General features: G+C 46.5%; 3 protein-coding genes across 5 annotated transcripts; all 3 read right to left on the bottom strand.

The window, feature by feature from the left end:
* Positions 1–2,145: 2,145 nt before the first annotated feature.
* LOC117354705 (zinc finger protein 271-like) lies at positions 2,146–71,170 on the bottom strand. Its single transcript, XM_033932597.1, has 7 exons — positions 71,085–71,170; positions 60,741–60,867; positions 59,488–59,598; positions 55,177–55,293; positions 52,956–54,014; positions 31,560–32,690; positions 2,146–2,562 (listed from the first exon to the last, which is right to left on the bottom strand). The coding sequence occupies exons 1-7, from the start codon at positions 71,160–71,162 to the stop codon at positions 2,447–2,449; spliced, it is 2,739 nt and encodes a 912-aa protein (XP_033788488.1). The 5' UTR covers positions 71,163–71,170; the 3' UTR covers positions 2,146–2,446.
* Positions 71,171–76,079: 4,909 nt separating this feature from the next.
* On the bottom strand, positions 76,080–97,511 carry LOC117354708 (oocyte zinc finger protein XlCOF6-like). Of its 2 annotated transcripts, none has more exons than XM_033932602.1 (4): positions 97,388–97,511; positions 95,203–95,329; positions 82,944–83,060; positions 76,080–80,466 (listed from the first exon to the last, which is right to left on the bottom strand). In XM_033932602.1, exons 1-4 carry the CDS (start codon positions 97,412–97,414, stop codon positions 78,551–78,553), a joined length of 2,187 nt encoding a protein of 728 aa, XP_033788493.1. In that variant the 5' UTR covers positions 97,415–97,511; the 3' UTR covers positions 76,080–78,550. The 2 variants fall into 2 exon arrangements, with proteins under 2 accessions (XP_033788493.1, XP_033788495.1); XM_033932604.1 differs by having other exon boundaries at positions 76,080–80,463.
* Positions 97,512–106,019: 8,508 nt separating this feature from the next.
* Positions 106,020–120,654, bottom strand: LOC117354707 (oocyte zinc finger protein XlCOF6-like). Of its 2 annotated transcripts, none has more exons than XM_033932600.1 (3): positions 120,491–120,654; positions 112,281–112,407; positions 106,020–108,577 (listed from the first exon to the last, which is right to left on the bottom strand). In XM_033932600.1, the coding sequence occupies exons 1-3, from the start codon at positions 120,512–120,514 to the stop codon at positions 106,416–106,418; spliced, it is 2,313 nt and encodes a 770-aa protein (XP_033788491.1). In that variant the 5' UTR covers positions 120,515–120,654; the 3' UTR covers positions 106,020–106,415. The 2 variants fall into 2 exon arrangements, with proteins under 2 accessions (XP_033788491.1, XP_033788492.1); XM_033932601.1 differs by having other exon boundaries at positions 106,020–108,574.
* Between the last annotated feature and the right edge of the window lie 727 nt (positions 120,655–121,381).

Below are 121,381 nucleotides of genomic sequence, written 5' to 3'. Positions count from 1 at the left end.
GCGCGGCGCTCGGAAGCAACGTCAGTGGGAGTTGACATGGTCGCAAGGAGCACATTGAAGTTGTTGGCCGTGGCGGGGGGGGGGTGTCGGGGAAGGAGTGGGGGTGGAAACGGGGGTGAGGAGGGCTTCTCATCCTCACTACGCCACTGTGTGCAGCCTCTCGGGTCTTGACACTGGTGGGATGTAAATGATCTGTGTGGCGTGAGAATACATTTTTTGAGGTATTCGGTATTTTTGAGGTATTAATGCTGATCTTCCCTTGGCCCTACTTCCTCAACGCCCGTCAAGAATTCTACAGATGACATTTTGTGTCAAAAGACTCCTAACCCTCACTAGAGATCCAGGGAACGGGGGCTCATGCGACGGAGGGGAGGAGTGGGAAGAAGCGGGAAGGCGAAAAGGAGGGAGGGTGCTGGCACCCCCCCCACCACAATGGTGTCCGGGGCGGACTGCTTCCCCCTTACTAGGCCACTGGTTGTACACACAGGTATAAGTGAGCTGGTGACCCGTCAAATGTGCACCGCCCCTATGCCTTCCCGTTTGCGCCCTGAGGGGGGGTTGGGGGGTTTGGGGGGAACCCTCCAACACACTCACACTCTCATTGAGGGGGGTGGGGGGAACCTCCCTCTACTACACTTACAACTCACGCTCTCCTCCCAAAGCCTTCCCGTTTCCGCTCTGACGCACATTTGACGGAGCGGGATTGTCGGGGCGCAATTGTCCTGCGCGCTATTGACGGCGTACCGTGACCTGTCAAACGCTGGGTGCAGCCACAATTCCACCCCGACATTTGCGCGTAGGACAAATGCGCATTGCTCCCTATGCCTTACCGTTTGCACCCTGAGGGGGGGTTTGGGGGGAACCCCCCCCCACTACAATTGCACTCTCCTTCAGGGGGATATCGATGCGCTCTCAATTTGAAGATCCCCCCCCCCCCTAAACTTGCAATTGTGCCCTGAAAATCCTGCTCTCTTCATGCACATTTGTCGGTGCGCGCATTCGACGGAGCGGGATTGTCCAAGTGAGCCACCATGCAATGACCTCTAAGTAGCGCCGGATATGAGTCATCAGCCTCACGGTGAGTTCACTTGGAAAATCTTTTCAACGAGGCTGGCGACACCCAAAATAAATGGCGCTATTTCCGCGTCCTTCTTCTACATTTTCCCGGTCACTGACTTGAGGATTTTCTGTCTCTCCATACAAAGCGAACTCGATGCTGACTCCGCTGTAATCAATACCATTGTTCTGATTTGCTCATTCATTGCCATATCTGTCTCTCTTCCATCTAACCTTTCACTGGCTGGAATAGGAATGTCTCAGCTGATCACAACGTCTTTGTTCCCCGCCATTTTCTCAGGGTCACCATCCCAGTGTTTTCTGCCACAGCGATGTTAGTGTTCAAACAGCTTCCTGTAGATGAGACGTGCCAAGTTACAGTGGGGGGGGGGGGGGGTTCTACTTTTACACCGCCATCACCTCCATCAAGGAGACATAGACGTCCGCACTTGTCTTGTACCAGTTTTATTTCTGAACCTGGGGTGAACCATCTTGTCCATAGCACTATCTTTGCTACAGTTATCATCACTCTCTTATCTTTAGTTTGAAGTTCACCTCGTAACCCTTCATGCCTTCAGGTTTTCGTCCATTCGCATATGGCTAAGATCATTTTCATATTTACCACTGAATTTCTGCGATCGCTCGTTGTTTCCCCTCGTTTTCTCGGGGGGGGGGGGGTGTTCCATTTCTGCTGCTTCTTTCACCCAATCTGGCATGCTTACCCTACTTTACGGACTGAGATTGTGACGTTTTACTTCCATAAGGCATCACTCTGAGTATTTGGGTCTGTTTATGCTGTTACGTAGGCCTGGAGGCATGACAGTTACTCTGTATGAGTAATCTATTTCATGAAGACCCTACTGCCTTCAGCTCTTAGGATAGATATTCTTGGCATACACTGGTTCTTACAGATTAGCTGGTGGGCATGGAGGAGTTTCCTAGTAGAGAATGGCACGGTGACAAAATTCATCACCGTCCCCGTCCCCGCGGATAACCGCGGGAAATAATCCCATGTCATTTTCTAGTGTCTATTTCGACCTCGGTCCTTCTACACCAGCGTTCTTCAAAGCAAAGCTTGCGGGTCAGTGGTTGTGGCCATTCATACTCTGATTCTTCCCTCTCTCCTTAAAGAATGACATGAAGATGGTTTCCCGCGGTTATCCACGGGGACGGGAACGGTGATGAATTTTGTCACCGTGTCATTCTCTATTTCCTAGCTATTTCCAGTGTTAGTCTCTTAGTCTACAGCAATAAAAGATCAGTTAATGATTTTTTTAAAACCCACTTGCACCACTAGTATTACACGTTTGAGTCTGTTCTCTCCTGGTACCTTGAAATGTCTTTTCTTTGTGAATACTGTAACAGGAATGATCCCTGTTCTCTTAGTACCTCAGCTTTCTCCCGTATGGACAGTCTGGTGCCTCATTAGACTTGACTTGCGGCTGAAGCTTCTCTGGCACTCGCTGCACGTGAAGGGCTTTTCCCCAGTGTGGGTGCTCTGATGCACTTTTAGACTCGATTTCCGGCTGAAGCTTTTCCCGCACTCGGTGCAGATGAATTTGTGCTCCCCCGTGTGAATCCTCTGGTGTACCCTCAGATTGGACGTCCTGCTGAAGCTCTTCCCGCACTCCGTACAGATGAAGATGTTCTCTCCTGTATGAATCCGCTGATGCTCCCGGAGGTTGGATTTCCGGCTGAAGCTTTTGTCACACACCGCGCAGGTCAGCGTGATTTCTCCCTTGTGGCTCCTCTCGTGCACACGGAGGTTGGATTTCTGACCAAAACATTTACCGCATTCGGGACATTTGAAGGGTTTGGGCTCAATGTTGACCGTCTGGTGTACTACCAGATGCAACTCATGATGGACCCTTCCATCAGACTCTGTGTAGGTGAAGTATCCGTCTCCTGTCTGCATTGCTTCGTGGGATAGTAAGTTTTCATTCTCCATGAAGATCTCTGGTTTTTCGCTGCACCCTTCTCCACCCTCAGCGTGGCGGCTGGTTTGTGGTCCAGGGGGCTCTGTCCAGCGTGGGATCTGATGGTACTGTGTAGGGCTTTTCCTTTCTTGATTTGATTGAGACTCGTTCTTGACTCTTGATGCGTGGGAAAGTATTTTCTTGCCTTCACCTGGAAGCGTTTTATAAAGTTCCTTCATTCTAGAAAATTCTTTCCAGTGGATCCATTCCCAATTCCATCACCTGCTGGATAAAAGGCAAAAACCAGAAGTTAGATTGATTGTGAGCCCACCGGGACAGATAGGGAAAATGCTTGAGTACCTGATTGTAAAAACCGCTTAGATAACCTTGATAGGCGGTATATAAAATCCTAATAAACTTGAAACTTGATAAGTTCACGAGAGAAGGAGAAGACCCAACACAGTAGCGACGGCCTCTAGACTCCCCATGGACACCCTTGTGCAGTGATAGCCCCTAAGCACTCCTTAGAGACCCTCATTTAGGGGCCGATGCAGAAAGCTATTGCAAGTCTAACCACACAGTTACCGCAGGATGTTATTGGTCGGGCAATAAAGTGAAGGGCTGAGGGTGTGGTTTAACTCTCGTGGCAGACACGGGCGAATAGTGCATCGAAGCAGGTGCTAATTAAAGATCCCACTGAAATGCCCAGAGAAATACGTATAATGCGAGACATTTTTCGCCAGGTCCAGGGCAGCTTAGCCCAACCCCCCCATCCCCCTGTCCCCATAGCTTTCCGCATCTGGCACCCCATCAACCCAACCCACTCACCCTCCCCTCGATACTTAAAAAATACTTCTCTGGTGCTTAGTGCACTCCCCTCCCCCCCCCCCCCCACTGCAATCCCTAACAGTAAAACAAACGAATTCCTTGCTGTCCAGCGTGGAGGACAGTGGTAGGAGGAGATGAAAGCACTGGTAAGAAACATGGGAGGTGTGAGGGCCAGTGCAGAGAATGGCAATTGGACGGGCCAGGTGGGCCTCTTTTCACAGAACTACAACTGCTACTCATTTCTACAGCGCTACCAGACATACGCGGCGTATTACGTCAAAACACAGAAGAGACGGTCCCTGTTCAAAAGCGCTTACAATCGAACCAAGACAGACAAACTGGACAAGAAGCACAGTGCTCAGGTGGGGGGGACCCTATACAGCTGCATTCTGATGTCATCAAGCAATCTAGGTATGACTCGGATGCACTGTGATGTCACTGAGCATTCAGACAGCTTCTATGACTACTAATGGGGGAACATAAGGATTGCCGCTGCTGGGTCAGACCAGTGGTCCATCATGCCCAGCAGTCCGCTCCTGCAGCGGCCCTTAGGTCAAAGACCATTGATCTAACAGACTACCAGCGTACGTTCTTGTTCAGCAGGAACTTGTCTAACTTTGTCTTGAATCCCTGGAGGGTGTTTTCCCCTATAACAGCCTCTGGAAGAGTGTTCCAGTTTCCCACCACTCTCTGGGTGAAGAAGAACTTCCTTACGTTTGTACAGAATCTATCCCCTTTCAACTTTAGAGAGTGCCCTCTCATTCTCCCTACCTTGGAGAGGGTGAATAGTCTGTCTTTCTCTACTAAGTCTATTCCCTTCAGTATTTTGAACGTTTTGATCAAGTCCCCTCTCAGTCTCCTCTTTTCAAGGGAGAAGAGGCCCAGTTTCTCCAATCTCTCACGGTACGGCAACTCCTCCAGCCCTTTAACCATTTTAGTCGCTCTTCTCTGCACCCTTTCGAGTAGTACCGCGTCCTTCTTCATGTACGGCAACCAATGCTAGACACAGTATTCCAGTTGAGGGAGTACCATGGCCCGGACAGCGGCATGATAACCTTCTCCGATCTGTTAGTGATCCCCTTCTTAATCATTCCTAGCATTCTGTTCGCCCTTTTTGCCGCCGCTGCACATCGTGCAGATGGCTTCATCGACTTGTCAATCAGAACTCCCAAGTCTCTTTCCTGGGAGGTCTCTCCAAGTACCGCCCCGGACATCTTGTATTCATGCATGAGATTTTTGTTACCAACATGCATCACTTTGCACTTATCCACGTTGAACCTCATCTGCCATGTCGATGCCCATTTATCGAGCTTGATTATATCACATTGCAGATCTTCGCAATCCCCCTATGTCTTCACTACTCTGATTAACTTCGTATCGTCCGCAAATTTAATCACCTCACTCGTCGTACCTGTGTCCAGATCGTTTATAAAGATGTTGAAGAGCATGGGTCCAAGCACCTAAGGTGTGGCACAGTGATAACAGCTACAACCTCAGCACCCTGAGGTTGAGGGTTCAAGCCCACACTGCTCCTTGTGGCCCTGGGCAAGTCACTTGATCCCCCTCATTGCCTCAGGTACGTTGGATAGAGTGTGAACCCACCGGGACAGACAGGGAAAAATGCTTGAGTACCTGAATAAATCCATGTAAACAGTTCTGAGCTCCCCTGGTATAGAAAATTGAAAATTAATAAATAAATAAATATTAAGAGATTCATATAAAGTTCAGGTTTTGAAGGGTTTTCAGTTTCTTCCGGAATGCGGTGTAGCGAGGCTCCGTTCTGGTCATTTCTGCAAGGTCATTCCAAGTTTTCACTCCAGCATCTATCAGTCCCCATGGGTGCCATGAGAGTCTACTATAGATGGACAAATAGATATATGTACCATCTATACTTTTTTTGGAAGGGGGATTAATTATTAGCTTTACTTAATTTAGCCCCCACACCCACCCACTGTTTTTTACGAAACCGTAGCAAAGTTTTTAGCCCTGGTCATGGTGGTAACGGCTCTGACGCTCATAAGAATTCTGTTACCGCTGCGTCCTTCGCTAAAAAAAATGCTCTATGGCTTTGTAAAAGGGGTGGGGGGGGGGGGGGGTTACTGAATTACTATAACCGCTAAATGTAATGATCTGGTATCTTGGCCCTGTGATCCGCCTCAAACTGCTCAGGTGTTGTAATGTCATGTAATGGGGTCGTTTTCTCCTTTTATGAAGGAGACGAGCCAAGAGCGACACAGTTGGCCTTGTCTGGTTAACAACATCTTGCTGAATTCTCTGCTTCCAGCGCACTGATTCAGTCTGGTCTGCTTCGGGGTGAAAGCTGCTGAGTGGGTGGGAAACAGACTGTCTGGGAATGTGTTCCCAGGATTTTGCACAATATGCCATTCGTATGGTAATTTATGCAGAGTTCTCCTTACAAAAAATGGATGGCACTTGAGATCGGAAGAAAGACGGGGAACGGCCTCCTGGGGGTGCAGACAAAAACCAAGAGGAGGAGGAGGGCACTGAAGCACTGCACCAGGAGGACTTTATCCGGGGCCAGATTCGGTGGTTCTTTGTTTCCGGAGTTTATCTGCTTTCATCCTTTATAAGAACGTAAGATTAACCATACCGAGTAGGCCCAATAGTACACCTAGACCAGTATCCTGCTTCCAGCAGTTGCCAAACCACGTCACAGGTATCTGGCAGAATCCCAAAAAGGAGCAAGATTCCATGCAGAATCCCAGAAAGTAGCAAGATTACATTAGCAATCTCAAAGAGGACCAAGATTTCACACAGCATCCCAGAGAGCAGCAAGAATCCCAAACAGTAGCTAAATTCCATGCAAAATCCCAGAAAGTAGCAAGATTACATTAGGAATCTCAAAGAAGAGCAAGATTCCACACAGCATCCCAGAGAGCAGCAAGAATCCCAAACAGTAGCTAGATTCCATGCAGAATCCCAGAAAGTAGCAAGATTACATTAGCAATCTCAAAGAGGACCAAGATTTCACACAGCATCCCAGAGAGCAGCAAGAATCCCAAACAGTAGCTAGATTCCATGCAGAATCCCAGAAAGTAGCAAGATTACATTAGCAATCTCAAAGAGGACCAAGATTTCACACAGCATCCCAGAGAGCAGCAAGAATCCCAAACAGTAGCTAGATTCCATGCAGAATCCCAGAAAGTAGCAAGATTACATTAGGAATCTCAAAGAGGACCAAGATTTCACACAGCATCCCAGAGAGCAGCAAGAATCCCAAACAGTAGCTAGATTCCATGCAGAATCCCAGAAAGTAGCAAGATTACATTAGGAATCTCAAAGAGGACCAAGATTTCACACAGCATCCCAGAGAGCAGCAAGAATCCCAAACAGTAGCTAGATTCCATGCAGAATCCCAGAAAGTAGCAAGATTACATTAGGAATCTCAAAGAGGACCAAGATTCCACACAGCATCCCAGAGAGCAGCAAGAATCCCAAACATTAGTAAGATTCCATGCAGAATCCCAAAAAGGAGCAAGATTCCATGCAGAATCTCAAGGAAGAGCAAGATTCCACACAGCATCCCAGAGAGTAGCAAGAATCCCAAACAGTAGCAAGATTCCATGCAGAATCCCAAAAAGGAGCAAGATTCCATGCAGAATCTCAAAGAAGAGCAATATTCCACACAGCATCCCAGAGAGCAGCAAGAATCGCAAACAGTAGCTAAATTCCATGCAAAATCCCAGAAAGTAGCAAGATTACATTAGGAATCTCAACGAGGACCAAGATTCCACACAGCAACCCAGAGAGTAGCAAGAATCCCAAACAGTAGCTAGATTCCATGCAGAATCCCAGAAAGTAGCAAGATTCCACACAGAATCTCATAGAACAGCAAGATTCCACACAGCATCCCTGAAAGCAAGAATCCCAAACAGTAGCTAGATTCCATGCAGAATCCCAGAAAGTAGCAAGATTACATTAGGAATCTCAAAGAGGACCAAGATTCCACACAGCATCCCAGAGAGTAGCAAGAACAGTAGCTACATTCCATGCAGAATTCCAGAGAGTAACAAGATTCCATACAGATTTGCAAAGAGTAGCTAGATTCCATGCAGAATCTCAAAGAATAGCAAGATTCCACACAGCATCCCAGAGAAAAGCATGAATCCCAAACAGTAGCTAGATTCCATGCATAATTCCAGAGAGTAACAAGATTCCATACAGATTTCCAAAGAGTAGCTAGATTCCATGCAGAATCCCAGAAAGTAGCAAGATTACATTAGGAATCTCAAAGAGGACCAAGATTCCACACAGCATCCCAGAGAGTAGCAAGAACAGTAGCTACATTCCATGCAGAATTCCAGAGAGTAACAAGATTCCATACAGATTTGCAAAGAGTAGCTAGATTCCATGCAGAATCTCAAAGAATAGCAAGATTCCACACAGCATCCCAGAGAAAAGCATGAATCCCAAACAGTAGCTAGATTCCATGCATAATTCCAGAGAGTAACAAGATTCCATACAGATTTCCAAAGAGTAGCTAGATTCCATGCAGAATCCCAGAAAGTAGCAAGATTCCATTAGGAATCTCAAAGACGACCAAGATTCCACACAGCATTCCAGAGTGAAGTAAGAATCCCAAACAGTAGCTAGATTCCATGCAGAATTCCAAAGAGTAACAAGATTCCATACAGATTTCCAAAGAGTAGCTAAATTCCATGCAGAATCCCAGAAAGTAGCAAGATTCCATTAGGAAACACAAAGAGGACCAAGATTCCACACAGCATCCCAGAGAGTAGCAAGACTCCCAAACAGTAACTAAATTCCATACAGAATCCCAGAAAGTAGCAAGATTCTATTAAGAATCTCAAACAGGACCAAGAATCCACTCAGCATCCCAAAGAGTAGCAAGAATCCCAAACAGTAGCTAGATTCCATGCAGAATTCCAAAGAGTAACAAGATTCCATACAGATTTCCAAAGAACAGCTAGATTCCATGCAGAATCCCAGAAAGTAGCAAGATTCCATTAGGATTCTCAAAGAGGACCAAGATTCCACACTGCATCCCAGAGAGTAGCAAGCAGCACTGACCCACATCCTGCCCAGCACCAGCAGTGTTAATCCAGTAGCCCAGTCTTACCTTCCCCCCCTTCACCAGTGATTACTGACCCACATCCTGCCCAGCACCAGCAGGGTTAATCCAGCAGCCCAGTCCTGCCTCCCTCCCCCTCCCCCTTCCCTACTGATCACTGACCCACATCCTGCCCAGTACCAGCAGGGTTAATCCAGTAGCCCAATCCTGCCTTCCTCCCCCCTCCCTAATGATCACTGACCCACATCCTGCCCAGCACCAGCAGGGTTAATGCAGCAGCCCAGTCTTGCCTCCCTACCCCCTCCCCCTTCCCTACTGATCACTGACACACATCCTGCCCAGCACTAGCAGGGTTAATCCAGTAGCCCAGTCCTGCCTCCCTCCTCCCTCTCCCTTCCCTACTGATCACTGACACACATCCTGCCCAGCCCTAGCAGGGTTAATCCAGCAGCCCAGTCCTGCCTCCCTCCCCTCCCCACTCAACTTCCCTACTGATCACTAACCCACATCCTGCCCAGCACCAACATGGTTAATCCACCAGCCCAGTCCTGCCTCCCTCCCCCCTCCCCCTTCCCTACTGATCACTGACCCACATCCTGCCCAGCACCAGCAGGGTTAATCCAGTAGCCCAATCCTGCCTTCCTCCCCCCTCCCTAATGATCACTGACCCACATCCTGCCCAGCACTAGCAGGGTTAATGCAGCAGCCCAGTCCTGCCTCCCTCCCCCCTCCCCCTTCCCTACTGATCACTGACACACATCCTGCCCAGCACTAGCAGGGTTAATCCAGCAGCCCAGTCCTGTCTCCCTCCCCTTCTCCCCCTTCCCTACTGATCACTGACACACATCCTGCCCAGTACCAGCAAGATTAATCCAGTAGCCCAGTCCTGCCTCCCTCCCCCTCCCCCTCCCCCTCCCCCTTCCTAATGATCACTGACCAACATCCTGCCCAGCACTAGCAGGGTTAATCCTGCAGCCCTGTCCTGCCTCCCTCCCCCTCCCCCTTCCCTACTGATCACTGACCCACATCCTGCCCAACACCAGCAGGGTTAATCCAGCGACCCAGTCCTGCCTCCCTCTGCCCTCCCCCTTCCCTACTAATCACTGACCCACATTCTGCCCAGTACCAGCAGGGTTAATCCAGTAGCCCACTCCTGCCTCCCCCTTCACCAGTGTTGACTGACTCACATCCTGCCCAGCAACAGCAGGGTTAATCGAGCAGCCGAGTCCTGCATCTCTCCCTCCTCCCCCTTCCATACTGATCACTGACCCACATCCTGCCCAGCACCAGCAGGGTTAATCCAGCGACCCAGTCCTGCCCCCCTCTGCCCTCCCCCTTCCCTACTAATCACTGACCCACATTCTGCCCAGTACCAGCAGGGTTAATCCAGTAGCCCACTCCTGCCTCCCCCTTCACCAGTGTTGACTGACTCACATCCTGCCCAGCAACAGCAGGGTTAATCGAGCAGCCGAGTCCTGCATCTCTCCCTCCTCCCCCTTCCATACTGATCACTGACCCACATCCTGCCCAGCACCAGCAGGGTTAATCCAGCAGACCAGACCTGCCTTCCTCCCCCCTCCCCCTTCCCTACTGATCACTGATCAACATTCTGCCCAGCACCAGCAGGGTTAATCCAGTAGTCCAGCCCTGCCTCCCCCTTACACCCTTGATCACTGATCCACATCCTGCCCAGCAGCAGCAGGGTTAATCCAGCAGCCCAGTCCTGCCTCCCTCCCCCCTCCCCTCTCCCCTACTGATCACTGACCCAGACCCTGCCCAGCACCAGCAGGGTTAATCCAGTAGTCCAGTCCTGCCTCCCCCCTACACCCTTGGTCACTGACCCACATCCTGCCCAGCAGCAGCAGGGTTAATCCAGCAGCCCAGTCCTGCCTGCCTACCTCCCCCCTCCCTAATGATCTCTGACCCACATCCTGCCCAGCACTAGCAGGGTTAATCCAGCAGCCCAGTCCTGCCTCCCTTTCCCCTCCCCCTTCCCTACTGATCACTGACACACATCCTGCCCAGTACCAGCAGGGTTAATCCAGTAGCCCAGTCCTGCCTCCTACCCCCTCGCCCCTCCCTAATGATCACTGACCCACATCCTGCCCAGCACTAGCAGGGTTAATCCGGCAGCCCAGTCCGGCCTCCCTCCCCCTCCCCTGATCACTGACCCACTTCCTGCCCAACACCAGCAGGGTTAATCCAGCGACCCAGTCCTGCCTCCCTCTGCCCTCCCCCTTCCCTACTAATCACTGACCCACATTCTGCCCAGTACCAGCAGGGTTAATCCAGTAGCCCACTCCTGCCTCCCCCTTCACCAGTGTTGACTGACTCACATCCTGCCCAGCAACAGCAGGGTTAATCCAGCAGCCCAGTCCTGCCTTCCTCCCCCCTCCCCCTTCCCTACTGATCACTGATCAACATCCTGCCCAGCACCAGCAGGGTTAATCCAGTAGTCCAGTCCTGCCTCCCCCCCTTCACCAGTGATCACTGACCCACATCCTGCCCAGCACCAGCAGGGTAAATCCTGCAGCCCAGTCCTGCCTCCCTCCCCCTCCCCCTCCCCCATCCCTACTGATCACTGACCCACATCCTGCCCAGCACCAGCAGGGTAAATCCTGCAGCCCAGTCCTGCCTCCCTCCCGCTCCCCCTTCCCTACTGATCCCTGACCCACATCCTGCCCAGCAGCAGCAGGGTTAATCCAGCAGTCTAGTCCTGCCTCCCTCCCCCCTCCCCTACTGATCACTGACCCACATCCTGCCCAGCACCAGCAGGGTTAATCCAGCAGCCCAGTCCTGCCTCCCCCCCTACACCCTTGATCACTGATCCACATCCTGCCCAGCAGCAGCAGGGTTAATCCAGCAGCTCAGTCCTGCCTCCCTCCCCCCTCCCCTACTGATCACTGACCCACATCCTGCCCAGCACCAGCAGGGTTAATCCAGCAGCCCAGTCCTGCCTCCCCCCCCCCCTACACCCTTGATCACTGATCCACATCCTGCCCAGCAGCAGCAGGGTTAATCCAGCAGCCCAGTCCTGCCTCCCTCCCCCCTCCCCTACTGATCACTGACCCACATCAGGCCCAGCACCAGCAGGGTTAATCCAGTAGCCCAGTCGTACCTTCCCCCCCTTCACCAGTGATTACTGACCCACATCCTGCCCAGCACCAGCAGGGTTAATCCAGCAGCCCAGTGCTGTCTCCCTCCCATCTCTCCCTTCCCTACTGATCACTGACCCACATCCTGCCCTGCACCAGCAGGGTTAATCCAGCAGCCCAGTCCTGCCTCCCTCCCCCTCCCCCTTCCCTACTGATCACTGACCCACATCCTGCCCAGCACTAGCAGGGTTAATCCTACAGCCCAGTCCTTCCTCCCCCCTTCCCTACTGATCACTAACTCACATCCTGCCCAGCACCAGCACGGTTAATCCAGCAGGCCAGTCCTGCCTCCCATCACCTCCCCCTTCCCTACTGATCACTGACCCACATCCTGCCCAGCACCGGCAGGGTTAATCCAGCAGCCCAGTCCTGCCTCCCTCCCCTCTCCCCCACTGATCACTGACCCACATCCTGCCCAGTACCAGCAGGGTTAATCCAGAAGCCCAGTCCTGCCTCCCTCCCCCTCCCCCTTCCCTACTGATCACTGACCCACATCCTGCCCAGCACCAGCAGGGTTAATCCAGCAGCCCAGTCCTGCCTCCCTCCCCCCTCCCCTACTGATCACTGACCCACATCCTGCCCAGCAGCAGCAGGGTTAATCCAGCAGCCCAGTCCTGCCTCCCTCCCCCCTCCCCTACTGATCACTGACCCACATCCTGCCCAGCACCAGCAGGGTTAATCCAGTAGCCCAGTCCTGCCTCCCCCTTCACCAGTGATCACTGACCCACATCCTGCCCAGCACCATCAAGGTTAATCCAGCAGCCCAGTCCTGCCTCCCTCCCCCCTCCCCTACTGATCACTGACCCACATCCTGCCCAGCACCATCAGGGTTAATCCAGTAGCCCAGTCCTGCCTCCCTCCCCCTCCCCCTTCCCTACTGATCACTGACCCACATCCTGCCCAGCACCATCAGGGTTAATCCAGTAGCCCAGTCCTGCCTCCCTCCCCCTTTTTCTTCCCTACTGATCACTGACCCACATCCTGCCCAGCACCAGCAGGGTTAATCCAGCAGTCCAGTCCTGCCTTCCTCCCCCCTCCCCCTTCCCTAGTGATCACTGACCAACATCCTGCCCAGCACCAGCAGGGTTAATCCAGCAGTCCAGTCCTGCCTCCCTCCCCCTTCCCTACTGATCACTGACCCATATCCTGCCCAGCACCAGCAGGGTTAATCCAGGAGCCTAGTCAGCCTCTCTCTTTCTTCCCCCAGATCTGCTGGAAATGGTTTAGATGAGAACTGGATCCTGTAAAATGTAAACAGAGGCTTGGGAGGCAGGTTTGTGGGTGTCAGCACCCCCAGTCTTGAGCAAGCTTCTGCATTGTGTCCTGGGTGGGATAATTTCTATTGTGTTTGCCCCTAAATCCAAGCTGCTCCCCTTCCTCCCTGCCCCTAAGGACTTGCCTGCCCCTGTCTTTCTGTGCCAGTCCTGTTCAGGGGCTGGGGCAGATTCCCTGTCCCCTGCCAGACTATTTACCTGCTCAGCAGCTCCAGCTTCCTCCACCAGAGTCCCTCACTCAGTCCCAAAGGCAGCCAAGACTGCAGGGGCGGGGGAGGGGGGATCCATCCCCCAGGAGAGGGGCCGGGGGTGTCTTCTGGAGCCCACTGCCAGGGCAGCCTGATGCTTTTGCACAGCAGCAAACAGGAAGAGCAAGCCGGAGCAGGAAGAAGCCCTCCCTTCGCCGGCCACACCCCCTTCCCCATTGCCAGTCCTGGCTTTACCCCATTGCATGTATGGACTTGTAGTTCTGATTTCAGGGGAGGGCACTGGGCAGACAGAGCAAGGCCGTGGGGGTTCCTTTATGGCTCCAGAGAAAGGAGGATGGATTGAGACATCAGGGTTCCTTTTTGTGGCCTTTTTATTATCAGGAGTTGAAAATAGTCAATACCAATGTAGAAATGAAAACTTATTAAGACTAATGACTGGTTTATTTTGCTATTTATTCATATTTGTTAAAAATACTTGTGCAATTGATCAAATAAATAATTTTGAAAACCACGTGTGTAAGACTATCTAATTTTATACCATTTCGTAAGTGTTCAGTGTTCAGTCTCCTGCATCGGAGCCGCAGCGAGATGATTTGGGGACCATTGTGACACTTATGGGTCCCTTTAGCCCAGTGGTCTCAAACTCCAACCCTTTGCGGGGCCACATTTGTAGGTACTTGGAGGCCCTCAGAAAAAAAACCAAAAATAGTTAATGTCTTATTAAAGAAATGACAATTTTGCATGAGGTAAAACTCTTTCTAGTTTATAAATCTTTCCTTTTGGCTAAGTCTTAATAATACTATTGTCATTTATAGCTAAAGAGACACGTGATCAAGAAACTGTTTTATTTTACTGTTGTGATTAGGATAAACATACCGAGGGCCTCAAAATAGGACCTGGCGGGCCGCATGTGGGCCCTGGGCCACGAGTTTGAGACCACTGCCTTAAGCTGATATTGATTATTTCACAATTTCAACCTTGTTAATTGGCCGGAGCTCCTTTCTCTCCTAAGTTCTTTATAATATTATACTAGCGTGTATCTTATCAAAAAAGGTATCGCTACCAGTGAAAGGTCACTTGGACACACAAAGTCAGAGGCGTGAAAAGTACAAGTTTTATTCACAGCATGCATGCTGGACCCCTGAGCTCCAAGCTGGCTCAGAAGTGCCGAAACCAGGAAGTTACAGAGATATTTATTCATTTTTCTGGCTATACAACTGAATTCTAGAAAAAGCTTTTCACGTGTTACTTTTCTTAACACTCATTGGTTCTAAGCTCACACTAGCAGGTCACTAGCAGGACACCTATCTAACTCTAACAGTTAAATGTACAGAAGGGCAGGGTACATCATGGCTCAAACTCTTATCTATTCAGCTTACAATGTGGTAAGGTAGGGACATACATTTTAGGCAGATGCAGTCAATAGATTGTACACTGTTTTCAGCTATGTAGGCCAGAGCAATATTTTAAACAACAGTTAACTATTTCATGACCCTACATTCCCCCCTTTCAGGCTGGCGTACCTAAGGAGCCAAGCCTGACAAAATAAAGTTAGGGGTCAGGAAAGTCGGGGTCCCCAGTGGGTAAGGGACGATACTGGGAGAGGGCCAATGCAGCAGTGGAACATTTGACAACAGAGTCCATAGTTCAGTGGAGCAGCTTTATGGCTATGGGGACCATACAGGGCAGGCAGCAAAGGAGCAGAGAAGACAGGGTAGCAACCAGCAAGATGATCTTCAATGCTGAACCAGAGGGCAACCAGGAGCTGAAGGTACCAGAGATCCAGTCTGCAGTAAGGTCACGCCAGGTCTGGTCAGGAACATGAGCCAGTTTGGTGATACGATCCACATCGTTCTCAATCACTTTACTCAAGTTCAAGGCAGCAGTTGGAGAGGTTGAATTTATCACAGGCACAGCAGCTAGTAAATAGTCCAAAGCTAGACGATTCTGATAAATAGCAGTGCACATTTTAGCATTCGCTCTGCCAATGGTACTCAAAGCTCGGGAGGTCTCATTGGTTATCAGTTCAAGTACAGCTTATAGACAAATAATGCAGTTCAGCATATAGATTGGGGTCTGATAGCCCCAGGTGTCATCCTCGGTCCATGTGGCAGGTTCATAAGCAGCAATGATTCGTTCTGCAGGCCAGTCATCACCCCATTCACCTATTTTAAGGGAATTGGTGGAAGTAGACCGCTTTTGGCGACCTCTGGTGTTGAATACAGGGGCTCCCAGGTGTTCACCATCGGGAAGAAGCTGGGACGAATCATGCAAAGCACACATGTACCAGTCCATTAAGCAGGCAACCAAGAGTAGGCAAACAGATCACAGAGCCAATATCAACTATCAGGAGCTGACCATAATTCATAGGAAGTTCCATTAAGCAGTGTCTGAAGGGCTGAAGACAGTGGGAAGCAACAATGGAGGTTCACAAGGCCCATCGTGAAGGTCGTGGACCTGACGTAAAAGTGAGGGTCTGTGAAGTCAGGTTTAACATGTCCAGCTGCTTTGCCTCCCATAGCCACTGTTCTCCCATACCAGTCCCTCCTCATACAAAATAATTGCTAACATTAAGAGTCTGACCTATAGTTTCAGCAAACTATATAAACAGATTTCTAGTGATTACAGGATATCAGTATCTACTTTCATAATTTCATAAAACTGGGGAAACACCAAAGAGTGATGGACAGGAGCACATGAGCGGGATACAATTCAGACATATACATCAGTACCTGAGTCTCACCTTTTACCATCAATATACAATGCCATGCAGTCTCTGGCCTTCTGGACTTGGACATTGGCATTCCAGTTATATGGGTCAGTGATAGTGAAAACCATGGGATTACAGTAGCCTGTAGTACACAAGGGGCCGGAGCTAGGACCTATAGTAAGGGAGGCAGACGGGGTATTCTTTCTCATAAAGGACAGGCTCCACCATTAGTGAAGGTTTCCTCATAGGGGCAGTTCTTAAAGGCATCAGGTTATACAGACCTATATACTTAGCACATTTGGTATAATAACGCTGTCAATCTAGGGAGCCACACAAAACTGAATTAGGGGTAGTACCATGACCTTGAGAAACATCAAATAGCACACATGTATCACAATACAAAGACACCGGGTGAGTGGGGTCTACAATAAGAGCCTAGTTGATAAGTGGAACATCATCAATGCAGATTTCCGTCCACTTTTAAACTTCATCACCAGTAGATTGGAAACAGAAAATACCCTCAAATGTTTGACATTTTCTGTACTTAACTCCTTCACGCAAACAAACATCAGGCAAAGGGGCTGCACTTGTTAAGTACAAAATACAGAAGAAAGAAACATAAGTGAGGGCAACACAAATATCATATCTATATATACTAACATAGGAAGCTCATTTTTCTTTCAGGCACAACTTAGAAAACTTCAAACAGTTATACTCAAGACACTTGCTAAAGGCAGTGGTGAACCACAGGCAGTCAATTAAACTCAAACACTTATAAAGAATTATATTCAGAACACCTGCTAAGTACAGTGGTAAATATTCAGAACTTTTGAGGTCTTAGAAAGCTTCAGCTGAAGATCCGTGTTGTAGTGGAACCAAGTTTCATGTCCGGACACCTTTGACAACTGTAAGAGAAGAAATTATTACAGTAAAAGGACCTATCCACCTAAGTTTCAGGGGATCTGACTTCCAAGTTTTAGCCATACTGTATTTACAGGGACATACCCATGGACTTGTGTAGCTATCGATAGTGGGGCCCTTTCCAGGACCCATTTGTGGAGCTCTTAAAGGGCTTTAGCTAAAGACTGGACCTGACTCTGGAGGATATCTGATTCCAGAGTAGCAAAGGAACCAGGATCTGGGTTCACAATGGGTGGTGGCCAGCCGGACATGAGCTCAAATGGGGCTTAGATGGGATGCATCTAATCTGAAAAAGAACAGAAGGCAGCAGGACAGGCCAGGACAGATTAGTTTCTTCAATTCATTTTGTGAGAAGGGTCTTAAGAGTTCTGTTCATTCTTTTGACCTGACCAGAGCTCTCAGGATAGTAAGCAGCATATAATTTCTATTCAATTTGGAGGGCCTGAGCAATTTGTTGGACAACATCGGCAATGAAAGCAGGGCCATTGTCATTGCCTATAAAAACAAGGAGATCAAGGCATGGAATTATTCAGGAGGTGTTTGGTTACTTCCCTGGCGCGTTCAGTGCAAGTAAGGAAGGCTTTGACCCATCTAGTCAGGGTGTCTGTGAAGACTAGGAAGTGACTGAGGGAACGGGAAATGGGCATGTGAGTAAAATCTACAGACAGAACCTGCATTGGATATGTTCCAATAGGTTGGTATCCAAGAGGTGGCAGTCATCTGATTGGGAATTTTATTCTAGAACCGACAACACACTGTCGGACCATATTCCGGACTAGCTGATCAAGGTGATTGATAAAGAAATGTCTCTTGAGAGTCAATTTTCATAGCGAGTTCTCCAGAGTGTGCCAAATCATGGCATCTTTTGACAATCGTGAGGGCCAGGTGTTGAGGAATGAATATGAGGGTACCCGCTGTGCTTACGTTTGAAGTATCAGTGTGTGGGTCTGGATTGGCACTTGAATTGGCGCATTTTGTATCCACCCCCCTTTCAGGACAGACTGGCCCAAAATAATGCATGCCCAAGTCTGTTCCTGAGAAGCGTACTGGGGTGTAAGGGAATCCAGAAAAGGAATGATTGTATACAGAGGGGCCGAAAGAGGGGGCAGAGACTGGCAGCTCGGGCTGTGCGGTTGGCAAGGGCATTGCCACGAGAGACAAGGTCCATCACGCGTCTATAAGCATGGCAGTGCATAACAGAAACACGTGAGGGTAGTTGTACGGCCTCAAGAAGGTCAAGAATGAGGGGAGCATGATGGATCAGGCGGCCGGAGGCTATAATGAAACCTCGATGTTTCCAGATGGCCCTATGGGAATGCAAGTTAAGGAAAGCATATTTGGAGTCAGTATATATATATTGCAAGACTGAGAGGCAGAGTGGCGCAGGGCAGAAGTGAGGGCATAAAGCTCAGCTTCTTGGGCAGAAGGGCCAGAAGGCAGGGGCCTGAGTCAGAAGTTTTTGGAGGCAGCGAAAAGACCGCTCCTGAAGTTGGGTCCAGACAAAAGGGGCTGAGTCAGCGCCTTTGGTGGAATCATACAGAGGACGAGCAATAGTAGAGAAATCAGGGATCCAGATGGGACAGTATCCTGCAATACTGAGAAAGGTGCTCAGAGCCTTGCAGTTATCAGGGACAGGGAGACTACAGACAGCCTGGACCTCGATGTAGGAAGGGACCTGGTACCCTTGGAGATTTGAAAGCCAAGGTAGGTGACACGAGGAAGGCATACTTGAAATCAATGTAAATATGGCCACAGGAAAATTTAAAAGGCAGACCCACTATCTGAAAGACTCAGATAAATAATAATAATAACAGTTTATATACCGCAATACCGTGAAGAGCTATGTGGTTTACAAAAGATTAGAGAAGGTACAAAATAATTGAACTTAAGTTGTCTACTAGCACATAAGAATTGTTCTCAATCCCTATTCTATATCAGGTTCCTACCCCAAAGAGCTGACTTATAAAATTAAGCTAAATGCAGTTCTGGATCCACCCACTAAGCAGGGTAGTCTGACACAAGCACTCTCTAAAGCAGCAGTTCCTTCACTATCAGCTGACTGGCAAAAAATTTACTTCAATCCAAAGCATTCCTAAAAATTACATTGTTATACCTAAACTTACATTTTTTTATATACAGAAATACAAAACAAAGATTGGAATATACAGTAAAACTTTGGATTGCAAATAACTTGGTTTGCAAGTGTTCTATAAGACAAGCAATGATTAAATTTTAACTTGCTATACCAGCAACGTCTTGCAATACATGTACATACAGTATAGAAGCATCACATTTTCACAACTGAGCCAATGGTTCCTCTCTATATGACGCTGCAGGAATGCAGTAACTGTTCCAAACGAGCAAGGGCTTGCAATACAAGTATGTATATTTTTGTACACTAGTGCCCTGGAATACAAGCATACTTCTGGAACAAATTATGCTCCCAAACCAAAGTTTTACTGTACTCACAAGTTTAAACATTGTTCAATTTTTATTTTTTTTTTTTACAATCAACATGGGTCTCAGTAGAGACTTACTCCCCCTTCCTACAGAATTTCACAAAGGAGAGAGAGTTGCTTAAAGATCAAAGAGATCAAATTACAGATGTAGTCCTTTTCAGAACTTTTAAATTTAGACAAATAACTACTAAATTTGGACAAAGAACTTCTTTTTAGCATGGAATATAAGTTCCAGAAATCATATTTTTCATTTATATGCATTTCTGAATATGCATATACATTTTATAACATAGCCAAAAACTTCAAATGCAAAACCACTTATCTGTTTCAGGAGAAACTACATTGGAAGTGCTACACACTTCATGGCCCTTATCAGCACAAAAGGAAAAGTACTCTCCTCTCATGCTGTGAACAACTGACAGTTTAAACTTCACTGAAACATTTGAACAGACAGAAGTCATAAAGAACCCGGGATATTGCAGGACTTGGGAATCAGATGAAGGGAAGAATTTGGCAAGGTCTGAAGCAAGGGCAGTGCTGAATAGAGAGGGGCTAATTTTAAAGCCCTGGGGTAGACGGGTCCAGGTTACTTAGGAGGTTTGTCCAGTGGAAGGGTTTTCCCATTGGAATGCAAAAATTGGCTGACTGGAAGAGGAACTGACAGCAAACGAATGCATAAAAACCTGACGAGTTATGTCCTCTTCCAGGGAGCCAGAGGGGGCCAGCCCACACCAAATATCGGCCATTCTAACTAGCACAGACAAATAAGGGTTGATTTGTTAAGTATAATCAAAGACAAATTCCTTTTTTAAAATTAGTTAACATATCAAGGGATCCCCACAGGTAGACAGACATCCCCCCATTGTGCAATGGAGGACAAAAACACTTCCCTGAATTCCTGGCCCCGCCCGTCTCCGGACTAGGGAAACGCAGTACTAACAGGTCCACACTCGCTTCGTCCTCAAGGACGTCTCAGACACTCTCAAACACACAAAACACAACAGATTTCAGTTCAGTTACTCAACCAGAAAATAACAGTTCCTAGAATCCCTTTCCCACAACTTTTCAGCGACAGATCACGTGGCTTACTAGGCAGGAGACGAGAGACAGGATAGGGATGATCAATCCCCACTTACCAGATAGTGGCCACTCCAGGTACAGATACAGATACAGATACAGATTCTTGTACTTTAAACTGAGACTAGATAAGTCAGTTGAAGCGGTCCAACGTCCTGAGGTCTGCCAACCCCCCAAAAGGAAGGCAGCCGGCTAAGCAGACATATCAGCCGTAGGACCAGAAACAAGTGACCAATCGAGTAACCAGTGGTCAAGAGACCTTCAAGTCCCTGTTCGGAAGCCAAATGAAAGGTCACTTGGACACACAAAGTCAGAGGCGTGAAAAGTACAAGTTTTATTCACAGCATGCATGCTGGACCCCTGAGCTCCAAGCTGGCTCAGAAGTGCCGAAACCAGGAAGTTACAGAGATATTTATTCATTTTTCTGGCTATACAACTGAATTCTAGAAAAAGCTTTTCACGTGTTACTTTTCTTAACACTCATTGGTTCTAAGCTCACACTAGCAGGTCACTAGCAGGACACCTATCTAACTCTAACAGTTAAATGTACAGAAGGGCAGGGTACATCATGGCTCAAACTCTTATCTATTCAGCTTACAATGTGGTAAGGTAGGGACATACATTTTAGGCAGATGCAGTCAATAGATTGTACACTGTTTTCAGCTATGTAGGCCAGAGCAATATTTTAAACAACAGTTAACTATTTCATGACCCTACACCAGAAGCAAGGAAGTTATCCTCCCGCTGTATAGGGCGATGGTGCGACCGTATCTGGAGTACTGCGTTTCTATACTGGTCACCGTACCTTAAGAAGGATATGGCGGTACTTGAGAGGGTCCAGAGAAGAGCAACAAAAATGATAAAGGGCATGGAGAACCTTTCGTATGCTGAGAGATTGGAGAAGCTGGGGCTCTTCTCCCTAGAAAAGCGGAGACTTAGCGGGGATATGATAGAAACTTACAAGATCATGAAGGGTATAGAGAAGGTAGAGAGGGACAGATTCTTCAGGCTGGCACTCGGAAAAACTGAAGGGAGATAGATTCAGAACGAATGCCAGGAAGTTCTTCTTTACTCAGAGGGTGGGGGACACCTGGAACGCGCTTCCAGAGGAGGTGGTAGGGTGGAGTACGATTTTGGGTTTCAAAATGGGACTGGACAAGTTCCTGAAGGAAAAGGGGATTGAAGGGTACAAATAGAGGGGTACTATACAGTGCAAAATGCTTTAGAGCAGTGTTCTTCAACCACCGGTCCATGGACCAGTGCCGGTCCACAGAAATTTCCTGCCGGTCCTCAGGGCCAGCACGTGCATCAGGCCCAAAACAGTGTTCTCAACCGCCGGTCCACGGTGCGATCGATGTGACGTTATCTTTGAGCCAGCTCCCTCTTCCTAACTGATTCGGTGCACAAAGCCATGGGCAGTGGCTCCTACGCGTGTCCTGCGCCTGAACCGGAAGCCTTCTCTCTGACGTTGCAACGTCAGAGGGAAGGCTTCCAGATGAGGCACGGGACGTGCAAGGTGCAATTAGTACTACTATGGGGGCGGAGTCTGGGATGGAGATTGGGTAGAGATGGGCGGGGTCTGGCCCACGACTTAGCCTAGTGTTCTCAACCGCCGGTCCACGGTGCGATCGATGTGACGTTATCTTTGAGCCAGCTTCCTCTTCCTAACTGATTCGGTGCACAAAGCCACGGGCAGTGGCTCCTACGGGCATCCTGCGCCTGAACCGGAAGCCTTCTCTCTGACGTTGCAACGTCAGAGGGAAGGCTTCCAGATGAGGCACGGGACGTGCAAGGTGCAATTAGTACTACTTTGGGGGCGGAGTCTGGGATGGAGATTGGGTGGAGATGGGCGGGGTCTGGCCCACGACTTAGCCTAGTGTTCTCAACCGCCGGTCCACGGTGCGATCGATGTGACGTTATCTTTGAGCCAGCTTCCTCTTCCTAACTGATTCGGTGCACAAAGCCACGGGCAGTGGCTCCTACGGGCATCCTGCGCCTGAACCGGAAGCCTTCTCTCTGACGTTGCAACGTCAGAGGGAAGGCTTCCAGATGAGGCACGGGACGTGCAAGGTGCAATTAGTACTACTATGGGGGCGGAGTCTGGGATGGAGATTGGGTAGAGATGGGCGGGGTCTGGCCCACGACTTAGCCTAGTGTTCTCAACCGCCGGTCCACGGTGCGATCGATGTGACGTTATCTTTGAGCCAGCTTCCTCTTCCTAACTGATTCGGTGCACAAAGCCACGGGCAGTGGCTCCTACGGGCATCCTGCGCCTGAACCGGAAGCCTTCTCTCTGACGTTGCAACGTCAGAGGGAAGGCTTCCAGATGAGGCACGGGACGTGCAAGGTGCAATTAGTACTACTATGGGGGCGGAGTCTGGGATGGAGATTGGGTAGAGATGGGCGGGGTCTGGCCCACGACTTAGCCTAGTGTTCTCAACCGCCGGTCCACGGTGCGATCGATGTGACGTTATCTTTGAGCCAGCTTCCTCTTCCTAACTGATTCGGTGCACAAAGCCACGGGCAGTGGCTCCTACGGGCATCCTGCGCCTGAACCGGAAGCCTTCTCTCTGACGTTGCAACGTCAGAGGGAAGGCTTCCAGATGAGGCACGGGACGTGCAAGGTGCAATTAGTACTACTATGGGGGCGGAGTCTGGGATGGAGATTGGGTAGAGATGGGCGGGGTCTGGCCCACGACTTAGCCCAGTGTTCTTCAACCGCCGGTCCACGGACCGATGCCAGTCCACAGAATAATTTTTTTATTTCTGCCGGTCCATAGGTGTAAAAAGGTTGAAAAACACTGCTTTAGAGTAATGGATAACTTACAGGAAGCAGGAGACTGGGCACCGAACACTTAAGAAATAGTATAAAATTAGATAGTCGTACACACGTGGTTTTAAAATGTATCTATGTAATTTTTATGCCGGCCAGAAGGACATGGAGATGGGTCTGTAAAACAGCCAAATTGTCTTCTAGGGTGTCTTTATATTTGCCTATACAGGGCAATTGAGCTTTCCAGCCGGGCATGCAAAATGCCACCTTTCTTAGGTGGCAAGCACAAGGTCTACAATATCTTTTTCACCTGTTTTCGGAGGAGGGGAGCCTGGCCACATTTGCCGAGCTGCAACGGACTTTTGCCCTACAGGCTAATGATCTCTTTGCCTATTACCAGATCCGTCACTATGTTCAGTCCCTCCCAGTGGCTGCCCTTACTGAAGTCTGCAGGGAGGCGCTTTCGGAACTCTTCAGCCTTTCAGCCCAACAGAGGATTCCTCTACGATTTCATATTGTGGGGATCTGGGATTGCCAACCAAGTACGAATCTGGATATATTAGCGACAGTGTGGGCTGAGGACTTGCATTGCCAGTTGACTGCTCAGCAGTTACAACGGGTCTTGAAGAACATTCAGAAGGTGTCACCCAATATTACTCACTGGGAAATGCAATTGAAAATTGTTCTTAGACTTTACATTCCACCGGAACGTGCAGCCCGGATGGGGATGACTGCGTCGCATTCTTGCCCGAAATGCAATCAGGCTCACGCATCTTTGAGTCACATGTTTTGGGCCTGCCCCGCAATCCAACAGTTTTGGAGACATCTTGGCCTATATACTACATCGCTTTGGGGAAGGCGATGGCTTCCGCAACCAAGGGCGTTATTTGGATTTTATAATATAGCCTCGAGCAAACCCAGGGGAATGTCAGCATTTATCTCCAGAGCCCTTTTGATGGGAAAAAAAGCCATCCTCACCAACTGGCTCTCCCGAGATCCCCCGTCATATGCAAAATGGAGATCCCTAATGATAGTGCACGCAACACTGGAGAGACGCATGGTGGGAGACTTGACTCTTGGCCCGGGTCGCAAATTTTGTCAGGTGTGGGAGCACTTCTGGCAGGACCTCACACCGCGTGCTCGCAATAGACTTTTGAATCTTTAAGATTTGATTCCCACTCTCAGCTGTTGGACTGGCCATGGATTCTTGGAGAGGGGAGGGGATGGGAGGGGAACTGATTATATTGTTGAAAATGTTATTTCCTGAATGGTACTACTGTTTGTATTTGCTTCTTACTGCTGGAATAATAAAAATAATTTAAACATAAAATGTATTTATGTAGTCTTAATAATTTTCCTTCCTGTGGAGCCACAGGGTGACCCTAATTTGGCAACGGGGGAAAACCAGGCTGGCTGGGAGAGGGTGGGGGAGGGACAGACCTCTTGGGGGCTGGCATGGAGCTTCTCGACTCCGGTGCCCCATGTGGATGCTCCCGCCATGCTCCCTTCTTTCCGTGCATTTCACATTCAGCCACTCTAGAACCTTCTTTGCTCTGTTCAAACGTTTTATTGAATTTTTATAAGAAACAAAATGCACCTCAGGAGAACGACAGAAAACAGAAAACCTAAATTTGCAAGAACCACCGTTCTCCTTCTCAGGAAAGCATGCCCACTGGTCAGTAGCGTAGGCGGTGGGTGGGCGCTGTCTCGGTTGGGGCGCCGGCCCTTCCCCGCCCTCCCGTATCTCTTTAAAATCTGTTGCACGCAACTGGCATAGTTTTGACTCCCCAGTGCTGGGTTTGGTCTTTCCTAGGGTTACTAGGTGTCCAGAATTCCCCGGACTTTTTCCTCCTTTTGAGGACATGTCCGTGGGGTCTGGGTTTTGTAAAGCCTCCTCAAATCGCGTCGGGCCTGCGCGGACCTCCTCCCTGACCGACAAGAGCAGGCAGGACTGGGGGCGGGATTAGGGTGTTACAGGGCGGGGGATGGGTGGAACTGAGCTTACAATCTAAATAGTCAAACGGGATGTCATGGATGCAGTTGAGGTGAATGGGCTGGATTGGAGGGCAGAGGAGTAAAGCATAGAAAATGACGGCAGAAAAGGGCCACAGCTCGTCAAGTCTGCCCACCCTCTTAACTTCGTCCCGCTAGAGATCCCATTTTTTTCTTAAAATCTGGCACACTGCTGGCCTTGATCACTTGTAGTGGAAGTTCATTCCAATGATTGATCACCCTTTAGGTGAAGGCCATTAAATTGCCCACCCTTGATTTTCAGCAGATGCGGGTTAAGGATTAAAAGCTAATCTAATCTAATCTAATCCTTAGGTTTGTATACCGCATCATCTCCACGTTCGTAGAGCTCGACGCAGTTTACAGTAGGAGAAATAGGAAGGAACTACAACAGAGGGTTAGAGGTAGAAGTGTGAAGAACATTTAGAGGACTTGGGATGCCAAGATATAAGAGTTTCCTTGATTCCTAAGTTGGAGGGAGACTTACATTTTTTAAGAAAAGCCAGGTTTTCAGATGTTTGCGGAAAACTTGGAGAGAGCTCAAGTTCCGAAGAGGGGAGGTAAGGTTGTTCCAGAGCTCAGTGATTTTGAAGTGGAGGGAGGTCCCTAATCTAATCTAATCCTTAGGTTTGTATACCGCATCATCTCCACGTTCGTAGAGCTCGACGCAGTTTACAGTAGGAGAAATAGGAAGGAACTACAACAGAGGGTTAGAGGTAGAAGTGTGAAGAACATTTAGAGGACTTGGGATGCCAAGATATAAGAGTTTCCTTGATTCCTAAGTTGGAGGGAGACTTACATTTTTTAAGAAAAGCCAGGTTTTCAGATGTTTGCGGAAAACTTGGAGAGAGCTCAAGTTCCGAAGAGGGGAGGTAAGGTTGTTCCAGAGCTCAGTGATTTTGAAGTGGAGGGAGGTCCCTAATCTAATCTAATCCTTAGGTTTGTATACCGCATCATCTCCACGTTCGTAGAGCTCGACGCAGTTTACAGTAGGAGAAATAGGAAGGAACTACAACAGAGGGTTAGAGGTAGAAGTGTGAAGAAAATTTAGAGGACTTGGGATGCCAAGATATAAGAGTTTCCTTGATTCCTAAGTTGGAGGGAGACTTACATTTTTTAAGAAAAGCCAGGTTTTCAGATGTTTGCGGAAAACTTGGAGAGAGCTCAAGTTCTGAAGAGGGGAGGTAAAGTTGTTCCAGAGCTCAGTGATTTTGAAGCTATATCAACTTGGGGTCTTTTTCTGCTAACTGGAGATTTATTTTTATTTTTTTCACAAAATTTTATTAAACTTTAAAAAATGCTAAAAAAAATATAACATACATAAGAATAGCCTTATTGAGTCAGAGCAATGGTCCATCAAGCTCAGTAGCCCGTGTTGAATCAAACAGAGCCCAGTAATGTGCTTATATGATAGCAGAAATGAGAAACTTATACTTACTGACAGCGGTTGTGCCCTAAACGTTAAACCTCAGCGTCTTAGTTTTCAAAGGGAGAGTAAGTAGCCAACCAGGCCCCGCCACGTCAATGAGGCCAACACTTCCCCTGGCGCTGACGTGGAGGGGCGTGCTTGGCTACCCTCCCTTTGAAAGCTGAGACGCTGAGGTTTAGCGTTTAGGACATTGGTGAGATGGTGAGCACAACCGCTGTCAGTAAGTTCACTTCCCCCTCCGCATTCGCGGTTTCCGTATCTACGGATTCGCTTATTCACGGTTTTAAACCCAAAAATGCATTTTCATTTGTTGGGCTATTTTAAGCCCTGTAAGCCCCCCTCTTAAGCCTTACCTGGTGGTCTAGCGGGTTTTCAGGGCAGGAGCGATCTTCCCACGCTCCTGCCCCGTGCTGATCGCTCACAGGAAATGGCTGCCTTGAGCTCCTGTCGTCTCTCGAGCCATTTCCTGTGAGCGATCAGCCCAAAAAACCCGCTAGACCACCAGGTAAGGCTTATGGGGGGGAGCTTACAGGGCTTAAAATTGCTGGGGGAAGCAGGGATTAGGGGCAGAACAGGCCTGAATATTATTTGTGGGGGGGGGGGGTTATATTCTGCCCCTAACCATCGCGAATATGGAGGGGGAAATGTACAAGTTTCTCATTTCTGATACCATATAAGCATAAGCGGACAGAAAGTGATAGACATTATTTCATGACATTTACAAAGCGAGGTCGTATAGCCCTGAAGAAACGACCTAGTGCCGTGAAACGTCGGCAACATATCAGACTCCTTTATACAATCACAGTTGTTTTAGCGGCATAAAATCTCGGTCTTTCGTAAGTTTTAAACCTCAATAGCGAACTGTCGCTCTGTGGAAGTTTTTGTCAATGATGTGGTGATGGTTTGAGCTTGGGCTCTGCCGCTAAAAACCTGAGGCTTTTCTTCCATTTGAGTAGACTCTCAGCTTCGCACAAGTGGAGTCATTTGTAGTATCCTCTATAATAAAAGCCTTACCCGGGCATGTGCAGTTGACACGGCGTGATCCCTGCCGCCGTGATTTCTGCTTCCATGCCATGTTCCATTTGCGGCATGCAGCGTCTTGCGGCGCGTCTGAGGTGCTGCGAGGTGTCCAGCTGCTACTGCTACACAGGGAAGTGGAGGGGGAAAGGGAAAAGGGGCTGATTTGTGGGAGGAGGGGTGTGCTGAGGGCAGGCAGCAATCATGGTTTGCTGGGGGGGGGGCAGAGAGAGATAGGCAGGGGGTAGACAGAGAGACAGACAGAAAGAAAAACAGACAGACAAAGGGCCAGGGAGAGACAGTGACAAACAGACAGGGGGCCAGAGAGATAGGCAGACAGACAGCCAGCGGCCAAGGAGCGAGAAAGAAAGAAAGATAGACAGACAGGGGGCCAGGGAGAGACACAGACAGAAAGAATGACAAACAGACAGGGGGCCAGAGAAACAAACAGACAGCAGCCAAGGAGCGAGAAAGAAAGAAAGATAGACAGACAGGGGGCCAGGGAGAGACACAGACAGAAAGAATGACAAACAGACAGGGGGCCAGAGAAACAAACAGACAGCAGCCAAGGAGCGAGAATGAAAGACAGATATACAGGGGGCCAGGGAGAGACACAGACAAAAATAATTACAGTCAGACAGGGGCCCAGAGGGACAGACAGAAAGACAGACAGACAGCGGCCAAAGAGAGAGAGAGACAAAGAAAAAAAGACAGACAGACAGCGGCCAAGGAGAGAGAAAGAAAGACAGATAGACAGAGGGCCAGGGAGAGACACAGAGAGAAAGAATGACAAACAGACAGGGGGTCAGAGAGACAAACAGACAGACAGACAGCCAGCGGCCAAAGAGAGAGAGACAAAGAAAAAAAGACAGACAGACAGCGGCCAAGGAGAGAGACAGAAAGAAAGACAGACAGACAGCGGCTAAGGAGACAGAGAGACAGAAAGAAAGACAGACAGACACATCTATTCTAGCACCCGTTAATGTAACGGACTTAAGTCTAATCATATTTATATTTTCCCACTTCACCTATTTCTAATACTTGAGTTATAGGTTATAACATCTCATATTTGTGTTGTTGCAGGGACTGTTTGCCCCCAGTAATGAATATTTAGGAGATCATAGTTTTTCCAGTTAGATAATATCAGTTTTGATGCAATAAGAATATTAAATAGTTAAGCTCTGGAACGCATTGCCGGAGGATGTGGTGAGACCAGTTAAGGTTTGGACAAGTTCCTGGAGGAAAAGTCCTTAGTCTGCTGTTGAGACAGACATGGGAGAACTGGGTCAGACCAATGGTCCATCAATCCCAGTAGCCCGTTCGCACGGTGGCCAATTCAGGTCCCTAGTACCTGGCCAAAACCCAAGGTGTAGCAATATTCCATGCTATCGATCCAGGGCAAGCAGTGGCTTCCCCCAAGTCTTTATCAAGCCACTGCTGCTACTCTTTGGGTTTTGGCCAGGTACTTGTGACTTGGATTGGCCTCCGTGAAGATGGGACTATTGGTCTGATCCAGTAAGGCTATTCTGTTTTAAGCAGTGAGCATGAATTTCACTGTGGGTTACACAGTGCAGGTCCCAGCCAGGCCAACACACTGGCTACTTAGCGTAGGAACAGGAAGTAAATGGAGCGTGTCAGGGGCAGGACAGGTGAGCAGAAGCAGTGTTGCTAGCTTGTGGTCTGGTACCATGTCGTATCTGTCACAACTGTCTATAGCACAGCTGGACTTAACACCTGGCATAAAAACCCCTTCCTCAACACATCATTTTGGATCCCCACAGCCCCAGAGAATCTGCTTCTACCATGGGCCACAGTGGACCACCAATGCAACCCCCAAACACGTGCCATGATGGGAGGTCAGGGATGGGGGGGGGGGTGAGGCGGTTTTCAGGGGAGGAGAATATGGTTAGAGCTACACAGCCTCAGGACCCTGCGGCTGTGAGTTCAAATCCTGGCCAAGTCACTTAGGCCTTAGATTCACTAAGGACACGGATCGGATCGGATACGTGTCTGAGGGGCTGATTCACAAATCGCCCTTACGCAAATGAGGGTGATCGGAATCACGCCCCCAACCGCTCTATAGCGATCCCAACGCATGCGCTGGCCCTCCGTGCCCAGCAGAGCTTAATTTTACTTTTAAAAAATTTTTCGCGAGCCCGTGGTTTTAACCTGCTTTAAACCCACGGGTTAAAACCAAGGGCTTGCACAGTGGGGAAGGGCAAGCCCGTGTGCCCCAAAGATTTCAATTCTGCCCACGAATTTTGGAAATGTTGTGTACAATATTTTTAAAATGTTATTTTATTAGTAATTCATTTAGTGCTGAACCCCTCAATCTTAAATCCTAGCTCCTCCCTCCCAGCTCTCTCTCCCTACCCTCAACCTTCCCTGCCCTTCCCCAATTCTCCCTCCTAAGCTCTGTCCCCCAACTCCCACCTTCTCTGCCACCCCCAATTCTCCCTCTTCAGCTCCCTTCACATCCATAAGGAAGAGTTACTGCATCCCTCCGCAGTATATAAATCTGTGATCCTCTGGCAATGTGTCTGCTGGAAATATTAAAAACTCTTTTTCTTATGCATGGGGTACTGCAGAGAGAAAAGGGCTTGCTAAGCCAAGGATGAGTTCTGTAAGGGTTACCAAATGGCTCCTGATAAAAGACGGATGAGACATCCAGGATTTACTTCCATTGAAAGGAATGGAAGTAAAACTTGGATGTCTATCAATTCATTCTCCTTTTTCTGGAGCCATAAGGTAACTCCAATTAGTGGCCATGTTTAATTAACAAGTAGCTCAACAGAACACAGCCTGAGCTTAGTATGCCGTTTCTGCCGGGCAGAGACCTACAAGACACAGGAAGATCTGAGCTATGCCCAAAATGAAAAGGTAAAAGGTACCAGTTGTTTCAGACAAATATTTGACCAGGGTTCTTCTGTTCATTACGTCTTTCACCTGCAACATTCAGCGACCGTCTCTTTGGAGGCCAATCACGCACAGAGTTCAAAAGACAAAAACTTTATTAAGACAAAACATTTGCTTGTCCAAGGTGGAACCGTTTTCTTGGTCCTTGAGGTATTTCTCCTCTCCACACGATTCACAAATAATCAGAGGGGAGATATGATTGAGTGGAGTAGAACGGGGACAAGTGGATCCATTTTTCACTCCGTCAAAAATTACAAAGATTAGGGGACACTCGATGGAGTTACAGGGAAATACTCTTAAAACCAATAGGAGGAAATTTGTTTTCACTAAGAGAATAGTTAAGCTCTGGAACGCGTTGGCAGAGGATGTGGTAAGAGCGGACAGCGTAGCTGGTTTTAAGAAAGGTTTGGACAAGTTCTTGGAGGAAAAGTCCATAGTCTGTTATTGAGAAAGACATGGTGGAAGCCCACTGCTTGCCCTGTATCAGTAGCCTGGAATATTGCTACTCCTTGGGTTTTGGCCAGGTACTAGGGACCTGGATTGGCCTCCGTGAAAATGGGTTACTGGCTAGTAATGGACCATTGATGGACCATTGGTCTGACCCAGTAAGCTATTCTTATGTTCTTATGACACCTCAATTATCATCACCGTTCTAGTGTCCTTTTCCTGAACCACTATGGCCAGTTTTCTTGTGGGAATAGGAATGGCCCAGGGGATCACAACCTCTTCATTCTCCACCATTCTCTCTGGTGTGACGTTTCATGTGCGCCGATAAGTGTGAGCTGCGTGTAAAGCTTTTCCCACAATCCTTGCACACATAGGGTCTCTCTCCTGTGTGAATTAGCCGGTGTCTGAGAAGACTGGAGCTATCTCCAAATCTCTTCTCACACTGGCTGCACGTGAAAGGCTTTTCCCGTGTGTGAGTTCTCTGGTGCCGCAGGAGGTACGAGTTCTGAGCAAAACTCTTCCTGCATTCTGTACAGATGTGCTTCTTTTCCCCCGAGTGTATTCTACGGTGTGTGGTAAGATTCGCCTTACGGCTGAAACTCTTGCCACAGTCAGGACAAGCATAGGGCCTCTCCCCCGTGTGGGTCCTCTGGTGCGATATCAGACTGGAGCTGTCGCTGAATCTTTTCCCGCATTCGAGGCACGTGTACGGTTTCTCTCCCGTGTGGGTCCTCTGGTGCGTGATGAGATTCGAACAATCGGTGAAGCTTTTCCCGCATTCTTTGCAGACGAAAGGCCTCTCCCCAGTATGAATTTTCTGATGCCGGATCAGATAGGAGCTCTGGCTAAAGCTCTTCCCGCATTCATTACACTTGTACCGTTTCTCTCGGGTGTGAACACGGTGGTGCGTGGTGAGGTTGGAGTTATGCGCAAAACACTTTCCACATTCGGCACACTTGTAGGGTTTCTCCCCCGTGTGGATCCTTTGGTGCTTGATGAGGCTTGAGCTGTTATTAAATCTGTTGCCACACTCGTGGCATGTGTAACTCCGCTCTCCGGTGTGCGTTCTCTCGTGAATCGTGAGCGACCCCTTGTGGCTGAAGCTTTTCCCACATTCGGCACACACGTATGGTTTTTCCCCAGTGTGGGTTCGCAAGTGTATTATTAGATTCGAGTTGTCTCTGAACCCTTTCCCACATTCTCTGCACAAAAAAGGTCTCTCCCCCGTGTGGATTCTCTGGTGTGTGATAAGGGAGTCCTTCTGACTGAAGCTTTTCCGACATTCCGGACACTCGTATGGTCTCTCTCGGGTATGTGTTCTCTGGTGTTTTATAACATGTCTCCTCTGCCTGAAATGTTTCCCACACTCTGTACATTTATAAGGTCTCTCACCCGTGTGTATACTTTGATGTGCTGTCAGATTTCCCTTCTGCCGGAAGCCTTTCCCACATTCAGTACATATAAACGGTCGTTCTTTTGGTACGGATTTTCCAGTATTAGTGACCCCATACGGTTTGCCACCTGTCTGAGGTTCTGTGTTTACCAACAAGGCATTTTCAGTAACAGGATTCGGATTGGATCTCGCCAGCATGCTCCCTGTGAAGCTTTTCTCACTCTCAGTACATGAATATTGTCTCTCTTCCAGTTTCCCTGGGGAGGCTGCCCCACCGTCAGGGCACAGAAGTAGTCTCTCTCTCATGTCTCCTGGGGATGGTCTCTGATCCGTGTTTTTTTCACCGTTGATGTGTTGTCCATATGCTTTGCAATGTCGGGGAAAGTCTCTGCTCTTCTCAGATGCAGCTTCCAGAGGTTCAGAGCATTCTCCATTCATGGATTCACCACCTGCTTGGTAAGAAAGAGAGAGAGCAGATACTAGCTACAAGCAATTGACAGATTCACGTTTCAAGATTTCGAATTTACGCTCAGTAGCGTCTACGACGAACTATCAAGACTCAAAGTAAACAAAGCCATGGGACCAGATAACCTACACCCCAGAATGCTCAGGGAGTTAAGGGAAGTCCTGGCAGAACCATTATCTGTTCTTTTCAATCTTTCCCTAAGCACAGGAAGAGTCCCCTTGGACTGGAAAACCGCCAACATAATCCCACTCCACAAAAAGGGCTGCAGGACAGAGACAGCAAACTACAGACCAGTGAGTCTCACGTCTATAGTGTGTAAACTCATGGAAACACTGATCAAACAGATTATTGACACAATCCTAGACGAAGAAAAACTGCGTGATCCACATCAACACGGGTTCACCCAGGGTAGATCCTGCCAATCTAATCTGATTAGCCTTTTTGACTGGGTTACTAGACAACTGGACGCCGGAGAGTCACTGGACGTGGTATATTTGGACTTCAGTAAAGCATTTGATAGCGTCCCTCATCGAAGATTACTGAACAAGCTGAAATCGATAGGATTAGGAGACACTCTAACTACATGGGTTGGGGATTGGCTGAGCGGTAGACTTCAGAAGGTGGTGGTGAACGGTACCCCATCCGAAGCATCGGATGTGATCAGTGGAGTGCCGCAGGGCTCGGTCCTGGGCCCGATTCTATTCAACTTATTCATAAGAGATATGACGCAAGGACTTAGAGGAAGGGTATCACTGTTCGCCGACGACGCCAAACTTTGCAACATAGTAGGCAGAAGCTTATTACCTGATAATATGACACACGACCTACTGCTGCTGGAACAATGGTCAACTACTTGGCAGCTAGGCTTCAATGCTAAAAAATGCAAGATAATGCACCTGGGTAAGAGAAACCCGCGTAGAACTTATGTATTAAATGGTGAGACCTTGGTTAGAACTACGGCGGAACACGACCTAGGGGTGATCATTAGCGAGGACATGAAGGTTGCCAATCAAGTGGAGAAGGCTTCCTCCAGGGCAAGACAAATGATGGGGTGTATCCGCAGAGGTTTCGTCAGCAGGAGACCTGAAGTTATGATGCCGTTGTACAGAGCCATGGTGAGGCCTCACTTAGAGTACTGCGTTCAGTTTTGGAGACCACACTACCGAAAGGACGTGCTGAGGATCGAGTCGGTACAGCGAACGGCCACCAGGATGGTCATTGGGCTCAAGGATCTCACGTATGAAGAAAGACTAAAGAAATTGCGGCTGTACTCACTTGAGGAAAGAAGAGAACGGGGAGATATGATTGAAACATATAAGTACATCACGGGACACATCGAGTCAGAAGATGATATCTTCTGGCTCATGGGACCCTCGACCACCAGAGGGCATCCGCTGAAAATCAGGGGAGGGAAGTTTCATGGCGACTCCAGGAAGTACTTCTTCACTGAAAGAGTGGTGGATCATTGGAACAGACTCCCACTCCAGGTGATAAAGGCCAGCAGCGTGACGGATTTTAAGAAAAGATGGGATGCTCACGTGGGATCTTTAAGGGAGTAAACTCAGGGGGGGGGGATACTTGGAATGGGCAGACTTGGTGGGCTATAGCCCTTTTCTGCCGCTTTTTTCTATGTTTCTATGTTTCTAAAGGCTTCCGTTCTCGGACATTCTACAGAGGCAGAATCTGCTTGCTGCCCCCTAGTGGAGAATTCAAGTGGTGGCAACAGCAGCAGACTGCAAATCAGAGAGTGCGAGTTTCCCGCTTCCACCACTGACACTCGAGGAGGGACTTTGAGATCCCTGGTTTAGGCTTTAGACCAGGGGTAGGGAATTCCAGTCCTCAAGAGCCGTATTCCAGTCGGATTTTCAGGATTTCCCCAATGAATATGCATAAGATCTATTTGCATGCACTGTTTTCAATGCATTTTCATTGGGGAAATCCTGAAAACCCGAATGCATTGCGGCCCTCGAGGAGGGACTTTGAGATCCCTGGCCTATGTGGTATAGGGTTATCTGGTTTAAGGTTATCAGACTGGACGGCTTTGTCCAATGAAATCGCATGGAGAGGGGGCTTCTGCGCATGTGAGGATGCCCTCCTGTCTGATAAACAGGCAACAGAGGGAAGGGGGGACTGGGGGAGGAGCTGGTTCATAACATGGCGGGGATTATGGAACTGGGCGGGCCTGGGGGGTGGGTCTAGGGGTCCAGATTTTACTGACCCTATATCTGTTCGATCTGTTCAGACTGACTCTCGTGGTCCCTTGGGCCATGGAAGATACCATCAGTCTGGGCTTAATGTGCACCTCTAAGGATGCATTCACAGTAGCTTGTGACAGTTGTGTGCCAAGGGGGGTGTCTGGGGGAGATGGAGTGGTCGCAGATCTACAGTCTGCCTGCACACGTCCATCGGCTCTGCCCCTTCTGTCAACTTCCTGTTCTGGGGTGGGGGACCAGCAGAGCTGATAGCTGCATGCAGGTGGACCGAGGACATGCAACCGCTCCAGTATCCCCAGCTGCCTGGAGGAGGGGGGTGATCCGGATAGTGGAGAGGGTGCTCTGCCCCAGATTTTCATCCCAACAGGTACACCAATGGCTTGAGAGAATAAGAGACCAGGGAGAGATGATATAAATTAGCAAAACCCACAGAGAAGAGGCCACAGAGATGAGCATACAGGCACCAGGACCTACTTTTACTCCAGTGCAGGCTACGAAAATGGTGTGTGGTCTTTGACAGAAGGGATAGGAAGGGAAAGGAGGATAGAAACATGATGGCAGATAAAGGCCAAATGGCTCATCTAGTCTGTCCATCCGCAGTAACCATTATTTTCCCTCGCAGAAGAAGGGAACACGTGGATAATGGTGAGCCGGTTGATATAGTGTATTTAGATTTTCAGAAAGCTTTTGATAAAAGTTGCTCACGAGAGGCTCCTGAGAAAATTAAAGAGTCATGGGATAGGTGGCAAAAGTTCAGTTGTGGGTTAGGAATTGGTTATCAGGTAGAAAACAGAGGATAGGGTTAAATGGTCATTTTTCTCAATGGAGGAGAGTAAACAGTGGAGTGCCATAGGGGTCTGTACTGGGACCGGTGCTATTTAACTTATTCATAAATGATCTGGAAATTGGAACGAGCGAGGTGATTAAATTTGCAGATGACACTAAACTGTTCAAAGTTGTTAAAACGCATATGGATTGTGAAAAATTGCAGGTGGATCTTAGGAAATTGGAAGACTAGACATCCAAACGGAGATGAAATTTAATGTGGACAAATGCAAAGTGATGCATATTGGGAAGGATAACCTGAATCACAGTTACCGGATGCTAGGGTCCACCTTTGGGGTTAACGCCCAAGAAACAATCTGGTTATCATTGTAGACAATACGATGAAACCTTCCACCCAATGTGTGGCGGCAGCCAAAAAAGCAAACAGGCATATCTTCACCTTCGACATAAAACTTCCCACCTTTTTCTTCGCTATGGCCTGAGAAAATATTTGAACCCAGGCGAAGGATGTATGTTTTAACACAGAGCTCCCAGCTTCCAACGGTGGGCAGCATTTCACTTAGCTGCTTCGGGGCCTGTGCTCCCCAACACTCCCTCATCCACCAGATCTAGGGTGCATGCACCCCCCGAGATATCCTTTCATATACCAGATCTAGAAAGCATAGCCCCTGAACCCCCCCTCCCCAAGATGTGCCTCCTCATACCTCTGATCCTTGATCTCTGGTCCCCACAGACACACTTCCACATCCACCAAATCCTGGCTGCGCCCCCATGGCACTTCACCCCATCCAAAATTACTTTTTGTATAAATATACCCAGGATAGTCGCCCCCCTGAAAACACCCTCTGCACAGCTAGCCTTTGGTGCATGCAGGTTCTTGCTTCCCAGCTCTTTAAGCGTTCAGCACAGAGATGCCCCCCACCTCTGTGCATCCATCATTAAGCTCTTGCCCCCCTGTCAGGCACCATCTCTCGAGGCTCCAGTTTTCCTTTACGATACCACATGCACAGCTCAAATACTCCAACGCCTGCTCTATCTGTGTCAGCATCACTGCCTGCTCCGGCTCTTCCGCAGCCCTGAAAGAAGGGGAGTCCCAGGTCAGAGGAATCGAGGGGGTACCCTGGGAGCCTTCCCCTGCAGCCCTGGCAAAAGACTAGCAAGCCCTACCTTTTACCGATCTGAGCCTTTGCCAGCCCTGAAGCTGCCCAGCCTAGGGAAATCCATCCCTTTGTCTCCGACCCGTCTCACACTCTCCTCCTGTCTCCAGAATGAATGGACCCTGTGGAGCAGGAATGCCGGGTAATCCAAGCAGGGAGGGAGGGAGGGGAGAGCCTGGGCACACCCAAGGGGAGAAACCCTTTGGGAAGCACCATGTAGGGAATTCCCAGTCGAGTTATAACAGGCAGGTTCAGTCCCGGATGCACCAAAATCATCATTAAAATCCCCTGGGTCGCTCTGGGGATGACAAATCGTTCCATTTGAGAATGGCGATCGATGTTGAAACGACTTTGCATGCGAATGAGTTTCACGAAGGTCTGCCGTAATCCCATGTGATCAGTCGTTGGAAAATCAACTTTGACACATGCGCAGAGCTGGCAGCTGAACGCAGTGGCGTAGCGAGGATGAGAGATGCCCGGGGAAGTGATGCCACCCCCACCTCCACACGGTCCTTACCCACCCCATCCTTCTGCTTCCCTTCTCTCGCACCGCCTGGCGTGAGTAGCAACCCCGACGCTGATGTCGTGCCAGTGTCGGCTCTTCCGTCGATGTCACTTCCTAGGTGTGGGTCCAGGAAACGATGACAGCGCAACAGTAAGTTGGGGGTGGCTGCTCATGCCAGTAACATTAGAAGTACGGGGGAAGGGAAGCGGCACACACGCAAGACAGTGGGGGGAGGGGGAAGGGAAGGTGCGGGGGAGGGGCTGAGAGGAGGACGGGTGCCACCGCCCTCACCAAGACTGTCCGCCGCTTTGAAGGTTTTCCCAACGGCGGGATAGAAAATTTTAAATAAACTTGGAAGCTGGCGCCCAGTGTGGATCGCCCCACCCCCACCCCTCCTTACTACGCCACTGGCTGAGTGGCAGGGGAATCTCCGAAGCAGTCTCCTGCCACTCAGCTGTTTATATTTTTTTTAATGAGCACAAATGTTGGGGGGGGGGGGGGTTGGGAGTGGTGGTGGTGAGTCTGGGGTTCCGAGGCAGGAGGGAATGGACATCCCTCCTGCCGAACTTCACAGGGGGGTAGAGGGGTTCGGGGCTCCGTGGCAACGCTTTTAAAATAGAGAATGGTCAAGTTTCTGGAATCATGGATTCACTAGAGGTAGGTCTTGTCAGACAAATTTGATCAATTTCTTTGAGAATTGGATAGAGGATGATTGGATAGAGGATGTGTGCTAGATGTGGTGTATTTAGATTTTAGCAAAGCCTTTGACAGTGTTCCACGCAGACGTCTAATAAATAAACTGAGTGCCCTCGGGATGGGCCCCAAAGTGACGGGCTGGGTCAGGAACTGGTTGAGTGGAAGGCGACAGAGGGTAGTGATCAATGGAGATCGCTCTGAGAAAAGGGAGGTTACCAGTGGTGTGCCTCAAGGGTCTGTCTTTGGGTCTGTTCTTTTTAACATTTTTATAAACGATATTGCTGAAGGGTTGTTGGGTAAGATTTGCCTCTTTGCAGATGACACCAAAGTCTTTAATAGAGTAGACACCCCAGATGGTGTGAATAACATGAAGAAAGACCTGGCAAAACTTGAAGAATGGTCTGGAATTTGGCAGCTAAAATTTAATGCTAAGCAATGCAAGGTGATGCATTTCAGCTGCAAAAACCTGAATGAACGGTACAGTTTAGGGGGTGAAGAAATTATGTGCACGACGGAAGAGCAGGACTTGGGTTTGATTGTATATGATGATCTTAAGGTGGCCAAACAGGTTGAAAAAGTGACGGGAAAGCTAGAAGGATGCTAGGGTGTATAGGAAAAGGCATGGCCAGTAGGAAAAAGGAGGTATTGATGCCCCTGTATAAGACTTTGGTGAGACCTCATTTAGGATATTGTGTACAATTCTGGAAGCCGCACCTTCAAAAATATATAAAAAGGATGGAGTCAGTCCAGAGGAAGGCTACTAAAATGGTATGTGGTCTTCATCATAAGGCGTATGGGGACAGACTTAAAGATCTCACTCTGCATACTTTGGAGGAAAGGCGGGAGAGGGGAAATATGATAGAGATGTTTAAATACCTACATAATATAAATGTGCATGAGTCGAGTCTCTTTCATTTGAAAGAAAGCTCTAGAATGAGAGGGCATAGGATGAAGTTAAGAGGTGAGAAGCTCCGGAGTAATCTAAGGAAATACTTTTTTACAGAAAGGGTAGTAGATGTGTGGAACAGTCTCCCAGAAGAGGTGTCTGAATTCAAGAGGGCCTGGGATAGGCCCGTGGGATCTCTCGGAGAGAGAAAGAGATAATGGTTACAGCGGATGGGCAGACTGGATGGACCACTCGGCCTTCATCTGCCGTCATGTTTCTCTGTTTCTAAGTATACTGATCGGGACCCGTTATTCGTTCCAAGTGACCGCTCCACTGATGCATGTGCGCTTCAATATTCGCCTGCCATGAAGAAAGTGGTCCGCTCAATACGTCATCATTGGGGTATTATAAATAAGGCTCCAGCATTTTCCAACTCTACGTTGAGGGTAGCATTTTCACGACAAAGAACTTTACAGAGCTATTAAGTCCCTCTGACGTTTATGCTAGATGTGTAGGAAGCCATTCTAAGTGCAACGCGTGCCAGATCTGTGATATAACACTTGAATTTACCCCCCCCCCCCCCCCCCGTTTTCATCATCCTTCTACAGGGGAGGAATGTTGTGCTCTAAGATCTATGTGGGACAGGTCACGCGTTCTTTGAAGATACGGATCACAGAACACAAATAAACTACAAGCCCCGATTGTATCACACTGCCTTGAACACTGCCTTTAAAGTTTTCAGATGCTGTGGATTGATTGACAAGGAGGCATCTACTCCTGCAAAGAGAATTATTTTGGATCGACACCTTGAATAATTGAAGAACTTGAAGGTCTTAGGCCTAGATTCACTAATCTGCCCAATTCTGGACAATCCGAGGCAGGCCAACTGATTCACAAATGGGGGCGATCAGAGGCACGGATCGCTGGAGAGCCATCCTTGAGCATGCCCAGACCATCTTCTTTGCGTGTAGATGGTCTGCGCACGCTCACCGTGAAGGAAGAGCTGGAAACTTTTGCGAGCCCGTGGTTAACACCACAGAATCGGGGCAGAGAGCAGGGTTTTTGCACAAGCGACTGGTCGTCAGCAGTCGCTTGTGTTTTTGATCGGGCCGCCCAGTCGGTGTTCCTGAAATTGTTTTTTGAATCGCGTCCTTCCTGCTTTGCATGCCGTTCCCCCTCATTTGCATGCGTGGATCGGATCGGAGGATGATCGGCGCAGAGGTTAGTGAATCTCGTCAATACACGATCGCAAACACGAGCGGTGGGCTTAGTGAATCTTAATGCTCGTACAGCATGGCATCACACGATTTAACATTCTTTTGGATAACAGCCTGAAGTGGGTGTTTACCTTTAATGATGATTGACAGCAAGGTGGCTGAAAGAGAGGCTTATTTAAATGGGCGGGGTTTTCCCGTCTTCTGTGTCTGGGTGGCAGCCATGATGAGAGGCGCTCAACAATGTTAAAGAATTGACTATGGTATCCACTGTTTTGATGTTGAACCGATGAGGAGTGAGGAGTATATACTTATTTAAGTCTTCCAGGGAAGATAACACCTTCACATCCTGAGGCAGCTAGAATTTAGCGAAACGCTGGCCCTCGTCGCTGTGCGGTGGATCCGACTCCAGATAACATAGAAACATAGAAGATGACGGCAGAAAAGGGCTATAGCCCATCAAGTCTGCCCACTGTACTGTCCCTTCCTCTTAAGTCTATACCCAGTGACTATTTAGTCAGATTGACTCTCTTATGGATCCCCTCTTCCCTCCTCTGACCCTCGTAGGGATCCCCTCTTTCCTCCTCTGACCCTCGTAGGGATCCCACATATGTATCCCATTTATTCTTGAAGTCCAACACGCTATTGGCCTCGATCACCTGCGCTGGAAGCTCATTCCAACGGTCAACCACTCTTTCTGTGAAGAAGTACTTCCTTATGTCGCCACGAAATTTCCCGCCCCTGAGTTTGAGCAGATGCCCTCTGGTGGCAGAAGGTCCTCTGAGAATGAAGATATCATCTTCTACCTCGATACGTCCTGTGATGTATTTAAATGTCTCAATCATGTCTCCTCTCTCCCTACGTTCCTCTAGAGTGTAAAGCTGTAGTTTGTTTAGTCTCTCCTCATATGAGAGACCTTTGAGACCCAAGATCCTCCTGGTGGCCATCCGTTGAACCGACTCGATTCTGAGCACATCTTTACGGTAATGAGGTCTCCAGAATTGTACACAGTATTCCAGATGAGGTCTCACCATGGTTCTGTACAATGGCATTATGACTTCAGGCTTCTTGCTGACAAAGCTTCTACTGATACATCCCAACATTTGCCTTGCTTTAGATGAAGCCCTCTCCACTTGATTGGCAGTTTTCATGTCTGCACTGATGATTACTCCTAGGTCTCGTTCCGCCGAAGTACTAGTTAAAGTTTCCCCATTCAAGGTGTATTTTCTGCATGGATTACCGTTACCGAGGTGCATAACCTTACATTTCCCAGCGTTGAAGCTCAGTTGCCTCCTCTATTGGAATATAGTTTAGAGGTTCTGCATTGCACAAGGCTTTTCTGTTTAAATATCTACTCGAGGGTTTTTTTTTATGCCAGTGACGTGATCTGACCCCGTTGAGTTCTCCATCAGCCACTTTGTCGACAGTCTAAGTGAAGGCAGTCTAAGTGCTAGACCCTAGTTTCTGAATAACCCCGCGGTTACTGCTCTTCGCGTTTGCAGGGCTCAGCAATGCTCATCATGACTATACGTCTGTTGCGTTAATACTTTGAGAGTGTCGGTGCGTTTTGGTACATTTTCTCATATACTTGAGTTGGATAAACTAACATCTCACAGACTATGAGTCATGAATTGATGACAAACATTTCTTTCTGTATTATATATGATGTAAGATGCATCGGCATCCTATCACAGCGCGCTTGGAAACTGCTTTTGATCAGGACTCAAAAACCCAATAAGACAGGAATATTTCTGTATTTGGTCTTAGGTCTCATTGCACAGAACAATCATTTCCACAGTGACGCCATTCTTGTAGTTTTATTTTTTACCACAATGTCCAGCTTTCTCGCATCATAGAAACATAGAAGATGACGGCAGAAAGGGGCCAAGGCCCATCAAGTCTGCCCACTCTTAATGACCCACCCCCCCATGACATTACCCCCCTAGAGTTCCCACATGTATATCCCATTTCCTTTTAAAGTCTGGCACGCTGCTGGCCTCAATCATCTGAAGTGGAAGTTCATTCCAATGATCATAAGAACATAAGAAGCGCCATCTCCGGATCAGACCTTCGGTCCATCAAGTCCGGCGATCCGCACACGCGGAGGCCCTGCTAGGTATACACCTGGCTTATTTTATAGCCAACCATATCTTTATATGCCTCTCTCAAGGAGATATGCATCTAGTTTGCTTTTGAAGCCTGGGACTGTCGATTCCGCAATAATCTCCCCTGGGAGAGTATTCCAGATGTCAACCACTCTCTGTGTGAAGCAGAACTTCCTGATATTAGTCCTGAACTTGCCCCCCCTTAGCTTCATTTCATGTCCTCTTGTCCGTGTCAAATTGGACAATGTAAATAGTTTTTTCTGCTCTATTTTGTCGATTCCTTTCAGTATTTTGAAGGTTTCGATCATATCCCCACGCAGTCTCCTTTTCTCAAGGGAGAACAATCCCAGTGTTTTAAGTCGATCCTCATATTCCAGTTTCTCCATACCCTTCACTAGTTTAGTTGCTCGTCTCTGCACCCTCTCCAGCAGTTTTATATCCTTCTTTAGGTAGGGAGACCAATGTTGGACGCAGTATTCCAAGTGGGGTCTGACCATTGCCCTATAAAGCGGCATTATAACTTTCTCCGATCTACTCGAGATTCCTTTCTTTATCATGCCCAACATTCTATTTGCCTTATTTGCCGCTGCCGCGCATTGTGCCGACGGCTTCAGGGTCCTATCTATCAGTACACCCAGATCCCTTTCTTGTTCACTTTTTCCCAGAGTTGCACCTGACATTCTGTACTCGTATTCCTTATTTTTACTGCCTAAATGCATTACCTTGCATTTCTCCACGTTGAACTTCATCTGCCATTTCTCCGCCCATTTTTCTAACCGACACAAATCGCTCTGGAGTTCCTCACTGTCCTCCTGCAATCTGATTGCCCGGCAGAGTTTTGTGTCGTCTGCAAACTTGATGATCTCACTGGATGTTCCGTTTTCCAGGTCATTGATATAAATACTTCCTGGTGTCGCCATGAAATTTCCCACCCCTGATTTTCAGCGGATGCCCTCTTGTGGCCGAGGGACCTTTAAGAGCGTTTTAATCAGCTGGAAATGGACTATCCCAGGTGATCTATACTTCTTCGGGTTCCATAATTCTCGTAGGGTCACGATCCAAATGTTTCTCTGCTATGGTCATGTCGTAATGTTTACAAAGTTTCTAATAGGTGAGGCAAGCATGCCACCTTATCGTGTCTTTCCACATATAAACGTTCTCCCATCTCCAATCACTCTGCAGACAGCTCGGAGTTGCAGAACCAAAATCCGAGCCCTCAGCATGTCACCACCCGCCTCTCATTCATGTCCAGTAAACAGCAAAGACCAGTCTGTTATTTCAACTCTAGAAAGTGGTTTTATTTATGGTTGCAGCATAAACCTTATTAACAAATAAAATACTCAACATCTGTTCTTGGTTAACACAGCTCTTCGCAAATTAATTATGTTGTGGGTGACCTGTTTCCTTCTAACAAGATATACAGCAATCATACTTGACTATACACTGAAGTCACCTATAAGCAGCTGAGCAGGATGACCAGAGAAATTCAGGCCTTAGTTGGTCAGCCAATGGAATGAATTGAAATCGTGAATCAGTCATCGGCCACCAATTAACCTCGATAACTGGCCTAGAGAATGACACAGGAACAGAATTTGTCTACGTCCCCGCGGATAACCGTGGGAAACCATCCCGCATCATTCTTTAGTGTCTATCTCACTGGTGTTCTTCAATGCAAGGCTTGAGGGCCAGTGGCTGGGCCCATTCGGACTCCGATTCTTCCCTCTCTCTTTAAAGAATGACAGAGTTTGTTTCCTGCGATTATACGCGGGGATGGGAACAGTAATGAATTTTCTCACCATGCCATTGTCTAATTGCTTTAATTTCAATTGAATATATTGATGAAATAGGATCTCAAGCGCTCACAGTCTACAAGCTAACAGAACTAGTCTTGGCATGTGACTATTTCGCAAGCTATCATCGGTCCTTATATCTTTTTTATTCAATTTAAAGTGTATGACTTATATTATTAAATTGATTTTTCCTTAGTTCAATTTTAATATAAATACTTAGCTCGGGTGTATTCTTTCATACCCGGCCCTCTGACCACAATGACAATCACGACGGAAGATCTCCGTCTCGCTCTCATTTATGTTGAGCTTCATCAGGACCAGAGTGGTAAATGAATTAACAATATCCCTCCGTCGACCGAAAAATCTTTTATCAACGGCTTCTCGAACATGCCTGTCCTATTTGCTCTTTAAGAAATATTATAGTTTCAGCTTTCTCAAGGACTTGCGAGCGCTTGAGATCCTATTTCATCAATATATTCAATTCAAATTAAAGCAAGTGTATGAATTTTTTGGGTCTAACAACAGTCTTTTTTGGAAGGGAATAGTGTGTTTCACAAGTGATTTTGAAGTGACGGTTTGATTATATATTGTCTAATTGCAACAGTCCCACAGCTGCTAAACCCAACGAGCCTCGTTTCGCCAGACAGACGTTGACTGTTTCAGGGGATATCTACACTTACGATTCCTGCACAATGATACAAAATGGAGACTTGGAATAAAGAGGCCAGCAGTGTTATATCCGGTCTCAAGCAACCCCTACTGATGTCACCTCAGAAAAACGCATGCCATTCCATCCTTTGATTTAACCCCCTGGGTCAAATCATGTTCAATGAGAAAATCAACCACTCTTCCTTTGGACGAAGTGTCTTCCTAAATGTCGCCACGGCGTTGAGAAGGAGCTACTCAATCAAGCATGGCACGTTTTAATTCAGCAAAAGGACGCTGTTCAACACCCTGATGAACAAGGTACACCGATGTTTGCGCGGACAAAAGCGCTCCAAGAAACCCATGCTGACAATTGCACGCAGGGACGAATACACGCCACCACCTGAAGCCATTATTACCATTCCTGTTAGCGCTGTGAGGGGGGGTTTGGGCTGACAAATACTTGTGCTCACGTTGAGGGGGTGTGGGGGGTCCCCCCCACACCGCCCGTCAGAGCAGAAGAGCCAGTGTTCGGAAGAAGAGTTTTTGGTGTATTAGGGGGGTTCCCTCATCCCCCCCCCCAACATGAGCGTGAGTATTTGTCAGCCCAAACCCCCCCCTCACAGAGCTAACGGGAACGGTAATAACAGCTTCAGGCAGCAATGCACATTTGTCCTTGCGCACAATTGTCAGCGAGCCACTGTCCGGTGCGCTTTTGACGGGTCACCGATGAACAATTCACGCTTGATGTTATAACAATGTTCAAACAAGTGAGTCTTTAATTGTCTCGAGGTCTGGTTTCCAATGTCCACACATTCGATTTACACAGGAAGTCTTTCAGATTGCCATTCCAATAAAAAGATAAGACACAGTTCTCTTAGGCTTCCGCAGCTGGCGTCATGATTTTTCAGGTTTCCGGGTCTTGCCGGTTCTTTCTACACAGTCGCGGCAAGACCCGGAAACCTGCTGCATTCAGATAATACACCGTACAATCAGTTTCTTCAAAACTTCGATGTAACCAGCAACATTTCCCAATAAACCTTAATGTATTTGCCCAAATCTGTCGATAAAAAAGAATATTTCAGCATACAAGGGAAAATTGAACTGTCCCATTCCTGTGCTCTATAGCTTCATAACTGGTTTCTAGAATTAACAAGAGCTCATTTCTTAGCTTTGTTAATCACTGACTTACGGTATTTCCCGTTCTTTGAACTTCTCACCTATATTGTCAGCTTGAACCAAGAATTCCTCAGTGGAGTGGCAAATAAGGTGATACCTCGGAACTTGTGAAATAGGCAGAGAACAGTTAAGCTCTGGAACGCATTGCCAGAGGTTGTGGTAAGAACGGATAGCGTAGCTGGTTTTAAGAAAGGTTTGGACAAGTTCCTGGAGGAAAAGTCCACGGGGGAAGCCACTGCTTGCCCTGGATCGGTAGCATGGAATGTTGCTACTCTTTGGGATTCTAGAATCTTGTTACTCTCTGGGATTACGGACTCTTACTATTCTTTGGGTTTCTGTATGGAATGTTGCTACTCCTTGAGTTTTGGACAGGTATTAGTGGCCTGGATTGCCCACCGTGAGAACGGGCTACTGGGATTGATGGACCATTGCTCTGACCCAGTAAGGCTATTCTTAGGTTCTTAAGTGAATCAAGTAAAGGACAATTAAGTCATTGTGACATCACTAGGGAGGCTGGCTCTTAGGCATTGGTGGAATGAGGCAATATGACATCACAATCTCAGCTTTGGAATATTGCTACACCTTGGATTTTGGCCAGATATTAGTGCCCAGGATTGGCCACCGTGAGAACGGGCTACTGGGCTTGATGGACCATTAGTCTGACCCAGTAAGGATATTGTTAGGGTGTTTTTTTTAATTGTGGAGGATACATACTTGAATAAATATAATAGTGTATTTCTATCAGCTCTCGCAAGATTAATCACAGGGGTTCCAAGGAGTTCCCAAGGAGTTTCCAAGGAGTTTCCAAGGAGTTCCAAGGAGTTTCCAAGGAGTTTCCAAGGAGTTTCCAAGGAGTTCCAAGGAGTTCCAAGGAGTTCCAAGGAGTTCCCACTCCTGTGTTGAAGAAACTACACTGGTTACCTATAGAACAAAGAGTGCAGTTTAAGATGTTTGCGATCTTACATCAGACCTTGTATCCTGCTTCCCCAAAGATCTTACAAGAATTCTTTGCGATCTCTAAACCGAGAAGAGAGCTTAGAGACGTAAATGGGATGAAATTAAGTTTGGAGGGTAAAATGTCGATTATGCGTGCTAGGATCGGAGCATCAATGATATCCGTGGCTGGCGTAGAACCATGGAAGGCCTTGCCTGGTATTCTGCGGTTTTGTGTGGGGAGGAGGAATTTTAAGAAAACGCTGAAAACTTTGACACGTAGCTCCTGATTCGTGAGGCCCAACTTTAGAACAGGAAGAGGCAGTCTGAGCATACAGCGAGTGATTTCCTTCAGTCGCCGGCACTCCGGCCGCCCTCTCCTGCCTCCCCTGCCCGGTCGTTTGTGGTCAGAAAATACCGCAGATGACCGGGACCGCGAACCACCGACCGCGAATTCGCAGGGGAGCACTGTATTTCAGTTGATAATCGACTTCTAGAATTTTTTATTTTTCTGATATCAAAGTTTGATTTAAAGCTTGTTTGTGCTTCTGAACTGATCGAATTGGTGCTCTCTTTCTATTATAACAGGGACGATGAACGATATGTCTATGTTATATGTGATAATCGGAGGGAAACAAGATTCTACTGTATTTCATATGAAAACCGCATAGTTGTATGCAGTATATACATTTTTAAATTCCTTATTAACGCTCACAATTTTCACATCCCAAAAATTCATTTCAGTTTCATGAAATACCGTATCGAACTTAATGGCCAGATGGCAACCATTCAAATAAATACACATCAAGGCACTAGAGAGAAGTTTTCCACTGGGACCTTTAATCAAAGGCTAAAAAACACCTACTCAACACTTACCCCGTTTTAGTGTGCGCTAAAACATTTAACGTACCTTTGTAAGAGGAGGCTTTGATTGTCAAATTGCACGGCCTGTCATCATTTGGATGTATCTTATTATTTACGAGTATGTTGTCATCCACATTTTTCAAAAATTTGTTTTATTCACTTGAATATAAGCCGAGAATTTGGGGCCCCAAAATGGGGATCTCAGCTTATTTCCAGGTCAACCCCCCGTCCCCCCTCCTGGAGCTGTTGCAGGCCTCTGCTGGGCTTGCCCTAAGACCTGATGGTCCCATGGTGGGCTACGACAGGAGGGATCCCTCCCGCCGCCTGTGACTTCTTTTACATCCCTCCTGCCTCCCCCGAGTACCTTTAAAATCCCCAGTGGTCCAGCAGTGAACCAAAGCAAGAGCGGCCTTCCCATGCTCCCGCTCCATGGACAGCCACTAGTGAATGGCTACCAAGAGAACTGCTCACTGCTGGACCACCGGGGATTTTAAAGGTATGGGGGGGAGGCAGGTAAAGTTTTTGAGTCAGCCAGGACAGGAGGCGGGAGGGATCCCTCCTGTCCTGGCCCACCGGGTCTTAGGGCAGGCTTGGTGAAGGTCTGCAAGGCATCAGGAGGGAGAGGGCATAGGGAAGGAAGGAAGGGAGGGAGGGGGGACAGGGTGCAGAGCCGGGCAGTGAACTTGAATATTAACCCCCTCTCCTTCCCCCCCTGGTTTATATTCGAGTTAATCTTTTTCCTTCCTTTTTTGAAGGAAAAAGGCTGCCTCGGTTTATATTCGGGTCAGCTTATATTCAAGTATATAGGATATGTTTATATATGATGATTACATTATATATTTATTTATAGACTCCTGAAGGTGGCACCATTGTTGTGCCGAAACACTGGCCATGTTGAGTCGGTATTTTTAGCATTTGTTTAAAGGTCCCCAGTGGAAAACATCTCTCTGGCTCTACTATTTGTCTACTTCTGACGCCATAGAGGTGTTTTTCTCCATTTCTTTGGACAACATTCAAATAATCTACAAAGAATATCAAAGTGTCAAGAGTGTCGTGCCATAATAAAAAAATATCGTCTAAGAAGTGACACTGACTTACCACATGATAAAAAGGATGCAGAATATACTCATTCTTGCTCAAACTTAGCCATACATAAATCTAATCTAATCTTCTATTTGTGCGTCGCTCATACCTATAAAGGCTCAAGGCAACTGTAAAGAGAGGCAAGAGGAGAGAGAGGGGAGGTGGATAGGTAGGAGGGAGAGGAGAGGAAGAGGAGAGAAAAAGAGGGGAGAGTGGAGGTGGGAGGGAAGGGGAAAGGGAGAGAGGAGAAGGTAAAGGAGATTAAGTATCGAACAAATGGGTTTTCAGTTTTCTTCGGAAGATGATGTGGTAAGGTTCAGTTCAGGTCATTCCAAGTTTTGACTCCTAGGAAGGTAATTATGGAGTGGAAAACTCGTTTATAGTGAAGATCTTTAGTGGATGGGAGATTTAGTAGCATCCGGTTGAGGGTTCTGCAAGAAGTAGACCATGCTATTAAGAAGAGTTGGACGAGTGGGGCCAAAGAGTTTCCATAAAGTATGCGGCTGATGATGTTATTCGTGATGGGATGGGTAGCCAGTGCATTGGTTTGATGAAGGTTGTGACTGAGTCGTATTTTCTCAGGTTGAAGATAAGTCTTACGGTAGTGTTTTGGATGAGTTGCAGTTTGTGAATTAGAGCAGTGTTGATGGAGTTGCAGTAGTCCAGTTGTGGTAGGATCATCAGTAGATTAGTGTCTGTTTAAATTTACCTCCTCTTCAGATTATTCATGCATCCAGTTTTGATCAAAGAACGGTTCCTGGAGTAACACTTTGCATTTCCCGCAGTACTCAAGAATTTGTCACTTGTTCAGTTTGGGGGGGGGGGAGTTTTTGTTTTTTTTAGAGAATGACATGGGGACAAATTTTTCCCCATCCCCACCGGAACTCAAATTTCCCCGCTCCGTTCCCACGAGTTGTCACTGCCCCTATTCCTGCCCCATTCCTGTAAGCTCTGCTTTAACTGATTTTAAAGTGTTTGAGGCTTGTGCAGAGGAGGACGGAGCTTGCAGGAATGGAGCAGAGACAGGAAAAGAACTCGTGGGGACGGGACGAGAAAATGGATTCCCACGAGGATGGAGGAAAATTTGTCCCCGTGTCATTCTCTATTTGGGAGAACAGTACAGAAAATTGAATAAATATATAGTGTGAAAAGTTTCAGCCTCTGCTAACCAGAGCTGGTATTGTGACGTCATAATGCCTCATTCCACCAATAAGAGCCAACCTCATCAGTGATGTCACAATGCCTCATTCCACCAATAAGAGCCAACCTCATCAGTGATGTCACAATGCCTCATTCCACCAATAAGAGCCAACCTCATCAGTGATGTCACAATGCCTCATTCCACCAATAAGAGCCAACCTCATCAGTGATGTCACAATGCCTCATTCCACCAATAAGAGCCAACCTCATCAGTGTTGTCACAATGCCTCATTCCACCAATGCCTAAGAGTCAACCTCATCACTGATGACACAATGGCTTGATTGTCCTAAACTTGGTTCACTTTGACTACATTTTGATTTCTAGAGTGGTGCAGTTTAGAGAATGACACGGGGACAAATTTGTTCACGTCCCCGCAGGAACTCAATTTCCCCGGGAGTTTTTGTCACTGTCCCTGCCCCATTCCTGTAAGCTCTGCCTTAATTGCACAAGCCTCAAACACTTATGATTTTAAAGTATTTGAGGCTTGTGCAGATGAGGACGGAGTTTGCAGGAACGGAGCAGGGACAGGAGGAGAACTTGTGGGAACGGGACAGGAAAATGAGTTCCCATGGGGACGGGAAAAAATTTGTCCCTGTGTCATTCTTCCCTTTCGGTACCGGTGGATTCTCACTCATTCATTCTATCGATTGGAATGCTTGGCCAAGGTTGATGGCGGAGATAGATTCCAAACTTTTTCTTTCACATTTCAACACCATTTTTGTGTCTGGATCCGGCAATGCTGTCAAGTAACCTTGGATACCTGTGATAACAGCTTGGTACTTAGAATCTATTTCTATATTTATTAAAGTTTAAAGAACAGGTATAACACAGAACATCATTTCTAACAACCACCTCTAAACTCTCAGCTGTGCTCATGTCCCTCCCTCCCAAACCTTCCCCCCACTTAACCAATATTGGCCCATCTTTGACTGCTCTTCGGTTTCGCTACTCTGATGCCCGATATCCGTTAACTTCTCCAATCGCGCAATAAACTCATGACACGCTCTCCAGTGTGGTACTGCCGGAGCCGCTCGTTTCCGACGCCTTGCTACGTCGTTATGTGAGGCCATAAAACGCCGCTTGACCCGTCTTTTCTGCCCCTTGCCTAAATTGACAAGGAAACAATCCCAAGAGGCAAATCTTAGGGTCAAACCACAAAACCTATCCAGTTAGTTTATAAAGCTGAAATAAAAACCCCTGTCTCCGCCCCATCCCCGCAGCTCGGTCCCCGTCCTGACCCCGTGAACTCGGTCCCCATCTCCATCAGGGAGTGGGGAAAGAGAGAGAGAGATCCATGGTGCATCTCTCCCACTCTCTCTACTGCCATATCCAACATTTTTCCCTCTCTCATCCCCCGGATCATGTGCAGCATTTTTCACTATTGCCCACCAGCCCCATGCCCAACACTTCTCCTTCTATCACCCCTCTCCAGCACCATGCCACACCTCTCCCTCCATCATTTGGTCCAACTTTACTCCCCCTTGCATCCCCTTCAATCTGTCCCTCTGTTCCCTCTCCATTACCATATCCCTCTCATCCTTCTCTTCCCCAGGCATCTCTACTTCACTCCTCTCTCTCTACGCCCAACAAATTTCCTCTTTCTTCCTTTCCCCACGTGCACCATCTTTCCCTCTCACTTACACACTCATCCCCAACAATTCTCCCTTTCTATCCCCTCCCCTGTGTCCCAAGTTCATGCACTTCCAGAGGGCATGATAGGACAGAGTATGGTATTGGGGTTCAAGAAGGGATTGGATGATTTCCTGAAGGAAAAGGGGATAGAGGGGTATAGATAGAGGATTACTATACAGGTCCTGGACCTGATGGGCCGTCGCGTGAGCAGACTGCTGGGCACGATGGACCTCTGGTCTGACCAAGCAGAGGCACTGCTTATGTTCTTAAGCTTAAGTTTTTGTACCTGGGGCGATAGAGGGTTAAGTGAGTTGCCCAGGGTCATAGGGAACTGCACTAACCATTAAGGTAACTCCTCTTTCTTGTATAATTTCATTTAGAATGGCGCTTATCGGTCACTTCCCTGCAGTTATAAAGATCTTTTTCTAGCCCCCCTCTATTATTTACTCATGTCTCCTTTCGTTTGGGCAACGTACACTCTTAACGTACACGATGGAGTTTTCTCATCAGTACGTCCGATTTTTCAAGGTCTTGAAGAGGCGAGTCTAAATTTCCAAAGCTGTACGAACAGCAGCGATTCCCAGCTGATTAACGGCATGCATCTTACGCCTTGATGTTAATACGCTCCTCTTCTATAAAGACTTTATCTTTTCTCTCCCTGATTTATGTTTCAGTTTTAGCTCCTTTCTCCACTCCGAGATATTTTGTTCCTCGAACTCAAAGGCTACCCGTCAGTCTTGCCACTGTGGATTTTTTGGTGCGTTTTCAGATACGACGAAGCAGTGAAGCTGGCATTACACTCCGAACACGGAAAAGGATCCTTCCTGCTGTGGATTACGCTGTGCCTTTGCAGGTCCGACGACCAACTGAAGCGTTTATTACACTCAGCACAAGTGTAAGGTTTCGTTCCACTGTGGATCACTTGATGCCTTTTCAAATGTGCTCGCTGAAGGTAACTTTTACCACACTCGGCACATGTAAAAGGTTTCTTCCCGCTGTGGATTATGTTGTGCCTTTGCAGGTCTGTTGCCCAATTGAAACTTTTATTGCACTCAGTACATTTAAAAGGTTTCTTTCCACTGTGGAACCTTTGATGAATTTTCAGATATGATAACCGAGTAAAACTTTTATTACACTCAGTGCACATAGGTTTCTTTTCACTGTGGATTATTTGGTGCATTTTCAGCTGTGAGGACCAAATAAAATCTTTACCACATTCAGTACATATAAATTGTTTCTTGCCACTGTGAATCATTTCATGCCGTTTCAGCTGCGAGGGCCAATTGAAAGTTTTACCACACTCTGAACACGTGAAAGGTTTGTTTGTACTATGGATCATCTGATGCCTTTTCAGCTGTGAGGACCACGTGAAACGCTTACCACACTCGGTGCACGTCAAAGGTTTCTCTCCGCTGTGGCATATTTGGTGCATTTTCAGGCTTGATGACCGAGTGAAACTTTTACTACACTCGGAACATGGAAATGGTTTCTTTCCACTCGGTATCACGTCGCCAGGATGGGCTCTTTGGTTTGGAATTAACGATTCATTAGGACAGAAACCTTTGTTACATTCAGTATATGGAAATGGTTTCAATTCATCAGGAATTCTCTGATGTGATTTCAGATTTACCTTCTGTTGTAAACCCTTTTCACATTGCGAGCATGAAGTGAGTGTTGCTGTAGTGAAGATTACTCCACAGTTGATACACGAGGATCCGTTTCCTTTCCTTTCTTTTGGATCACTCTCGCTACCTTGGAAGGGTCTCTCTGCTTTCAAGTGTATCTGGTGCTCCCTGTCACTTCTCTCACACTTGGTCACACCATCTGGTGAGTCTCCTGCAGGGTCGCTTTGGTCCTTCTCTGATTCCTGCTGATGATTCCTTCTATTTCTCCTCTCAGTCCCCTGAGAAATATTCCCACAGACGTTTCCTGATTGTCCTGGGATTGGGTCCCTTCCCACTGGAGCTTCCTCTTGATTTGGCTCTTGCTTCAGCTCCTGTATAGCCTCATTATCTGCTGGATATGAAAAGAAGCTATTAATCGTGTATCACTTCTATGGAAAACTACAGTACTATTGATCAAGGAACAGAATTTTCTGGGAGGAAAACTAAGATGCCTTCAGAGACGCCAAAATTATGCATAAGTCCACCTCGCTCCATTCTATTAGGCTGTGACTAAGTGTTATAGTGCCTGACTGTGTGGGGGTGTAACTGTGGGAGGAGCATTGGTGGGCAGTGGGAGTGTCTCCATCTTAACTGTGGGAGGAGCATTGGTGGGCAGTGGGAGGGTCTCCAGTTTAACTGTGGGAGGAGCATTGGTGGGCAGTGGGAGGGTCTCCAGTTTAACTGTGGGAGGAGCATTGGTGGGCAGTGGGAGTGTCTCCATCTTAACTGTGGGAGGAGCATTGGTGGACAGTGGGAGGGTCTCCAGTTTAACTGTGGGAGGAGCATTGGTGGGCAGTGGGAGTGTCTCCATCTTAACTGTGGGAGGAGCATTGGTGGACAGTGGGAGGGTCTCCAGTTTAACTGTGGGAGGAGCATTGGTGGGCAGTGGGAGTGTCTCCATCTTAACTGTGGGAGGAGCATTGATGGACAGTGGGAGGGTCTCCAGTTTAACTGTGGGAGGAGCATTGGTGGGCAGTGGGAGTGTCTCCAGCTTAACTGTGGGAGGAGCATTGGTGGGCAGTGGGAGTGTCTCCAGTTTAACTGTGGGAGGAGCATTGGTGGGCAGTGGGAGGGTCTCCAGTTTAACTGTGGGAGGAGCATTGGTGTGCAGTGAAGGATCTCCATCTTAACTGTGGGAGGAGCATTGGTGTGCAGTGGGAGGGTCTCCAGCTGATGTATAAGGGAGTGTAACAGTGGGTGGAGCATAAGAAGGGAACGGGAGTCTTGCAAATTTCACAATCCTCTTGTGATTTAAGAACGTTGTGTCATCAGCAAATTTAATTATCTCACTCGTTAGTCCCATCTCTAGGTGATTGAAAAATATGTTGAAAAGCAGTGATCCCTGGGGAAACCCCACTCTTTACCCTTCTCCAGTGAAATGAGAATTAAGCAGCTGATTCTTTCTGTTTGCTAGAACATTTGCAAGTACATCCTCTTAGTCCGTACGGTATTTATTACGCACCTGTATTTTATCAGGGCTCTGTATAGCTCACTTGTACAGGATTATTGCTCACCTCTGTCTGAGCGACTAACTTCTCTCTCTCTCGTCTCCTGGGGATCCCAGACGTGAGGCTCTTCCTCTCGCTTAATCCTTGATAAACTATCAGGACTGATCCTTTCATAGGCTGTTTCTAGGAATAAAAAAAACAGACAGTAAAAGCGCACAGTGGAGTTATTACAGCCACACATCATAACGTAGAGGGATCTGGGGGTTATTTTGCAATTGTTTGAAACTGACCCAATATATTCTCAACAAGCTGCCAAATTATGAAGCCTGTTAATATTAAGAACTGGACTCTGGGAAGACTAGGGATTGATAAAGCCTTTAGCTCCCTTTCCCACATAATCAGATCAGTTTTCTCTACCATTCTCCCAGGAGTGCTCAGATCGGTTTACATGAGTTCATTCAGGTACTCGAGCAACATCAGAGGGAAGACTTCCAGATGAAGCCCAGGACGTGCGAGGAGCCGCTGCTCATGGCTTTGATCACTGCAGCACTGAGGAAGAGGGAGCCAGCCCGAAGATAACGCCACGGGGCAGGCCTGAAGGCAAGGCACAGCAGGGAGGGAGGGAGACAACAACGGCAGGGGGAATGATTTTATTTTTTTATTCAGGGATTGATTTGTCTGTTCAGGAAGAAATGCATTTGTTTCTTTTCCTCTGGGGTTGTACTGCTTGCAGAGTCTTGCATCTTAGCGTTTGTTTGTGAATATTAGTACTTTGAGTTTTTGTTCCTGCATTTGCATGGGGTTATCTGTTTTCTGGTAGGAATGAATGTTGAAAAGCAAACAGTATGCTTTGTGTATTTTAATTTTGTGGTTAACCATTATGTGTTGTTAATACGATTATATTGTGTGTATATATGAAAAATGAATGGAAAAAATGGTGTTACAATTAGTACTATGATGGAGGCGGGGTCTAGGGCGGAGATGGGCGGGGTCTGGCCCACGACTTAGCCCAGTGTTCTTCAACTGCCGGTCCGCAAAATAATTCTTTTATTTCCGCCGGGCCATAGGTGTCACAAGGTTGAAGAACACTGGCCCAGAAGTAGAGGTAGGTTATAGGGTTATACAGAAACCACTTCACAGGTCACGGACCTGATGGGCCACCGCTGGGCGCGATGGACCTCTGGTCTGACCCAGTGGAGGCAACTTCCTATGTTCTTATGTTATGTTCTTAGGGCATTACAGGTAATAAGGTTCCCTAGCCTCTGCACTTGAAAACAGCAAAAGCTTAAATTTAAATTTAAAAATTAAGAAGCACCCTCAGTGGGAGTTTGGCAGCTCAGCAGAGCCGGCAATCACAGAGCAGGTAATGCTACTCCCGCCAGCCACGGACCAGCGTTTAGGTGTGCCTGTGTGCTTAATAAGTGCAAACAAGTGCCAAATAAATACAAATATGAAATTTAACTGTCCCTGTAATGCCCCAAATGCTTGAGCCCGCTGATCCAAGAAGAAGAAATGTAAATCTCAATCACGGTACTTAGCTGAATATGCAGTCCTGTAATCACAGGGTCAGACCAGTGGTCCATCGTGCCCAGCACTCCGCTCCTGCGGCGGCCCTCAGCTCAAAGACCAGTGTCCTAACCGAGCCCATACGTTCTGGTTCAGCAGGAACTCGTCTAACTTTCTCTTGAATCCCTGGAGGGTGTTTTCCCCTATAACAGACTCTGGAAGAGCGTTCCAGTTTCCCACCACTCTCTGGGTGAAGAAGAACTTCCTTATGTTCGTACGGAATCTATCCCCTTTTAAGTTTAGAGAGTGCCCTCTCGTTCTCTCTACCTTGGAGAGGGTGAACAACTTGTCTTTATCTACTAAGTCTATTCCCTTCAGTACCTTGAACGTTTCGATCATGTCCCCTCTCAATCTCCTCTGCTCGAAGGAGAAGAGGCCCAGTTTCTCCAATCGCTCACTGTATGGCAACTCCTCCAGTCTCTTAACCATTTTTGTCGCTCTTCTCTGGACCATTTCGAGTAGTACCGTGTCCTTCTTCATGTACGGTGACCAGTGTTGGCGAGTAAATCAGTCTAAGAGCTGTATTTTGGACTGCTTGTAATTGTTTTAGCATGTTGGTTGGGCATGACAGGTATAGGATGTTACAGTAGTCCAGGAGTCCTAGGAATAGCGCTTGTACCAAGAGTTTGAATTGTTCATTGTTGAAGTATTTTTGGATTTGCCTTAGGTTGCGCATGGTTGCGAATGCCTTCTGAACCATTTTGCTGCTTTGAAGTTGAATGGTGCAGCCTTCGTCTATCATTATTCCCAGCAGTTTTAGGTTTGGTGGCCATTATCTGCTGAGACTGGAGTCGGTACAGAGAATGGCCACCCGGATGGTCTCGGGACTCAAGGATCTCCCGTACGAGGAAGGGCTGGATAAGTTGCAGCTGTACTCACTCGAGGAACGCAGAGAGAGGGGTGACATGATCGAGACATTCAAGTATCTCACGGGCCGCATCGAGGTGGAAGAAGATATCTTCTTTTTCAAGGGTCCCTCGGCAACAAGGGGGCATCCGTGGAAAATCAGGGGCGGGAAACTGCACGGGGACACCAGAAAATTCTTTTTCATTGAAAGGGTGGTTAATCGCTGGAATTGTCTTCCACTTCAGGTGATTGAGGCCAGCAGCGTGCCTGATTTTAAGGCCAAATGTGATCGACACGTGGGATCTATTCACAGAGAAAGGTAGGGGAGGGTCATTGGGGTGGGCAGACTAGATGGGCAGTGGCCCTTATCTGCCGTCTATTTCTATGTTTCTATGTTAAGTGAATAGTTAAGCTCTGGAACGTGTTGCCAGAGGTTGTGGTAAGAGCAGATAGCGTAGCTGGTTTTAAGAAAGGTTTGGACAAGTTCCTGGAGGAAAAGTCCATAGTCTGTTATTGAGACATGGGGGAAGTCAGTGCTTGCCCTGGATCGGAAGCATGGAATATTGCTCCTTCTTGGGTTTTGGCCAGGTACTAGGGACCTGGATTGGCCACCCTGAGGACGGGCTACTGGGCTTGATGGACCACTGGTCTGACCCAGTAAGGCTGTTCTTATGTATTATATTTTCATTAATCACGTTTTAAATTTTTATCGTGTTCATATATACATTATTCTACGATGTCTATTGTCTTTTAAAAATGTGTAAAAAAACTTGTGTATATGGTGTACTTTTTTCCCTTTTCTTCAAAGTGATTTGTCCCAAATGCAGTAAAACTCTAAAATAAAATAAAGGGGTCCTTTTAAAAGGCAAGATAGCCATTTTAGAGCGCGCTAAACGCAAATGCATGCAAACGCGTCCATTATATCCTATGCGCGCGCTAAATCGGCTGCCACGCCTTAGTAAAAGGAGAAAATAAAGAAACCCATATTGAACTATTAATCTGGTGCATATCTATTTGATTCTGCCATCCAGTCCATTTTTAGTTTAGAGTTCTGAAGGCAGCTTCACTTTGGTTGGGTGGCGTGGTTTTCTGAGGTAACTGCAGCAGCATTATATATTAAACGTGCTTATACCAGGTTCCACTAGTTTCCTATAACACCCGGGCATTCTGGTGCCATTATAGGCTCCTAAAATGGTTGGTGGTCTTCATCGCAAGACCTAAAGATCTCAACCTGTATCCTTTGTAGGAAAGGTGGGAGAGGGGCGCTATGATAAGAGACATGGCGTAAGTGCACGAGGCGAGGCTCTTTCAATTGAAAGGAAGCTCTGGAATGAGGGGGGGGCATAGGATGAAAACATTCAAGGTACTGAAGGGGATAGACTTAGTGGATAAGGACAGGTTGTTCACCCTCTCTAAAGTTGAAAGGGGATCGATTCCGCACGCACGTAAGGAAGTTCTTCTTCATCCAGAGAGTGGTAGAAAATTGGAACGCTCTTGCGGAGGCTGTCATACGGGAAAACACCCTCCAGGGATTCAAGACAAAGTTGGACAAGTTCCTGCTGAACAAGAATGTGAACTGGTAGGGCTAATCTCAGTTAGGGCGCTGGTCTTTGACCAGAGGGCCGCCGTGTGAGCAGACTGCTGGGAGCGGTCTGACCCAGCAGCGGAAATTCTTATGTTCTTATGAATGCTCGGAACAGCCTTCCAGTCGAGACGAAAAGTGGATCTAAATTCAAGAAAGCTTGGAATAAGGACGTTGGGTCTCTACGGGAGAGGAGTTGGCATGGTCAGGTAGACTCGATAGGCCTTATGGTCTTTGTCTGCCTTCATTTTTCTCGGTTTCCATGTTTATAGAAGTTAAGTCTCCCAGATCTGCAAGTTCAGCTTTCTTGAGAGAGATTCAAAGGAGGAATTGGGATTCCTAATGCACTTTTGTTCTGTGATACCTCCAGTCTTATCACTCACCTGTATCTGAGCGAGTAACTGCTCTCTTTTTTGTCTCCTGGGCATCCCAGACACGTGTCTCTTCCTCTTGTTTAATATTTGATAATACATCAAGATTGATCCATTCAGAGCCTGTTTTCAGGAATAAAAAATAATCTTAGTTGTGTTTTCCTTATATTCACAGAAAAAAATAGAAACATAGAAACATGACAGCAGATAAAGGCCATATGGCCCGTCCAGTCTGCCCATCCGCAGTAACCATTATCTATTTCTCTCTCTGAGAGATCCCACATGCCTAATAGAAACATAGAAACATGACAGCAGATAAAGGCCATATGGCCCGTCCAGTCTGCCCATCCGCAGTAACCATTATCTCTTTCTCTCTCTGAGAGATCCCACATGCCTAATAGAAACATAGAAACATGAAGGCAGATAAAGGCCAAATGGCCCGTCCAGTCTGCCCATCCGCAGTAACCATTATCTCTTTCTCTCTCTGAGAGATCCCACATGCCTAATAGAAACATAGAAACATGACAGCAGATAAAGGCCATATGGCCCATCCAGTCTGCCCATCCGCAGTAACCATTATCTCTTTCTCTCTCTGAGAGATCCCCCATGCCTATCCCAGGCCCTCTTGACAGCAGTAGTTCTTAAAGGACAGGCATTTGAAGGAATAAGAATAGCTATAGTGGGTCAGACCAAAGGTCCATCTGGCCAGTCCAAGTCACAAGTACCTGGCAAGAAACCCAAAGAGTAGCAAGATTTCCTGCCACCCATCATAATGCAGAAGGATCTGGGGGTTATTACACATCATTTCAAGGACTCTGGAAGTTGAACAATAGGAGGAAATATTTTTTCACTCAAATAGTTAAGCTCTGGAACGTGTTGCCAGAGGATGTGGTGAGAGCGGTTAACGTAGCTGGCTTTAGAAAAAGGTTTGGACAAATTTCTGGAGGAAAAGTCCATAGCCTGCTGTTGAGAGAGACACGGGGGAAGCACTTTTGCCCTGGATCGGTGGCATGGAATGCTGCTACTCTTTGGGTTTTGGCCACCGTGAAGATGGGATGCAGGGCTAGATGCACCATTGGTCTGACCCAGCACAGCCCTTCTTAGGTTTAAGAACTGGAGGAAATCTCTCTGATCTGAAGAGTTGGAAACTGGTAGGGTCCAAAGTCCTGATGACACCTGGAAGTTTCAGGAGTGGAGGAGGCACAGAAAAGGTCTCAAATTGCTTTTAATAACTGCAAAGAAAATACAGAGAAAAGCGTTCTTACTTAGGGAGATCAGGGTCTGATAATTCTCCTTCATCACCTCCCGGTGAAGCTCCTTCTGCCCTTCATCTAAATACTCCCACTCCTCCTGGGAGAAGGCGACGGTGATGTCCTCAAACGTAACCCGCATCTGAAACACAAAAGGATTAGGTTTCAACGAGATTGATTCCCCTACCATTTGGGAGAGGTGGGTACCTTTTGCAAACATCAAATGCCAAGTTCCATGTGTAAATCAACATACCGGCATAACCAACGATAACATGGAAATGGCAGCACGAAGACATGTTCTGGGTGTGGTTTGTATTTACCGCATACAAATAGGGAGAGGCAGACTTAGATGGTGACATAGTAGATGGAGGGATGGAGATCTGATAAGTTCTGATCCAGGGCATCAGAACACAGGCAGAGTGAGCACACAGGCGGTTCTGAGCGCAGGCCAGGTCGGCACACCGACCTAGGCCCTGTGTGCGGATCTGGGCCTGTGTGTGGATCCAGGCCTGGGTTTGGTTCTGAGGCCGTTTCTCATTTCCTCTCCCTCTCCCTCCTGCCATGTATACATTCTAAGCAAGGACAAGGGTTGCACCTTGAGCAGAAGGCTGAGGCATTCCCCCCTCCCTTGCCACATATTAACCTGACATACATTTACCCTTTTTCTCTTATCTTGTTTAAGCATCTCTTATATGGGCAACAAACAGACTTTGCCTGAGCAAGGCTAATCAAGAGAGCTTAAGGAGCAGGCATTATAACCTTTGGACTGTCACATGCCATAGTAAGATTTGAGACATATCAGAAAGGTACACATTGAAAATCACTTTATTATAACTGTTATTATGTATTCATATGTCACGTGAGATAGTAGCTTTGAGACACATATGATATAGATAAACAATGGTTTAATCCTCACTGTAAATGCATTATGAAATTATAACCTTGTAGAGCATTAACTAAGTAATTAATGGAGATATGATTCTCAATAAAAAGAGGGAGAGACCATTCATTTGGAGCGCCTCCTCTCGACTCTAAGACTGAGTGTGTGTGTTTACTTTGTGGCATTCCTACAAGTAGATGACGGCAGATAAAGACCCGAGTGGTCCATCCAGTCTGCCCAACCATACATGCTCCAGAAATTAATTATTTAGTTTAAATGGTCCTTTTTCTTAGCTATTTCTGGGCCAGAAACCCAGAGCCCTACCTGGTAGTGTGCTTAGGTTGCGTCTACTGGAGTCTCCATCAAAGCTCACTCCAGCCCATCTTAACCATCCCAGCCATCGAAACCCTCCTCAGCCCGTCCTCCACTGAATGCCCATATAGGGGACAGAGGCCGCAAAAGCCTGCCCAGTACTGGCCTTAGTTCCTTCAATATATACCCATTATTTTCTTATTAGAGATCCTCTGTGTTCATCCACTCTTGTTTGAACTCTGTCACCGTTTTCTTCTCCACCACCTCCCTCGGAAGCGCATCCACGCATCCACCACCCCCTCCGTAAAGAAGAATTTCCTAACGTTACTCTTGAATCTACCACCCCTCAACTTCAATTTATGCCCTCTGGTTTTACCATGTTCCTTTCTCTGGCCATATACAGACACAGACCACGTAAGTCTGCCCAGTACTGGCCTTAATGTTTTCTGATTCGAGATCCTCTGTGTTCATCCCATGCTTGTTTGAACTCCATTTTCCTCTCCACCACCTCCCTCGGGAGTAGGGTTATCAGATCTTCCAAATGGAAAATCTGGAGCCATGGTCCCGCCCCAATCTCCCCAGGCCACGCCCCCTCAACCTGCACAAGCAACGAGCGATGTCGGGCAGCATTCGCACAGGCGCTGGCATGATGTCACTGCGTTGCATGTTTCAAGCAAGTAAACAGTAGTCTTGGTTAGGTAATTACGTCAATGGAGCCAGGTTGACCTATGGGGCATTTCGGAAAGAAATTAAGACTGCATTGTTCGACAGATCTATTTCCTAAACAGAAGTCATACTAAATTCAATAATTTTATTCTCACTATTCTTGAGAAATATGTTGTACTTTTGCTATTTGTATTTCGCCGATTGTCCAGCTCTCTTCAGTGTATACCGCCTAGAAATTGTCTGATTGTGGCGATATAGAAGATTAAAGTTATGTTATGTTATAATATTATTGTTGCTGTCACAGAGACGTGGCTCACTGATTCCTGTGGATGGGATGCAAATAATCTTTTTAGGAAGGGCAGAGGTGGTCGAAAAAGCAGAGAAGTAGCTCTCTATGTAAAGACCGATATCCAAGCGACTGAAATGCAGGGGATGTGGGGAGAGGAAGAAGCGATACGGACCACTCCGAAAAGAGAAGCTGGAACTTCGATCTACAGACCTCCGACTCAAGCGCAGCAAATTGCTGTCCAAAACTTGGAAAAGAGAGGGAAGGTGCCGTTGTCAAAAAGGGTCAATCGTTTTCTTTTTTTATTCCTTCTAGGGAGTTCTCTCTCGTCTACCCACTTTTTGTAAAGGACCGAAGACATATTTATTTCAGAAATTTACTAATGGCCCTTCTTTTCAAATAATCAATCAGGTGCAATTCTGGGTAAGAGCGAACAAGAAAAGGACCTGGGTGTACTGATAGATAGGACCCTGAAGCCATCGACACAATGCACGGCAGCGGCAAAGAAAGCAAATAGAATGTTAGGCATGATAAAGAAAGGAATCGCGAGTAGATCGAAAAAAGTCATAATGCCGCTTTATAGGGCAATGGTCAGACCACACTTGGAATACTGCGTCCAACATGGGTCTCCCAACCTAAAGAAGGATATAAAACTGCTGGAGAGGGTGTAGAGACGAGCAACAAAGCTAATAAAAGGTATGGAGAACTTGGAATATGAGGAACGACTTAAGAGACTGGGATTGTTCTCCCTTGAGAAGAGGAGACTGCGAGGGGATATGATCGAGACGTTCAAAATACTGAAAGGAATTGACAAAATAGAGCAGGAAAAAAAAATATTTACAATGTCCAACATGACACGGACAAGAGGACTGAAGCTAAGGGGGGACAAGTCCAGGACAAATATCAGGAAGTTCTGCTTCACTCAATGGACATCTGGAACGCTCTGCCAGAGGAGGTTATTGAGGAATCCACCATTCTAGGATTTAAAAGCAAACTAGATGCACATCTCCTTACGAGAGGCATAGAGGGATATGGGTGACTAAAATTACGTCAGGTGTACACCTGGCTGGGCCTCCGCGTGTGCGGATTGCCGGACTTGATGGACCGTTCTTATGTTCTTATAAAAGATAAAATTCTGGTTCAGTTCAGCTATGGTCCCTTTCATCATAAAAACAGCCTCCGATCAGTGTGATTTCTCGTTCAATATGCTATTCTTGCTTTCTAGAAGGACTAGCACATGATCTCTGTGGTTGGCGTAGAACTATGGAATGCCTTGCCTGGTAAGCTGTGGTTTTGTATGGGGAGGATGAATTTGAAGAAAAGGCTGAAAACTCAATTATGCTAAGATATATTTCAGTTGATCATCACCTTTTAGGATTTTTCTGACATCAATGTATGATTTAAAGCTTGTTTGTACTTCTGAATTGATTGAATTTGCGCTCTAACCCTATTATAACAGGGACAATTAACGATGTTGCCTTGACATGTCTACGTTATATGTGATAATTGGAGGGAAACAAGATTTTATGTATGTGATATGGAAACTGCATAGTTGCATGCGGGATAGAAATTTTATCATAAATGTGTTATTGAAAGTTTTGAGCGGGGAGTGCAGGACAGAAAGAAAATCAGCAAGAAAACTGGAAAGTTCATGACTCCATCATAACAAAGTGGACAATGGGAGGGAAGGACCCACACAGTCCATTCAGCCTGGCCAGCAAGATAAATTCAGAACACACAGTATGATGCAATGTAACATGTGCCTACCTCATCTTGGTCTCTCTTTGCAATTTTGGGGCACAGAGCCATAGTCCCCCAACTCCTACAGCTGCTGCTGGCTGCTCCCCTTGGCAACTGCCCTGATCATGACCTCCTATAAGAAAGATGCAGCACAGGGAGTCCAAAACTCCAAGGAGACATTGTGAGGGCTCTCCCAAGAGTGCGTGCGACTGGTTGCCCGTGCGCTTAAAATTTTAAGTCTTAAATATAAGACGTAGCACTCAGGTGAACCCAGTGGTGGAGTAAGGGAGGGACGGCCCCTGTGCTCCTCTCCACTCCTTCCCTCCCCCGCTATTACACATGCATGCCCCTTCCCTCCCATCATATCTTTTTAATGTTCCCGGCGTGAGCAGAAACCCCAACCTGTTGCTCGCACCAGCATCGGCTCTTCCTCCGACATCACTTCCTGGACCAGCGCCGAGGAAGAGCAAGCAGCAGGCTGTGGGTTTATGCTCACGCCGGGAACGTTCTAGAGGTTCAGGGAAAGGGAAGGGGAACGAGCGTGCAGCAGGAGGGGTGCCTCTCGCCCTCACTACACCACTGGGTGAACCCTCCTGTCTTTCGGCCCTAATCATTCCTTCCACTCCCTCACGATCACTTGATGCAAATCATCCGATACCCCCCCCTGGCCCCCAAAAAGGCCCGCTATGGCTGTGCTAGAAATTCTGCCTTCTTTTTCGTTGCACCCAAACAATGGAACGACCTAATTCCATTCTTTCTCCTCTAATTCCACTATCTTGGAATTCTACGAGACCTGACACTACCAGATCCACCTAAACTTAAACTATCTTTCCCTCGCCAAAAAGGCATCATCTATGCAGGAAAATGAGGGAAATCTCTTTTCTTCAAAATCACTGAGCTTTGGAATAACCTTCCTGTCCTGCTGCGGAATCTGGGCTCCTTCCAATTATTCCGAAAGCATCTGAAAACTTGGCTATTCTCAAAAATGTACATCTTGCTACCCTCTTTATAATCACTAATTCTTATTGTGTTTTTCCTTCCTTATATTAAAGTTCCTGTAACCCAGGGGTCTCAAAGTCCCTCCTTGGTTAATGGAAGTCGCTCGAAGGAAGGAAAGGTGACTAGTGGAGTCCCTCAGGGTTCGGTGCTGGGGCCAATCCAATATGTATGTAAGTGACATTGCTGAAGGGTTAGAAGGAAAAGTGTGCCTTTTTGCAGATGATACCAAGATTTGTAACAGAGTAGACACCGAAGAGGGAGTGGAAAATATGAAAAAGGATCTGCAAAAGTTAGAGGAATGGTCTAATGCCTGGCAACTAAAATTCAATGCAAAGAAATGCAGAGTAATGCATTTGGGGATTAATAATAGGAAGGAACCGTATATGCTGGGAGAAGCTGATATGCACAGACGGGGAGAGGGACCTTGGGGTGATAGTGTCCGAAGATCTAAAGGCGAAAAAACAGTGTGACAAGGCAGTGGCTGCTGCCAGAAGGATTCTGGGCTGTATAAAGAGAGGCGTAGTCAGTAGAAGGAAGAAGGTGTTGATGCCCCTGTACAGGTCATTGGTGAGGCCCCACTTGGAGTATTGTGTTCAGTTTTGGAGACCGTATCTGGCAAAAGACGTAAGAAGACTTGAGGTGGTCCAGAGGAGGGCGACGAAAATGATAGGAGGCTTGCGCCAGAAGACGTATGAGGAGAGACTGGAAGCCCTGAATATGTATACCCTAGAGGAAAGGAGAGACAGGGGAGATATGATTCAGATGTTCAAATACTTGAAGGGTATTAACGTAGAACAAAATCTTTTCCAGAGAAAGGAAAATGGTAAAACCAGAGGACATAATTTGAGGTTGAGGGGTGGTAGATTCAGGGGCAATGTTAGGAAATTCTACTTTACGGAGAGGGTGGTGGATGCCTGGAATGCGCTCCCGAGAGAGGTGGTGGAGAGTAAAACTGTGACTGAGTTCAAAGAAGCGTGGGATGAACACAGAAGATTTAGAATCAGAAAATAATATTAAAGATTGAACTAGGCCAGTTACTGGGCAGACTTGTACGGTCTGTGTCTGTGCATGGCCGTTTGGAGGAGGATGGGCAGGGGAGGGCTTCAATGGCTGGGAGGGTGTAGATGGGCTGGAGTAAGTCTTAACAGAGATTTCGGCAGTTGGAACCCAAGCACAGTACCGGGTAAAGCTTTGGATTCTCGCCCAGAAATAGCTAAGAAGAAAAAAAAATAAATAAAAAATTTAAATTGAATCAGGTTGGGCAGACTGGATGGACCATTCGGGTCTTTATCTGCCGTCATCTACTATGTTACTATGTTACTATGTTTTTTGAGGGCCGCAATCTGGTTGGGTTTTCAGGATTTCCCCAATGAATATGCATGAGATCTACAGTATGTGCATGCACTGCTTTCAATGCATATTCATTGGGGAAATCCTGAAAACCCGATTGGATTGCAGCCCTCAAGGAGGGACTTTGAGATCCCTGTTGTAACCCATGCCGAGCTCCATCTCTATGGAGAGGATGCGGTATATAAAATTAAAGTTTTGTTTCGTTTTGACCTTTCCCCGTACATTTGTCTGAAACCCACCTTTGCCAAATTCAAGCCTATGTTACAAAGTCACCTTTTCGGTAAAGCGTCTGACACTCCATCCACCGGCCTTTTTTTCAATTTTTTATTTATCATATTTTCAAAATAAACAGCACTTACATGCATCAGGAAACAGAATTCAATTGCTCTCATAGTTTAACAAAAAAAAAAAAGAACATTTTTTTCAGAATATTCTGATTCAAAATTAAAGAATGGATTCCCTATAAGTCCACAATAGAGTGAGAGGAAATTTTAGGAAAAGAGGCATGAATGAAGCATAATCAGGGGACCTAGACCAGAGGTAGGTAAATCCGGTCCTCGAGAGCCAGAGCCAGGTCAGGTTTTCAGGATCTCCACAAGATAGATTTGCATCTCAAGGAGGCAGTGCATGCAAATCCATCTCCTACATATTCATGATGGAGATCCTGAAAACCTGACCTGGCTCCGGCTCTCGAGGACCGGAATTGCCTAACCCTGACCTAGAGCAACATCAATTATAACTTCCCTTTTACTAAGCTGCGCTAACGGGTTTTTAAGCGCATGCGCTAGAAGCTAACGCCTCCATTGAGCTGGCGTTAGTTTTTCCATGTAGCACGGGGGTTAGCGTGCGTGCTAAAAACGCTACCGCAGCTTAGTAAAAGAAGCCCTAAGTGTTTACACATCTCCCTCATTATTCGCGGGGGACAGGGGCAGAGCCGGACCGCGAATAGGGAAATACCGCGAATATCCGGCTCTGACCCAGCCTCGCCTTCCCCCGGCATCCCGGCCTTATCTGGTGGTCTAGCGGGCTTTCGGGGCAGGAGCGATCTTCCTTCCTACGCTCCTGCCCCGTGCAGACTGCCGGGAATTCCCATAGTCTCTCGAGACTACGACAGGAACTCCCCACAGCCATTTCCTATTGGCGATCTGCACGGGGCAGGAGCGTAGGAAGATCGCTCCTGCCCCGAAAGCCCGCTAGACCACCAGGTAAGGCCGGGATGCCGGGGGGAAGGCAAAAATACGGGTTTGTTTTTTTTCGATCCTCCCCCCCCAAAAAATCGCGATTATGTGAAATCGCGAGTGCGGGAACCGCGAATGGGGAGGGGGAAGTGTACATCCAACTCCCTCACATCCTCCCTGGGGACTGTTACTACACGTTTTGTTTTTCAATCCCTTTCCTGCTTTTTTACCCCTGAGAACACGCACACTTTTAATGTATTTTATCTCTGGTTAGCACCAGGGTTTGTTCTTACCTATTTTAGGATAAATAGTCTGTATTGTGCACATCCTACCTAAGTTTCAGAAAATTAGTAAAAACAAACTTGTTTAACCCTTTCAGGACCAAGGGACATATTTGTCCCATAACTTTAAAATCCTATAAATTTTGATTGAGATAGTCTACAGTTCTAAATTTGATATGTACGGATTCCATATGATACTGCCTTTATGTAAACAAATTGGTTCCGACATTCATTCATTAGCGTCGTTGCCAGATTGACGAGAAGATTCACTTGCCACACTGTCCATAAGCCAGAAGTGTGATTTTTTTAAAAAAAAATAATGATATTTCACAAAAAAAATCAATTTTTTGGCACCTGCAAGCCCTTTTTACCATAAAAATGTCGTCAAAACCACAAAAATTGGCCTACGATCCTTATGGTCCTGAAAGGGTTAACCGATTTGTAACCTAAGACCTCTTAGGCCTCATCTCTTCAACTCTAACCCAAGATCTCTCATGCCTTACCTCTGTATCCTGCTCACCTGAATTTTGAACACAGAAGATTTTGAACACAGAAGATTTAGAATCAGAAAATAATATTAAAGATTGAACTAGGCCAGTTACTGGGCAGACTTGCACGGTCTGTGTCTGTGTATGGCCGTTTGGTGGAGGATGGGCTGGGGAGGGCTTCAATGGCTGGGAGGATGTAGATGGGCTGGAGTAAGTCTTAACAGAGATTTCGGCAGTTGCAACCCAAGCACAGTACCGGGTAAAGCTTTGGATTCTCGCCCAGAAATAGCTAAGAAGAAAAAAAAAAATAAAAAATTTAAATTGAATCAGGTTGGGCAGACTGGATGGACCATTCGGGTCTTTATCTGCCGTCATCTACTATGTTACTACGTTACTATGTTGATGACTTGACATTGTACCTATACTCGCTGATTGTCCAGCTCTTCTTCGCTGTAAACCGCCTCGAACTACTACGGCTTTAGCGTATATAAGAATAAAATTATTATTATTATTTTACTTTGAATAAGTTAGGCTCGCATTTTGTTAGTCAGTATCTTTCTTGAATTGTGTCACTTTCTTTTATAAGACATTGTTATTTGGATCTGTATTTTAATCACTTGAACTAATTACTATTGTGTAAACCGCCAAGAACTGATAGTTTGGCGGTATATGAAAATAAACTATTCTTCTTCTTTCCTGTCAAATCTTATGGCGTTCCTTTCCTATAACATGGGTTTTCTTTATATTGTACACCGCATGGCTCCATTTGCTGGAAAATATGGTTAATAAATAAAGGATAACTTTAAATTATTAGGAGTTCTGATTATTATGATTTACCAGCTTCTTTATTTCTTTTGATTCAACAAAAAGTTGTTATTATATTATCCAAACTAGTTACTGTAAATATCCGAATTCTGATATTCCTATTTTATCGTGATCAGTGTGGATGATCAGAACTATGGCTCCGCAGTCTTCTTTTTATGGTTTTTCTTTGCCAATGTGAAATAGATAAATAAATAGTGGTGCTTTAGTTTACGAGCATAATTCCTTCCAGAAGCATGCTCGTAAACCAAAATACTCGTATATCAAAGCAAGTTTCCCCATAGGAAATAATGGAAACTCGCTTTGATACATTCCCACCCCCCGAGGCCAGCGGCGCTGCTCTATCCCCCCCACGAGAACTGGCATTGCTCCCCCCAAAGGCCCCTCCCCCGCGATCAGGCACCCTCCCAGCCACGATCTGGCACCCCCACACCGCAATCCAGCACCCCCCCCCCCCCAAAATGACCTGAAGTCCCCCAGACCCACCCGAACCCGTTTCTTACTTTCAGCTCAGCCTTGGCACCGGCAACGGCATGTCCTGTGCGTTGGTGCCGGTGCCCGAAAATCGTCCTCCTCTTTTCTGCTGGGCCTTGAGCATCTGCGCACTCAAGGTCTGCGAGTTCATGTTCTCTCCAAGATTCTCGGAGATCTTGGAGAGAATGTGAAGTCGCAGGCCTTGAGCATGCGCAGATGCTTAAGGCCCAGCAGAGAAGAGGAGGCCGATCTTCGGGCACCGGCACCAATACACAGGACATGCTGGTGCCAAAGCCGAGCTGAAAGTAAGAAGTGGGTTCGGGTGGGTCTGGGGGACTTCAGGTCGCAGCGGGGGAGTGCCGGATCGCGGGGCGGGGGGCACTCGTAAATCGAGCCACGCTCGGTTTTCGAGGCGACGATTTTGCGAATGTTTTGCTCGTCTTCCAAAACACTCGCAAACCAGTGCACTCGTAAACCGAGGTACCACTGTATGTGCAATCCATGCACTTGTGCAAATGTCTAGTCTACTCCCCAACTCAGTCCTGAGTTTCGCATCAATAGCTTCTTCGGGAGGAGTCTTTTACTCCTGCTATCAGAGTTGGGTGTCCATATTTTGGCCCCTCTCTAGTCCCCATCTGCTGCGTGCTGGTGCCAGTTAAGGGAAGATCCCACCTCTTGCCTGGGCTGGGCCTGGAGCATCTGCGCATAAAGGATGCATGCTTTCAGCGCTCTCGCCCTCCTCGTCCCTCTCTTTTCAGACTTCACTACAAGCCAGGGTGAGCTTTTGCTGATGGAGCACTGCAAGCTTCCCTACTCTTTCCATCTTGGGCTTCCCACCTGCATAAAACCAATCTATATATAAAGAACATGCAGGTTTCCTTACTGTCCTTGAAAGGTCTGGAAGAAGCATCAGCTCCACCTCTGAGGTGGCTGCACAAAGCCAGGAAAAAGCAGGTAGCATTGCCAAAGCCTGGCTTGAAACGCAAATAGAAAGGCTATTGGAACACCAGAACGAGGCTTGAAATTCACTGTGTGATACTATTGGAGCACCAGAATGAGGCTTGGAACATACAGAGAGATGCTACTGGAAGACCAGAACGAGGCTTGAAATTCGCTATGTATGTTGGAGCCCCAGAATGAAGCTTGGAGTTACACTGAGAAAGGCTATTTGGAGCACCAAAATGAGACTTGGAACACACGAGCTTGAAATTCACTGTGTGATACTATTGGAGCATCAGAATGAGGCTTGGAACGCACAGAGACATGTTACTGGAGGACCAGAACGAGGCTTGAAATTCACTGTGTGATTCTATTGGAGCATCAGAATGAGGTTTGCAGTTACTGCGAAAGGTTATTGGACCACCAGAATTAAGCTACAGGTTATTGGAGCAGTAGAATGAGGCTTGGAATAGACTGAGCGAAGCTGTGAGATAGGAAGGACAGCCAAAACTGCCACTGACAATGTTGTACAGGCTGTCAAAAAGAAACCCCAAACCCCACAGCACAATTTCCCTCAGCCCAATTTGGCTGGAAATTTGCCCACTGTTCCTCAGATGCATGAAGTGAAGCCTAAAATGTATAAGTACTGCTTCCTACCAAGCCATCTTCCACACCTGGGAAAGCGGAACGTCTCACTTAGAAGCCCAGCACAGTTCTGCGTGTCTTTCCTCCCCTCCCGCCTCCACCCACTACTACTAATCACAGTTTCTCACAAGCATTGCAAAGCCGAAGCACACACAGGCTAAGACCCCACCCAATCTCCACCCCAGACCCCGCCCCCATAATAGTACTAATTGTAACACCGTTTTTCCATGCATTCCGGTTCAGGCCCGCGGCTTTGCACACTGCGGCAGTGGGAGCCAGCCAGAAGACAGCACCGGGGGCTGGATTCGGCTGGCGGGCCTTGAGTCCGACACCTGTGCTCTAAGAGATCCCACAAGACTATCCCAGGATTTCTTGAATTCAGACACAGTCTGTCTCCACCACCTCTTCCGGGAGATGTTCCACGCATCTACCACCCCTTCTGTAAAAAAGTATTTCCATAGATTACTCCGGAGCCTATCACCTCTTAACTTCATCCTATGCCCTCTCATTGAGAGTTTCCTTTCAAATGAGCATTTACATAACGTAGGTATTTAAACATCTCTATCATATCTCCCCTCTCCCGCCTGTCCTCTTAAAGTATACAGATTGAGATCTTTAAGCCTTATGACGAAGACCATGCACCATTTTAGTAGCCTTCCTCCTGACGGACTACATCCAGGGACATCAATACCTCCTTTTTCCTATTGACCATACCCCTTCCTATGCACCCTAGCACTGCAGTCAAGAGGTTAAGAAGTAGAGAATGACACAAGGACAAATTTTTCCCCGTACCTGCGAGAATTCATTTTCCCATCCTGTCCCGGTAAGTTCTTTTCCTGTCCCTGCCCCATTCCTGCAAGCTCTGTCGCTCATCTGCACAAGCCTCAAACACTTTAAAATCATAAGCGTTCGAGGCTAGTGCGGTTAAGGCAGAGCTTGCAGGAATGGGGCAGGAACAGCGACGAAACTCACTGGGACATGGAAATTGAGTTCCGACGGGGGATAAATTTGTCCCCGTGCCATGCTCTAATACGAAGTTTCATGATGGAGATGAATTCTTGACACATTCTTCCACATTCCTTTTGTGCGTTTGGATATGATGCTGGTATCAAATAAACTTGAGAGACCGATGATAGTAGCTCAGTTGATGATGTCTCTTTGTATGAGTCCGTGTTTCGGCGAACTCTTCAGGAGAGTTGTTTAAAGACACTTACATTGTTTTTCGTCTACAATTGTTTGTTGAGACCATAGCATCCAACTGGACCCCTGAGCCTTTTGTTTTTATCGTTTTCAAAGACAAGAATGGACATCCGTCAATCTAAATGCTGTACAAGTAAATACCTAGAGATGGACAACAGTTCTGCAATTGGGAACAAAAGAATTCCTATTGCTGAGGTTCCACAACTGCAGTCAGAGGGGGACAATTTATTTCATTTCTTTTATTAATTTGTATACGGTTTACATAATTTGCATACATAGTTTGAAAACAGAAATATCCTCTATAATAAAACCCTAAGCACTTTCTCCTACTAGCTCTCCTACCATCCTGCCCACCTACTTTGGAGCAGTACCAGTCCCTCTTGTACCCTTCCCTTTGTGGTCTTGCATTTCTCTCTCCCTCTCTCCATTAGTCCAGTACCTCTCCTCTGCTTTCCTCCCCCTCTTTTTGGTTTGGTCTCTCTCTTCCCTTCGCTTCATTCCAAGTCTGGCAGATCCCTTCCCCTCTCTCTTCCTCCTCCTCCCTCTGCACAGGCCTGCCTCCCCGCCGCGAAGGCCTGCCCCCCCCCCTCCCGGCAAGCCTGCATGTTCCCCCAGCTTCCCCGCTTTTACCTTATGCTAATACAGCAGTCTGCAGGATCACTGGTGCTATAGCGAACCCTGCAGCTGCCTTCATCCTCAGCGGCATGTTTCTTCTGCCGCGATCCTGACCCTGACGTCAGAGGAAGGGCGGGACCGTAGCAGAGACAGCATGCCGCTGAGGACGACGGCAGCTGCAGGGATTGCTATAGCACCAGCGATCCTGCGGGTTGCCGTATTAGCTTAAGGGAAGCTGGGGAAACATGCAGGCCTTTCCGACTGACCCTCCCCCTCAAGCAGGAGTGGCAGCGGATGGCCAGCAAGAGGCAGCGCTGCCGCTCATGCTTTAGGAAGGCACAGGGGGAAGGGTCGGTCATCGAATCGGGAGGCCTATTTTTTTTTAAAAAAATTGAATCGATTCGAATCGATTCACCTGATTCGAATCGGTGAATCAATATGAATCGTAAATCGGGCAGCACTACTGGAAACTATCCCGTGTCCTTCTTTAGTGTCTATCTCAACCTCGGTCCCTCTACACCAGCATTCGTCAATGCAAGGCTCGAGGGTCAGTGGCTGGGCTCATTCAGACTCTGATTCGTCCCTCTCTCCTTAAAGAATGACACAGAGACAGTTATTTTTCAGGGACGGGGACAGTGACAAATTCTGTCACCATGTTATTATTCTTCTAGAAACAAGCGTTTTCCAGATTCTCAAATTTTGCTTCCAAATTAGTTTATTTAACAATTTATAGTCTGCATAAAACTGTGCAGTTAACATGTTCCTTACATACATATTATCCTGCTCACACACATATGACACAAAACAATAGACAGATGCAAATTTCCCATCCCCCCATCGTAGATGGCATAATACCGACAGAGCGATTATCAAAATCAGGATTTCAACAATAAAACTGCAGTCGAGCTTTCGTTTTCAAGTTTGTAGAGATCTGGAATGAATTTCCCGACTCCAATAGGCTTTTAGGCCAGCTGCAATTATTTCGTAAATTCCTGAAAACTTTGTTGTTCTCGCAATTTTTCAATGGTTTAACTACAGCCTCAATGAAATGATAATATTATAGTTCTTTTTCTTATGTACTTTAGTTTTTAATTAGTTCTTCCTTCTATGTTTTCTGCTATGTACTCTAGTCTTAATTATACGTGAACCGAGTCGAGCTCCACTGGGAGATGACCCGGAATATAAACCAAAGATTACATTGAATATTAAGTTCAAGACAAAATATTCTTTAACACTGGATCTTAAAACTGAAGCGACTGCAGAAGCATTAGCATAGGAAAACATTCACAAAAGCTGTGGTTTCAACATGTTCTGGAAGTCAATCTTCCCAGCACCAAATCGCAGAATACCAGGCAGTATATTCCAAAGTTTCGCACCCGCCACTGACATCATCGACGCTCCGATCCTAACATGCGCGATAGACATCCGACCCGCTAGACTCCATTTCATTGTATTTTCAGATCTTAGATTTCTTCTGGGTTGGTAAATTTCAAACAACTCTTGCAAGACACTTGAAGAGACATGGTACAATATCTGTTTCAAGACGGGGGATATTTGTGAACTCCTAGGAACCCCTGTAATCAATCTTGCGGCAGAGTTAATTAACATCTGCAATGCCCTCAATTTCTCTTTAGCAACTCCCAAGTAAAGTGAATTACAATAGTCCATTCTACTCAGGATTACAGCTTGGACCACACTGCGAAAATCAAATGCTGGCAACAAATAGAGTTAACATAGTAACATAGTAGAGGACGGGAGATAAAGACCCGAATGGTCCATCTAGTCTGCCCAACCTCACGGGCCGCATCGAAGCGGAAGAAGATATCTTCTTTTTCAAGGGACCCACGGCAACAAGAGGGCATCCGTGGAAAATCAGAGGCGGGAAACTACGAGGTGACACCAGGAAATTCTTTTTCACTGAAAGGGTGGTTGATCGCTGGAATAGTCTTCCACTGCAGGTGATTGAGGCCAGCAGCGTGCCTGATTTTAAGGCCAAATGGGATCGACACGTGGGCTCTATTCACTAGGCAAAGGTAGGGGAGGGTCATTAGGGTGGGCAGACTGGATGGGCCGTGGATCTGCCGTCTATTTCTATGTTTCTATGTTTCTAATCTGATTCGATCTAAAAATTTGTTGTTGTTAAAAATTTCTTCTTAGCCATTTCTGGGCACGAAGCCAAAGCTCTGCTCGGTACTGTTTTCCTTCTCGCTTCTAGTATAAAATCCTCCTGGCAGGAATAACTTTATTCCCTCTGGCTGCCGCAGTTCACCTAAACCACCTGACACCTAGACAGTCTGCTGATGGCTTTGTCAAGCACTGGATCCGTTACCGCCAGCTCGAATCTCTGCAGCAGCGGCACCAGCCGGACCCCCCCAGACCCAGGAAAGCCACCAAGTCATCTGCGGATCCAGCCCTCGTATGCTGGCCGGCAGGATTCCTGGGTGGCTCCTTCACATCGGAAGACAGTGCAACACTGCTATTTATTTCTCTTTTCAAGCCTTTATTTATCATTTATATATACACATCAAGCAAGTTATATATATGGAAAAAGGGACTTTGCCACATATTACAACATAGGGAAATAAATCTGCAGATCCTAAGATCTTTAAACTATACTCGGACTCTTAAAAAGCCCTCATTTAGGGGAACAATTCACAATTTCAGAGAGAGTGCTATGCATAAAAATGAAACATCATATGCGAGAGGAGTGGTTCATCTTCAATGATTTTACATCTTAGTGGCACTAGACATTTTTTCTCCCGCTTTTGAGAATCTCTCACCTGCGCAGAGCTACGACTCAGTTTGTTTTTAGTCATTAATCCGCGCGCTTTTAAATCTGGATCGTTAGGGACCCCTGAGGAAGACAGCTTTGTCGGAACACAGACCGTGTTGGGTCTATAGTTCCCAACGCTCTGGGCCCTTGATATATTTTATGTGGATTAGTAAATTGTACTTTTAATAAAGCCTGCACCTTGAACGTCACCATCTCCACCGAGTTTTGGGGTTTTTACTAGACATAACTACTCCCTTTGCTTCAAGAAAACATTGTAACTGAGAGGGCTCATAAAAAAATATAGGAATTTTGATCAAAAACGATCATACACTTGCAAGGATATCTTCACTGAAATTTAGCCCTCTGCCCAAGAAATCACATATTGTTTCATCTCTAGAAACCTTTTTCCTCCTGGTCTGTGTCCATTCCGAGACGTCTGGGAAATCTTACCATCCTGGAAAGTCCCCTCTTTAAGCCTAAAAAAGCGCCTTAGAAAGGTATCTTTATCTTGATGAAAACCAAAAGTCACCAGAAGAGTCGAACAAATGAGAACTTCTTCCTCTGAGGTTTCCAAAATTTTTGTAATATTCAAGGGGCTTGTTGAAGACATTTTGTTTTTGATATTGGCAAAAAATATATTTTATGAAGAGGGGGAAGCCCATTCTCCGGATACTTAAATACTTCCTTCAAAAACTTATTTTATAAGTCACCAATTTAGGAAAGTTTAGAAACCTACGATTTAATGATTTGGTATAATTTTCAAAATTCTCCACTTGCCTAGAAAACATTAGTCTATCTTGTACTATGGAGGTTTGAGAAGATTGTAATCCTTGGACCCGTTGATCCAAGTGAGTAACTTTTTCTCCGTGAGCTTGCAAATCTTCCTCAAGCTTAGTCAATCTTGGTGCTTGCATGTGGACCAGGGGAAAAGTTCACGCACATGTCTCACGCACGGAGTCTAATGCAGTCCAAACTGACCCTAGTGTAAATTCAGCAGGCCTTACCAAAGGGAGGATCGATGGATTTTGTCCTCCTGCTGAACCTTCCGCAGCCTTCTCTGGCTTCGGTATCCCAGCCGCGAGATCTTGAGGAGTCGGCAAGCCCAAGAGCTCCAGCTGGCGACGTTACTTCCCGTCCCTGCGACGCTTCCGACGTCCCCCAATCTCGCGGCTGCAGAGGAGGCGCTGGTCCCGCGGGGCTAAGCGATGCTTCGCGTCCGAGTGCCGAAGTCTCTCTCACGCTCGGCAAAGCCGATTCGCCCCAGGGTGAAGATGAAAGGAAACTCATAATCACCTCCTGCTGTATCAAGGTAGGCTCAGACTACCTCTTCTCTTAGGCATCTTCAATAGTTAATTCAAGCCCAAAATCAGGTAGGAGAGAGTTTCACGGTGTCCTCACTACTCCACCATCTTGTCTCCAGCTTCTGTGCTGCAACACTGCTATTCAAAGGTGGTACAGCTAATGCCTTACTCCCCCCCCCAAACTGCCAGGCAGACTCCTGGTAGGTGTTATGGCTGCATATTGATCCATTCTTAGTCTGCACAATTCGCGTGATTGAGTGAACCAAGGAAACTGCCAAGATAACACCCTGTCCTCACTCTAAGCTGACATCTTGTCTCCTCCTATATTCCTTGATGTTACTGCACTTTTAAATATCAATTTTAGGCTCCTTTAAGATTGTTTACTTATTTTATTTCTCAATGATTTATGTTTAACGGTTGCTCCTTCCTCCACCCCTAAATATTTGGTACACCGTCAAAAGTGCTGAGGACAACGGCACGCCGACATTTGAGTGCCGGAGAAATGCGTGCCGCCACTTCTGCCGCTTTTGAGGCCTTCCGTTTTATGCTGTGGGGTGGAATACCCCGACCACACTTAGACCTGCTTGTGCTCCCATTGGGGAGAAATGAGAGGGGGGGGAACACTCCCCAGTATACTGAAAACTCCCGTTCTTTTCGCTGTTCTGGAGTTTTCAGTGTAGTGGCCGCGAGGACTTCTAAGTGTAGGTGGTTCCCCCCTCCACATACACCCCTTAGAGTGCAAAAGGGAAGGCCTCAAAGCAACGCACATTTGTCCTGTGCTCAAATGTTGGTGTGGGATTGCAGGCGGGCCATTGTCTTCCGCAGTTTTGACATGTCACCAGATATTTAGGTTCAAGTCATTCTATCTCAGAGTTATCAGTCAGTCTTTCCGCTGTGCATTCTTTGATGTATTTTTAAATACGATGAACCAGTGAAACTTGAATTGCACTCAGAACACTTAAAAGGATTCTTTCTGCTGTGGATTATTTTGTGCCTTTGCAGATCTGAGGTCCAACTGAAACGTTTATCGCACTCAGTACACGCAAAAGGTTTCTTTCCGCTGTGGATCATTTGATGCCTCTTCAGATGTGCCCGCTGAATGAAGCTTTTACCACACTCAGCACACGCAAACGGTTTCATTCCACTGTGGATTATGTTGTGCCTTTGCAAATCTTTTAACCAGCTGAAGCTTTTACCACACTCAGTACACGTAAACGGTTTCTTTCCACTATGGAATCTTTGGTGGATTTTCAGATACGATGACCGAGTGAAACTTTTATTACATTCAGTGCATATAAAGGGCTTCTTTCCACTGTGGGTTATTTGGTGCATTTTCAGCTGTGAGGACCAGCGGAAATTTTTACCACACTCACTACACGTAAAAGGTTTATGTCCACTGTGGATCATTTGATGCCATTTCAGCTGTGACGGCCAAATAAAATTTCTACCACACTCCATACACATAAAAGGTTTATTTCCACTGTGGATCATTTGATGACTTTTCAGCTGTGAGGACCAAGTGAAACTTTTACCACATTCAGAACAAGTATAAGGCTTCTTTCCACTGTGGATCATTTGATGCCGTGTCAGCTGTGCCATCCCAATAAAACGTTTACCACATTCAGTACAGATAAAGGGTTTCTTCCCATTGTGGATCATTTGGTGGATTTTCAAACACGATAAGTACATGAAACTTTTATTACACTCGGTGCATGTAAAACTTTTCTTTCCATTATGGATTAGTAGTTGGTGGGTTTTCAGACATGATGACCGAGTAAAAATTTTATTACACTCACTACATATAAAATGTTTCTTTTCACTTTGAATTGTTTGGTGCCTTTTCAGATTTGAGTACCAAATGAAACATTTACCACATTCGGTACAAGTAAAAGGTTTTTTTCCACTATGAATCATTTGATGCCTTCTCAGCTGTGACTGCTGAATGAAACTTTTATCACACTCAGTACATGTATACGGTTTCTTTCCACTATGAATTATTTGATGCCTTCTCAGCCGTGACTGCTGAATGAAACTTTTATCACACTCAGTACATGTAAAAGATTTCTTTCCACTGTGGATCACTTGATGCCTCTTCAGATGTGCCCGTTGAATGAAGCCTTTACCACACACAGTACATATGAAAGGCTTCTCTCCACTATGTAATATTTGGTGCCTTTTCAGACTTGATGACCGAGTGAAACCTTTATAACACTCAGAACATGTATACGGTTTATTTCCGATACGGATCGTGTTTCCAGTATGTGTCCTTTGCTGTATTATTGAGTCGTTATGACAGAAACTTTTGCTACTTTCAGTACATGGAAATGGTTTAAATGCATCAGGAATTCTCTGGTTTAAATTCTTGTGTAAAGTCTTTTCACACTGAGAGCATAAAACGAGTGTCTCCATAGTGTTCATTCTCCTATCTAATAAGAATCGATCATTCGTATTGAAGATAATTCCACAGTTGTTACACAAAAAGGATCCGTTACCATTCATTTCTTCTCGCAGGAGTTTAGAAGGCTCTGGACCACTCTCACTATCTTGAAAGGGTCTCTCTGCTTTCAGGTGTAGATGGTGTTCTGGGATGTTCGTGAGCTCCCTGTCACAACCAGTATCTCCACAAGGTGAGTTTCCTGCAGGGTCGCTCTGGTCCTTCTCCGATTCCTGCTGATTCCTCCTCTCTGTTCCCCGAGAAATATTCCCACAGACGTTTCGTGATTGTCCTGGGATTTGTTCCAGTCCCACAGGAAGTTCTTCTTGCTTCAGCTCCTGTATAGCCTCATTACCTGCTGGATAAGAAAACATTAAACATGTGTCACTTCTATGGAAAGCTACTGGTCAAGGATCATAATTTTCTGGGCTCACAGGGAGGAAAACTTTATAACATGATGCCATCAGATGCACCAAAATTGGTAACACGTGCATAAATTCACTACACGCCATTCTGTAAGATTCTATAGTGGGTGACTGTATGAGGGTGTAACTGTGGGCAGAGCACAGGTGGGCAGTGGGAGTGTCTCCAGCTTAAATGGACATTGGTGGAGAGTGGGAGTTTCTCTAGCTTAAGTGTGGGTGGAGTATATGAGGGCAGTGGGAGTGTCTCCAGCTTAAGTGGGCGGAGCACAGGTAGGCAGTGGGAGTGTCTCCAGCTTAAGTGGGCGGAGCACAGGTAGGCAGTGGGAGTGTCTCCAGCTTAAGTGGGTGGAACATTGGTGGAGAGGGGGAGTTTCTCTAGCTTAAGTGTGGGTGGAGTATATGAGGGCAGTGGGAGTGTCTCCAGCTTAAGTGGGCGGAGCACAGGTAGGCAGTGGGAGTGTCTCCAGCTTAAGTGGGCGGAGCACAGGTAGGCAGTGGGAGTGTCTCCAGCTTAAATGGGTGGAACATTGGTGGAGAGGAGGAGTTTCTCTAGCTTAAGTGTGGGTGGAGTATATGAGGGCAGTGGGAGTGTCTCCAGCTTAAGTGGGCGGAGCACAGGTAGGCAGTGGGAGTGTCTCCAGCTTAAGTGGGCGGAGCACAGGTAGGCAGTGGGAGTGTCTCCAGCTTAAGTGGGCGGAGCACAGGTAGGCAGTGGGAGTGTCTCCAGTTTAAATGGGTGGAACATTGGTGGAGAGGGGGAGTTTCTCTAGCTTAAGTGTGGGTGGAGTATATGAGGGCAGTGGGAGTGTCTCCAGCTTAAGTGGGCGGAGCACAGGTAGGCAGTGGGAGTGTCTCCAGCTTAACTGTATGCAGAGTATGGTTGGATAGTGGGAATGTGTCCAGCTTATATGGGAATATCTCCAGCTTATGTATGCTTTGCATAGTGCACTTAGATGCGTCCATCTACACCTGCCATACAGCTGAAAGAAATGGCTGCACCTCAGTTTTGGCATACCAATTCAGGGATTATGCCATTATTCTGTAACACAAGTCCTGGCACCTCATTGGCATACTTCAATGGAGGCCCCAAGTTCTAAACCTGCCCCCCATATGATCACATGCAGTCTGTGATGTATAGAAAATGTCACCGAGTAGTGTAGGCATCCCTAAACCTTTCAAATGAAGAGTCACTTAGGACATTTCAAATCATTGAAAGGCAGAAAGAAATCCAAAACCAATGGGGGGGAAATATTTTTTTCACTCAGAGAATAGTTAAGCTCTGGAACGCGTTGCAAGAGGATGTGGTAAGAGCGGATAGCGTAGCTGGTTTTAAGAAAGGTTTGGACAAGTTCCTGGAGGAAAAGTCCATAGTCTGTTATTGAGAAAGACACGGGGGAAGCCACTGCTTGCCCTGGATCGGTAGCATGGAATATTGCTACTCCTTGGGTTTGGGCCAAGTACTAGTGACCTGGATTGGCCACCGTGAGAACGGGCTACTGGGCTTGATGGACCAGTGGTCTGACCAGTAAGGCTGTTCTTATGTTCTTATGAGAGCTGATGCTATGAAGCAAAAATCCCTGTGTCTTGTAATCTCCAAATGTGCGAGACATGGGCATGGGGGAAGAAGTAGTGGGTGATCGTTCAGAGAGCAAAGATTTCACCGATCCTTAAAGCTTTAAAAGTTATGAAAATAATTTTATATTCGCTTCTATATTCAATTGGGAGCCTGAGTCGTTCTTTAAGTAAAGGGGCAACATCTGTATCTATTCATTACTACTCTCCAGGATTCTGTAATACTTCTTAGAGAGAATCCTGTGCTGCTCCCTGTGACCCTGGGAAAGTCACTTAATCCCCCACTGCCCCAGGTACATTAGAGAGATTGTGAACCCACCGGGACAAACGGGGAAAAATGCTCCAGTACCTGAATAAATTCATGTGAACCGTTCTCAGCTCCCTTGGGAGAACAGTAGAGAAAACTGAATAAATAAATAGTGTGAAGAGTTTCAGCCTCTATTAACCAGAGCTAGTATTGTGACATCATAATGCCTCATTCCACCAATAAGAGCCAACCTCATCAGTGATGTCACAATGGCTTCATTGCCCTAGACCCAGTTCCCTTTTCCTAAATTGCGATTTCTACAGTGGTTAGAGCTCCAGCCTCGGCACCCTGAGGTTGTGAGTTCAAATCCTGTGCTGCTCCCTGTGACCCTGGGCAAGTCACTTAATTGTAAGTCCTCTGGGACAGACAGGGAAAAATGCTTCAGTACCTGTATGTAAACCGCTTTGAGTGTGGCTGTTGCTCTGTACAATATATGTTTCTTAGTATTTGTTACTGCCTTTTTCAAGGCGTTCACTCAAGCCGGTCTAGAGCCTGTATTCACCTATTATTCTGTAAAGTATTAATACTCACCTGTGTCTAAGAGAGTAACTTCTCTCTCTCTCGTCTCCAGGGAATCCCAGACATATGGCTCTTCCTCTTGTTTAATCCTCGATAATATATCGTGATCGATCCTTTCATATCCAGTTTCTAAGAATAAAATTAAAGTTAGTTGTATTTTCCTTGCATTTACAGAAACACTGACAGCAGCAGGTCAGAAGCATGTAATGGGAGAAGAAAGGTAAGAACATAAGCACAGCGACTGTATTCCACCAGTCGGTCGTATATACTATACAAGAAGAGCGACTGTATTCCACCAATCGGTCGTATATACTATATAAGAACAGCGACTGTATTCCATAACATAAGAACATAAACAGTGCCTCTGCTGGGTCAGACCAGAGGTCCATCGTGCCCAGCAGTCCGCTCACGCAGCAGCCCATCAGGTCCAGGACCTGTATAGTAATCCTCTATCTATACCCTTTTAAACCCTTCTCCATCAGGAAGTCATCTAATCCCTTCTTGAACTTCAATACCGTACTCTGTCCTATCACACCCTCTGGAAGCCCATTCCAGGTGTCCACCACCCTTTGGGTGAACAAGAACTTCCTAGCATTGGTTCTGAATCTGTCCCCTCTTAATTTTTCCGAATGCCCTCTTGTTCTTGTAGTTTTCGAAAGTTTGAAGAATCTGTCCCTCTCCACTTTCTCCATTCCCTTCATGATCTTGTAAGTCTCTATCATGTTCCCTCTAAGTTTACGCTTTTCTAGGGAAAAGAGCCCCAGTTTCTCTAATCTTTCAACATATGAAAGGTTTTCCATACCTTTTATCAATCGCGTCGCTCTTTTCTGAACCCTCTCAAGTATCGCCATATCCTTCTTAAGGTTCGGCGGCCAATAGTGGATGCAGTACTCCAGATGCGGCCGATACAACGGCAGGATAACTTCTTGCGTTCTGGTTGTAATATCTTTCTTGATAATACCTAGCATTCTATTTGCCTTCTTAGAGGCTGCTGCGCACTGTGCCAACGGCTTCATTGTCTTGACCACTATTACCCCAAGTCCTTTTCTAGGGTACTTTCACCCATTACCAGCCCTCCCATTGTATAGCTGTACTCCGGGTTTCTGTTTCCTACATGCAAGACTTTACATTTCTCTACATTAAACTTCATCTGCCATCTCGTTGCCCACTCTTCTAGTTTGTTCAGGTCCCTTTGTAAATCCTCACAATCCCCTTTAGTCCCAACTCCACTAAATAGTTTGGTGTCGTCTGCGAATTTTATTACTTCGCACTTCGTCCCTATTTCTAGATCATTTATAAATACATTGAACAGCAGCGGTCCGAGTACCGACCCCTGCGGAACACCACTTGTGACCCTCCTCCAGTCCGAGTAGTGGTCCATCACTCCTACCCTTTGCTTTCTACCCGCCAACCAATTTTTGATCCATCTGTGTACGTCTCCTTCCACCCCATGGTTCTTCAGTTTCCGTAGTAGTCGTTCATGGGGTACCTTGTCAAAAGCGTTTTGGAAATCTAAGTATACGATGTCTATGGGGTCCCCTTTGTCCATTTGTTTGTTAATTCCTTTGAAGAAGTGCAATAAGTTTATTAGGCACGATCTTCCCTTGCAGAAGCCATGTTGGCTTGTTTTCATCAGTTTATTCCTTTCTAGATGCTCGTCAATGCTGTCTTTTATCAGCGCTTCCGCCATCTTCCCCGGAACTGAAGTCAAACTTACCGGTCTGTAGTTCCCCGGGTCACCTCTCGATCCTTTTTTAAAGATGGGCATAACATTAGCTATCTTCCAATCCTACGGGATCACGCCTGTTTTCAGGGAGAGATTACAAACTTGCTGTAGTAGTTCCGCTATTTCCTCCTTTAGTTCTTTCAATACCCTAGGGTAGATTCTGTCTGGGCCCGGAGATTTGTCAGTTTTTAATCTATCTGCTTATGTACATCTTCAAGTCTTACCTCCATGGATGTTAATTTTTCTGCTTGATCTCCTTGGAAGATTTTTTCAGATTCCAGCACATTGGATGTGTCCTCATTTGTAAATACTGACAAAAAGAACATGTTTAGTCTATCTGCCACTTCTTTTTCCTCCTTCACCACTCCTTTCCTATCTCTGTCATCCAGCAGTCCCACCTCCTCCCTTGCTGGCTGCTTCCCTTTAACATATCTGAAGAACGGTTTGAAATTTCGTGCTTCCCTGGCTAACCTCTCTTCATATTCTCTTTTTGCTCTTCTCACCACGAGGTGACATTCTTTTGATGCTTCCTGTGCTCTTTCCAGTTCTCCCCGGTTTTGTCCTTTTTCCATTTCCGGAATGAGTGTTTCTTGTCTCCTATCGCTTTCATCACTTCTTCCACTAGTCAATCGTATATACTATATAAGAATAGCGACTGTATTCCACCAGTCAGTGGTATATATTATATAAGAATAGCGACTGTATTCCACCAGTCAGTCGTATATACTATATAAGGACAGCGATTGTATTCCACCAGTCAGTTGTATATACTATATAAGAATAACGACTGTATTCCACCAGTCAATCGTATATACTATATTCCTGTAAAAAAGGACATGGGAGCCACTCCAGATGAAGGCGCCCAGAATCCATCAGAAGGTGTCTTGAATCTCACAGATTTTCTTGAGAACTCAATAACTGATACTTTAGAGCATGCCACGTTAATTGTTTCCTTGTTTTTGAACAGGACATGTCTGCTTTACTTAGGCAATATTTCCGTAACCTTCAAGCACTATTCTTGGGGAAAAAAGTTTGGATCTACCCAGATGTTACCAGTCAGATGCAAGAGCGCAGGAAATTATTTCTTGCTATGAGAGTTGAAGTAGTAAACCTGGGTGGGAATTTTCTTTTGGCTTACCCCTATAAGTGTATTAAATACTAGTCTTTAAGCCCGTTACATTAAAGGGTGCTAGAATAGATGTGTCTGTCTGTCTTTCTTTCTGCCTCTCTGTCTCCTTAGCCGCTCGGTGTCTGTCTGTCTTTCTTTCTTTCGGTCTCTCTCCTTGGCTACTGGCTGTCTGTCTGTCTTTTTTTCTTTGTCTCTCTCTCTTTGACCGCTGGCTGTCTGTCTGTCTGTCTGTCTGTTTGTCTCTCTGACCCCCTGTCTGTTTGTCATTCTTTCTCTCTGTCTCTCTCCCTGGCCTCCTATCTGTCTTTCTTTCTCTCTCCTTGGCTGCTGTCTGTCTTTTTTTCTTTGTCTCTCTCTCTTTGGCCGCTGGCTGTCTGTCTGTCTTTCTGTCTGTCTCTCTGGCCCCCTGTCTGACTGTAATTCTTTTTGTCTGTGTCTCTCTCTGGCCCCCTGTCTATCTGTCTTTCATTCTCGCTCCTTGGCTGCTCTCTGTCTGTCTGTTTGTTTCTCTGGCCCCCTGTCTGTTTGTCATTCTGTCTGTCTGTGTCTCTCCCTGGCCCCTTGTCTGTCTGTCTTTCTTTTTTTCTTTGTCTCTCTTTGACCGCTGTCTGTCTGTCTGTCTTTCTGTCTGTAATTCTTTCTGTCTGTGTCTCTCCCTGGCCCCCTGACTGTCTGTCTTTCTTTCTCGCTCCATGGCCGCTGTCTGTCTCTTTGGCCCCCTGTCTGTCTGTAATTCTTTCTGTCTGTGTCATAAGAACATAAGAAGTGCCTCTGCTGGGTCAGACCAGAGGTCCATCCTGCCCAGCAGCCCGCTCAAGCAGCGGCCCACCAGGTCTAAGACCTGTATAGTAACCCTCTATCTAAACCCTCCTATCCCTTTGTCTGTCTGTCTTTCTGTCTCTCTCCCTGGCCCCCCGAGCAAACCAAGATTGCTGCCTGCCCCCCAGCACACTCCTCTCCCCCAAGCAGCCCCTTTTCCCTCTCCACTTTCCTGTGCAGCAGTAGCAGCCGGACGTCTCGCAGCATCCCACCATGCCTCGCCCCATGTATTTACCTATTTTCTTATTTACTTCTTTATTTCCACTTTTTCTTTTGTTTTAAATTTCAAAACAAACAATAAAAATTACCAGTGCCAGTGCCAGTGTAGTTTTCCTTCTATGCAACCCCCAAACATCTCTGAACAAATCTCCCCTTCCTTCTTAGAGGAAGAGATCTACAGCTGGCAGGGCTTTGGGAAGCATTTGGGTAGGAGGCATGGGGCAAGAAAATTTAGTGCCCGTCATTTTATTGGACAAATACATTTCTCAATTAGCTTTCAGAGGTTAAAACCTCTTTCTTCAGGTCAGTAAACTATACTGTTGTTATAGTATCCCTGACCTGACCTCAGGAAAGAAGTTATGGTCTCTGAATTAGTAAAAATAAACAGGATCACCTTATTTCCATTTTCTATTAATAAACAATCATCAACACAGCTATCCTAAAGCAAAAATAAATAAAACAAGCAGAAATTTTTTCTGCTTTGTTGTCTGGTTTCTGCTTTCCTCATCTTCTCATCATTCTCTTCCTTCTATCCACTGTCTGCCCTCTCTTTGCCTCTTCCATATGGCATCTGCTCTCTTTCCATGCCTCTTCCAGAAATTGTCTGCCTCTCCCTTCCATCTCTCTCCACCCCATTGGTGTGGCATCCATCTTCTTCCCTTCCTTCCTCCAATGGTCTGGAATCGCTCTCCTCTCCTTCCCTCTCCCACACCCCCATGGTCTGGCATTTCAGTCTCTCCTCTCCCTTCCCCCACTTCCATCAGCATCTGCCCCCTTTCTCTCCCTCTACTACCATTCCATACCACGCTGCCCCACCAGCTTTCCATACCATCCTACCCTACCCACCACCCTTCCATACCATCCTGCCCTTTCTCCCCCTCCTCCACCCTTCCATACCACCCTGCCCTCTTTCTCTCTCTCCACCACCCTTCCATACCATCCTTCCCACCACCCTTCCAAATCATCCTTCCCACCACCCTTCCATACCACCCTGCCCCCTTTCTTTTCTTCCACTACCCTTCCATACCACCCTGCCCCTTTCTCTCCCTCTACCACTCTTCCATACCATCTTTCCCACCAACCTTACATACCACCCTGCCCCCTTTTTCTCCCTCCACCACCCTTACATACCATCCTTCTCACAACCCTTCCATACCACCCTGCCCCCTCTCTCTCCCTTCACCACTCTTCCATACCATCCTTCCCACCATCCTTCTATACTACCCTGCCCCCTTCTCTCCCTCCACCACCCTTCCATGCTCCTTTCTCTCTCCCTCTCCAAACATTGCAGCTGCCGACTCTGCCCTCTAAGCTCCTTTGTAAAAGGCAGCCCGAAAGCAGAATTAGAACAGCTGATGGCAACGGGCCTCCCCCCCCCCCCATCGACAGCAACCAACAGCACTTCTTCTGGAACAAATGAGTGACGTCGGAGGGGGATGGACCGGCAGACACAGTCATCATGGGACCTTCCTGTAACAGAGCCAGCCATGTTGTCATTGATGGGGGGCCCGTTACCATCGATGCCGGGGGGGGGGGGCCCGTTGCTGTTTAAAAAATATGGCAAGGTGAGTCATCCTCCTTCAGCGGGCCCCCCTCACTGTTTCGGGCCCTAGGCACGTGCCTACTGGGTCTATTCATTAATCCGGCCCTGTCTGCGGGAGTGTAGTGACTGTTCTAAACAAGCGAGGTCTTGCAATACGAATACATACAATATTTTGTATTAAAGTTTTTGGGTTATGGACGAATTGTCTTAGTTTCCATTATTTCTTATGGGGAAATTCGCTTTGATATACGAGTGTTTTGGATTACAGGCATGTTTTCGGAACGAATTATGCTCGCAAACCAAGGTTTTATTGTTATCATGTTCCATACCCTACATGCAAACACTTCAGTTCAAATAATTCAACTCTTCTCTTCTCCAAAATACTTATTTCATCACCCAGGATCCATGGCACAAACGGCTAAAACTTCGACTAATACTTCTTTCATCCAAAGGAGTCAAATACACACTAACCTATAACTCCCTTTTCACCTATACAACCATCAAAACATGGAACAGTCTCCCAACATGCGAGGTAGCTGCTGTTATCCCGAATCTGGATATCAATAATGGTTCGTTTTTATCGTGCGGTGCAGGGAGAGATTGTCTGTTTGAGCTCCCTGAAGAGGACCGTCCGGCAGCTACACCCTGAGGCAGCTGGCCATCGCTGGTGTGATGATCCTCTGCACAAGACAAGATAAGTAGGTTTTGTATCCGGTTCTTATTCACTGCTTTGCAGAGTCATTTCGAATTTGGCAAAAAGGAGGTTTTTTTAATGCCCACGAGGTTTTATTGGGGCAGACCCTTAAGCCGCTGTGGCGGCTGGCTTGGGCCACATTTTCTGAGATTTTTTCTTCCTCTTTTGAATTTAAATTAACTCATGCAGGCTAAGTTGGTTTGTGTTTGCTGGTTTGGGTGAAGATTCCATCCATTGCACTATATTTGGTGAAAGTGTTTTTTTGAGATATGTTTTTTGGCATTTGGATTTCATTAATGGTTTGTTTTTATCATTTGGGACTTCTGATGCAGCATTGTAGCCGAAACACGGATCATGTCGGGTCTATGATTTGATTTTACTATTTACCATGCGACTGTTTTAGTCTATTTGCATATACAGTATACCCTCGCGCATTCGCGGTTCCGAATTCACGGACTCAGTAATTCATGGGGTGGGTTTTTTTTTCTTTAAAACCCTCCTCCCTGCGCCAGTCTATCTGATGCTCGTCTCCAGCCGCTCCTCCTGCCATGACACAGGCGCCTCGCCTCCTCCCCTACGCTTGCGCACTTTGAAGTCAAACTCTTCGGACAGTGAGGTTTTGAGCCTACGGGGGCTCGTGCGGTTCCAATGGCGTTTTGCTAAACTGCAAAGGAAGAGGCGGGGCGCGTGCGCTATGGAAAGAGGAGTTATTGGTTTCACGCCAGAGGCTGATGCGGAGAGGAGGGAGGCGAGGGGGCTGGGGAGAAACAGTTATTGCTGCTGTGACCCGAGGGAGCCGGTGAGAGGGTGAGGCCAGAGCAAGCGAGGAGGGGGAGTGCCGATTGCAGTACTCTGCCGATATTCGCGGTTTTTCAACATTCGCGGTTACTCCGAGAACATAACCCCTGCGAATTTCGGGGAATACTGTATAATTTATTTATTACTAATAAAGAGGGGTTTGAAGATCAAGCATGTTCTGCTCTTTTTATGGATTTTGCTGCTTAGCGTGCAGAGGTGACTGTCTCCTTTGTGGTTGACAGTCTCCCAACAACCATTAGAACTGAACTTAACTCCCTCAGCAAAAATCAAAACCTACTTATATGACGAACCTCTTCAGCCTATAACTTAAACACCGCAGCTACCTCAAGAAAACTGTCATCAGTAATTCACCAACACATTATCCCGGACACGGTATACGAGGTCCGACAATTAAGTTTGCGAACTTGCCTCCGAGCGCTTACATTGGCAGCGCTGTACAAACAATTCTGTAAGGCTTCATAACAGCTGTGTTCGTGTCGACGTGTGGCGGTGTCTTGCCGAGTGGCATTCATTATTGCTGTTGCGTGTTTTGGGGCGACGTCGCGAGAGTGTCGGAGCTTGAATTAGAGGCACGACGAAACATTAAATTTCTCGTTAATCTTGGCAAGACAAGAAGTGAAACCAGGGACGTTAATCCAAGTTTATGGGGATAATGCCATGAAGAAAACGGCAGGGTACAAATGGATTAAACGTTTTTTCTGAGGGGAGAGAAAGCGTCACTGACGAGAGGTCAGGGCGGCCAATAACGAGCAGAATCGAAGAAAACATTGCAAAAATTTGTCAAAGTTGTCAGCATAGCAGACCAAGTAAACATCAATAGAAAAACAGGCCAATCTTAACTTAAAATCCAAACTCAAAACATTCTTATTCCAAGACGCTTTCAATGAGGACTAACAATTTTTTTTTATGAGAAATTCAAAGACTCTCTTCCCTCTTTCCACCTCCTTTTTAATTCTTTATTGTATTGTAACTTTACTCCCTTCTCCCGCTTGCTCCTGTATGTCAAGTCTATCCTCAACCCCTCAAAACTTTTATTGTATTTAACTACAGGTACTTGTCGACTTATGACCTATTTAAGTTACGACTGTTCGACTTTACGACACGTTTACTACAGTTTCCCCCACCAGCTGTTAGCAGCCCCAGTCTCCCACACTCCCAATTCTCGCTATGCAGCAGTAATAATATAAAGGGATTGTGCTGTGCTTGACTTAGAAAGTAAGAAAATGTTGATAAAATATTACTTTAAGATGATTACAATATCATTACCCAGTCTAATACAGTATTCTTACCTTAGTCTAACATAGGCCGACTTACGGCCTGTCAGTCGGAACCAATTACGGTCGTAAGTTGACAAGTACCTGTATTGTAAACCGTCTAGATACATGTGACGGACGGTATAACGAGAAATTATTTAAACTTGGAAACTCACCGATGAACAATTAGCAAAGGAGAGTCGAAGTCTGCCAAGACCTTTTGGAGAGGCAAGACGATATTTTGAGCCGTGTTATCACTGGTGATGAAACATGGGGGTACCAATACGACCATGAAACAAAGCGTCAAAGTGCATAGTGGAAATCAGCCAATTCTCCACGACCAAAAAAAGTTCCGTCAGTCCAAATCAAGAATCAAAACGATGCTGTTAACCTCTTTTGATATTGGAGGGATTATTCATTATGAATTTGTGCCAACTCCAACTGGACAAACAGTTAAACCAAGTTTACTATTTGGAATTGCTGAAAAGGCCGCATGGAAAAGTTGGACGAAAACGACATGAACTTTTCACCAACTCATGGCTCTTGCATCATGACAATGCACCAGCTCACATGGAACTCTCTGTGAGGGAGTTTTTAGCCAGAAAACAAATAATTGTATCAGAACCCCTCTCCCTACTCAGCTGATCTGGCCCCCAATGACTTTCTTTTTTACCCAACGATAAAGGAAATATTGAAAGGAAGACATTTTGATGACATCAAGGGTAATACGACGACAGCTCTGTGGGCCATTCCAGAAAAAGAGTTCCAAAATTGCTTTGAAGGATAGGCACTGGTGTTGGTGCCTAGCTTCCCAAGGGGAGTACTTCAAAGGTGACCATAGTGATATAAAGCAGTGAGATATGTAGCACTTTTTCTAGGATAAGTTTACAAACTTAATTGTTATACCTCGTATGTACATGGAAAAGCTCCAAAAATTGTAATTTATATATCTGACCCTCTCCACTCACCTCTATGAACATCTTAAAATTTGTAACCAAAACGCCACTGTTATAATATTTCCCCATAATTATATATTGGTCTCTTAAGTTGTAAATCACCTTGAACCTATTTTTGGATAAGTGCGATATAGAAATTCAGATTAGATTAGCTATGCAGAGGGGAGGGAGGAAGGAATGACCTAGTTCAGCCCTAGCCAGTCTAATGTGAAGAGTTGGACGTTGTCGCCAATCTCATGATGCCATAGGAAACCAGGGGCTCAGACCTTAGTTTCTCTCTAGGGACTGTTGTGAATCCTCCAAAGAGCTGTTGGGGTGGAGGATACCAACTCATGTCTCCCCGCTCCTGGCCAAGCTCCACTGGCTTCCGATAATCGCCAGGGTCCACTATAAATGCGCCTGTTTAACTTTCAAAATCCTATATGGTATCCTCCCTCCCTTTATCCCTCTTTCTTGGAATTCCTCAAACCCTAATACCACCAGATCCTCCCACAAATTAAAACTATCCTTCCCCTCGCTAATAGGCATTTCCCACACAGGAAAGCTAGGGACCTCCCTCCACTTCAAAATCACTGAGCTCTGGAACAACTTTACCTCCCCTCTTCGGAACTTGAGCTCTCTCCAAGTTTTCCGCAAACATCTGAAAACCTGGCTTTTCTCAAAAAATGTAAGTCTCCCTCCAACTTAGGAATCAAGGAAACTCTTATATCTTGGCATCCCAAGTCCTCTAAATTTTCTTCACACTTCTACCTCTAACCCTCTGTTGTAGTTCCTTCCTATTTCTCCTACTGTAAACTGCGTCGAGCTCTACGATCGTGGAGATGATGCGGTATACAAACCTAAGGATTAGATTAGATTAGATTAGAGCACGCAAAAGAGTCGTAAGATATCCACGGCCAAAGTCCGGATCAACCAAAACAGTCTTTATTGACGACAGCGAATGTAGACTCAACATTAACAGGGTTTTGACTAAAATAGCCTTTGTTAAGAGTTTAATAAGAACAAAATATGTATACATAAAACATAAATTAAAATCAGAATAATAAAAACAACCGCCTAATCCAAACTACCACAACCAGACACAGGTGAACCCAGACACCATTCATATACCCTCCAAACAAATGGAAAAAACTGTACGATGGCCTTCTAGCCACACAGGCAGCAAAACTAGGCCACCAACTCTCCAATCTACTAATCGTGACCCCAGACTACAAAACTTTCAGAAAATAAATAAAAACCCTGCTATTCAAGAAAGCCATGAAGACTGACTAACACCGTATGAAACATTTCAATCCTTTGAAGCAACCAGCTCGACTCTGTAACACCTCTGGACATGGCCAGAAATCCTCTTCTGTAATCCGCTTCGAACCGCAAGGGAATGGCGGGATAAAAATCACTAATGTAAAGGAAATTTTTAAAAAGTGCATTACAAGTCTGAAAACCAACACTGCTTCTTCCAAAAGGTGTCTTTTTCCAACTTTTTTAACCATTTGTTGAAGTTTTATAAAATAGGGATGTCTTTGCTTGATGTTTGATCGTCGTATACTTTTTGCAATGCTTATTTGATTTGATAGTTCAATAAAAGTACTCAGCGAGATACATGTTACGATAATATATTTTTGTCTTGACTTTTAAATATGCATTTTTACTAGACACCCAAACAACATTCTGCTCATATATTAAATCAATATAAAGTCAGTAGGCAAATGAATGATTAACACAGAACCAATATTCCTTTTAAACATACTCAAAACCCATTTTATGTAACACTGGGCATTCAAGTGTTACGATGAAATTGAATGTGGACAAATACAAAGTGATGCACAATGGGAAGAATGACCTGAATCAGTTACCAGATGCTAGGGTCCACCTTGGGGGGTTAGCGCTGAAGAAAATACAATGAAACCTTCCGCCCAATGTGCAGTGGCAGCGGCCAAAAAAGCAAACAGGATGCTAGGAATTATTAAAAATGGGATCCTAACAAGAGTAAGAATGTCATAATGCCCCTGTATCGCTCCATGATGCGACCTTACCTGGAGTATTCATTAAATTATGGTCTCCTTATCTCAAGAAAGATATAGTGGCGCTAGAAAAGGTTCAAAGAAGAGCGACCAAGATGGTAAAGGGGATGGAACTCATCTCGTATGAGGAAAGATTAAAACGGGTTAGGGCTCTTCAGCTTGGAAAAGACAGCTGAGGGGAGATTGGATTGAAGTCTACAAAATCCTGAGTGGAGAAGAACTGATACAAGTGGATTCATTTTTCACTCTGTCAAAAATTACAAAGACTAGGGGACACTCGATGATGTTACAGGGAAATACTCTTAAAACCAGTTGGAGGAAATTTTTTTTTCACTCAGAGAATAGTTAAGCTCTGGAACGCATTGCCAGAGGATGTGGTAAGAGCAGATAGCATAGCTGGTTTTAAGAAAGGTTTGGACAAGTTCCTAGAGGAAAAGTCCATAGTCTTTTATTGAGGAAGACATGGGGGAAGCCACTGCTTGCCCTGGATCAGTAGCATGGAATATTGCTACACCTTGGGTTTTGGCCAGGTACTAGTGACCTGGATTGGCCACCATGAGAACGGGCTACTGGGCTTGATGGACCATTGGTCTGACCCAATAAGGCTAGTGTTATGTTAATGTTGGCTACCAGTAACACCAGTTATATTAATGTTAACCTGGATTACTCATTGCATAAAATGAGACCTGTGATAAAATCACCATCTTAAAAGTAGACCATGTTGATAACTCTCTTCTGAATGTTGATAACTATTTTTAAGTGTCCTGATATGGTGCTTTGCCCTCTAACTAAACTCAGAAATAGCAATAAGGCTATTCTTATGCTCTCTCTTTTTTTTCGGCCTACTCCAAGAACTGGAGGAAAATCTCTCCAATTTGAAGAGAAGGAAAACCAATAGGACCCACAGGAAGATCTTAGGGTGCCTCAATCCTGCCTTTACACTGCCATCTTAAGACCCAGAACAGGGTCAAGAGAAGATCTGCTAACACCTGGAAGTTTCAGGAGTGGATGAGTTACAGAACCTATTTCACATTTATTTTAATAAATCAGATTCTGTTCCTGCTACGAAAATGCAGAGAAAACAATTCTTACCAAGGGAGATCAGGGTCTGATAATTCTCATTCATCACCTCTCTGTAAAGCTCCTTCTGCCCTTCATCTAAATATTCCCACTCCTCCTGGGAGAAGGAGACAGTGATGTCCTCAAATGTCACCCGCATCTGAAAAAGAAACCAAAACCACAAAATGTATTAGATTTATTTCCCTATCATTTTGGACATAAGAATAGCCAATCCAGGTCACAAGTACCTGGCAAGATCCCAAATAGTAGGGACATTCCATGCTACCGATCCCAGAGCAAGCAATGGCTTCCCCCATGTCTGTGGACTTTTCCTCCAGGAACTTGTCCGAATCTTTTTTTAAACCCATCTTTGTTAACCACTGATACCACATCTTCCAGAAACAAGTTCCAGAGCTTAAGTAACATAGTAGATGACAGCAGATAAAGACCCGAATGGTTCATCCAGTCTGCCCAACCTTACCCACTCTTTAAATTACTGATTCAATTTAAATTTTTCTTCTTCTTCGCTATTTCTGGACAGAACCCAAAGCTGTGCCCGGGATTGTGCTTCGGTTCCATAGACTGGAGTCTCTGTCGAAGCTCACTCCAGCTCATCTAATCCATCCCAGCCCATCCTCCCCCAAACAGACACAGACCTTGCAAGTCTGGCTTTAGTTCTTCACTATTTACTATTATTTTCTGATTTTAGATCCTCTGTGTTCATCCCACGCTTTTTTGAACTCCGTCACCGTTTTCCTCTCCACCACCTCTCTCGGGAGCGTATTCCAGGCATCCACCACCCTCTCCGTAAAGAAGAATTTCCTTACATGGCTCTTGAGTCTCCCACCCCTCAGCCTCAAATTATGCCCTCTGGTTTCACCATTTTCCTTTCTCTGGAAAGGGTTTTGTTGTACGTTAATACCTTTGAAGTATTTGAACGAGAGACAATTAAGGGGGAAAAAAAACGGAAGGAATTGGGAAACGGAAAATCGATAAAAAGAAAGGGAATTCTAAGCGTCAGGAGAGAGAACCTACGCCTAAGGGAGATTCTAAAAATTTGATAAGTAAAAACCTGAGCTTAAGAGATGAATGTTTCCTTAAATAGGTGATTTTTGAGGAGGAGACATCATTATTTTATTAATAGTAACTCTCAAGCAACAGAAACTATATTTATCCAGCATCTACCAATCCACACGGGTGCCAGATAACTAAAAGCAGTGGCATAGCGAGGGTGAGCAGTCCTGGAGAAGCGGCGCCCCTACCCCGCTCCCTCCTGCCCGCACGGGCCCCGTCCTCCATCCCTCCTTAACGTTCCTGGCGCAAGCAGCAACCGCAACTCGAGTGCTCGCACCAAGGGTCACCAGACGTCTGGATTTCCTTGGACGGCTTTTCAAAACCCAGCACGGGGGGGGGGGGGGGGGGTGTCAGTGACTTGCCCAGGGTCACAAAGGGCCGCGTGGGTTTGAACCCACAACCTCAGAGTGAGGCCGGAGCTTTAACCCCTGCGCCACATCTCGCACGCTGCAGTTCAATGGAGAATGAAATGTCAAATAGTCACTTGGATATATTTGGATCCTATTTGATTTCAAGTATGCGTAAACTAGGACTTTCTATTTAATGAAGACTATTTTGAAACATTCATCTAGTATCAAATTCCTCTTTCTATATTTAAAAGCTGTAGCCTTCTCAGGTGAGCACCATCAGATTACACGTCTCCCTCCGTATTCACGGTTTCAGCAATCGCAGTTTTGATTATTCACGGTTTTTAGCTTGCTGGTTCCTCCTCCCAAATTACATCAGCTTTGCATAGAGAAATCGCTGATTCCAAGCGTTTACAGAGAAACTCGCCGATTCCCGGCACTTTCTTCACCGTGTTTTGTCTCTCCTTCAGGAACAGACCAGGTCTCCCGCCGTTATTCACGGTTTCACCATATTCACGATGGTTTTTAATAGAAAACAGCGAATAACATATGAAAACGTTATTTGCGGTTCCGTTAATCGCTTTTCACAGCGAATACGGAGGGAGAAGTGTATAATTTGAAAATTCCCTGGGGTTTTTCTGCTGATTTTTTCCCTCAAACCTTGGGTGTGAGCTTTTGCCGAAGGAGCCCACGCTTTCTAATCTTTCCATTTTGGCTTTTATTTTACATCTAAAAATTCATTCACCATGTGCCACCCCCCCCCCCCTCATATATAAAGAATATCCCCATTTCCTTACTGTTCTAGAAACATCTGGAACCAGCATCTCCGCAGCCTCCAAACTCCACCTCTGAGGTGGCTGCACAAAGTCTCCAAAACACAAAGGAAGAGGCAGGGAGCGATGCTAGAATGAGGCTTGGAATGTACTGAGAGAGAGGCTAGTGCAGCACCACAATGAGGCTTGGAATGCACTGAGAAAGGCTATTGGGGCACCACAATGAGGCTTGGAAGACACTGAGAGAGAGGCTATTGGAACTCCAGAATGAACGAGGTTTGGAATACAGAAGCTATTGGATTGTAATGAGAGAGACTATTGGAGCACCAGAATGAGGCTTGGAATGCACTAAGAAGGCAATTGGGGCAGCAGAATGAGGCTTGGAATCAAGTTTCAAGTTTATTAGGATTTTATATACCGCCTATCAAGGTTATCTAAGCGGTTTTTACAATCAGGTACTCAAGCATTTTCCCTCTCTGTCCCGGTGGGCTCACAATCTATCTAACGTACCTGGGGCTATGGAGAATTAAGTGACTTGCCCAGGGTCACAAGGAGCAGCACGGGGTTTGAACCCACAACCCCAGGGTGCTGAGGCTGTAGATCCAACCACTGCGCCACACACTCCTCACACACTAAGAAGGCTATTGGAGCAGCAGAATGAGGCTTGGAATGCACTAAGAGTCAGCCAGAACACCAGACTGACTGGCAACCTACTGCAAAAAAATATTTTATGCAGCTGACCTTCAAACCTAACCCAATTAGGCAGGAAGCCCACTCAGCTGGCAACACTATTCCTCATGCAGGAGATGGAGTTAAATATATATGAATAGAAAGAACAGGAAAAGTGCAGGCCTCTAAATTGTAGCTGCAACCTTGCTTGCTTTCTCTGGTCACCCTGCCGGAGAGTCCACAGACCAGTTCATCAAGAGTTGGGCGAATTCGAGCTTGTAACCGCTCTGAATGATCCTCAGTACCCAATGATCTGATGAGATCTGTACCCAGGCTTCTGCTTAGTCTAAGGGCCATCCTCTTATCTTCAGGGGGACCATTCCGGACCCTGACATCATTGTGCTTTTTTGGAGGTTGAGGCGGGATGAGAACTGGAGGCTTGGCTCTGTCTGTGACCTGAGAATCTCTGTCTAGATCTCTGAAAGACAGCTCCTCCTGCTGAAAGCACTTGGAGTCACGAAAATTAGACTCCTCGGAGCCTCTAGACTAGGGCTGCCCAAGTCTGGTCTTCGAGATCTACTGGCAGGCCAGGTTTTCAGGATATATGCATGAGAGAGATTTGCCTGCACTGCCTTCTTGGTATGCAAATCTCTCATGCATATTCATTGTGGATATCCTGAAAACCTGGCCTGCCAGTAGATCTCGAGGACCGGACTTGGGCAGCCCTGCTCTAGAGCAGGGGTCTCCAAAGTCCCTCCTTGAGGGCTGAATCCAGTCGGGTTTTCAGGATTTCCCCAATGAATATGCATTGAAAGCAGTGCATGCACATAGATCTCATGCATATTCATTGGGGAAATCCTGAAAATCCGACTGAATTCAGCCCTCAAGGAGGGACTTTGGAGACCCCTACTCTAGAGATTCATGATCTGTTGTTAGGTAGAGATTTCAACCGACAATCTGCCACACCGGTCATGAGATTGTCTAGTCTAGGGTTGTCAAAGTCCCTCCTCGAGGGTCGCAATCCGGTCGAGATTTCAGGATTTCCCCAATGAACATGCATGAGATCTATTTGCATGCACTGCTTTCATTGTATGCTAATAGATCTCATGCATATTTATTGGGGAAATCCTGAAAACCTGACTGGATTGCAGCCCTCGAGGAGGGACTTTGACACCCCTGGTCTAGTCCCTTTCCAAACAACATTTATCCCTTGAAAGGAAGTCTGCAGAGGGCAGCCTTGGATTTCAAATCTTCAGCCCTTTGCCTGACCCAGAGTATTCTGTGGGCTGAGATTGAATAAGTTGGATCTTTGCTCATGACTCTGATGATGTCGTAGAGAGCATCAGCTACGTAATCCACCCCTGCCAATAGGAGCTGAGGTAAAGGCTCGACCTCCGCCAGCTCAAGACTCCGCAACCTGGTACGACAGGCACATGTCACAAAGGAAGCTACTTCGATTCCCAAGGCCAGCACTTACATATTGTCTTTTAAGAAACACATCCTGCATATCCTTTAATACCACGCCTCCCTCGCTTGGCAGGGACGTGCGCTTGATAATCTGCGCTACCAAGGAATCTACCTTGGCCTCAGCGAACAGCAGCTGACACTCCTGAGCCATTGTTTTGGTTACTTTAAGGGACCCTTCAGGAGCATCCCAATGCTCCGTGACCAATACACTGATATCAGGATGCCGGGGAAACGAAGAAGACTGGGCTTTTACTCAGCTAATTATTGAACAACGGGCAGAGGGAACCTGCCAGGAGACCAAATTTATCTCCTGCAGAGAATCGGTAATATGATCTAACAGAGTCCGAAGGTTTGAACAGTTGGCGGACCGTCAAGTCATCCCCTTGTATCTAGCACACATGACTCTGCATCTCCTGACAGAGGGCTCTGTGACAGTGAGGGCATAGCAATAGACCCTTCATCCTCTGAGTCTCCCTCGGAAAGGCCCACCAGATCCTGACCAGCCTCTGAAATTAAGGCAGAAGCGCCCCGGGCGCTCCAGCCTAGAGAATGACATGGGGACAAATTTTCCCAGTCACCACGCGCTCTCTCTATCCCATCTCCGCGAGCTCTTTCCCTGTCCCTGCCCCATTCCTGCAAGCTCCCTCTTCATCTGCACAAGCCTCGAACATTTTAAAATCTTGTGTTCAAGGCTTGTGCGGTTAAGGAAGAGCTTACAGGAATGGAGCAGGGACAGCGACAAAACTCACAGGGATGGGGAAATTGAGAACCCACAGGGATGGGGACAAATCTGTCCTCGTGCCATTCTCTACTCAGCCCCCTTGTGCGTCGCCAGATTCTCCTTGGGGATTTCAGCTCATTAGATCAACAAATTCCGTAGAAAGTGTCATGTTAGGCAGCGCTGAGTCTCCTTTAGGCAATTCCAACTTATGTCTCTTGGGCTCCGCGGCCTCCACACCCCTGCGTTTAGGAGCACCATTCCAGGGCTCTAGAACGGATTTTCTTTCAACCAATAAGACTCCCTGACCGTTCCTCAGCCCTAGAAAGCAAAGGGGAGGCTAAGCCAACTGCGCCTGCCCCCCCTTCATGGGCTGTGCGGCACATGGTGCAAGGGCACTCATCCAGCGCAAACTTGGCATAAGGAGCAAAGGAGCCTGAGGTGATTTGAAACTTCTGGAGAACTTTACAAAAAATATTGAGAAATCCAGGACAGTCACTGCGGGACCGTTTTGGCACCAAAAAAAACGGCTTGAAAATACTTTTAACAAAAATAAAAAATTTTTAGGATTGTAGAGGTGGAGAAACCTAAAGGAAGAGTAATAAACCTGCACAAACAGGTTTTACAGACATCCTCCCCCTCCCCCTGATTTTCCTCATAGATTGCAGCAGCCTGTGCTGAAAATGTGCTGCAGCCTGCCTCGGCTTCAAAGGTAGTTGGACCGCCTCAAACGGACGGCTCCTCCAGCGCTGAATCTTCAGGCTGTCAGTCTGACCGATGTCTGGCTGAGCCTTGACCCCCCCCCCACGGATGCAAAAAGGGAAAGTAGCCCTGCGAGACCCCGCTGAGCCCCCTACGGATACCTGACAGCCTGTGTGCAAGCCCCCGCAACGCAGCAGGTGGGCAATGCTACAAGGGCAATGAACCCTGAGCTCCAAAAGGATTCTGCAGGCTGACCAACAGGTACCAAAGAAGGATTAGCCTGTCAGCTGCAGACCTCGGTCTGCTTCTCCTCCATGCAGGCAGAGCTGGACCCTCAATTAGGGGGAGTTCTTAGCACTGAAAGCAGTCAAAATAAACAGAGCAGGTCACAAAGACTCCTGGCTCGCTTACAGAAGGAAAAGCTGAAGGGGGCATCAGAGCCTTCTAGTGAAGGAGGAGGGATTCTAAGGCTGGAGTGGATTCCTTCTGCACAGCTCGCAAGCACTGGGATATTACAGCACCCATCCATACAGAATTGCACAGTGATTGCACTAGGAAGTACATTTCCTGCTATATCAGCAGGCCCCCCTGTCCCGCACACTCTGTCTCCATGGCTATGGAGATAAGCAATTCCCACTATGAGTCCAAACCTCGTGTCTTAAGTAAGACAGTAAGTACTGGGCGGGGAAACCCAAAATGCCACCTCAGTGCCCGTCATAGAGACAGTAAGGGATGCAGGAAGTTTTCTGAGCAGGTTAAGGCTTAAAGGTCAGTCACCAAAAGCGGGGGAAAAGATCCAGAAAAGCAAAGCACAAGAAAAACAGCAGATGGAATGTGGAGTACCTGGATGAATGCAGGAAAGACACAAAAAATGAGTCAACCAAGAAAAAAACTTTTAAATGGTAAAAATATAAAAACGTGGTACCAAAGACTTTGAGGCTCATAATGAAAACTTTAAAACGTCCAAAAACTTTAAAACGTCCAAGTGCCGATTATCAAAACCAACTTTCTGGACGTGCAGAGGCACTTCTAAGCTGCTGTGCGTCCAGAGAGCAAAGGGACGTATTGGGAGGTGTGTTATGGGCGGGAATCAGGCGTGCTTCCACCTGGACGTACTGCAGCCAGACGCCGGCAGTTAGACCTCTTTGAGTTGCGTCTAAGTTCCACAAAAGTGCCCAAACTGACAAGATCACTGGAAGATTTAAGGCATGTCCCCCACTTACTCCCCCAGTGGTCACAACCCCCTCCAACCACCCAAAGAGTGAAAAAAACCCTATAGGCTTCCTATCAGCTGATTGCAGCAGAGGAATTCCCATCAGCTGAGCTGGTGTCGGGGATTCCTTGCAGCTCAGCTGATGGGGATTCCCCCTGCCTGGAGTTGCAGACCTACACCCTCCCCATACATCCCCATGACATCCCACACTTTCCTCAACATCCCCTAGCTCTCCCCCTCCCACATACCCCCAACAATCCTGGGGCCCCCTCCCTCATTCCCAGACACCTTGTGCCTTTGGATGAGAAAATGGCAGGAGGGAAGCTCACTCCCTCCTGCCTACAGGGCCTTCCCCTCCCAATCGCCATTTTGAGCCCATCAGGGCTTTCGGCCACTCCCACTGCCTCCCAAGATGCTGTGGGAGGGGGGAAGCCCCATCATTTGCAGCACGCAGCCCTGTAGGCAGGAGGGAGTGAGCTTCCCTCTTGCTGTTTTCTCAACCGAAGGTACAGAGGGATCCAGGAATGTGGGAGGAGGTCCCAATAATGTTGGGGGGATATGGAGAGGCAGAGATATCAAGGGGATAAGGGAGATGTTAGGGGGAGGGGTGTAGGGCTCTGTGGCTCAACTGATCCTGGCAGGGGGAATCCCCATCAGCTGAGCCGCCATGAATCTCTGAAACCAGCTCAGCTGATGAGGATTCTTTCTGCCGTGATCAGACAAGGTAGTCGGTTGGTACGTCTACAAAACTTGCTTTTATACGTTTTTCATGTGGACATTTTTATTTTTGAAAATGGGCAAAAAAGGTAGACGTCCTTCCAAATTATCAAGGAGGACCCGACATGGTCTGTATTTCGACAATATGCCTTCCTCAGGAGTTTATGTGGCTTGAAAATTGTGAAGAGATACAGGACAAATTAAATCACAACACGAAACAGCAACATGAGGATGTGGGAAGAAACAGTGCAAAAGACAAAGCCAGATTAGTTAGTGTCAGAGAAAGATACTGGAAAATCATGTGTAACTATCTTAAAATGTTGATGGTATTTTGTGGGCTTTACACTGTAAAGAGATGTACATGTGTTTTATTTTAGAGGAAAAGCATAATAATACATTGCAACATTTGTACAATCAAGATAACGAGAGGGTGAATAAGGACATTGATGACGTGATCATCAGTCGGTGAATACCCAAAGAACGATTCCCAGAGACTTGAGCATCTCATGTCTCTGTTGGTGCAACCTGTCCATTCTCAAATGTGATGGCGTGATTCGCTTCTTTGGAGGTTGTCTTAAGTTGTTCAATATAGGCGTGGAGTCCTGTAAAGTTGAGCAGCTTATGAAATGTCTCGTTCCTCATGCCAGGATGCAGAGCAGATGAAATAAAGTCTGGAATGTCCCTAGAGTGATTGGTTACCAGAGTTGTGGAATAGGTGGTGGCATTAATGATGATGGAGCTCGGTGGTGTATGGCTACAATAGTTTGAACTGTACAGCAAAATGGTCTTTGGAAGGTGGATGTCATGTACCCGGGGATCCGGAGAAAAAAAATCATTGGGGGGGGGGGGGGAAACCAGATGTAAACAAAAGTGTCCAGCTCCAAGGGAGTCTAAAATGAGCAAGGTGGTGGGTAAGTAGGAGAGCTTGGCAGTCAGGAAACAGGAGGGCGAATTGTTCCAGACTTTTAAAACTGAGGAGGTTCAGACTTGAAATTAAATGGTGTCTGTTCACACATAGAGGGGAGTCCATCGACTTGAATGAGAGGCCCTGGGTTCAACTCCCAGAAGAGCTTGCTTTTTTGGCCTAGTTTTTTGGATCCTGGGTTCAGGCCTCAGAGGCAGTGGGAAGTCAAATAATGAGACAATAGCCAGGATTGTTTGGAAAAAGGTATATAATATCAAGAAAGAGCATAACATGATTCTAAACTTACTGTGCCTTTAATGATTGACACTAAACCAGTTCTAACCGGTTTAGCATCAAAGTATTTTCATTTCTGATGCACATACTACGGACTCCTATTATTTCTATAGTGCCACCAGACGCACTCAGCGCTGTCCAGAGTCTCAAAGAAGACAGTCCATGCTCCAAAGAGCTTACAATCTAAACAGACAAACAGGATGTCATGGATGCAGTTAAGGGGAATGGGTTGGATTGGAGGTCAGATGAGTAGGGTTATGGATTGAAAGCTATATCAAAAAGGTGGGTTTTCAGTCTGCTTTTAAACAAGGGAAGGAGCTTGACGGACAAACAGGTCATTTATTCCAGACATAGGGGCAGCTAGATGAAAGGAGTGAAGTTGGAATTGGCAGTGGAGGAGAAGGGCAACGCTAAGAGCGACTTAACTAAGGAACGGAGTTCTCTGGTAGGTGTATGAGGAGAGATATTGAGGGGCAGCAGAATGAACCCACTTGTAGGTCAGCAATAAGATCTTGAACTGTATGTGGTGACAGATAGGGAGCCAGTGAAGTGACTTAAGGAGAGGGGTGACATGAGCGTAGCGAGGTTGGTAGAAGGTGAGTCGCACAGCAGAGTTTTGCACAGATTACAAGGGGGAGAGGCGACACTGAGGGATAAAAGTTAGGAGTAGATTGCAGTAATCTAAGTAAGAGGTAACGAGAGCATGGACAAGGGTCTGGGTAGTGTGCTCAGAGAGGAAGGGGTGAATTTTGGTGATATTGAAGAGAGAGAAGTGACAGGCTTTAGCAGTCTGTTGGATGTGCGTAGAAAATGAAGGGTTGGAATCGAAGGTTGGGAGCAGAGGCGACTGGAATGAGAATGGAGGGAGAAATGGAGGGTTTAGGAGAAAAGAGGAGCAGCTCAGTCTTGGACATATTTAGTTTCAGGTGGTGATGAGACATCCAGACAGGCTGAGACTTTAGGTGAAATTTCAGACGTAGAGAGGTAGAGCTGGGAGTCAACAGCGTAAAGGTGATACTGGAAGCCATAGGAGGAGATCAGGGCACTGAGGAAAGAGGTGTAGAGTGAGAAGAGAAGAGGTCCTAAGACACCAACCGCTAGCGGGGTAGCAGCAGAATAGGACCCACCAAAGATGCGTTAGGAAAGGTAGGAGGCAAACCAGGAGAGGAGAGGACAGATTTGAGGAATCCAAGGAGTAAGCTGTGACTTACAGTATGAAAGGCAGCAGACAGGTCCAGAAGGATGAGGATCGAGTAAAGGCCTTTAGATCTGGCCATGAACAGGCCACCGCAGACTTTGGCGAGGATCGAGAATCTGTTGAGATGAAGTCAAGGCAGTGACGGAGAACAGCACGCTCAAGTAGTTTGGACAGGAATGGAAGGAAGGAGTCAGGGTGATAGTTGGACAAGTAGGTGGGGTCCAGTGAGGGTTTTTTAAGAAGCGGCTTATGCACCTGTTTTTATCATATCTTTTGAAAGTCTAGGGCTTGAAGGATATTCCCAAGCATTGGGCTTAAAGCATGTAAACTAGGGGCCAATCAGTCTATCTGCAGACATTCCTAAGAGTCAGATTGTTTAATATATTATCCCATAAGCCTTTACTGATATTCTGGAGATGCTGAACGTTAATGCTGACAAGAAGGGCAACAAGGAATAATAAAGGGGATGGGATGACTTCCTTATGAGGAAAAACTAAAAAGGCTTGGAGAAGAGATGGCTCAGAGGACATATGATAGAGGTCTATAATTGAATGTTTACTTTTTCTGAAAATATTAGAACCAGGGGTTATGCAATGAAGCTACTAAGTAGTAAATTTAAAGCAAACTGGAGAAAATATTTCTTCCCTCAATGTGTTAAATTCTGGAATTTGTTGCCAGAGAATGTGGTAAAAGCAGTTAGTTTAGCAGGGTTTAAAAAAAAGTTTGATTAGTTCTAGGATAAGCAGCATAAAATCTGTTTTAGTCTTTTGGGATCTTGCCAGGTACTTGTGACCTGAATTGGCCAGGATACTGGGCTTGACGGACTTTTGGTCTGTCCTAATATGGCATCTCTTATGTTCTCATCGGTTGAGCTCATCATAGAAGCTTCTCCAGAATGTTTCTGCTGTAGTGATGGGGTTTGCACTGCACTTAAACCTTTTTCCCCACTTCCCTGCAGAATTGTTTTAGGTTCTCTCTAAACAGTGTATGTTGATCTTTCTCCTTTCTGGTCTCTTCGTATCTCCTCAGTTTTGGCGCTCCTGCTGCTAATTTTAAATTTTAATTGGAGCATACAAATTTAAGGTCTTCCTTTGTTAATGTGGCATTCCTCAATTTGAAATTTTGGATCCTTTTCATTAACTTTACGGACATTCGTATTTTGAAATCTGATCAAAGTTGTCCTTGATAGATGGGTAATGATTTCATTTTTCCTTCAATACAATTTACTGAGGCAGAGTTGTTATTCTTTTCACTGTGGCTTATTTGGTGCCTTTTGAAAACTGATTTTTTGACAAAGCTTTTATTACACTCAGTACACGTAAAAGGTTTCTTTCCACTGTGAATAATTTGGTGGGTTTTAAGATTTGAAGACCGAGTAAAACTTTTATTACACTCGGTACACGTAAAAGGTTTCTTTCCACTGTGAATAATTTGGTGGCTTTTAAGACTTGAGGATCGAGTGAAACTTTTATTACACTCGGTACACGTAAAAGGTTTCTTTCCACTGTGAATAATTTGATGCATTCTAAGATATGATGATGTAGTGAAACTTTTATTACACTCGGAACACATAAAAGGTTTTTGTCCACTGTGAATGATTTGGTGGACTTTAAGATTTGATAATCGATTGAAGCTTTTATTACACTCGGTACATGTAAAAGGTTTCTTTCCACTGTGGATCATATGGTGGATTTTAAGATATGACAATGTAGTGAAATTTTTATTACATTCAGCACATGTGAAAGGTTTCTTTCCACATTGGTTAATTTGGTGGGTTTTAAGATATGATGATCTGGTGAAACTTTTATTGCAATTGGTACATGTCAAATGTTTCTTTTCACTGTGAATAATTTGGTGAGTTTTAAGACTTGATGACTGAGTGAAACTTTTATTACACTCAGTACATGAAAAAGGTTTCTTTCCAGTGTGAATAATTTGGTGAGTTTTAAGATTTGATGACTGAGTGAAACATTTTCCACACTCAGTACACGTAAAAGGTTTCTTTCCACTGTGAATAATTTGGTGAATTTTAAGACTTGATGACTGAGTGAAACTTTTATTACACTCAGTACACGTAAAATGTTTCTTTCCACTGTGAATAATTTGGTGGCTTTTAAGACGTGATGACCGAGTGAAACTTTTATTACACTCACTACAGGTAAAATGTTTCTTTTCACTGTGAATAATTTGGTGGCTTTTAAGACGTGATGACCGAATGAAACTTTTATTACACTCAGTACATGTAAAAGGTTTTTTTCCACTGTGGATAATTTGGTGGATTTTAAGATATGATGATGTGGTGAAACTTTTATTGCAATTGGTACATGTGAAACGTTTCTTTCCACGGTGAATAATTTGGTGAGTTTTAAGACTTGATGACTGAGTGAAACTTTTACTACAGTCAGTACACGTGAAAGGTTTCTTTCCAGTGTGAATAACTTGGTGAGTTTTAAGATTTGATAACTGAGTGAAACTTTTACCACACTCAGTACACATAAAAGGTTTCTTTCCACTGTGAATAATTTGGTGAATTTTAAGATTTGATGACCGAGTGAAACTTTTATTACAGTCAGCACATATAAAAGATTTTTTCCCACTGTGAATAATTTTGTGGATATTAAGACATGATGATGTGGTGAAACTTTTCTTACACTCAGTACATGTATATAGCTTGTTTCCATTGTGGGTTAGTTTGTGCCGTTTGAGAGCTGATAATTGAGTGAAACTTTTACCACACTCAGTACATGTAAAAGGTTTTTTCTTGCTGTCAATGATTTTCACAAGTTCATCGTATTTGAAACTCCTCCAACTTCTATTACACTCACATGTAAAAGGTTTCTTTCCGCTGTGGATCATTTGATGCCCTTTCAGGTATGCCCAGTCTGTACATATAAATGTTTTTTTTCCACTGTGGCTTATTTGAAAGATTTCCATATTTGATGTCACAACAAAACTGTTAATACACAGTGTACACGTAAAAGGTTTCTTTCCATTCTGGCTTATTTGGTGCATTTTCTCCTCTCCTTGGGGGAGTTTCGAAGGTACTAGATAACTGTTATCATTTTGAAAGGGTCTCTCGGTTCTCTGGTGCTCAGAGATGTTTGTGAGTTCCCTGTTTCTTCTCTCACAATTGGTGCCTCTGTCTGCCGAACCTCTCGTCGGATCTGTCTGATTCTCCTCTGATTCTGGTTGATGATTCCTTGTGTTTCTCCTTTCATTTCTCTCAGAAATATTCTGGCACCCGTTCCCTGATTTGGGGGGTCCTTTTTCCATGTCTACTTGAGGTTCTCGATTCGGCTCTCTCTTCGGTTCCCAAACAGCCTCATTATCTGCTAGATTTGAATAGAAGAAAATCATCTGTTTTATTCTGTTTTCAATAAAAAAAAAGATTTACTCCCCTTTCTTTTACTAAGCCTTGGTAGAGGTTTTTACTGGGGCTCGGAGCTCTTAATGCTCCAACGCTCATAGAATTCCTATGTGCGTCAGAGCCATAGGAGCTCAATGAGCGTCGGGAGCAGCACGGACCCTTCTGTGCGGCTCCCCGCGCTAAAAACTGCTATCGTCGTTTCGTCAAAAAGGTCTAATATCTCCTTCATTTTACCACTTGTAATTTCTTTTTGTAATATTTAAGGCCCTCTTTTACTAAGCCATGGGAGAGGTTTCAACTGCGGCCCAGAATAAAACAAGAATCATTTGGAAAGAGTTATATATGATGAGAATGAACACGATAGCAAATGTACAGGAATGCCACACAAAATGCAACAGAATTTAATCCCCTCCTCCCCCACCCCGTTATTCAATAACTCTGTATATAGTAAACTAACATAATGATATTATCTTGTATCCAAGGGGGAATCAGTAATGAAAGGCAATTGTGAAATTATGCAGTAACCGGAACAGAGCTAGCGAAATTCCACCTATATATTTGTGCATTGCCTGTTGGATAGTTCGTCCACGCACAGTGCAGCGCTCGGACTTTAGTCGTGTGGCAGCCACGAGGTCAGAAACATGGACGCTCCATTGCAAGATGGCACCATCAAAGAACAACGTGCAGTAGTGCGCTTTCTTTGGGCAGAGGGAGTAACGGCTTGTTTGACTGGGTAATGGGGAAGCTGGATGTTGGGGAGTCCCTGGACATCGTCTACCTGGACTTCAGCAAAGCATTCCATAGCGTACCACACCGCAGGTTGCTGAGCAGGATGAGTTCTATAGGATTGGGCGACACATTGACGAAATGGGTTGGGAACTGGCTTGGAGGTAGGCTTCAGAGGGTGGTGGTGAATGGCACCCCCTCTGAAATGACGGAGGTAATCAGTGGAGTGCCGCAGGGCTCGGTCCTGGGCACGATCCTATTCAACATCTTTATAAGAGACTTGGCAGAAGGGCTGCGAGGTAAAATAACATTATTTGCCGATGACGCCAAACTAAGCAATGTAGTGGGCAAAAGCACAACAGACATAAATTCAATGTCCGACAACATGATGCACGACCTACTCCTACTGGAGCACTGGTCTAGGTCCTGGCAACTCAGCTTCAATGCCAAAAAAATGCAAAGTCATGCACCTGGGCAGCCAAAATCCATGCAAGACTTACACCCTTAATGGCGAGATCCTAACAAGAACTGAAGCAGAACGAGACTTAGGGGTGATCGTCAGTAAGAACATGAAGACTGCCAATCAAGTGGAGCAAGCTTCATCCAAGGCAAGGCCAATCATAGGTTGCATACGCAGGAGTTTCGTCAGCCGTAAGCCTGAAGTCATTATGCCATTGTATAGATCCATGGTGAGGCCCCACCTGGAATACTGTGTGCAATTCTGGAGGCCGCATTACCGTAAGGATGTGCTGAGACTGGAGTCGGTCCAGAGAATGGCCACCCGGATGGTCTCAGGACTCAAGGATCTCCCGTACAAAGAACGGCTAGACAAATTACAGCTATACTCGCTCGAGGAGCGCAGAGAGAGGGGAGACATGATCAAGATGTTCAAGTATCTCACGGGCCGCATCGAGGTGGAAGAGGATATCTTCTTTTTCAAGGGTCCCACGGCAACAAGGGGGCATCCGTGGAAAATCAGGGGCGGGAAACTGCACGGGGAAACCAGGAAATTCTTTTTCACTGAAAGGGTGGTTGATCGCTGGAATAGTCTTCCACTTCAGGTTATTGAGGCCAGCAGCGTGCCTGATTTTAAGGCCAAATGGGATAGACATGTGGGATCTATTCACAGAGAAAGGTAGGGGAGGGTCATTAGAGTGGGCAGACTGGATGGGCCGTGGCCCTTATCTGCCGTCTATTTCTATGTTTCTATGAACAGGTGGATAAAGGTGAACTGGTTGATATTGTGTGTTTTGGTTTTTCAAAAGGCATTTGACAAAGTACCCCATGAAAGACTTCTCGGGAAATTAGAAAGTCATAAAATAGAAAATAATGTCCTATTATGGATTAAGAGCTGGTTGAAGAACAGATAACAGAGAGTCGATTTAAATGGTCAATATTCTCAATGGAGAAGGGTAAACAGTGGAGTTCCCCAGGGGTCTGTGCTGGGACCACTGCTTTTTAACATATTTACGTATCAATGATCTAGAGATGGGAATAACTAGTGAGATAATTACATTTGGTGATTACTCAAAGTTGTTAAATCGCAAGAGGACCTTGTGAGACTGGAAGACTGGGCGTCAAGATGGCAGATGAGGTTTAATGTGAGCAAGTGCAAAGTGATGCCTGTGGGAAAGAAGAAACCGAACCATAGCTATGTGATGCTGGGTTCTGTGTTAGGAGCCACTACCCAGGAAAAGGATCCGGGTGTCATTGCCTCAGCTCAATTTGCAGCGGCCGCTAAGAAAGCAAATAGAATGTTAGGAAAGCCTGAATCGATACATCGGGCTCCCTCCCTAGCATCGTTCAAATCCAAGCTAAAGGCCCACTTCTTTGAAACTGCTTTCAACTCTTAACTCCCACTCACTGCTGTCAGATACCTTGACCCACTGTATCATTTCCTCTGCCATAATCTCCCCAACCCTGTAATGTCCTGTCTAAATTTGATTGTAAGCTCTTCTGAGCAGGGACTGTCTATTGTATGTTAAAATGTACAGCGCTGTGTACACCTTTTCAGCGCTATAGAAACAATAAATAGTAGTAGTAGTATCAGGAAACAAATGGAAAACAAAGATGAAAATGTTATAATGCCCTCAAATCGCTTTATGGTACGGCCGCACCTCGAATACTTTGTGCAATTCTGATCGACGTATCTCAAAATAGATATAGCAAAATTAGAAAAGGTACAGAGAAGGGCCAATAAAAGGAATGGGACGACTTCCCTATGAGGAAAGGCTAAAGTGGCTAGGGCTGTTCAGTTTGGAGAACAGACGGCTCAGGGGCGATATGATAGAGTTCTATTAAATGCTGAGTGGAGTGGAAAGGGTAGATGCGAATCGCTTGTTCGCTCTTTCCAAAAATATTAGGACTAGAGGGCATGCGATGAAACTACTAAGTGGTAGATTTAAAACACACCAGAGAAAATATTTCTTCACACAACGTGTAATTCAATTCTGGAATTCATTGCCGGGAATGTGGTGAAATCAGTTAGCTTAGCGGGGTTTAAAAAAGGTTTGGCTAATTTTCTAAAAGAGAAGTCCACAGGCCATTCTTGAGATGGCTTGGGGAAATCCACTGCTTATTCCTAGGAGAAGCAGCATCAAATCTGTTTTTTACTCCTTGGGACCTGGGTTGGCCACTGTTGGACCTTCGGTCTGCCCTAGTATGACAGTTTTTATGTTCTTATGAACCCAGCACCGTGCTGTTCTGACACACTCTCTTACAGTCAGGTCCTGACCTTTTGTGCTGAAGAGAAGGAAATTTGTAGGACAGACAGGAAGCTCTTGTGATGCCTCAGTCATGAAATTCACACGGTCATCTTAACACAGAGAGCAGATCATACTTGGAAATCTCAGAAATGCTGAAGGTGTAGAAAACCTGTCAAATTTCTTTGAATAAATCAGATGCTGTTCCCCTTAAGAAAATGCAGAGACAACAATCCTTACCTAGAAACATCAGGGTCTGGTAATTCTCCTTCATCACCTCTCTGTAAAGCTCCTTCTGCCCTTCGTCTAAATACTCCCACTCCTCCTGGGAGAAGGAGACCGCGATGTCCTCAAACGTCACCCGCTTCTGAAACACAAACCAGAAACACACTCAGCATGCTGGTTGTGATCAGAGTGTCAGCAAAGGATACTGGGAAACTATATTAAACTTGCTGATCCTTGGGAATGTCTGCGGACTGAATGGGGTCCACCTTTTGCTCAAACAAAAGGCATCTAGACTAGAGAGTTGCGCGGGGACAGAAATCCCACCCATCCCCGCCCGTCCCCATCAGGATCCTCTCCGTCCCCACCCGTCCTCGCAAAGAATGACCTCCATCCCCGCCCGTCCCCATAAAAAGCAGCAATTACTTCTGACAGGATCATCAATTCCACAGTTTCTTTTGCTGTTTTCCTTGTGGAATCTCTTTGGTGGAACCCTTTTTTTGTTTTCTGTTCAGGTAATTAACTTATAAACCCCCTCTTTTATTAAAGCTGACGTGTCCGTTATATTATATGGACGAACCCTGCTTCCAAAGCATTCCATCCCTGTGGGGAGTCCCGTGGGCCAGAGGGGGGTCCCCGTGGGAGTCCTGTGGGTTAGGGGGGGATTCCTGCGGGACCTGCGGGATTCCCGCGATCCCCGTTCCCGTGCAGACCTCTAATCTAGACGCCATGTCACTGAGAACCATTTCTCCAAAGAGTCACACCTCCTTGCTGATTAGGAGACAGCAGATCAAAAGAAATTCCAATGGGTGATACAGAAGATACTGGGAAAGAGGAAAAAAATAGAAATACTAGATTTACCCAGAACATTCTTTTTATTTTTAGTATTTATATACAGTGTTCCCTCGCAAATTCGCAGTTCGCGAATCATGGACTCACTCATTCGCTGTCTGCTCCAGTCACCTCTTTCTATAGTAAAGTCGGACTACACCAATCAGGAGCTGTGTGTCAAAGCAGCTCCTGATTGGTGTAGCACGACTTTACTACAGGGAGAGGCGGTTGCAGCAGACCGCGAGTAATTTTCTTCACCCGCTGGTGCTCCAGCTGCCCTCTCCACCGTTTGACAGGCAAAAAACTGTATTCGCGTTTTTTTTAAATTCGCAAGGGTTCCTGGAATGGAACCCCCACGAATTTCGGGGGAGTACTGTACTACTTATAACCTAAGTGGTTTACATTCAGGTATTCAAGGATTTTTCCCTGTCTGTCCCGGTGGGCTCTCACTCTTTCTAATGTACCTGGGGCAATGGGGGATTAAGTGACTTGCCCAGGGTGATGAGAAACAATATGGGATTTGAACCCACAACCTCAGGGTGCTGAGGCTGGAGCTCCAACCACTATTCCATACACTCACACCAACAGTACATACACAGACATGTGTATACACATACAGACATACATATACACACACACTTTTAAAACCAATAGGAGGACATTTTTCTTCACTCAGAGAATAGTTAAGCTCTGGAATGCATTGCCAGATGTGGTAAGAGCGGATAGCGTAGCTGGTTTTAAGAAAGGTTTGGACAAGTTCCTGGAGGAAAAGTCCTTAGTCTGTTATTGACAAAAACATTCACTCAGAGAATAGTTAAGCTCTGGAACGCATTGCCAGAGGTTGTGGTAAGAGCGTATAGCGTAGCTAGTTTTAAGAAAAGTTTGGACAAGTTCCTGGAGGAAAAGTCCATAGTCTGTTATTGACGAAAACATGGGGGAAGCCACTGCTTGCCCTGTATCGGTAGCATAGAATATTGCTACTCCTTAGGTTTTGGCCAGGTACTAGGGAACTGGATTGGCCACCGTGAGAACGGGCTACTGGGCTTGATGGACTCTGCATGAGAAGATCAGGCGAGAGGGGCAGCGGAAGAGGATCTGCCATGAGAAGATGAACCAGATCTGCATACCATGGGCGCCTGGGTCAGTCCAGAGCCACCAGGATCACACGGCCGATGTGACGAGCGCTGCAAAGAAGGACTCTGCCCACCATCGGCCAAGGGGGTAAACATACAAGAGGCCGTCCGTTGGTCAAGGCTGCACCAGAGCATCCAGCCCCTCGGGCTAGAAATCTCTGCGCTGACTGAAGAACCTTGATGCTTTGGCATTGACACTCGTGGCCATCAGGTCCATGACCAGCTGGCCCCATGCCTGCACCCAAAGGCCATGGGACTGAGACACCACTCACTAGGATCCAGCATGTGATGACTGAGGAAGTCCGCCTGGACATTCCCCGCTCACACTATGTGGAAAGCTGAGATGTCCAGAAGATGAATATCTGATCAAGCCATGAGAAGAGAAGCCTCCTGTACCACCAGACAACTCTCAGTTCCCCCCGATGAGTGGTGTAAGCCCCTGGCCTGGCATTGTCTGAGAGAACCCAAACCTATTTGCCTTCAGCAACATCTGGAATGCTAGTAACGCCAAATGGATGGCTCTGGTCTCCAGAACGTTGATTGACCAGAATGCCTCCTCCAGAGACCAGCTGCTCTGAGCCGAGTGACTGAGACATTGAGCTCCCCAACCGATGAGACTGGCGTCCGTGATAAGCACTGTCCACTGAGGCTGATCTAGACTCATTCCCTGCACCAGATTGGAAGACTGTAGTCACCAGCAAAGGCTGCGACAAACTAACCCCTGAATCGGAACGGGAAAGTCCAGATCATGCATCTGAGGCGACCACTACTGAAGAAGAACATACTGAAATGGGCGCATGTGGGCGCGAGCCCACCTAACCACATCCAGGGAGGCCGCTATCAACCCCAAGACCTGTAGAAAATCCTGTGCCCGAGGAAACCGACTCTTCCTAGGCAGGTGTCGAAGAGAACTTTGAGGTACTCCAGGCGCTGAGACGGAGCCAGCCGGCTTTTGGACAAGTTGACCACCCATCCCAGTGACTGCAGGAACTCCACAACCCGAGTCGTAACCCGGGAGCTCTCCTGAAAGGACTTTGCTCGAATCAACCAGTCATCCAGATAGGGATGAACCAGAATGCCCTCCTTGCGTAAGGCCACCGTCACCACCACCATAATCTTGGTAAAAGTCCACAAAGCCGTGGCCAGACCAAAAGGAGGTGCACAAAACTGATAGTGCTTTCTCAACATCGCAAAGCGAAGGAAACGCTGATGGGAGGCCCAAATCAGAACATGCAGGTAGGCCTCCATCAAATAAGAACATAAGAATTGCCACTGCTGGGTCAGACCAGTGGTCCATCGTGCCCTGCAGTCCTGAAGTAGGCCGCTGTCTAGGCCTACCTCGGAATGGAGACTCCACACACTATATACTGGTTTCAATAGGTATACATTTATTAGCAAATCAGTAACAGCTTACAAGAATAAATGATTCAGCATATAATGTAACAGATGTGATCCTCAGGCCTGAGGGTCCTCTGATGTCTGTTCTGATTACTTCTGCTTATAGTCTGCTCCCACGGCGGCCCTTAGGTCAAAGACCAGTGCCCTAATTGAGTCTAGCCTTGCTTGCATACGTTCTGGTTCAGCAGGAACTTTTTTTTTTTTTTTAATTTGAAATATTTTATTAGAATTTTAAAAAAGTAGTACACACAGAAAATGTGGATATCAACTCTCAAGCAAACTCCAGACACAGTAGCAAAACATAATAATGTCTCAATTACAAATCACAAAAGAGCAATATCAAACTTCAATACAAAGAAATGGACTGAACTCCACACCACCCCCATCCCCACCCCAATGCAGTAAGCACACAATTGACAACCCCCTGTTGTTTCTTCAGGAAGTCGTCTCCACAGAACCAGTCCCCCTGGTTCCCCCTCCCCCCCCCCCAGTAAACTTAAAGCAAAGTGTCCACCTTGTCCATAATTACAGTCCAGGTCCGAACAGAAGAGAATGGTTCAGCAGGAACTTGTCTAACTTTCTCTTGAATCCCTGAAGGGTGTTTTCCCCTATGACAGACTCCGGAAGAGCGTTCTAGTTTTCTACCACTCTCTGGGTGAAGAACTTCCTTACGTTTGTACGGAATCGATCCCCTTTTAACTTTAGAGAGTGCCCTTTCGTTCTCCCTACCTTGGAGAGGATGAACAGTCTATCTTTATCTACTAAGTCTATTCTCTTCAGTATCAGACGGAATTTTTCCTGGATTTATTTAGGTCGATTTAACTGAGACTAGCCCTACCTGCGTATGTTCTGGTTCAGCAGGAACTTGTCTAACTTTGTCTTGAATCCCTGGAGGGTGTTTTTCCCTATAACAGACTCCAGAAGAGCGTTCCAGTTTTCTACCACTCTCTGGGTGAAGAAGAACTTCCTTATGTTTGTACGGAATCTATCCCCTTTCAACTTTAGAGAGTGCCCTCTCGTTTGAGAGAAGTCAGAAACTCCCCAGGCTGGACCGCCAGAATGACAGATCTCAGGGTCTCCATGCGAAAATACGGCACCCAGAGTGGCCTGTTGACACCTTTCAGATCCTAAATGGGCCGAAAAGACCCCTCTTTCAAAGTGCCAGGTTTTGAAAAGCCGTCTGGACCCCCAGACATGTCCTCAAAAAGGGGGACATGTCCAGGGAAATCTGGTAACCCTATCCAGGACCCACTGATCCTTGTGATCTCAGCCCACCCCTGGTAAAACCAGGGCAGGATTAATTTGTCGAGGGCCCCTAGGCACACAAGTACACTGGGCTCCCTGCCCCGTCCCACCCCATCATAAGCCCAGGTGGAAACAGGAAGCTGCGTCAGAGGGAAGTTTTGGGCAAGCAGCACCACTTGCACAATTACAGTTCCCGTTGCCTTTCTTACCCGCGTTGCTTACTTGTCTTACTTTCCGTCGATGGGGGGGGTTGCCGATTGGGGGGGGCCCGCATTGCCAATCGATGCTGGAGGGGCCCATCACCATTTGGAAAAAACAATATTGATGCCTTCCTTCATCGGGCCCTCCTGACCATTTCGGGCCCTAGGCACGTGCCTTCTTGGCCTATTGGTTAATCCTGCCCTGGGTAAAACTCCCGCAACCGGGCTCCCACTGGCACCAGGGGAAGGGCCCGCAAGGAGTCATCGGGCCGGGTGGGCGGCGGAGGGGGCTCCGGAGGAGTCATGACCCCACAGGCAGGCATCCCAAAAGGACTGTATGCGCTGAAAGAAAAGCCCCTGGAAGGAAAGGAAGCCCCCCAACCAGGGCATTATCAACGAAAATCACGTAAATGCCCCCGGGTGACAACATCCCGCACAGGCGGGCGAGGACGGTCCTCAGGAAGACGGGACACCTTAGGGTCAGTCAAGGTCTGAACCAGCTTGTCCAACTCCTCACCACATAGGAAAGAGCCTCAAAAAGGATATTTACTATACTTAGCCCTAGAACCACATCCGCTGACCAACCCCGGAGCCACAGGGTAAGGCCAAGAAGCCCCTCCAAGACTTGGCCGAAGTCCGCAACAGATCATGCATGGCATCCGAAAGATAAGAAGCGCCAAGCTCAAGCCTATCCACCTCCTGATCCACCAAGGACCAGTCATCAGACTCAAGATCAAGAACTCGCTCGGACCATCGTAAACAAGCCCAGGTCACCAGACAGCCACAAACCGCTGCTACGTCAAAGGCAAAGGCGGCTACATCAAAACTTTGCTTAAGAAGAGACTGCAGCTTACGATCCTGAAAGCCCCGCAGAGCCAACCACCATCAACCGGCACCGTATGCCTGTTTGCGATAGCCGAAACCACCTCATCCACCACAGGAGACTTAAAGGTATCCCTATCCCCATCAGGAATGGGATAAAGACAAGCCATGGACCACACCAAATGAAAGGGCGCATCTGGTGACTTCCACTACGTATGCACTACACCCGAATATCCTGATGCATAGGAAAAGAATGGGAGGCCATCCGTATCCCCCAAAGCAGGAGGGGCTCTTTCGCATTCTCCTCAAAGCGCAAAACAGATGAAACCTGAAGAATAAGCTCCTGAAGCTCTTCCCTGTGAAAAAGGCGCACAACTGACGCATCCTTGCCAGCCGGTGTCTCTGACAAAAACATATCAGCATCATCCGTTCTCTGGAGAGGTTCTTGGAGGTCCAACAAGGGGTTCAAGTCCTCATCAAGAGAAAACGCATCTCCAAACAAAAATTCCTTGCCCCAAGAAAACCGCGGCTACTTGGACAAAGATGGGGGAGACTGGGCCAGAGCCAACGCTGAGGGGGGCCAAATGGGGATAGACGTGGAATGCATAAGCCCCCCCCCCCCCCGAAAAACCAGAGATCCCTGGGGAAGAAACAGGGGAAGAAACAGGACCCCCGGCTGCCTGCAAGTATGCAAGTACATGGTCAAAACTAAATCTAGGGCAAACCGCCCTGGCGGCAAAGCAGGACTCACTGCCAAGGCAGGAGACCCAGCAGAAACCTGTTCCTGTCTCTCTAAGACAGAGGGAAGGTCACCTGAGGCTTTAGACAAGATGGCAGAGCTTCCCACCAAAATCGACAAAAAACCTCTCCCAAGGCCTGCAGTGGCAAAGATGCCTGAAAAGCTGGCAGCCACGAAAAGGGAGTCCCCGGTACTGTCGGCGGTAAGGGAAACCTCCTTTCCCTGACTGTGGAGGCTAAGGAAATCCCTTTGTGAGTGGTAGGGAAAACTTTAATTTAATTTGAAGAGACCCCACTGGCTCTCTAAGCTATGTGTCTTGCTGGTATTTGGTGGCAAGGCTTACAGCTGAGGCACCTCTAAAGATAAAAAAAATTGGAGAGGTGGGGGAAATGGGGGGAGGGACTCGACCAGTCGAGTGTGGTACCCCCGAGGTCAGGCGGACCCCTGAAAGGGACCCCCCCCAAGCTTAATCCAGCACCACAAACAGGGACAAATCGCCCAACGATCCACATTGATGAGTTTAATGAATCTGGGCCTATACCAGGGAAAAACTGCATAGGCTTTCTAGCTCCACCTGGAGACTGAGAGCACAGCCCACTTATACTACAGCCCAGAGTTTGTCTCTCTGTCTCCACCTGCTGGTCATGGTGAGCTATTACCCATCAGTTTCTGTGCCGGTCTGGAGGGATGATAAAGAATAGGACAATATATCTACTTTTGAGCGGAGATCTTCATTTTGTGTTTTATTTAGAGGCCAATACTCCCTCCATCTCATTTCGTAAACTAGGGAGTCCTACAGGTGAGAATATGCTGCCTGCTTGTCCTGGGATAAAGCAATTACTTACTATAACAATGTTATCCTGGGATGGCAAGCATCCCTCTCACCTCTCCTGGTTGGCTTCTTCGCTTGGGCATAGATGTTGGGTGGGAAGACACTTGCTCATGCACGGTGCGGGCCGGGCAGTCTTAAAGCTTAAAGTGACAGTACACTTTTACACCGTCCGTACCAGGCCCCGTGGATGACATCACCTACACTACTACTACTGCTATTAATGATTTCTATAGTGCTACGAGACGCACGCAGCGCTGCATAGAGTCACAAAAAGTAAGAAAACAGTCCCTGCTCCAAAGAGCTTACAATCTAAACAGCCAAGACAGACAAACAGGATGCCATGCATACAGTTAAGGGGAACAGTTAATCTGCTGGCTGGGTTGGAGGGCAGAGGACTAGGGTTAAGGATTGAAGGCTATATCAAAAAGGTGGGTTTTATCGTGAGAACATCTGCCTGCTGTCCCCGGATAACTCTCGTAACGGTAAGTAACTGTGCTGTACCTTGGTGAAATGCTTTAAAACATGACTTTAAATGTGTACAACACAATACCAGGAGCCAATGGTATCTTTTAAGTGGTGGGTTCCCTATGTCTTGAGCGGCTAAGCCTCCACACAGAACTGAGCCTACTATTACAGTATTTATTTCAGGTAAGTTGGGAGAGGAAGGGCAAGAGAGAGCATCTCTCTCTCTCCCTCCCCACCGGATCCTCCAAATTCGCTGTCTGTTGTCAATCTGGAGCTGGATTGGGACATGGGCTCTGCCTGCCTTTCTTTCAGCCTGTTGTAAACTTTGTTGTACCCTCCCTGCCTGATCTTCTTTTGTTCTACCATCACAGGGGCAGGGCGGGGAGAGGAACTCGGGAAGCCGCACATTAATCCAGTTCCAGGATTTGAGGAGTGTGGGATCTGTAGTGCCTGCGAGTCCCACAATGCATCAGGATGGGGGGGTCAGAAATCGAGGACTGTCTGAACATCTCCAGCCTGGAACTGGGTCACCTGCAATCTCTCTGTAGGGAAAGCTGCCTTACCTCTGCAGACTTGGCCTGGGCCATCCTCTCTCCTGCTTTTCTGGGGAGGATCCGCTCTCTCTTTCCTGGGATGAAGCTTCAGGCTTTGCTTCTCTTTCAGTGGCTGATCTTTGCAAAGAAGCTGCAGGAAGGGAGGGCAGGAAATGTTCAGGGTTAGGAGAGAAGAAGGGGTGGAGGGATGTGGACCAGACGCCATCTTCAGAGTGGCAAAAAGCTGCCAACCAGCTCCAGGTCAGGAGGACCACAGATCCAGATCTGGTTTTCTAAGCGTGAGAAGGGAATTTTTGATAATATTTTTTCTAATATTCTGGTGTCAATTTTTGCAGATGCATGCAGGAACCGTATGTGGGGGGAGGAGGAGACAGAACCGACAGGCTGCCTGGGAAGGAAGGGAGATGAGACATTCGTTGAGAACTCGCTGTCTCGGCAACTGCAAGAACACAGACTCTGCTAGAATAGAGAGTAGCAAAGTGAAGGACACGAGAGAAAGTAAATAAGGTTTGGGTCGCCTAGAGCAGTGTTCTTCAACCTTTTTACACCTATGGACCGGTAGAAATAAAAGAATTATTATGTGGATCGGCATCAGTCCGCAGACCGGCATCGGTCCGCAGAACACTGGGCTAAGTCGTGGACCAGACTCCGCCCATCTCTACCCAATGTCCACCCCAGACCCCGCCTCCATAAGAGTACTAATTGTAACACTATTTTTTTCCATTCATTTTTCATAGATACACAAAATATAATCTTATTAACAACACATAATGGTTAACCAAAAAATTAAACTACACAAAGCACACTGACAGCAGATGTAAATTCTCAGAATTGACATAATTCAATCACTAAATTCAAAAATAAAATCATTCCCCCCTACCTTTGTTGTCTCCCTCCCTC

The sequence above is a fragment of the Geotrypetes seraphini genome, chromosome 2 (assembly GCF_902459505.1).
Source record: "Geotrypetes seraphini chromosome 2, aGeoSer1.1, whole genome shotgun sequence".
In the NCBI taxonomy this organism is placed as follows: domain Eukaryota; kingdom Metazoa; phylum Chordata; class Amphibia; order Gymnophiona; family Dermophiidae; genus Geotrypetes; species Geotrypetes seraphini.
This window is presented reverse-complemented; position numbering and strand designations above follow the sequence as displayed.

Bases quoted from the DNA above. Each gene is read 5' to 3' on its own strand.
- LOC117354705 (XM_033932597.1), bottom strand. From the start codon at position 71,162: ATGCTACCTGCTTTTTCCTGGCTTTGTGCAGCCACCTCAGAGGTGGAG. The intron at 54,015-55,176 runs GTGAGCAATAAT...TTTCATATCCAG, and splicing joins AGTTAGTCGCTCAGACAGAG to CAGATAATGAGGCTATACAG. The intron at 32,691-52,955 runs GTTACCTTCAGC...AATGTGGGAAAG, and splicing joins ATGTGCCGAGTGTGGTAAAA to GCTTCCGGCAGAAGGGAAAT.
- LOC117354708 (XM_033932602.1), bottom strand. From the start codon at position 97,414: ATGCTGGTTCCAGATGTTTCTAGAACA. The intron at 95,330-97,387 runs GTAAGGAAATGG...TTTCTTTTTCAG, and splicing joins TTCCAGATGTTTCTAGAACA to ATGCGGGTGACATTTGAGGA. The intron at 80,467-82,943 runs GTGAGTATTAAT...TTTCTTATCCAG, and splicing joins AGTTACTCTCTTAGACACAG to CAGGTAATGAGGCTATACAG.
- LOC117354707 (XM_033932600.1), bottom strand. From the start codon at position 120,514: ATGGCCCAGGCCAAGTCTGCAGAG. The intron at 112,408-120,490 runs GTAAGGCAGCTT...TTTGTGTTTCAG, and splicing joins CCCAGGCCAAGTCTGCAGAG to AAGCGGGTGACGTTTGAGGA. The intron at 108,578-112,280 runs GTAAGGATTGTT...ATTCAAATCTAG, and splicing joins CCAGACCCTGATGTTTCTAG to CAGATAATGAGGCTGTTTGG.